This window comes from Indicator indicator, chromosome 20 (genome assembly GCF_027791375.1).
Source record: "Indicator indicator isolate 239-I01 chromosome 20, UM_Iind_1.1, whole genome shotgun sequence".
NCBI classification, from domain to species: domain Eukaryota; kingdom Metazoa; phylum Chordata; class Aves; order Piciformes; family Indicatoridae; genus Indicator; species Indicator indicator.
Window position 1 is genome coordinate 10,595,845 of NC_072029.1, and position 144,179 is coordinate 10,740,023.

Genomic DNA, 144,179 nt, shown 5'->3' on the forward strand with positions numbered 1-144,179 from the left:
AGCTTTCCAGACTCGGATGGTACCACTTTGTGTGCTGGCTTGGATTTTTTTTGCTGGGTGTTCATTGGTTACTGTGGAAGCAGGAGAGACTCTGACTGTTCAGACAGCAAATCACTTTCAACTTTTTCTATTATAAATAGACAAAATATTTATATTATGATGGAGTGTAGTCAGATTTTAGACATTGAACCACTTTTTTCTATATCTACAGTAGTTTGAATTTTTAATAGTTTGATTTTTAAAGGCTGAGTGTATCAGTCCAGAAATCTCACTGGTTTGGAGTTTTGAGCTTTTTAAGACTCTTTTGTTTATGAAGGCTGCCAAACACTCCAGACTTGCAGTTGTTTTAGAGCATGATTAAAGACAGCATACCAAGGAGAGGAAAATAAAGGAAGAGCGGACTGTTAGGGTGGAAATCTCTCATAATGGAAACAGCAGTGTCCATTAGCTTTGTCAGCATTAACTACAGGTTATCAGACCTTCATTTGTTAATATGCAATCATAAAAACTCACTCTCTTTAAAATACACTCAAATGAAGCAGGATTTTTTTCTCAAGCTTGTGAATTGAGGGCTTTGTTCCTGTAGGCAATTATCTTGGATTTTGGTGCTGAAAATTGCTGTGTTTAAAATAAAAAAAGGTAACTAGCCTGTAGCTCAGTGTACATCACCTTTTTGTATTTAAACTTTTCTGTTTATTTTAAACCTTTCATGAAGTTTACCAAGAACTGCCTCTTAAACTGTAAAAAAAAAAAAAAGAAAAAAAAAAAGAAAAACAAACAACTTCTTTTGTTTTGCTTTGTTTTCTGGTTTGGTTGTCATAGGTCAGCCAGACAGGACGATTACTGGGTTTTGTAAATTAAAATACTCAGTCTGTGTGGGGAATGTTCAGCACTGCTGTTTCAACTTGCAGTCTTTGAATGGTTCCTATTTTTGTGTTCCTCTAGATCATATCTTTTAAAAGATGGTTTAGTGTAGGAACTTGGTGAAATAATATTTATTTCTGGTGAACGACTAAATTATTTACATAACTTAAATGCTGACTCACTACTGTGTGTAACTCTAAATTTGACATGAGGACAAGTCTACCTGTGGAACATGATTTAACTTCAGTACACTTAAGATGCATTAAAACAATTGGTTTGGGGAAGACGCCATATAGTTTTAACTTACCTGCATGCTGTAAATGTATTGTGTTTAAATAAAGAGAAGAAAAATCTTTGAACTTTGTGCTTTTATTCAGTCTCTACACAAAAGAAAAAAAAAAAGCATCGGTTAAGGCCTGTGGAAATGTTCATGAATTGATTACAGCTCCACTCATACCAGAATTTTAACCCTTTCAGTCTGGAAGTACTTCAACTTTCTCTTCTACAGGCTGAACAGACACAATTATTTCAGCCTGGCTTCATAGGCAAAGTGCTTCAGCCTTCTGCTCATCTTTGTGGCCTCCTTTGGAGCCACTCCAGCAGGTCCACATCTGAACACAGGTTCAGGGCCCCAGAGCTGGACACAATACTTCAGGTGAAGTCTCACCAGAACAAAGCAGACATTACGAAGGCCCTGCTCCCTCCCTAGCCTCGGGTCTCTTTTCTGCCTTTAGTCTGAAATCCCAGTTCGACAGCCATGCCCAAACTCTAGAAGGCAGAGCTGGAACAGAGCCCTCAGTGCCGGGCTCTGCCCAGCGCCTCTCGACCGGCAGCACCGCCAGAAGATGCCACTAGGGGGTGCCAGAGGCCCTGCAGCCGGCGCGGGCCGGGGAGAGGCTCCCCGGCGGGGGCGCTCCGTGCGCTCTACTAGCCCCAGCCGCCGCTAGCTGCTGCTCGGGTCCTTAGTGTTTGACAACCGTGGCTCCTCTGCGCTGCTGCTTCCCCCTTCCATTGCAGTGTCCCTCCGCCCCCTGAAGAGCCGAGTCTACTCGCATTCACCGGCAGCAGACAGGCAGCAGTCGGGCCAGAGCGCAGTCTTCTCTTCTTGGTTCCCAAGGTCCTTGGTGCATTCCCCTAATCTGTGGGGAGGAACCCCGTGGAGTTTCTTCAGGTGCAGTACCACTGCGGACTGCCCTGATACGTAACCTCCTAGATAAAGTCACTTAATTAAACCCTGTAGCGTTCACACTTACGCTAACTACCCAGCTAGCCCTACAGCCACGAGTGCTGTTTGTCATAAAGCGCAGGGAGCAGATCCTGCCTGTGTCTTTCAATGCGATGTGTAAAGTGGTGACTCTAAACCCCTGCTGTCCCACAGAGCTGCATGGAACTGAATCTTGCCGTTAAAATGTTTCTGAATAAGTGCTAGCATATTCTCCTAGGCATTTTCCACTATATTTTAACCACTTTTATGTTGTTGTTCAGGAAGATACTTGGAAACATCACAAAAATTTGGTATCTTTCTTTGTACTGCAAAGTAACAATTTAAGATGCAGAAAGTCAGACTTGTGCAGTGGATGAATCGTTGTCAAACCCACTCATACGTAAAGCTTTGAGACATTTTTGTATTTTTCTCTCATTTCCAGCAGACTTGGCTCCATTGATACACAGACAGATGAGCAGCACGAGAGAGGCAGGAAGAGTCATTCCTGATGAGAAATGGATGTTTCCTCCCTCCCCCCTGCTCGTTATTGTAGAGGACTGTTAGTTTCCCTTGGCAGCCTGTACAATGGACTTGCTCTCTAATAAATGCAGATAGCATTAAATTAATGTTTCATTCCCATGGTGACAAACAGTGGCATCCAGTTCCAGCACAGGATAATTCAATGACAATGTGGCAGCAAACAAGCACTTTGCCTGTTGTGGGCTAATCAGAGATGCAGAATGTTTGAACTGATCTCAAAGCATTCATGTAGCTTGGAGTGAGTTTATTAACACTGCTGAAAATGAGCTGGGAAACAGCAAATGAGAGAATGTGTGTGGAGGGGGGGAAAAAGAGAAAATAAAAGGAGCCAATGTGCATAAAAAGAAGCATAAAAGCATAAGTCAATTTTAATAAAAATTTTCCTTCTGCTCTTCATCCAGCTCTAACTGTGAGCTGTCAGGAGACAAAAACTATATCCACACTGAAGTGCAGGAGCATAGCTATGCATGGAGATGAAGAGGAGGATCTCTGGTTCTTATGCTTGGTCGACAAAGCTGACAGAAATCAGGCTGCCAGACTGTTGAATGGCGGAAATTGACTTTGTTGTGATCTTTGGTCAGAGTTTGGAAATTTAGGATAAGGCAAGGCTGTAGAGAACCACACCCAGAGGTGTTTGAAGGCTGTTGCATGAAAGAGCTCCAAAAGACAAGAGAAGAGAAACTCCTAGGGCTGTGGAAGCCTGAAGGGTGACCAGAACCCTTCAGCCCCCTCCCATGTTGCTGGGAAGGGAGCTGCTGGCCTTCAGGCAAGACCTACCTCTGAGCCTTCTCTCACTGCTTCTCCTCTGCTGCTTTTCTCCCCTCCCACTGCATGCATAGCTGTGGGCCTTCATTAGGCCCAGCAGTGAATGCATCTTTCCTTTGAATTTATATTGCATACGGTAGGTACTCTAGAGGGAAGAAGATACTGAACTCTTGAGACAACTTGCAAAGAAGGAGAGATGTTGCAAGGACAAGGGAATTCAGCCTTCATGATTGTGATTTACTCCAGGGATTTGTTCTGCACATCAGCAGTTCTGCAGGAAGGGAAGGACCTGTGGCAGCCTCTCAGAACAGAAGGTTCCCCTTTCACTTGTGCTTAGCTGTGTGTGCTGCCTATGTTCTCAGTGAGAGCACTGCTTCAGTTAGTGCTTGGGATAAAGTCTTATGGGTGCCAGTTGTGTTTTTTTTCCTTTCACCAGATTAGTTATTTAAAAGCATCACATTTGTGTCCGCTAGAATTATTCTAAAGATTCTTACCACACTTGTTTTTCTTTTATTAATGAAAGCTCTTGAAGCCCCTTCTGGCATGTTTTATCGATCATAATCTCATGGCTGGAAGCTCATCTTGGTAGCTAAAGCAACAGAACATTTTTGTTGTTGTTGTTTCAAATATCAACATAACTCCACAAAAAGTGGAGTATGGGAGAGCAGGTCATTTACATTACTGAGCAGGTAATAATTCTTTTTTCTGTAACTAATTCTGAGTTTTCTAATTTTGATACAGTCACTAATGGATAGGAACAAAATCTTTTGACAGCTATATCTGCTGTGGAAGCTCGTGGAAGAGAAGGACATGGATGGACATTGTGTCTCAGGAGTCCTTTCTGCTGTCATCCATTGCTCCCATTCTCCACTGGGTTCCAGACATGTGGGCAGGCTGAGGGCATGACCCCCAGAGGAGCACCATTATGGAGCAAGTATTCACAGCCCTCCCTCTGCTACCCAGCCAAGGCAGGGGTGTCAAACACTGCCCATGGCAGCATGGCTTCCTCCAGCTCTAGGGGGCAAAACCACTCCCTAAAAGTGCCTAAGGATTAAAGTGAAATGATATAGACTGAAATTATAACTTTCTGTAAGTGCACACTGATGCTTGAAGATCCCTGTGAAGCTGGCCCCACCAAGTTGATCTTATCAGAGATTTTCTCAGGTATGTCTACTCAGACATCTCCCTCTGAACCAGGGGACATACAGGTAAGCTGGCCTGCCTTGTGGGGTGGCTTTCCTCGCTGCTTCCAGCTCCAGTGTCTGGCACTGAGAGCACTGGGAGCAGTGTTTCTTTACCCTGCCTAATCGCAGGATCCTGCTAGCACTTGAAAATGGTGATGCTGGGACAGTCAAATGAAGCAGTGGGTGGATGCTGTTGCCTCCTTTGCTTTCCCTTAGGGCTTTCCAGCAAGACAAGTGGAGAACTGCCCTCAGCCTCTATCCAGAGCAGAGTCAGATCCAGCTGCAGCTGCCTGCCTTTTTGTGGTCTGCAAGAAACTACACACAGGTATAAATACTATTGCTACAACACTTCTGGAGATTCAGCCCTTGATAGCATCTTTTCAGCAGCTGAAAGGAACAGCCCTTTGGAAGTGCTGGAGAACACAACCATGAGAATATCACAGAGGGAGAAGTGCAGGCTCCTTCCCTGGGACCCCCCCTGACTCCAGAGGCAGGGGCTGGAAATCATTCCCATCAGCTCCCTGTTTGGTGATCAGTGAAAAAATGTCTTGATGTGTGGTCTTGATGTGTTCTCCCAACAGGGGTTTGTGTTCCCTGAGTCCCACTTCTGGTATGGGAGGTCTCCCTAGGGTGTGCAGACTCACTCAGGGCTGAGTTCTTGGCAGCACCTCACAAAGGGCCTATATTGTTGTTGTTGTTATTATTATTATTAAACTCATAGCTGGAGGGCATGTCACCTGGGGGCCCTGCTACTCTAAGTATCACCTCTTTGATCCCCAGTCCTCCTCTTCGCAGCCCCACCAGCAATGCAGCAGAAGACTTTGCCTGCAGATGACCTTTTGCCCAAGGAAACCCACGGATCAACCTCTTCATCCTGCTCAAAAACCAGAGTGGGTTGTTGGGCTTTTTTTTGTGCGATGCCTCTCCTGGGTCGAGTTAAATCTCCCCCCACCCCAGAGGATGGCTGTGGCTGGGGCAGATGCCACTTACACTCATCCACAGTGCTGGCATTTTTCCCCTGTGCAGATGATGCAGCTGCTCATGCGTGTTAATCCCAGCACCAGGTCACTGAGCGGGAACAAGGCAAGGATTGTTCCTCCAGAGCCTGGGTGAAAGGGGGAACACAAGGCGTGGGGAGGGGAGAGGAAAGCCACACTGCCCCAGCACAGACAGCAGCAGAGGCTGAGCTGCGTCTCTGTTTCACTCCACGTAATACCAAGGGCTGGTTGCTGGAAGAGATGCTAAGACCTTGTTGCTGCTGAGTAAAAGGGTGAGTTGGTGTGGGTTGGCACTGACTTGGTGAAACACGTTTGCCCTGTGCTGCACCCGCAGAGTGCAGAGCAGCCCGGGAAAGGAGATAACCATCGGGAAAATCTGTAGCTGTGGTGCTGCCGGGGACCTGACGTGGCAGAATGCTGCCGCTGCTATCGGTTTCTGCTGGTTGCAGCACATCTTCCTGCCAGGGCAGGTCCCTCACTGCCTTAATGCTCAGAAATCTGGGCAGCTGGTAGGTCCAACCTTGGGGGGAAGGACCAGTCTGCCACGTGGTTAAGGACGGGCTCCATGAGGCTTTGCTTCAACTTCAGCCAACCAAGTGCATTGCTGTCAGGAGTTTGCAGTGTTGTGTGGTGAGAGCAGAAGTGGAAGGGTAAAGCAGGTCTGTAAGAGCAGACAGCAGTGGTGTGTCTGGAGAGAACGTCAAAGATAAAATTGGCTCCTCTCGTTGGGGTGAAGTCAAGAAGACTTCTTCAGAGAAGCAGGTATTGTGTTGGGCTGGAAAGGAATAAAGGTGTAGAGCTTTTTTTTTCTCAGTCCAATTTCTTCCCCTGCCTCTACAATTCCTGAATGCTATCCCAGGCAAAGCCTTTGGGCTTCTAACAGAGCAGAGCAGGATCAGTGACAGAAAATTCAGCATCCACTGGGAAGTTTGGGACTAATCGAGAATTCAGATGTTTTAGAAAAGATTAAGGAGACAGCCTTTTATTTTACTTCCTCTGGTATCTTCACAGCAGTGCAGATTACTCACCACTGCACACATCTAAGAGGAGCCCCAAACAACTTCATACCCCAATACTTAGATGTACTCACAGCAACCCACCCTGCTCCTCTTATCTCCTGCTTTTCCAAACTCACAGACATCAAAGTCCCTACATGTCTGCCACCACCCGGGCCACCACAGCCAGGGAGAGGGAAGGTGCTGACCCCTCTTACACCCAGATTAGGAAGTCTTGGTGGCAAGAAATGTGCTGCAGGGAACATTCCAGTATTTGTTATTCAATAATTCTAGGAATGAGGACAGGAAAGGGCTTTTGTACCTCCACTGATGAGTGGTGACCTCGAGGCCAGAGACTCATGCTGACTAGACCCAATAATATCTATGGATTCCATACAAAAAAAGGAAGAGCTTCCACAGGTGGAGCTGAGAGGGCAACAAGTGCCTGCACCTGCTTTTGAGCAGAGGAAGGGGCTGGGCCAGAATTTCCCACATCTTGGCTGACTATTTTAACCACTAAACCAATGGGTGAAAGTAGCAGCAACCAAAACCAAACCTAAATGAACCAAAACAGAAAGTCATGATTCATGTATGGGTCTGCTGAGAGGATTCCCTACTCCCACTTCCTATGCACCTTCAAAGAGCTGAATAACCTCCTCTTTCTTTTTATTTAATGAAGGAATTGTTTGTAGAGAAGAGTTTAAGCCCTTGTGGGGAGCAGGGCTGTGCTCTATGCTCTCTAGCAGCTATTCCAGCAGCTCCCTGGGGCATGCTGCACTCCTTGCACTGTTTTTTTGTCTTCTGGATAGATACCTACCTCTTCAGTGTCCCCTGTGTCACTGGGATGTTGTGAGTGCTAGCCAAAAAGTGTCGTATCTCAGGGTGCTGTTGCAGCCCAAACCATCCCTGTGACTGTAGTCCATGTCCTGTAGCTAGTTGTGTATAATGGCTACAGCAGGACTGTCCTCTAGGCTTGGAGCCTGAAAATGCCAGACAGGAAAAGAGCAGGGCAATGTGTTTAGCTGAGGAATTAGGCTGACTGCTTTAAGTACTACTGCTGGGATCATTTGCTTTTGTCTCAGCATTCATTTAAGACACACACATTAACAAATGCTCCTTGAAGTCAGAGAGAAGCTGACTGTTGTCTACTGCCCCAGAGGCCTCAGGCTACTCACAACGCTGCACACTGTGCCCAGTGTGTACTCAGGTACATATACAACAAATACCTGTGTTGGTACACACACCTCTGTGTGGATGGATGCATGTATATGTATGTTTGCATTTCTGATTGCTCAAGACAGTTATGTTCTACTGGTACTTTGATACAGAGGGAGCCTGGTGGATGCTCTCCAGCTGAAATGACCTAATTCAGGTTACGCCTTGAGTGTGGGCTTGGGCAGGGCCCTTCTTCGCTGCCCACGCAGCCTGAACTGCTTGGGGAGGCTGCAGCTGGAGATCCTCCTGCTCCAGGGAGCAGAGCAGCCATGGGTGAGCATCCCTGCAGCTGGCAGGAAGGGAGCAGCCACCCTGCCCCAGCAAGGCATTAGCTGCTGAAACCATCTCAGTGCAGACTGGGCCTGGGGCCAAGTGCCAGCAAAGCTCGTGGTTTGTTTAATACAGCCACTTCCACAGCAGAGCCTGGCCTGGTAACAGGCTTGTGCTGCAGGCTCCCTGCTGTGAACTTGTTGCCCACTCCATGGATGCCATGAACGTTCACCTAGGGGCACAGGGCACTCTGGAAGTGCAGTGTGCCCTCCTAATGCTGCACTGCTCCTACCACCAGTGCTGACAGCAGCAAGGCACAGGCTGCTTGTGCCAGGGCAGCTGGCAGTTCAGGCACCTCGTTATCAGGCAGCATTGGTGGCTGCTGCCACTTCTGCACTAGAGTGGATTGTGGTAGGAAGCTTCTTGCTGCCACCTCTCTTGGCACAAGCATCTGTAGAGCATCAGTAAAGTGGAAGATCTTGTCCTCTGCTCAGATTTGCTTGGAAAAAGATAAGTCACTAAATATTGACTCACTCAGCAATGAGACTAATAAGCTCTATACAGCTGCAGGTCTCTCCTACCCTCTGAAATATTCCTGTGGGGCAGCAATGTGGAATATGTTCCCCTCTGAAATGTGATTTTCATTTGATGTGTGTGCAATACTGTCACTGAGTTTACCCTGGACTCTCACACGCTGGAAATTCCATACAGTTTGTTTCTACAATGGCACTTCTTATTGCTAAATATCTTCAAAATTAGCAAAAAAAAAAAAAAAAAAAACAAAAAAGAAAAAAACAGCAGACAAAGAAATACTGGGAAAGCCTTGCCTGAGACAGGGAAAACAGCTCCCAGGGGAAAACTTTGTTTATTGTTCTTAGTTTATGAAACACTTCACAGAGGTCAGACTTCTTTTCTGTGTAAAGATCACACATGGGGTGCAGGATGATTTGCTGAAAGTCTCCTAGGATGTTAGTAGCAGGATATCTGTTGCTAATTAAGCATTATATAATTAATGTTAATAACAAAAGACGTTTGGAGGCGATAAAGTGGTAGGGCTGTGTTCAGAATAAAGCACCTTGCTCTCAGGCTGAAACAGACTGGCCCAACACCTTGCCTCTGCCTGTACAGTTTGGCTGTGCTAGCTGAGCTGTGTCCTGACCCTCCCTATCTCCCCTTGCAAAGGAGAGCAAGCCTTTGCCCACAGGAAAGGGAAAAATAAAAGTAAAAAAAGCAGCTGCAAACCCTCAGGAAAGGGCATAGTGCTTTGAAGAGAGGCAGCCTGCTCACTCGTTCCCCAGTGACTCACATCCTTGGTGTCTGTGCACAGAGCCTCGGCACGAACCTGAATCAGGATGCTGATGATGGATGCCACGGGCAGCCATGGGCGTGTTTAGGCGAGGCAGTCAGGAGGCTCTGCTCTCAGGAGCCAGGCTGGCACACATCACCCTGCCACAAAACAGGCACCTACCAGACCTGACGAGGGTGCTTAGGGGGCACTGCATTTGCTTTGTGGGCGCCTTCTGAGAGCTCCTGGCTGTGGGCAGCAGTGCCCAGTGTGTCTCCTGAGGAAAAGCTGAACTGCCCAACGGTTTGGTAACTCCAGAGGTTGTGCAGGAGGAGATGTTCAGAGGGAGGAGCTGGTGGCACCAGGGTGCTGTGAGGTGTGGTGACTCAGTGGAGCGTGCTGCCGGCCCCGCGGCAGGCGTGGGCACACCGCGGCCGCCACGCTTCTTCCTGGAAGGAGCTTCTGCCGCCCTTCCTCTCTAAAATTATGAAATTAGCTTGTTTGGAGGAGTGTTATTCATAGCTATATTTCACTAGATAAACTTCCAAGTTGGGTTGGTGCCAGGAAAGGTGCGAGCTGTTAACGAGTCAGAGAATCCAAATCCACTTGGCATAAGCAGGTATGAATTTCACTCTCACACTGTGACACGGGGATGTACCTCCAGCTGGCCCTCAGCCTTTTGCTGGCATTGCTTGCTCAAGATTCATTGCAGTTTTACACTTCTTGAGTCACTGACTTGGAGTGATAAAATCTTTGATGCATTGCTACCAACCCCATGTGTGCAAGCAGGAGGCAGAGTAGAAGCACTGGTCAGGACAACAGTAATTAGCTGCAACTTCTGAAGCGAAGTGCACAATTAGTGCTGTGTCACATACCAAATACCAGTCGTGCAATGAGAGGGGTGTGATGGCAATTAGGAATTCCAGAGTTCTAGGGCAATTGCTCTGCCAAATCCCCTTCAGTTTGTACAAGCAGCGTCAGACAAAGGGACTGTTTGCATCACACAGGAACTCTCTTGCAGCTTGATCTCCAAAGAGGTGGCAGCTCCTCTGTCCTGGAGCACTTCTCTGGGTGATAAAGTAACCCTGAACCCAACTGCCTCCCTGCAAAAAACAGTCAATGAATATTGGAAGACCTCCTGCTCATCTTTCTTTTCTTGAAGTCACCTCCTATGCAGACTCCAAGAGCCTCTTCCCTTCCCTCATGAGTTTCTCCCTTCCATGGAGAGTAGATGTGCACCAGGTGGCCCAGGATTCCAACCCACCAACCCATTGAGGAGCAGGGGCACAGTGACAGCAGCACCTGAGCAGCACTTCCCTCCACCACAGTCATCACCACCAGGTGACATGAGTGTTGCACACATCAGACCGACAGTGAGCGTCTCTTCCTTATGGCACCTGGAAAAAGACTTCCTCATCCATCTGACAAACATGAAGCATGTACAGCCACCCAGGTCCTATGCTCTGTCATCCTGGTGGGGCTTGAAGCCTAAGAGCTTCACAAAATTATGAGGTTTCAGGCACTGGAATGCTGGTATAAGGTCTCCCCAGAGTCTTCTTGACTGACAGTTGTTTCTCCAGCTCTTCTCTTACCCATCCTCCCTGCCCCAACCTCCAGCAGGTTTCCAGGATATCACTGTAGATAAAAGAGAAAGGAGGGAGAGTCATGGAGACAAGCTGGAAAGGATGGTCAGTCCTCCCTCAGAAAGCAGCTGTTCCCCCATTGTGCTGGGTGAATGACAAAGCTCTGTCAGGATGTCAGGCTGACCCACAACATTGCAGCTGTGTCCAACTGACCAATAAATCATGACTTGTTTGGGATGCTCTCCTGAATAGCTGGGCAATCGCTGCTTGTGGGCTAAAGGCTCCCTGATGCATGAGGTACAATTTGGAGTAGATGTGAGAGTTTTTTAATGGTGCAAATGGGATGAGCACCCAAGCGAGCACAAGCAGGGGTCAAGAGCATCCTGTAGCCTTCTCCCTCTGTAGTGAAAAGAATTGTCACCACCAATTAATGAAGTCTTTGTTTGCTTGGTTTGTTTTCTTCCCTAGAAACATCTATCTAGGTCAAATTTATGAACAGTTTTGGGATGGCTGAATTGCTTCTGAGGGAGAATTTGCAATTTCCATCTAAGAAACTGCTGAGATCCACCTGTAAATTACTATGGGCAGCTCTGAGGATCCTATGGGCAGGTAGAAACCATACAGAAGAGACAGAAGAGAGACAAAACATTTCCCAAGCAAAGGCATAATTAGGGATTAGAGACTGATCCTACTGCATAGTATAATTAGGAGATTATAGCATGGCATTGCCCTGGATTAGACTTGACAGAAAAGATCTCTACCCTGCTATACAAAAGCTTCCTTCTGAAATGGAAACCTGTAAACAAATGGTCTTCACTCTCTTAAAACGATGTCCTATGGCAGCCTTGTGTGTGCTCAGGCTTGCATGTTGAGGAGTGAATGGAAACTTGTGTGGTTTCCTAGGTTAGAGGTAGAGAAACCACTGACGGGAGGTGGCCATCAGCTCCATCTGCTGCTTCCCCTTCCCTGCAGGGAAACAGGTCCCAGCGGAGCTTCATCTGCTGTTCCCAGCCCTGCCCAGACAAACCTTTCTCTAAGTCATCAGCAACACAAGGCAGTGGATTTGAGGACCCCCCTGCTCTGGCTTCTGGGCAGGTTCCTGCTGGGATCTCCTTAAGGGTTTGGGAAGAGGCTTGAAGGGAAGCTACCACTCCCCTCAGCCTTGGGCATCACACAGGAGGACAGAATCACTGCCTTATGGTGTAATTTGGGCCAAGGAAGGCACCCTGTGGGCTAGTGGGCAGGGAGAGTGGGAGAAACCCACTCAGTAGCACTGACTTCTGTATCAGCTCAGCCAGCCCCTAAATCAGATGAACACAAAATTGTGAAAATCTGCTGCACAGATTACGTTCCCTTGCCTCCTACCTTACAGAATTTCTAAATTAATAACTTCTCCTCCAAAATATTGAATTGTACCTCTAAACAAACCACCAGCAGGATAAGCTTGGTGTGCTCTTGGTACCATGAGTTGATTCATTCTTGATAAAAATCCAGTGAAAAGAGTCCATCCCTCAAATTAAGCAGCAGTGATCTACAGACTGAGCTGTAGATTCCTGAGCAGAAGAGGATAGTAAGGAAGTGTAATGCCTCCACCCACAGCTCCCACTGCTTTGCCATGGGTTTCTTTGTCACACTCTGGTTGCAGCAGCAAGGTTGTCCAGTTCCCATGGCATCTTCTTTTCTCCCCATGCCACTTTTTTTTTAATCTAGCATTTATTCTTCAGCACAGAAGCCACCTTTTTACTGTCATGTCTATTACCTGTTCACAGAAGTATGGATTGTAAATACAAACAACTCTGAGTACTTCTCTCATTATATACGCTGGAGCACAGAGGTGAATAATAAAACAATCATCTGCATCTTATGGTCAATTAACAAGAATAAAGTCATGGATGAATCACAAGTGACAAAAGCCCTGTGGCCTCTGCAGATCCATTGCCTGGTTTTCTTGCTGATGATCCAAAATCAATGTATAATAAATTTTCAACAGCCTTCACACGTTAGTGCCAGATAATAAGAGAAGACATTGACCAAACCAAAGGCTTCTTTTAGTTTGGGGAACATTGATTTTAATAAGGTCATTTGTCTCTCTCTTGCTGTGCAGTCACAGAATGAAAAATTGCAGAATTTACAGAAAATAGAGAGCCATCAGCATGTCATCTTGTCAGACTGTGATTTATCTGGAGAAGAATGACTGTCAGATTTCCTCAGCCTAGGAAGATAATTTGAACACTGTGGTCTAGTAAATTTGCTAAACCTCCCAGCATTCACACCAAGCCAAATATTCCAGATACTAAAATGTTTAAACCTGTGACTTCAACTAAAAATTATTCCAGACACTAAAATGTTTAAACATGTGAATTTAACTAAAAATTATTCCAGTGCCTAGATTTTCAGATCCATCTTCTTTTAAGGTATTATTTGGAATTGTTTTGCAGCTTTATCTATAATATGAACTATTTATGCTGCACCATGAGTTTGTGTAGTAAATGTAATTGCCTTCTCTCTACACTGTATTTTCCCTGGCCTCCCCTTGAGTACCTTACTTTGCCTTTTGCTATCTGACTAGCCAGCTAAAAAGTTATTTGAAGTTGTAAGTAAAGAAATAAGAGAAGATTTAGAACTATAAAAAGTAACCTGTATACTTCTATAAAAGCACCTCTCTGGAGGATATTAAATGACTGCAATGTACAGTCAGGAATAAAAGATAACACAGCAAATTGGAGCTGTCATGTCAGCTCCCATTAAGAGATTAATTAATTTTCTTTTGACAGTGAGCTTCAATATAGCAACAGGTGGTATGAAACCATAAAGGATTCTTTTCAGAATGCATATTGATAGTCATCTGCCTGGGATCCTACAAAGTACAGGAGGCTTTTTTTCCCCCCCCACACACACATTTGGCCCAGCAGGACCATTGTGTGGTGGGTACATCAGAGGTCACAGGAAGGCTCAGGAGCTCCTGAAACCAGAGTGCATTCCTCTTTCCAGAGGAGGTTTTTAGTTTGTTATAAGGGATTGAAGATCCTACTGTTCCTAAAATACCTGCTTGCTTAGGGGGATTTAAAGTGTGAGCCTTCTCACTTGTGTTTAGGATTAATTAACCCTTGGGAGAAAAAGTCTTCTTGTGCATCTCCTTGTATATCTGTATGTAAAAGGAAGCCTACCAACGGTGTGACAGCCTAGTCTGGGCTAATAATCCTGTCACCATGGCACAGGGGTTGCTTTGGGCTTCACCCAGAGCCCCAGGGGGCAACTCATTCCCCCAACAGCTCCGAAGATTCCACTTGCACTGCACTGAGCCCCAGCACACAGCTCAGCCACCCAATTTAAGGGGTATGACTTGACTCCCAGGAACTGGGATGAGTTTCTTTGGATGTCCACTCCGGTTTTCCAGCAGATGGCAACAACCCATAATGGGTAAGCAAGAGGAGAAGGGGTCTGCACACTGGTGGGGCAGGAGCCTCCTCAGCAGCCCTGCCAAACACCGGTGGTGGGGTTAGAGGGGAAAAGCAGCAAAGAGAGAGCAAGGCAATGAATAATAGACTGCTGAAATCTGGCCAGCCAGAAAGTGCATGCACAGGAGAGGGCAAGAGTGCATAATTCAGCTGTAATTGCTCGGAGGGGGGAGGTTAAATAGAGAGACAGGTTGCACATTCCCTTTGTTTCTCTTTTCAGTTGTCCAGTTGTGGAAATGTTCATCCATCTGGGCCTTAGGGCTCAAAGGTGACCCAGCTACTATCCTGCCATCTGTCAGGTGATGGGGCTGGTCACACAAGGGATGCCAAGGCATGGCAGGAGCATGACCTGAAAATGAGTGTTACCTCTAATAGTGCAGGCAAGAAATGGTGAGTGTAGAGGATGCACCCTTAAAAAGACAGGGACAAAACCATGGTACTACCTTGTTGATGGCTATTTCACAGCTCCTGAGGGCTTTGTGGTTCCCCAATAATTACCCTGTTCACTTTGTAACCATCACACTTATATGAGATTGGCTTTTGTCACAGCAAACAGAAACCTGTTTAACTTTCTCATGTTTCCTCAGAATAAACAAGGGAACAGAAGAGAACACAGGTTGGCTGAGCTGGAGTGTGTAAAGGATGTTACTTTAGGAACTGAGCATGTCTGTATCCAGGAACTGAGCATGTCTGTATCTAGGAACTGAACATGTTTGATCTAGAAGTGATAATTTTACCTGACAAACTTATACCCTGCATTTGTCAGGATTAAACATCTCGGAATTCTTACTGGTGTTACAGCAAGCAACATAAATACAGACACATGCTGTCAGCTCAGAGATCTGCCTGTGCCAACACCCCATCGGTGAAAGTCACCAAAATCAAGCTCTACTGGAGGAATAGCAAATGAGACGACATGCCCTGGTTTCCTGCTCCCCAAGGGGAGGTACAAAGGGCTGGTCTATGCTGTAAAACCTGAGCGTTTGTAACCACCACTGTTTCACAGCCACCTGTGTAAAGCTCCTTTTGTTGTCTCTTCTTGCTGTGCTCTTGGCCTCAGTGAAAGACTTTGGCAACAAGTTCCCTGTTCCAGTTTGTGTGAAAATCTTCCTCGGTTTCTACTTTGTAACATTTCAGTATCACTGAATGTTCCCTTCTTTATTCTTTCCTCCTTTTTTTTTTTTTTTTTTTTTAATGAAAGAGCACACTTGGAAACTTTTGATCTGCTTTCTCCTTCTCATGATGTTGTATTTTTTTATTATAGAGTTTCTTTGTACTGGTCTCCTCCAAAGATGATTTTTTTTCAGTCTCTTTAAAAAAAAAAAAAAAGGCATAAATAAAAAAGACATAATAAAGTGGGAAGACCATGTAATGCCCACTCATAAAGCATACACAAAAATACTGAGCTACTCTTATAAGAAATGGCAATTCTTCCATTTTTATGTCTCCCTTGCCTTCTTCCAAGAAGCAAATTAAAAGGGGTGAGAAAGGTAATTGTCTTGAGTGGGTATGTAAATGAGATCTTAATCATAACATCATTGCAAGAGCAATAGCTAAAGACCTGTATCTTAAAAATGAGTGACTGTTTATTGTTTACCCACCACTGCATCAGTGGATCTGTGTTAACTTCTGCTGGCACAACAGCTTCTCAATCTCCACAGCGACAACCTGTTTGATGCTTATTTTTGAACTGTTGTGTGTTCAGCACCTGATGAGACACTCAGTTTCTGGCATGCATGGAGTATGTGGTCCAGATCACCAGCTCTGTGTCTATTTCACTGTCCTCTTGTGACCAAGCTCATGCAGGGAGGTGAGCACTGGCATATCATTCAGCGCCAGATGACCTGGCACAGAAAGCTGCAGTCTGAGACCTGCTCAGAAGTAACTGGCTGGTGCTTTATTTTCTGACCAAGAGATAAGATGCCTACAGATACTGTGTTTGTTTTAATGATGACTTCTGGTTATTAATGCACTAAGCAATGTCCATTACATTGCAAGAGCAGGGATGGATGATGTATTTGCAGTGAATAGTAAAATCATAACAGGTACAGTCTCATTCGTTCAAAAACTTCTTAGATTTGCTCTGAATTCATTTGAACGATGCTGCCTGGGGAGAGCAAAGCAACAGCAATGTCACCGTATTCCCATCACGGAGCTGGGGGAGGGGGCTGCCCCTCTTTAAACATTCATTGCCGATGTGAAAGACGCAGGTTCAGCGTTTGCTTGAGGGTATTTCAGCCCCCTCCACCACCTCTTTCTCAGTCCTTCATCGCTAACTGCCACACCATTAAATATTCTGGGGTGCTCGCAATCCTGTTGCTGCTGTTCCACTTAGCATTAATAATTAAACCTTCACTGGCAGAGGGAATGAGCTTCACCTATCTTCCATCCTCGAGGAGAGCTCCAGGCTGAGAAGCATTCATGTCCTTTGTTGAAATGACTGCTCATACATTTCCCACACACTAAAACTGTGCTAGCCAGAGGGACCAAAGGTAGCCCACTTTAGTCTGAGTGTCTCATGGTGAGGATGCTAATCTGGAAGAGATGGTAAACATTATTTTAAACCTGGCGTCTGCTTTGTCTGAAATAAACTACAAGGTCTCCATTTTGCTATAAACCTCTCACATTTAAATTTGTTTTGACCCAAGTCGGGGCCTGTTTTTAATTTTGCTCCTCCCTAGGTTTTTTTGTCTCGGCAGGATGCCTGGGAACTCTCTCTCCCCTTTCATTAATTGCAAACATAACGATAACAAAACTCTGAGGCAGTAAACACCTCTCACTTGGCTTTGGAGTTTATTCATCCCTAAGGTATAGCTATTATTTCATAATTTGGAGCACCTTCTAGGTATTCTTTTATCAGTAGCGTAATAGATATTTAGAGCTCTGTGATTACTTCCTTGTGAACTCGCCTTGGTGTTAACAGCTTTTATCCCAGCTCAGCTGTTTGCAGCAGCTCTGGGGCTCCTCCCTGCCAGGACATAGTTTCATCCTGACCGAAACCAGCATCCTACACAGCATCACCCTGTTGTTAGGGCAGACAGGTGCTGCACCATATTTCTTCCCACTCTGCAGGAAGAGATCGTGGCCTCACTTACATAAAACAGTGGATGGAGCACACATGTTATGTACTGCACAATGCTTCTAGACTTCCTAATTAGGGACAGAGCTAATTAGAACTGGCTAAAATGTCCATATATCAGACATGGTTTTATTGCACAGCCTTCAAAAGAGGAATAAGCCCCTTCTCCTCCCAAAAATACTTATGCTTGCCACCAACATTTTCACCAAGTGTTTAGCATTTATTGAGTTGGAAATGGACTTTTCAAATGAAGCCTGTGATGAATTACTGGTTTTGATGAAAATGAGAGAGTTTGGGGATTGGCTTAAAGATACAGGCAAAAAAACCCCACATGCCATGTAAACATGAGAAAAAATTTTTTCATTGTGAGGGTGACAGAACACTGGAACAGGCTGCCTAGGGGGGTTGTGGAGTCTCCTTCTCTGGAGACATTAAAAAAAAATCTGCCTGGATGTGTTCCTGTGTGATCTACTCTAGGTGGTCCTGCTCTGCCAGGGAGTTGGACTGGATGATTTTTCGAGGTCCTTTGCAACCTGTGATTCTGTGATACAAATAAAGAAGACTGAGCTGATCCCTTTTTATTATTTTCTCACATTATTTGTTCTCTAGTGAAAACCTAGACTCATTTCTGTCTGGAAGCAGCTGAGACAACAGAACTGGTGGCAGCATTGACTCTGTCACCTACGTTACTGCTACACCAGTCTTAGAGCAAGGAAATGCTATGTAAGGTTTCTTTTCCTTCTTCAATGGAAAACAACTGGGCAAACAGAAAAAGCAAGGAAAAGCAGCACAGAAAGCTGGAGGAAAACAAATATAAGACAAAATGTGGGTTTGGATTCCTGAAGATAGCTCTGTTTGATAAAGAGACAGGACTGGAAAGGGTTTGGTTCCTGAACTGCAGTGACTCCTTGGGAATGGCTATGATACGCTCTGAGCCAGCACATAGTTTCCTTCATACCAGCCCACTCAGGGATTTGAAATAACTTTTTGTCAGAAGCAAAACACTGAACTGAAGGAATGAAAAGCATCATCTCATGGAAATGTCATAACCTTCTACCTGACTCCTTCTACAGCAGCTATTGGCACAGAAGTTTTGTTTTCTCTTCTATGAAGCAGAATTAAATAGAGAAGAGTTGGTGCAGGGGCTACAATGGAACAGAGGAAGTAGAGAAGTAGCAATAATAGGTGGCATCTGTACTAGTAAATTAATAATGGTCACAGACACTGGAACTTGATCATCTGTACTGTGAAATTGATAGAACAATCCTTCCCATTGTTTTGGTCAGGGGCTAGCTTGCTATCTCCCACACATGTCCTGTGATGAGACATTTCCCCATAGGTGGTTTAGATGTGAACAATGGATTCTGAAGAACAAGAGCTCTATGGCTGTGGGCCCTGTTGGCTTCACTGTCTGAGAGATGCTTGCATATACGCATGTCTGTTTTTCCGAGGGAAGGGAGGATTAAATTCATTTCAGGCTGATGAAAATTAAAATTCTAAGTCATTTAGTTTTTTCTTTTTCTCATGAATTTGTCTGATTCCTTGTGACCATGAGGGCTTCTGGCATCCAGCAGTTCCAGTAGTGGTGATTGCCAGAGTTTAACTACATCAAGAGGCTCTAGAGGGCAATTGACCTGATCACATAGGGATGCCTGCTTTAAGAGGAAATGAATTATTCTCCAGACGACTATAACAAATACAACTCCATGGATTGTCCAGGGAGCTTAGACATTGACCTTTGATGGAGATACATACTAACAGACACTCAAAACACTTGGGCAGGATGAACCTCTCCCCTGACTTTAAGCTATGCCTGTTAAGCTAAGACGAATCCCATCCAGTCTATCACTTCCTGCAGTTCCTTAGAAAGAGCATTCAGTACAAACTGGGCAACCTCATGTAACTTCACTTTAACTCTCCACTGTGGATTTTGTTGGACGTTGAGAAGTGTTTGTGGTTGCATGGGATTAGCAACACTTAGTATGAGTTTGAACTTCCAGTTTCAGAGTGCCCGGAAGCCAGCGCGTTGCTCGCTTGAGCTGCTGCTCGCTGAGCTGTGCAGCTGGAGCGATTCTGAACATGTGTGATTTGGAGAACCAGGGACTCCTTCATGAATCTACCCCAAGCCTGAATTTTTTGCAGTATAATAAAATGAACTTCAATATGAATACAGCATTAAACACAAAAAAGTTTGATTTAGTGTTTTTTTTTTCTTGTCCAGCTAAGTAGTAGGTTTATATTTATTTAGTTCTTAGTAGTAGTTAATGAATGTAATGATTTCCACATCAGACAAAAAATAAGCTACTTATTAAAGACACTGGCGCAGGACTCTCCTCATCTCCAAGGTATAAATGGACATTTACTTTGTACCTTTCATTATAAGTTTCTCCTAGGAAAAATATATTATTATTTAAAAGATTAATTGTGCCTTTTGTATGTTTTGTCTGTTAGCTCCAACCATAGCTAGACACATCTAGCTGTGCACAGCTGGCTAATATTTAGCTTAGGCAGAGGTCTTCAGTCAAGGTAGCACAAAGAAATGTCCTTCACCAATTGTCTGCTTTAGCAATTCTGTCAGAAAATTATTCCACACCGTCTTCTGCTTCTAATTCTGTGCTGTGACTCAGAAGTACATTATTATGCTCAACATAGAAGTGATACAGTTTGGAATACTATGATTAAGAAGAGAAAAGCAATAAACAGCTTAATTCACAGGTAAGTAGAGAGCCTGGTCTTGGCGAGAGCAGAATTAAAGGATCAGTTTGAACAAAACAGATCTGACTTTGTTCTTTGGTAATGCTGGCAATCAGATAGCTGTAAGAAAGTGTTCTCTACTTGCAAACTGAGACTGCTACAAACAATAGGCACATTTGAATTTTTGTCACAGCTTCCACAGGATGATCTCAGAGAGAGATTCAAATACTGAACACCACAGTGACCATGCAGCAAATAAGCAGAGCAAAGCAAAAAACAAAAGCATATGTTGACCACAGCCTGTTCTGGCTAATAGGGTTTGCAAAAATAATCTGCTGGTGGGATGGAAAAATCTTACAAATTCCTCCTGGATTTTTCACAGTAAAGCGAATTACCTTCTCTGAGCTGTGGATAAAAGTTCTTCCTTAAGGCAGAGAACATTCCTTTGTAGAATCATGGTGAAAGAAATTCTTCACTGAACTTCTGAGAAATCTGGGTTCCTTATTCTCTATTCTTTCTTTACTTTCTTTGTTCCCTTTTCAGCTGGTTTTTCATGCAATGTGCAGTTACATAAATAAAAATGGCTCATCTGTTAGGATGAGTCAGGAGATGGGGAGTAAAGTGACAAGTTCATGCAAAAAGCCCACAGTATCTGCACTTTGTTAAGAGGAGTGCCTTTGTGGTAGTCAGGAAGAACAGAAAGGAGAAATTGATTGTATGTGTACGTGTAGGTGGTAGAGGTATTTTTAGATAGAGGTGAGAGGCTAGAAGCTGTCATAAAAACTTCAAGTGGGAGCAGAGCAGACAGGAGCTGCCCCAGGTAATGTGCTTTACATCAGGCAAGATGAACCACTTGAAAAATACACTTCTAAGTAGTTGTTGAAGTAAAATAAAAATGTTTTCTATTTATATCAGAACTGTTTGCTCACTTACCTGCGTTTCTTTGTCCAATTTCAGAATGGTTTCTTTTGTGTATATCACTACTGAGCTTGTAAGACCAAACACAGGGGAAAAGTCTCTGAAAAAGAGGAGTGAAAACCCAAGGAAACAGCAAAATGTGCAAGGTCGATATTTGCACTATCTGCTTGTTAGATGTGAGAGAGCTTTTTGTATTTGCCTTCTTAGTCACTTCCGAAAGAAAGAATCAACAGAGTTCATAATCAGATTAGTCTGTTTGGCAAGGGGGGTGGCAAACAATGAATAAACAACCCAGATTTAATAGCAATCATCTTTTAAGCAGCACATTTTTCTGTTGGTTACCTAACGTTAGTCCTGGCATGATGAGTAACAGGATGGCAAGGTCCAAGCTCAGATATGCATCTCAAATGAATTAAAACATGACATGCATCCAGAATAACTGCGACTGAGGCATAAAATAATGGACAGCTGGACTGGTAGAGATTTGAAATAGAAGAGTCAGAAGAGGGGGGAAAAAAGGCAAAAATATGAAATGGGAATTTGGTCTTCAAATGTAACAGGCTGGGATTTTTAAACACACAAGCCTGGACTTTCAGAACTTGGAAGCTAGGGAGAAAAGGTTGTGCCCAACATAAAACAACAAAATGCATTTTTCCAAGACTGGATTTTCAGGACCAGGAAACTTGTTTTCTATGGCTTTGTGTTTTATGACAGATTGCAAGTCTTAGGTCAACTTTTTCTCCACAGTTGCAGCATTTATAACATCACTTCCTTATGTGGCTCCTTCTGCGTCTCTATACAGCTGCCTGCTTTCACGAAACTCGTGGGAGCTTAGTTACCTTGAGACAACTCCCTTTTGGCAAACAGAGTGAAATTTGGACAAAGGTTTTGAAAATTTGGCTTAACAGGACAGACAGACACAGTTGAAACACTGACTTTTCATAAGGAATCAGTTTCCAAAGGCAGAGATTGATGCCTTTGTGTGTGAGTTACAATGTAAAACACTCAGAATGCGATAGGTGATTTAAGAGTCCTGTGGTTTCTACCACAGCTCCTATTATTCTAAAAGAAGCAATTGTAGTTGGCAATTCTGTCAGAGATTCATGAGGTCACTACGTGTACTGGATCTTTCCACATAACATACACACAGAGTCCCATCTGAGGTGTCAGTGTGACAGCCACCCTACATTTCCAGGAAAACCAAGGCGCAGTGAGTAAAGGCTGTGGACTCCAGCTTGCTCTGCTTCAGTGCAGAGATAGAGAAATCCTCACAGGCAGAATATATAACAGATGCTAAAAGTGGAACTTGGGCTGGACACTTTATTTGTAATGTGGAATCTTTCATGACTGCACTTGGGCAGGGACTCAAAATTACATATCTTCTGGCACCTTTGGTTCTATTATGCACGCTGATATTGTGTGGGACCATTGGTTCAACACTGACTCAGAGGAAAGAGTGCCTCAGACTGAATCACTAATGCCATATCCTGCAGCACTCTAGTGAAGCCTCGGCAGTAAGGAAGGATAATTACAGAGTGGTTACTATGACTGACTTTTGAGATGCTTTTATGTATACCTCAGGCATGTTAGTAGGTAAAATGCAGTCAATTTACTCAGAAATACCCAAGTGTTCTAAGTATATTATTTTCTACCACAAAACAGGGCATACAGATAGAATCCTGTTAGACAAAAACATCCAGCTGAACACTATATTTTGATTTACTCTTTATCTTTTTCATACACATATAATTTCCAAAGGAATAAGTATTAATACAAAGCTACTGTCCCTTATATTTGTTTTGCCTTTTAATAACAAATAATGGACAACTATATGCAATAGAAATACAAATCTGTTTTTTCCAGACTCTGAATAACTGCTGAATGAGTAGGTGTGACAGTGGTGTTAGCCTTACAACGTCAACAGAATTTCACTAATGATGGGCTTAAGTTGTGCCAGGGGAGGTTTAGATTAGATATTGGGAAAAAAAATCTTTACTGAAAGAGTGGTGAGGTGTTGGAACAGGCTGCCCAGGGATGTGGTGGAGTCGCCATCCCTAGAGGTGTTCAAGAAGTGTATAGATGTGGTGCTTCAGGATAAAGTCTAGTAGTTGTTGTAGTTGGATTATGGTTGGATTCAATGATTTTAAAGGTCTTTTCTAACCTCAGTGATTCTAAGATTCTATGTCTTGTGGACTGACAGCCCAAAGTCAAATGATCCTTGGTGTGAAGGAGACATTTTCACAAGTATTAAAGCTGAGATATGCAGAAGCCAAGCTTTAAGATATTTGTAGTGTTTACTTCTTGTCTTGCATGTTGTCAGATACCACCTGTCAGGAGGCTCCAGGGAAATAGTGATACTGGAGATACCATTAAAGACGAAAATGTGTCCACATGTTCAGTTATACCTATTGATGCTATTTTTATCTTTTCCTCAAACAGAATTTCTGTTTCTCTCCTTGCACTCCTCAGGTCTCTTCCTTTAAGCAAACCTGTTCTTCCCACCTTCTGAGGATTTTACTGTCTCCTTCCTTCTTCCCTGTGTTAAAGTAATCAAAGAAAAAGCTAGGGCCAGCATTGGTCTTGATTAGATTAATAGAGGCCAGACAATTTACACATCTCAGTGCCATTGTTTCAAGCTGGTTGCAGATTCATTCAGATACCACTGTATCAGTTACAGCCAGTTCATGCTTTCAAGGTTATCTTTGCAACCATGAGGACTAGATACCACTTTTTAAGAGAGAAAGATAAGATTACTTACAATCTAAAAATGCTGTGAAGGCCGTGCAAATGTTCCTAAACTGGATGTTTGACAACTTTTACTAACAGAGTAAGATATCAGCAAGCTTACCCAGAATAACCGAATAGGCTATTTTTTCCCCTTTTTTGTCTCTGTTGTTTCTTCAGTTATCAACTAGAAATATTCAGAAGGACTGCAGGGGTGCAGCCAGGAAGGGGTGCAGGTTTTATTTTCCATCTGTTCTTTTTATTAAGGACAGAAAGGCCTAGATATTTCACATTACCATGTGAATTAGAAAATGATTTTATTGCTCTGGCAGTCGCTCTGGATTACTTTAGCAGACTGTAATAAAGACGGACGGCAGAGCGGATGAACTAACGCCGATTTCACATTATGAGGGCACCCCCTGTGAGGGCAGGACCCGCACCAGCCGTCAGGCTGCAGCCCCTCTGCTTTACTTTTGGAGGGGGTGCTGCTGGGCCAGCCGTTGGTGCCAGGCAGGCCCTGCCCGCTCCATCCTGGCGCCGGAGCTCCTCAGCGTGCAGCACCCGAGGTGCGGAGCTCGCTGATGTGTGCGGCGAACCCGAGCCCGAGCCCACATCGCTTCCAAAGCGCAATGTCCCCGGGCAGTCAGGCTCAAGCCCGACTGTATCGCCCAGCAAGACCCCAGCCCGCGCCGCAGCGCTGCTCGGGGCCGGAGCAGAGCCGGGCCGAGCTGAGCCAAGCTGGGCGCGCTGTGCCCGCCCCCGCCGCCACACCTCCCCCCCCCCACCTCCGCCTGGCACCGCCCCCGGCACGTGACGGGGGAACGGTGACGCTGCCGTGCCCCGGAGCTGACACTCGGCGCTGGGGCCGCGGCGGGCGGGGAGGGGGACCGAGGAGAGAGCTAAGAGACTGCCGCCGCCACCGGAACGGGGCCCGGGACCGGCAGCGCCCCCGTGGCAGGTGAGGGGCCGCGCCTCTTTTTCCGGTTGTGGGGGGAAGGAGGAGGAGGAGGAGGAGGGCGGGGAGGAGCGCGGCGCCTCCGGGACAATCGGGCAGGGCAGGGTGGCCCTGCGGCGGGCAGAGGGCACGTCCGCGCCCGAGCCGGGGCCGGCTCACGGTAGTGGCGGCCCCAGCTCCCCCGGCGCCACCCTCCCTCTCCCATCCCGGGGCGCCAGCGGGACGCGCCTCCCATGCTGGGCGGCCGGCGGGGGGTCTGGGCGGTGCCGCCCCGCCGTGCTCCCCGGTGGCGGCGGCTTCGTTCCGCAGGCGCCGCCGGGAGTGCCCGATTGGAGGCGGTGCCGGGAGGCAGCTCTGCACCTGAGCGCTGCCGGTGGGCCCGCGGTGCGGGGGCGGTGCGGAGGCCGGGCAGGGCCGCCCGACCTGCCTTGTGCAGATGCCGCTCACCTGCTGAGGCTGCGGCCGGCGGGAAACAAAGAGAAGCGGCGGGCAGCAGCGCCGGGGTGGTCGTTCCCGGGCTTCCCCACTGAGCCCAAGGCGGTTGGACGCCCCTGCGCTAACTTGAGTCGGCTGCAACTTGGGTGGGTTGGTCGGGGCGAGTCGGTGCGGGTTTGCCGCGCTGTTCATGGCCGGTCGGTGGAGTCAACAACTTAACAAAAGCCCGTGACGAGGAGCGAGTGGGCTGGGGACGTGCTGGGAGCGCGGCAAGGTGTAGGGTGCTGCAGCGTGGCTCGAAAAGTTGTCCTGACAGCTGCTTAGAACGTATCGCTTATTCAGAGCTCTGAGTCACAGGCAGCTATTAAGTGGTTACTTATTATGCCTTTAATTCTTAAGGATGTGTGAGCTCTGGGAAGCTAGTTGACTTGGAAATAGTGCTCGATTTCTAACCGGTATTAGTAATCTCTGGAAACCTTCAAGGAGTATTTTCATAAAGCTTGTAAATTGTGTTTTACCTCTATCTTTTGCTTGCTTTTGCATCTTTGCATCTATTTTTGTACAACTTTTGCATGCTCTAGATGCACACTCTGCAGATGGTTTTTACAGGCACCAGTGAGGACTGGCTGCTTGCATGACAATGTTAACTGAGCAACTGGTTGTTCTGGAGAAAGGCTGGTGCCCCTTGGAAGAGAGGTGTGAATTGGGTTCAATTCCAACAACATTGCTGTGGAACCAGTCTCTCAAGCACTGGTTATACAGTGCAGATTGGACCCCTGAGAAAACTGCCTGGGTAGAAGCAGAATCATAGAATCTAGTGGGCTGTAGCCAGGGTATCTCATCTGTCCTGAAACGGTAAGAATTTATCCTAATTTAGCATCAGTAATTGAGTTTATTTCTGTATCAGCACTGTGGAAGGGTTCATTTCAGCAGTGCGTGAAGTTTGATACTGAAAATGGAAAAAGATTACACAAGGCAACCACTGCTGCTTTGTAGGACACTGTGAACAAGGTCACATGAAGAATTTTAAGGCGATCAGTTAATATCCTCAGTGGCATTTTTAATACTTATAATTTGTTTCTCTTGTAAAGTAAGTAAGGGTTCCTTAGCCATGGTGAGTAAGGGATTTTTCCCCACCCCCCGAGAGGAAAAGAAATAGCAAAGAGTCTTTTTAGTGTATCTTAAATGTCAGTTACCTGGTTCTAAAGGAGCAGAACAAAATGCTCTAGAAGCACCTACTGTGCACCTCCTGGGTTTTATTTATTTGCTTTCTGGTCTTGAGTTCTGGGATAATGCCGAAGTTGAGGTGATCTTATCTAATATGATCTTGCTATATACATATTTTATGTGGTCATACTTAATATCCTGTGTCTACGTTAGGACCATGCTTTTTGCTTTCAAGACCATGCACATGTGTTTCAAGACCAACGTAATGGGCATTGTTCTGTGGTTGAGATGGGAGTGCTGTCAGGAGGGGACTGTGTTGCTGTAGGGTTGAAGTTGTCCCAGGAACTTGGGCATGCTTTTGACCCAGGGCTGAAGTTCTCTCATCAGGGTCTGAGTAGTGGACACACATAAAGCCTGGCTAACGGGAAGCGTTCACATGGAACCCCCTGATGTTAGGTTTGCACACATGTGGTGTGGGCCTGGCCCTGGGGAGAAGCAGAGGGCGGAGCTGACCTCTGCAAACACTCTGGTTTGCCACCACCCTTGCTCAGGCTTCTTGGATGAGTAAGAGATGGGAACGGTTCCCATCGGAAATTGGAGCACAAGTTGAGCCATAGGTGGATACTGGGTGAAAGAGCTGAGCATGGCAGGGTGCTGGGCTGATGCACCCACAGGTGTCCTGTCTCCTAGGACCACATGAATGATCTGCAGAACAGTGGAACGTCTTTGTTTCCACTGGGGGATGTGGCTTAACTTAGTATCAATCAGTATTTTCTTCACCAGCAGAAAGGTATGGCCTGAGTCTCTTTTCTGAGCAAGTTTTCTTAGGTATTTGTTGTCAGTGAGGCCATCAGGTAGTGAGACTTTAAGTGTTAAAACTTACAGGTGTCCTCTATGGAAGGAAAGAATTTTTCATCCTCTAATTAGGGTTCTCCATCCTTCTTACCCAAAGCAGGTGCCATCCAGAAAAAAAATAGCACAGTGAGTTTACGGTGTCAGAGCTGCCATAATGCTTCCTAGCAAAATGGAGTCAATACTGCAAGTGTCAGTACTGTGCATTCACATCTGAATTCTAAGCCCCTTACAGCTGAGGTTTGGTCAAGGCTTCCATGGCTCTTTAACCTGAGTTCCATGAGACAAGACACATGGACCTTTCAAAGGACATTACAGCTGGCTCTGTCCCAGGCTGTGCATAGAGTCCAGGCAATCTGCCTTCTGTGTCACAACTGCATTAAAAAATACTCAAAATTATACTTCGTGCATCTGGATCTGTGAAATCAAGGCCATGGAAGATGTTTGTAGGACTACAGGGTTAATGCTTGTATTTGTTAAATTTACTGCGAGATTTCCTATCTATGCTGTAGGTATCTCTTACTTCTCTGTTGAGGCAGAGAATCAGAGCCTTGCTTGATCCTGATGATGTGATCTGTTTATAAAACTGTTTTAGTGTCCTGGCCAAAAGCAGAACACAGCCTGTCTCTTTTTGATCCTATGTTCAACATTACCAAATATTTGCTATTGACTTGATAATTTTGCAGCTTGGATGAAAGAACAAAAATTGTGCTGCTTATTTTTTTTTTCTTTTCTTTTCTTGGAAAGAGATGAGGCTGCAAAACTGACTTCCAAAGTGGATAGAGCTATTTTTGTAGCTACTGTATTTTATTTAACTTGTAATTCTTAAAATTCTGGGTTTAAAAAACCCAGCAACTTGGTGAACCTGTCTGTCTTGAAAAAAATGACAAGCATACATTCTGAATGAATTGGCAAAAGAGAAATGTGAAGTTCATGCATTTAAACACTTGGTAGCTCTGTGGGAAACTGTAGGCTTGGGTTAATCTTTCTGGTTTCTGGTATTGGAGAAGGAAAAACAGGGTGAGGACTCACTCAACACTCTTTCAGCTTCCAAGGAAGCAGACCTTACAGGTAGATTGTAGCTCAGAAACACTTGCATGGTTCTGGTATGTGACCTTGAAGCCCTGAAAGGGGTTGGTAGCAGCTTTGAGAAGCGTTGGGAGGAGTCAGGTTTAGTAACAAGGAAAAAAGCCATTTGTATGGCCGAGCTTCTGAATCCAGGAAGAGCGTGGGAATGGCTGCAATTTGTTCATTTTAACCTTCTGCTACAGTTGCTAAACAACTGCAGAGCTCCACTTAAAAACACCTATTTATGTAGAACAGCAGGTAAGCAAGTTGTTTTGTGCTGAGACTGTAAATAGACTAGAATGTTGTGAATGTCAGTGTACTATTTTATGGTAGAGAAAGTAAACACCAGAATCCTGACATTCTTTTTTTGCTGCTTTGTGCTCCTACTGTCAGTTCTGTTGTATATGTTGCCATCATTCCTTCTGCCAAGTCCTGGATAAAATTGTAACTCTGACCTTGCAGTTCCATTTGGAGCCTTGCAAAAATGATAGTAGCTTTCAGGTTGCCTGTAGGAAGTGCTTCCTGGAAGTAAAAAGAAGATGGACTGTGGGAGAAAGATACAGTTTAAAGATGGGCACTTCTCTCTTGGTGTCATACTTAGGCTGTCGAGCTGCTTTTTCTTCTGAGTGGTGTGGGAGATATGGTGGGGCTTTTGGTGGTGTTATTTTGTGGTTGGTTTATTTTTTTTTTTTTTTTTTTTTTTTTTTAAGGCTCAGACCAAATAGCAGAAATAGTGAAAGAAAAATTGAAGAACTGTTAGGGGTTGCTGCTTCAGCTCCCCCAGAAGTCCTTTTTAAACTGTTGTTTTTGTCCTCAGCCCCGTTTGGGGCGGCTGAGTTCACTCTGCTTGTGTGCGCCGTGTGGAATTGCATTAGTTCCACTCTGTGGCAGGGTGAGCACTACAGATCCCATCACAAAATCTTAACTTGCAGAGTTGCAAGTTTCTACATAATTTCTCTCATTCATGAAACATGCCCTTTTTTAAAAGATCAATTTGTTAATCCTTACAAGATTAAAATGTGGCAGCATTTTATTTGAATTCTCCTACATTCTGTTTGAATCCTAGAGATCTTCCCCTTTACACACTTTGCTTTTCAAGATGAAGAAATCTTATCTTTCATGTTAATTTACTATGTTGTGTTCACTGTTAAGTTGGTGAGACTTATGCTTAGCCATTGTGACATTGATGCTACATTATTGAATAAAGACAATTTGTAGTTTGTGGGTGTGGATAGAGTGTCAGGATTATAGGATCCTGAAAGTCCATTTTTGATTTTGGTTGGGACAATCCCAAGCACAAATATAGGCTGGTCAAGAAGTGGCTAGAGAAGTCTCAAGGAAAAAGGACTTGGGGGTGCCAACTGATGAAAAACTCAACATGAGCTTGCAATGGTCACTGGCAGCCCAGAAGGCAGCTGTGTGCTGGGCTGCATCAAAAGCAGTGAGAGCAGCAGGACAGGGAGGGGATTCTGCCCCTTTGATCTGCTGAGACCTTACCTGGAGTACTGTGTCTGGTTCTGGTGGCCCTGGCATAAGAGGACATAGAACTGCTGGAGTGGGTCCAGAGGAGGGCCACAAAGATCATCAGAGGGCTGGAGAACCTCCCCTATGGGGACAGGCTGAGAAAGTTGGGGTTGTTCAGCCTAGAGAAAAGAAGGCTCTGGCGAGGCTTTAGAGCAGCCTTCCAGTACCTGATGGGGGCTACAAGAAAACTGGAGAGGGACTTTATACAAGGGCTTGTAGTGATAGGGTGAGAGGGAACAGTATTAAGTTTGTGGAGGGCAGATTTAGACTAGAGATTAGCAAGAAATTTTTTACAGTGAGGGTGGTGAGATAGTAGAATAGGTTGCCCAGGGAGGTTGTGGATGCCCCCTCCTTGGAGGTGTTCAAGGCCAGGTTGGATGAGGCCTTGAGCAACCTGGGCTAGTGGCAGGAATCCTTGCCCATGGCCGGGAGGTTGAAACTGGATGATCTTTAAGGTCCCTTCCAACCTAAACCTTTCTATGAATCTATGAACTAGACGCAGAGGCAATGTGAGCTGCAGCCTCAGCCAGCCTGGGTCTCAAAGCTCCCTGGTCGTTTCCCTCTCCAGTTGGGTGGAGGTTTGCAGGTGCTGTAGGACATGCAGCATGAGCAGACCATGGATTGCCAGCCCATGCTGAACTTGATGGCAGGGGTATAGCTGTGGAAAAATGCTTAAGGGATCTTGTAAGGAATTATGAACATCGCTGAAGGGACTTTTGAACTGAAAGAGGAATCAAAACAAGCAAATAACAACCTTTGTAATATTTTGATTAAAATCAGTGTAGTAGCACAGTTCCAAGAGATTGACTCAAACTAGTTCCCTCCCACAAACCCCCTCGGTGATCAATCAACATTATTTAGTAATGGAAACAACAGGCTTAATGAGTCACTTGATAGCAGGAGGCTTGTGTGAATAGGAGAGTTAAATTGGTGACTAAGTTTTATTACTGAGAATGGTATTTGAAAAATCTTAAATTCTTCAAATACCTAGATGTTAGGATTTTGGTATTTGCTCTCTCTACACAAAGCAACTTGCTTACCTGCTGTTCTATGTGAATAGATGTTTTTAGGTGGTGCTCTGCAGTTGTTAGTAACAATTAATTAGATTGAGTTTGACATAAATTGAATAGGAAGTTATTTTTGAAATTGTTTTTCTCTGAAGCAATTACTTTATTATTATTTTTTTTTCCTTCTTCTTACAGTGCTGATTATTATCAAGAAAATAACACTTCAGAAACAGAATGTGGCTTACCTTTTGCCTGAACAGGTGAAATCTTTTCAATTAGAAATGGCTGATAAAGGTGGGAAGATTCTTCCAGGCCAGTTGTACATTGAAGTGGAGTATGACTACGAGTATGAGGCCAAGGACAAGAAAATTGTGATTAAACAAGGGGAAAAATACATCTTAGTGAAAAAGACTAACGATGATTGGTGGCAAGTCAAAAGAGATGAAAATTCCAAACCCTTCTACGTGCCAGCACAGTATGTGAAGGAAATACCACGCAAAGCGCTGATGCCACCTGTCAAGCAGGCGAGCATGCTGCCAAATAATGCTTTGAAGCTGACACATGGATTACAGAGATCAACAGAAAATGTGAATAAGTCACCAGAACTTTCTAGTTTTGGAAAATCTTCTCCAGTTCAAGTGTCTTGCTTAGTTCGAGATGCCAATCAAAACCTGGGACCGAGCAGTAGCCCTGGTCAAACTCTTGGTTTGAGTCTGGACCTTACCCAAAACAATGGAAAACTTAACAGTGAGTTGCAATCTCCCAAGGTTTCTAATCAGTATAGAACCATCTCCATGGGTCATTTCCCATGTCCAGAGTTCTTGGAAATAGAGAAGACCAGTTTTTTGCATGAACAATCGTGTGATTCAGCAGGAGAAGGCTCAGAAAAAATTCACCAAGATTCAGAGTCTGGAGATGAACTGAGTAGTAGCTCCACAGAACAAGTGCAGGTAAGCTAAAAAAAAAATGTTCCCTGAAGATTTGTGGGGCTTTTATTTCATTTCCTTATTGCCATAATTGCTTGCTGCTGTTTTGAGATTTATTCCTAATAAATTCAGATTGTTTAAGTAGAAATGCCTTATCTCAGCATGAACTGGTTATTGAAGTCTAAACAATTGATGTGTATAGCTCTATTCCTTGATAAACCAGCTTGCTTTGGGGATTAAATTCCATTTGTGTTGTCCTGTGATTGAATGTTGAAGAAATGCTTTTGTTCTGTGTGAAGGTTTTGTGTTGACACTGGATTTGGGTTGTATTTTCTTCCAGAGGAAGGGAACCTACTGCAGTAACTCCTCACTTGGCTTGTTGAAATAATGGTGCCAGTTACTGTCAGTTTTTCCTAAATATGTGTGTACATAGTGTAAGAGCTCTAAATTGATTTATTAGTGGGTTCAATAGTTTAAAAGCAGCACACTTAAGATTTATATGGAGTTTAATTCCTGGCTTGATTATTTTATTTGTAGACTCTTTTGTCATAATAAGTCTGCCTTGACAATTCTTCTTCTCACAACTTTCCTCTGCATTAAAATTCAAAACATGTGAGTTTAATTAGTATGGAAGAATCTCAGGAATGATGTACTCCCACTTCAGGCTAAAACTGAGCATTGATGGCCTTTTTACTTAGTAAAGTGATTTCTTAATTTTTATTTATTTATTTTTTTCCCCAACAGGCCTCCCCCACCCCCACCAAAAGATTAGCACTGACTTAGATAATCAGGTCACTTCTGGTACAGAGTAACCAAGTTAATTAGTCTATTTTAATCCAGGTTTCTTGAACTATGTGTGTGTTTGTGCAGAGACAAAATTATGTATGTGTGTATATAGATATGGTATTCCCTTCCTTTACCTTTTTGTAAGGAGATGTTAAATTATTTTAAAATTCTAAGCTTAAAAGCTCCCTTGTCTTGAACCTTCTGACTCTGTAATGTGAATATATTGTTGCTTGGGTACAAAGTGATCATTACAGTAAATCCCACTTGCTAGCATGTATCCAGGGTACCAAAGGAGCTCACTCCAGCTCACTTATTCAAATAAGAGTTTAGAAATAAGAAGTAAAAATTTTTCAGAGAGCTGTGAATCAGTACTTTGCTAATAAGACACAATTAAGACCAAGTTGCTTAGTTAATGAGTGAGTGTGAGTCTGGAACTGTGTGAGCTTATGTGTATATATATATACTTACTAAGATCCTCAGATTCAGTAGGTGTTTGATATTCTGCTTGACTCTTGGACTTTTGAACTTCAGAGTCCCTCTGGGACTTATGGAACTTCATGCCTCTAATATTTGTATCTTTTATGATGCTTTTATTTTAACTTTCCCCCCCTGCAAATAATACTGAATAACTATTAGTGAATGGAATTTATTTTTCAGTAATTTCTAGCTTAGGCAGTGTGAAGATCGATTAATTTTCTTGCACTTTCTTTACAGCAGTGAACTTGTACACTGTAGTTGAGATGAGCCACTCAGAAAATGGAAGGGTGAAATAATGATTAGGTATTTATTTCAGAAGCATGTGTAGTGGCCAGTCTACTGCCATAGTAATCAATTGCCAAGCAAATTATACAAATACTAGGAAATGCTTAGAAAGGATATCCTGCTTTAAATAGTTCACTATGCTAAAGTTATATCATAAGTGAAGACAGTTCCTCCTACTGCAAGCTAGGAGGTTCTCTTGCCCCTCTACTCTCCCCTGGTGAGACCACACCTGGAATACTGTGTCCAGTTTTGGGCCCCTCAATTCAGGAGGGACAGGGATCTACTGGAAAGAGTCCAGTGGAGAGCTATGAGGGCCATTGTGTCACTTAAACATCTCCTCTGTGAAAAAAGGCTGAGAGACCTGGGCATGTTTTATCTGCAGAGGAGAAGGCTGAGAGGGGATTTGATCAATGTCTATAAATATCTGAGGGGTGAGTGTCAAGGTGAAGGTGCCAGGCTCTTTTTGATGATGTCCAGTGATATTTCAAGGAACAACAGGTACAATCTAGAACACAGGAGGTTCCACCTCAGCATGAGGAGATACTTATTTACAGTGAGGATGACAAAGCCCTGGAGCAGGCTGTCCAGAGAGGTTGTGGAGTCTCCTCTTTGGAGACTTTCAGAACCCGCTTGGATGAGTTCCTGTGTGACCTGCCTTAGGTGATCCTGCTTTGGCAGGGGGGTTGGACTTGATCTCTAGAGGTCCTTTCCAAGCCCTGACATTTTGGGATGGCTATAGTTAGATGTGTTTCCTTCTCTAAAGTAGATGAAATTAATGTTATGTGGGTGCCTTTTGTCAAACAAGAAATATACAGCCCGCTGCTCAGCTTCCACTGGACTTTGTGGCTGCTGATGCTGTAGCACTCGGTCTTTTCACCTTTCCCCCCAAATATAAATAGGCTGTAGCATTGAGTCAAGTATAAGTTTGGATCTGAGTGGGTCAGCTGTGTGCATATTGGTAGTCTTCACTGGGCTGGGGAAGATCTGAAGATGGGAATTTTCACAGTGCTTAAAAAATATGACAAACCCTAAAAATGCTACACTTGGGCTACTTTGGGCTGTGGAAAAAGCAGGGCAGTGTCTGAGTGGTGTTACTGAAGAGCCTGCTGTTGTCAGGGTCCTGGGTGACAAGAAGGCAAATGTTCACTGTGCCCTGCAGTTGTCTTGTTTTAAAACTGTGAAGTAACTTAATTTGCTTGTGCGCAGCCACAAGCTCTTTAGGCACAATGAAAATGTTTGACATTTAGTAGCCATGGGGATTAAAGCAGCAGCAGCAGCACTGATGTCACTGTTAGCTCAGGCTGGGTGCTCAGAGTGCCAGCCTTCTCACTGGAACAGCCTCACGGGTTTTTTCAGAATTCTTTCAATAATGAGCATTGTTTAGCAGAAATCAGCTGTGCAGAAATTAATGGCTCAGAAAGCTGTTTTTTATTGCTCTTTAGTCTGTAGTGAGAACATCAAGTTCCCAGCTTTTATGCACAAACAGGATTTCACTTCACAAGGCCGACTGTGGCTCTCCCTCCCCTGCCTGCTGTGGAGTCCAGTTTTATGCAGTCTGCATTATAATAAACTCTAACCTTCAGGTGCTTTCTCTTGAGTTTGGAAGATTAGAAACTAGACTGACCTCAATAATACCTTTGTGTAGGTGATTTTTTTTGGGGGGAGGGTCGAGGTGATAGCCCACCTTTCAATGTTGTTTTGAAAGTACAAATGTATGGGATGCAGAGGAATGCTTTTGTTAAGAGATTCTTGAAAGAGATGGTTATGTATTCTCTGTAGGTTGTTCTCCTCTTTCCCAGTAACGAAGTGCAGGTTCTGCAGCTGTACAGTGTCAAGCTTGCTGCTGTGGAAATACTGGAAGAGCTAGAGTCTCCAAAGTGCTGCACAAAGGAAGGATTTCTTTAGTATTATATGAAATGAAGGGGATAGAGAAGTGACAGTGTGAGCAGGAGAATTTGCTAATGAAGATGCAAGCAAATGAGTGGTCGAGAGAAAAGATCAGAATTGGGTAATGAATATTCTTGATGTGCTACACAAAGAAATTCCAACTATTGAGTGCAGCTCTGCTGCATGAGACATTGTAAGAATTAGATGTTAGTTCATGGATTTGAACTGTAGGAAGGCTGCAGCTAATTAGAGGAACTAGGGCTTGAATGGAAACAAGCTTCAATTTAATCAGATTTAAATCTCGTGTGGAGACTATAACTGCAGGCAGAATTGGAATTGAAAGAAATGGTTCAGGACTGCACAGCTGGGCATAAGAGTCTCTGACAGGGTGGTGGTGCTTAAAACTGGTAGAGTCATTGAAATTCAATAACAATTTAGGAAAATGGTGTCTGTGTCCTCATCCCACAGGAAGGGCAGAAAGTAACACCCAGGGATAAGAGGAAAAGTTGAAGAGGAGAATTCTATAGCAGAAATAGTTGAAAGAAGCAGATGGGAGGTCCCAGCAGCATGCAGGAGAGCCCTGAGTGAAAAAATTATGATGTGTTCAGGCATGTCTAAAGAGGAAAGAAAAGTTGATGCAAAAAAGGAAGACATTTAGCAGTGGAGCTCTGGGCAGTGTTTGCAGGTAAAATCTACTAGCAAGTTTTGAGAGAGAAGGCGTGCAGACAGGCTAAGAGTTGGGTAGCTTCAGAGATCATGTCAATGGTGAGATGTTATCTTTGAGGGTGATACTTTGAAATAAAATCATGGCAGACAGAAATTAAAATCTTACTTTTAGCAATGCTAATGCATAACCTGCGTGAAAGAATGTCTCTGATGAGTGTTGCCTCCTCTTCTGTCATAGGAGACATAGAATATATGTAGGAGTAAAACCCATGCACTGCCTTCGTGCTGCTTTTTATGCTTATTAAAAGTTACTTCTAGTAGCAGGTTGGTTTTAATCATTATAAATACAGGCAGTGACCTATTTGCAAAGATTGTTCTGTCTTTCATCCTCTTTTACTAATTGACTATTGCATAAACTGAAGCACTAAAGGGGATTATCACTAGGAGGACTGTGTTGCTTTAATTCTGTGTAGTCAAGATCTTGCAAAGAGATCTTCCTGTCTTACCTTTGCAGTTTCTGTGGGGTTGCTGTAAATTTTTTTAATTCAGAAAACATTTTTTTTTTTTTCCCCCTTTTTGGTGTTTTCTGTAGACGATGTCAGAGCACATCTTCTGGAGAACTTAGCATTCTTGGTTTTGTCACTTAGTTGAAAGACTGGTGGCAGTTCATTAGTGTTAGGCTGCCTTATTGGTCTAGCATTAAATCTTTAACTCTGGTCTATCATGTGGTCTAACATTAAATCTTTAAATCTGGGGCCCAGAATTTATTTTCTTCTATTATAAGAAACTTTATGCTACTTTTTACTTCATTCATTTGCCCAAGGAATTAATAACTTGACAGTATGAAGGAAGCACACAATATATATGTTTCTTCTCTAACCAAACTGAGTATGTTTACACATTCATGGCACATATAATGTAGTATTTCAACTTACATTTTTGAGCACCATCTATTTAATGCCTCAACTCCTTAAAACCAACGTTTAGAATGATGTTAAATGTTGAAATATGCCCACTATCAATGAGGTGAAGAAGAACTTTCAATAAGGAACCAAAAGCTTTGTGATGTAAGGAATTTTGTAAATGAATGTGGAGGGTTGGTTTTTTTTTTTTTTCTTCTTTTTTTTTTTCTTTTCCATAATTCCAGTAATTGCTGATAGAACTTTGTAAATCGCTTGAAATGTTTTCTAAGTTACGTCAGTAACTGAATGTTTTCTGTGCAGGACCTTGAAGGAATAGTTTTCAGGCTTCTTTTTTTTTTCCCTACTCAGTGACAAAAGGCCAGTATCTGTCTGTCTGTCTAGCTATCTATCTGGAGCAGGTTTCCCAGGGAGGTGGTAGAAACCTCATCCCTGGAGGTTGTTAAGGCCAGGCTGGATGTGGCTCTGAGCAACCTGATCTAGTGTGAGATGTCCCTGCCCATGGCAGAGGGGTTGGAAATAGATGGTCCTTGAGGTCCCTTCCAACCAATTCTATGATTCTATCAAGTTTTGCTTTAGTGTTGCTGCTTGTGATAGCTCTAAGTGTTGCTAACATGTCAGTCAGCTAGCAGATCGTTGTCCCTCTCTGTCCTACTGAGAAATTCTGCATTTAGGTGCCCTAAAATAAGGATACACTATGGCCCACTAACACTGCCTACAGCCTGTATGCTTCTCTGAGCTTTCCTGCTGCAGATCAAACTGACCTTAAAAAAACCTCACAAAACAAACACAAGTTGTTATCTGTGTGAGGCAACTGTTGGAAAATCATAACCTGGGAGACGAGTTGGTTGTAGCTGACTGGCTTGTGCTAATAAGTGGTGTCTGAATGCTCAGACCCACTTGGTACGTGCAGTTTTGTGTTGTGCTTTCAGAATTGGAAAAAAAAAAACATCTAGAGCACTGTTAGAATTCCTCAGGTGCCAACAGTCTTCTGATTTTTCACCCCTGTTTACCTTAATTTCATGCATAAAGTGATAAAGTGGAACTTCTAAGACATCAACTCACATTAGCAAACCTCTGCCTTTCATCCTGGTAGAACTACTAACTGGCTCAAATGAAGCTGAAGCGGCAGTGCTTAAGGAGTAAGAGTCATAATATAGAATTAATTTATTTTTAATTTTTAAAAAAATATTTTTTACCACCTAGAAAAATTTCATTTCTAATGTGCAATGTAAGGTTTGGTGCCTGTGGTCCAACCTGCCTTTTCTTTTGAAGTAGTCCAAAATACCACCACTCTCAGCAGGGGTGATGGATGGCAGAATCTTTGGGGATGGTGGAACAAATGCTGAAAGAGAAAAGCAGGCTAGGAGAAGGACTGGGTGTTTTGTCTGACTGCTGCCTGCACTGAAAGCAGCTGGAGATACTGGGGACTTCCTTGTTCTCCACTGGCACTGCTTCTGTCGCTTTTAAGTCCGGGAACCTCCAGACACAGAACAAACTTAAATTGCTTTGTACTAAACAAAACCCCATTTGAGAATATTAGATCCTATCTTGTTTTTGCACATAACTGAATATAAACAATTGCATTTGATGTGTCTTTACCTAGTTATTGTCTAGGCGGTTGTTTAATGTTGCAGTGCCTGCCTATGGAGTACATGTGCTGTTATTTTGTAGAATTCAAAGTATCATTTGTTTCACAGCGCTGTGACAAAACGATGGGGAACATATGACTGGGTACAATAAAATGCAGAACACTTCTTTTTCTTTTTCCTTTTTTTTTTTTTTTTTTTTTTTCCCAGGCAGCTCTCTCTGGAATGGTAGACATTTGTGCTTTATAAAAAGGAAAGTAAAATCTATGCATATCTAGTCCCCAGACAGCTGATACTTCTCTGACGTGCCTTACCAGATAGGTTTGGTTTAAAAAGCATGGAGAGAAACGGGTTTTGCTCTTATGTGGGGTTTGTCCCCATGCTAAAGAACAGTGCTTTTGGACAAAACAGGCTTTCAGGATAGGATCAATTGAAGATTTTTCAAAATACTTTTGTGATGGTGAGTAATTGGGTGACATAGTTTTAGCGAATTCTTGGCAATTTTGAATTTAGTCTATTTTAATGTGGTGTCTGAGCTAGTTCTTGGGAAAGACAGTAACTTTTTAGTAGAATGTTTTATGGAAGTGCTAGGTTAAGGCAGAGGAGCCATTAAACAAGAAGAGAGAATGTCAGGGGTAGGAAACAGAGCAAAAAAAAAAAATGCAGAACTTAATTCTGTGGTATTTCTGTATTTTTAAATAGCGTGCAGTTACAGGTCTGCCTCTTCCTGATGAGAAGCTAGTAGTGCTGAAAATAGCATAAAGAGGTGAAAAGTATGAGCAGAACTATGGAATAGCTCCTATGTGGAGGCTTTCCACAAACCTTACATGGTAGTTGGTGCACATTTAGTATTCCATATGGAGGAATCCTGAGTTTCAAGTTGGTATTGCAATTATTGATGCTGAAATAGCTGAGAGATTGTTGAGAAGTAAAGGACATATTTTGTGGGGTTTTATTTTCCTTTTCTTTCAACAGTTCTTATCTGCTTGCCCTCTCATTTCTTTTGTAAACTCCTTAGAGCTTGTGTACAACAATGCTCCAAAAACTGGCATAGATGTTTGGAGTCTATGTTTTAATTTATTCTAATTCTCTGTCTGATAAAACATTTTTGTAAATGAAAGCCAAAAGTGGAGGAACTGTCTGAATGAACCAAGCTTATTGTTTGTTGGGTTTTGATGTTACATTATCTAACTTAAACTCTGTAGTAAAATTCATGATTAGAACTCCTGGCTTCTGTCTTGAACCTGAAATTGCATATTGTGTTTTGAATTTTATTTCCATGGTTTGAAGTGCTCCTTGTTTTTAACAGCTTGCCTGGGGCTTCAAGGTGATCTTTGGATCATCTAGTTAAATCAAGTAGCTTCCTTGTGTTCTCTTTAAATGTAGTGTTGAAGCACAGAGTTTGATGTATGTTTTCCAGTGGTTGTTGCTGTCTTTCTCTTGCTTTTGTGGATTATCACCCAACTGAGTCATTTGCTGCTCCAGTCACCACCTGGTTCTACAAATATTTATTGCCAGTACAGCACTGCAATGGAGTGGTGTTGGCTTAAGCTGTATTGTGATCAAGTGTACCAATAGCCCATACTTAGTCCTTTATTTGTGATCAGGTGTACCAACAGCCCATACTTAGTCCTTTATTTGTGATCAGGTGTACCAACAGCCCATACTTAGTCCTTTATTTGTGATCAGGTGTACCAACAGCCCATAGTTAGTCCTTTATTGCAACTCAATAAGTCATAAATAGTTCAGTGTGAAATCTGGACTGGAGGACATGCTTGCCTTTTTCATGTCATTGATGTGATGGGACTTCAGCAACTGCTGTGTAAGGAAACACAACGTACTGTGTCTGATAAAACTCCAAAATACTCTTAAACTTTCCGGGTCTCAACTAATTCTTCAACTTGCCTAATCATGTTGTATAGAGATTTCTTTTCTAGACAGCTTGATGGATTTTGTTTAGAAGTGCTTCATGCTACAACAGGAACCTTATACCACGTTGCACATAACTACTGTTTGTTCTTTAAGTCTTTTAGAAGAGGCTTTATCCTGTGGTAAAGTGTTGAAGCACTAAATAGAGGTTGTTGAGTGGCTTTGATTTGACTGCTTTTCCTGTTGAATAAAGTTCCTTTCTCCCCTGTTGCTGCCAATGATCTGTCAACATATCAATTCCTGGTTATCTACAGCCATCTTTAAGAGCTAATAGGTGGCTGTCATGCATAACTGCATTGTGCTTTAGAAATATTTATGGGTGTAGGTATAGACATCTATATAATTATATAAATCAAATATATAAAGATATAAAAAAATTCAGGGACTGCTATTTTGTTTCTTGATAGCACCTTGATTTGCATCTTATATTCTGCAGCTACCCACCTTAAACTCCTTCACAAAAGGTTTTTGAGATGTACTCATCAATATTACCTTTTTAAATCTTTCAAGTAACTCCGTGTGTCCTGGCTGTGTCTCTGCCCTCTCTCCCATGTGCTGCACTCTAAATTCTAATGGGCACCTTCGTGCTGCCCTAAGGCCTTGTACTTCTCATGCCATAATGTGTGTTACTCCCTAGTGCTCACGACCTCAGGCTATGCCAGAGGATTTCCTTGCTTCCTCCCAGGTGTGCAATTCACAGCCGGGCTCTGTGGCGGCTTTGCTTTAGGTGGGGAGCTGGGGATGAGCTCTTAGAATCATTGAATCAAGAAGGTTGGAAGATACCTCAAGGATCATCGAGTCCAACCTGTCACCCTAAACCTCATGACTATCTAAACCATGGCACCAAGTGCCACGTCCAATCCCCTCTTGAACGCCTCCAGGGATGGTGACTCCACCACCTCCCTGGGCAGCACATTCCAATGGCCAACCACTCTCTCTGTGAAGAACTTTCTCCTCACCTCCAGCCTAAACCTCCCCTGGCACAACTTGAGACTGTGTCCTCTTGTTCTGCTGCTGGTTGCCTGGAAGAAGAGACCAACCCCCTCCTGGCTACAACCTCCCTTCAGGTAGTTGTAGACAGCAATGAGGTCTCCCCTGAGCCTCCTCTTCTCCAGGCTAAACAGTCCCAGCTCCCTCAGCCTCTCCTCATAGGGCTTGTGCTCAAAGCCTCTCACCAGCCTCGCTGCCCCTCTCTGGACATGCTCCAGCAATTCAACATCTTTCTTGGAGAAGAGGCAGCGTGGCCTTGCCCAGCTGTCATGCGGCATTGTCCTTCCGACCCTTTGCTCATCTCTCATTCACTTGCTGAGCTCAGCCACTCGTGTCTGTGCCCGGGGCACATCCTAATCGATTGTGTTCTTCATGTGACTGCCTGAGGAAAGAGGATGTTTAGGGTGAGGGAAGTAAAACAGCAGAAACTGATTTTGTTGTTGTTGTTGTTGTTCCATGATCTTCTAACTAGGAGAGACCTGTCTCAGTTCCTTCTCTTCCCAAGTTTGACAGCATTTGTTCCTATAGGCTCCAAGGTGTAAATTTTCCTTTGAGTTGTACTTTCCAGGTAGCTGTGTATGTAAAAGTGGTATTACATCCTTCTTTGCTGTTTCTTATGACCTAAGTTGCTATTGTGACCCTCAGCAGAGCTCAAAATATAATTCCTTTTAGTTAGATTTTTTTTTTTTTGTGGAAAACCATGAAAAGCTGAATCTCAAGTTCTTTGCTAAAATCTAGCTCTGTCCTCTTTGATTTCCTTGCTTTATAAAGTTCTAAAGCCTCTGCAGATTTTGTCCAAACTCAGTGTGAGGATGCCCCATGCAGCATTTGTGAGGGCTGTGATCATGACTGCTTTCTAGCTGCTGTGTGGCTTTGACATGCTGTTTATTAAAAAAACATGAACAATTAGTAGGTAAGAAGACATTACACTGATAGTTTATTTCCTTGCAGTTGATTTTCTGAGGGAAGTTTTTCACTGTAGCTTCAAGGGCTGTGTTTAAATCCTGTGTCCATAGGTGGTCTTTGAAATTTTGTGTTTATCTTGCTCTCACTTCATCTGCTCCCAGTGGCTCCTTACTGCCTGTCCAGAAAATGCTGCTTTGCTTCGATGTGTATGAAGTTAAACTGTGATTTGAGCACTGAGGACGAGGCTGTGTTGTTGTCTTTGGTATGTCTGGATCTGGGTTTGAGTGCAGCCTCAGACTTGTTGTAAAGTAAATAAAATTCCACAGATACTAGATCTCTTTGTATCTTCTTAACTATCATCTTAAACCCCAACTTTCGTAATATCTAATTTTTTAATGACATGATAGTTGCAGACTTATTTTAACATTTATTTTAACATTGAAACACAAAATTAAGTGCCTGAAGTATACTTATTTACTCTGGATACTGAATTGCAGAAATAGCTGTTCTTAAAAGTAAAATAAATTCTTGCTAGTGTAAGGAAAATAAAGGGGAAGAAAGAGTGCAGAAATGCATGCCTGGGTGTTTCATGCTTTCTGCCCTGAAACTGGGTGCCAACAAACTGTCTGCAAGTAGAGAGAAACAGGCTAAGAAATACAGTCCAAGAACAAGTATGTCTATTTTCAGTTGTTGTAAGGGGCAGGAGGGGAAGATGCAACCTGGTAGAGATTCCCATGAGAATTTTGTGGCTTTGCTTAGTTCTGCTGTGCACAGTACGTGTAGCCTATTGCTGAGTAGTTCTGAGATTCTGAGATGGTCTTTAAGAGTGTAATTTTGTACTTGCCTTGAACATTTTAAAACACCTTCAGAAGTCACATAAAAACCCCAAAACTCAGTTCTTTGAAGTTAGGCACAGTGGGTTAGATGTATTTCTAAAAATATTCATCCTACCATTCAGGACATTTTGGCAAAAAGGGAATCATGAAGTTAAAATGTGAGTGGCTGCAGCCTATTCTAGCTCAGTTAAAAGTTGAGAATTAATATCTTAGAAGCACCATGGCATAATTACTTACAGGTTTTGGGGTTTTTTGTGTGTGGTCTTAAACAGCTACTAAAGGAAATATTCCTACTCTGCTCAAATTCTGAAATAACTCTGATGTGGATGTGCCAACTACTAACCCTTTGTTCAGCCTATTGTGTCCTTTAAAGCAGAATTTTAAACTGTAGTCTTGACTTGAAGATGTTGTGCATGTGTTTTGTCTGATGACTTTGCTTTCTAATTTATCCTTCATCACCAGAAAAAGATGTTATGCACCATGTAGGTGTTCTTTGCCATAAGTCATTAGAGTATGAGCTTGAGGGGGTTCAAGCAGCCCTGCAAAACTGCAAAGTTTTGGCTGTGCCAAAGCACATGTTATGAAATTGGAAAGACTTGTGAGTTTTTGTCTTAGTTGTTTATATCTCTCTCCCCTCTCATATGAATGATAGATTCTAATATATGTGAGATTCTTATGGTTTGTTGTCCTGGGCTAACACAGGCCACTCACAAGCCCCAATCTCTCCCTATGCAGATGGGAGGGAAAGTAACACAAAAAATCCACCTCTGTGTTTTACTGGAAATGATCCAATGCACGATTACCTTAGCCTGTTTGCAGGAAAGTGCAGCAAAATGCAGAAGCAGCAGCAGAATTTAGTAATAAAAGTAGTCTGTCCCCCTGTAAGCATGCAGAAACCCACCCAGTGGAAAAGCCCAACAGCCCCAAAACTGGAAACTGGAAGCAGCAACTGGCACAGGAAGCCTCTGAACTACGAGCCCCATGATACTTTTCTCTAGCCAGCACTTTCATTTTGAAGCTGGTGTGACTGCAGCATTGTTCTGAACATCAGCAGCAGATGTAACCCAACCCATGACATTTGCTCAGAAACCTTAACATGCAAACTGAGCAGCCAAGTAGGTAGAGTGGAGATGACAAATACATAAACAAACAGCTTCTGGTCCTCTTATGAGCCCAACTTATAATGGGAATTTAGTTTTAAAATGCTTTTCCAGTGGATCTTCTGTGAACTTCATTTCTGTAAGTGCCAAAATCAGAGAGCTTTTAAGCACAAAGCTCATCTAAAAGATTGAAATATGAGGAATATATTTATTTTAATGCCAAACATTTTTTTTCCCTCTGCTACTTTTAAGGTTTGTTTGCTTTAGGCAGGTTGGTGAAATCTCCCATCCTAAGGTACTGGGAAACAATAAGGATGCTAAAGAAATCCAGTATCCTAAATATCAGACTCCTTTGCGAGTTAAACTGCAATCTGTACTCCAAGTTGTTGTGCAGTGACTTTGTCTTGCACCTTGTGCAAAATTTTGCTGTTATTGCACCCACTAATTATATTCAGTGTTAGACAATAAACATGTGAGAGAATAATGGATCTGAATGCAGATTTAGGAAAGGACAATCCAGTACAGAGACTGACGTTTTTTGAAGACAAGAAAGCCTGATCTATTCATTGCTGGTTGAGACCTGCCAGGTGAAAATGAATTTTGATGTTAAAACAACGAAATTTTAGATAATCTATTTTGATAATGAGCTAAATGCATGAGTGGGAACGTAGCATCTTATTTTAATGTAAGCATTTAGAAGATTGTTAGTTGAAATTGTGTTTACATATGTGAAAAAAATTTATTAATAATGTGTGAAATTTGCTTTTGTATCATCTGTAAACTTCTGTGATGCTTGAGGGAAGGTTTGTGTTGAGACAGTTTGTTTCCACAGGCTTCTATCAAAAACATCAAATAGCTTCTTGTTCCTAATCCTTTTCTAGTTGGGAGATCTTTTCATATTAATTTACTCTGCTAAGCATCTCAATAAAGGCATGCTTTATGACAAGAGTGCCTGGTTTTTAAATGGACATTTGGAGCTTCTTGCTGCCAGTAGATCCATTTTGCTATGGTTTGCTAGTGTGCCCCAAAGCTCTGTACAGCCTTGGTGAAGGGTGGTATAGAACTTCAGCTTCTGCTCAACATAGATATTCTGTGTGCTAAAATGTGAAGTATGCAGATGTGCTCTTAGCAGAGGTTAGCATTTTATCATCTTCCTGTAACTCATCCTGCCTTTCTCTGGGAGGAATGATGGCTGCAAGGCTTGTCCTACCTTGAGGCTTTGTTGCAGGTTTTGTTAAGGTTGCTGTACTGTCACCATGCAGATTGTTTGCACATCCTCTGATCCCCCATTTCAATGGCAATCTAAAAAGCACAGCTATTAATACTTCCAGTAGGTGTAGTTTAGAAGATGCAGCTAATCATCCTCTGTGCTCCAGATTGCTCTTGTGAAAACAAAAGCGTTCAGAGTGATGTTAGCCTAAAGCCTATGCAGGTATTTAAAGTTTCCCAATAAGCTTTATATTTTTAGTGCAGCTGTTGTACTAGATGTGACTGAACAGCAAGGTCTTAACAGTCAACAAGCAGAATAAGCTCTGTTTGTTGACAGCAGTGCTACAGAAAGCTGTCTGGGCAGCTGGCTGATCAGCTTGCAGCACTGCTGCTTTACAGACCGTTGTGAGACCTGGACCCTGCAGTTGTGCATAATTCACCTTTTTAGAGAGGCTTGGTGGAAATGTCTCTGGCAAATGGCATAGGGATGAATGGCAAAGTATTCTTGTGAAAGCTTGCATGTAGTAATTTCAAATACATTGAAACCCTTGTCTTCTCTCTGCTTTATTCATGGGAAATTGCTATTCTTTAATGCTTTAAATTATCGCTTGCTTGCGATGCTCTGCTTTAGCTACACCATCAAACAACAGCCATCTGAAGGTGCATCACTTACTGATAACATGCCTTTTGCCCAAGTAGATAGTTTTCCTGCAGATTCCCAGAAAGTTCAGCTTCCATTCAACCTGTGTTTTTTGCAGCTCAACAGCTGCTTTCTGTCAGCTTTGAAAAAACAACTTTGTGCTGAGCTTTCCTTTCATCTAGTTTAGCGTAGAGATTTTTTAACGCATGTGTCCTTAAGAGTTTGTGGTGTTTGGGTTGGGTATATATATATATTTTTTTTTCCTTTTAAATAGCTTGGCAGATAGTGCTGCAATACTTTATAATACTTGTAGCCTGAATGAGAATGTTCTGCAAAGGCTGGTGGCTCCAGCTGATCAGCTGAATGCTGAGCACAGAATGACAATTCAGCAGGACGGGGGAGGGCTGTGCGCGGTAGCGAGCGGCAGGGCACCGCTTACTGCGTGGTGCTTAATCAGCATGAAACTATTAGCAAATTCTTGCCATCTCAGCTATAATGCACTACTAATAGGTTTGCTTTATTGCATAGGACAGTCAAAAAAGCCTGGAATCTTTTAGTAATTTTACGTAGCATAACATTCCTCTTAATGAAGTTTGACAGCATTTTCTAAACTCCCTCATGCTGTATAACAAGAGTGCCGTAAATGCATTCCTGTCTGCTAACTGCTGGTAATTTGTCTTTTCCTAGTGGTAGCTGTCTTACAGGAGTGTTTTTGACATACTTTTAAATTCTAATATATTATAGAAAATGGATTACTGGCAACAAAAGCATCTGTATCGTTAGTCCATTTTAATGTCCTCTCTTGTTTGTCAAAGTTTTATATTTATCAGAAGACTTTGTAAATATTCAGTAAAAAAACCCAAACAACCAACTTTGTGAGGTGTGATGTAGCATACAATCCACACTGTTGTTATTATTATTTTTTAAAAATTATTTTTATTATTTTATTTTTTATTTTTATTATTATTTTTATCTTAATAACCACACTGACATTTAGTCTGAACTGGAAAAAACGCAACTCACTGCTCTGAACAGGTAAATATTGAAGATTAAATTGCACTGCAGCTTCTCAGAGCCCCGAGTGAAGCAAATAGCCAAAGCCCAGTTCACTTGGTTTGCAAGACCTCTAGTTTGTATTACAAAATGCAGCTCGTTTCGTCACCTGAAAATTTGCAACCTCTGAGGGAAGAAATGTGACTTGAAGTTTCCTGTCAGTGCTGCAGCTGTGGAAGTGAGCAAGGTGGAAGTGGCCACAGGCCACAGTAAAACTGCTCCTCACTGAATGTGGCATTTGCCATCTAACCCCCAATACTTTTTTTTTTTCCTTTTTTTTTCAAATTGCACCTGTGAATTGCCTTACCAGCTTCATTTCTGAGGCCTTTAAAGCCATAATTCATATTCAAGGAATAATGATGGAAGCACAAGTGTTTCCACTTGACTAGGACATTTCAATGTGTTGCTTCAGGTACTTGAATTCTGTGCTGGAAAGCTTGCTAGGATGGAGCTGGCTTCACTGAAGCCTTTGTGGTTATCACCCAGCACAGAAGTGGGTTTGTCCATCGTTGAACTTACATTAATTCTTCAGAGCAGGTATTAATATCACAAAGTATAGCATTGTGTGTACTTCCTGTCTGGTTTGGTTGGCTTCTTATTAATTGTTTTGGGTTAACCACCTGAGTGAACAGGGTGGGAGCCACTACAGGGTTGGCATGACTGAGTGAATGGGGGCATGTCCTTATGCTCCTGAAATCTGAGAAGCTTAATTTTTCCAACACTCATCTCTCAGATCTGTGGGAATATTTGAAATCAGAAGTGTAACTAGATCCAGTGGAAGTTTCTTGTTTTATCCATGTCAGTTTTGCTACAGGTTGAAGAAAATTGCCCTCAGCCTTTTTTGGTAGTGGGGAAAAAAACAACCTTGCCTTTCTTTACTGCTATGTTTCTGAATGTTTTATAACTCTTTCTGGGTTGTAACTTCTTTTAACTTATTTTAAGTATTGATATACCCTGGAGGTTTGCAGATGAGAGGAAAATATAGCATCTTTTCTTGCTTAATTGATTAAAATATTCCCACCATACCTGACCCAGGCTTTTCTATTAAAAATTAATAATAATTTCTTTTTAACTTTGCAAGAAGTGACTATAAGCACTTTGAAAAAATGTGCATATCTTTCTTAAAGAAAAATAAAAATTGACAGACATAGCAGCCCAGCATAGCTAAGAATATGTATTAGTCCTTTGCCTCACTACACTTTTTTTTTTTTTTTCCTTTGCATCCTTTGATGACAGCTGTGGCAAAAGTAGGTGCTGGTCTCTTCTCACAGGTAATTAGTGATACAGCAAGAGGGAACAGCCTCAAGCTGCACCAGGGGAGGTTTAGGCTACACATTAGGAAAAACTTTTCACTGAAAGAGTGGTTAAGCATTGGAACAGGCTGGCCAGGGAGGTGGTTGGGTTGCCATCCCTGGAGGTCTTTAAAGGTTGTTTAGATGTGGCACTTAGCGATATGTCAGTGTTGAACTTGGTAGAGTAGGGTTAATGAGTCTTTTCCAACCTGAATGATTCTGTGATCAGAAAGAAAAGTAATAGTCTATCAGATGGAGAGTGATAAGCATTTTTTAATGCTTGTTAACACAGACTGGTTGAAAGACCTTCAGCATTGCCTAGCTGGTAAGTGGGCAAATCACCCTGGTCAGTGCAACAGCCAGCTCCCCAGATGTGTTTATTTTGCAGTTTGCAGTTAATTTTGTTTACTTGTTGCTTGAGGTAACAGGTCTGTAATGACAGCACAAGGGGCAGTGGTTTGAAATTAGAGAAGAGGAAATTTAGATTGGGTGTTAGGAACGAATTCTTTAGCATGAGGGTGGTGGAACACTGGAACAGGTTGCCCAGGGAGGCAGTTGAGGCCCCATCCCTAGAGATATTCAAGGTGATGCTTGACAAGGCTCTGAGCAACCTGATCTAGTGGAGGATGTCCCTGCTGACTGCAGGGGGTTTGGACTAGGTGACCTTTGGAGGTCTCTTCCAACCCAAACCATTCTATGATCTCACTGTCAGGCAGCACCTCTCTGGTAGGTGCATCAGCCATCAGTATGACAGTCTTCCCTGTGGTTGCAAGGGCTTGGGTGCCAGTGAGGAAAAGATGTTATTTTATATTGTTTATATGAAAGTATTGCTTGTGTTAGATTGTGTGTTAAAACAGTTTACTTGAAAATACTAAGACGTTGATGTCTTCAAAGATCATTTGTTTTACCTCCAAAGAGAGGACTTAAGCTAGTAAGCAAAACTATTTCTCTCTCTTAACTCATATAAGGTGCAGCTAAGCCTCTTAAGAGAGAGTTGTCTCCTGAGTCAACCAGACACTTCAAAGGCATCTCTGACCTTGCACTGACCTGCAAACGCCTACAGGGTCTGAATATAGGGGTGGTGGTGTTTGTTTTTTGTGGTGTTTTTTTTTTTTTTTTGGTTGGTTGGTTGGTTTTGAGATTTTTTTGTTTGCTTCTGTGTTTTTTAAAGTCTCCAGGAGGTTAACTTACTGTCATTCTAGTTTCTTCCATCATCTTCAGGGTCACATCAACATCATTGGAAAAGAGTGAGGAGGGCAGATGGGGTTGCTCCTCCTGCTAGTTGGTGGTCAGTAGACCAGCTCAGCTATATCTTAAATCTGTATCAGTAGTCTTTTTCTTTCTGAAATAAACAAAATTGTGATTTCTCTGATTTTTCTAAACATTGAATTGTTGCCTGAGTGCTTTGAACTGTGTGCTCTAGTTTGGTGACATGAACTGAATTGGCTAAAACATGTACTAACCTTTGGGTATAAGCAGAAGTGCCAGCGAGGCTTCTGCCTTTCTGCACAAGGGAAACTCTTTGCTTGCGTGCATGGGGAGTTAGGGTAACTAACTCATTTAAAATGGCAAATTACTGTTCTCATGGCTTCCCCTTCTGCTAAGATGAGCAAACCAGTTTTTCCAAAAAGAAAGAGCAAAAAAACAAGTACAGTGGTTTACTTGTTGTTTTGTTTGGTGGCTTTTTTTTGTTGTTGTTGTTTGTAGTTTTATTAATAGTAGCTATTTAGATGTCTTAAAAGGGTAGCTGTTGAAAACTTTGCCTGAAATTAGACATATGGGAACAGTCAGGACTTTGCATGTACAGACTTAAGAACAATTACATTCTCTAGCCTGGGTCTGTCTTATGTTAAAATATGAATAAATTATTTGATGAACAGATTTTTATCATTGTTATTCTAGACTTGGGGTGTATAATGTGGTGTGGGTTTTTTTTTTTTTTGTTTGTTTGTTTTTTTTTTTTTTTGTTGTTGCTTGTAGAGGTATAGAGCTAGCTGGGACATTATGTAAAATGTGGTTCTTCAGATCCTGGATTTTGGAGTTGTAGAGCCAGGCAGGATCCCTAGAACGTAGTTTTCATAGGTTGCTCTCAGTTTATAAATTGGGCAGTATTGAAATTTGGTTTTGATTTAATGTTTATGGAAGTTAATGTAAACAGCTACGTTAACTGTTTTCTGAAGGGGCTGGGTTGCCTTCAGAAATGGGATGTTCTAATCAAGGAAATGGGGTGGTGTCTTGGGAGTAGTAGTTGCAAGTACTGAAGTGGGGGAAAGCTCTGAGAAGCAGATGTGGAGGGTAGCAGCTGCCTGGGTGTTGAGGAAAGAGCAGAACCTACCGGTTGCATGACAATAATATATCAGTGAGGGAAGTCAACAGAAATGATTCCTGTATCTGATCTCATGCTATATGCCATGGTTGCTTCCCGGGCCAGTTAGCTGTGTTCTCCATTGGAGTTTGCTGCCTTCATTTAATCCCATAACACATTCCCAGGGAGCATACTGATGCGTTAGCATTGCTAATACTGCTTGAACACTGCTGTGTATTGTTCCTAAAAAAACTTCTAAGCACTGCAGCTCATAGGCTGAAGAAGATACTTTGAAATCGTTCTAGCACCTAAGAAAGAAATACTAGCACAACAAACATGCTGAATTTGCTGCCACAAGCAACGTTTCGTGAAGCAAAGTTTTCACACAAGTGAAATTTGCTTTTACAGCAAGGGGCAACAGCTGTAAATTGTGTGGGAGTTTTGCATTTTCTTGTCAAGTGTCTGGAATTAAATACCCTTTCTGATGGAACACAGATTTGATGACTGCTGTGCTTTAGAATTCTTTTGTAAATTGTTCTTTTCTCTTTTTTTTAATAAAACCCTTAATATTTGGAAAGCAAGCATTAATGCACACAGTGTTTAAAATTTGTAATGCCTCTGGCATTTTCCTTTTCTTTTAAATAGTAGAATATTACAGTTTTTGTTCAAATGAGTCATGGGGGTTTTGGTAACTTGCATGGTGATTTTGTTTGACCAAGTTGTACTCCAGCTCTTTCAGGCTTGCTGAGCAATACAACTTCAGTAACTTTTGAGTAACTTGGGAATTTTATCAGAGATGATGTTTACTTTCCCATCTGTGCTTTCCATGGATGGTTGGCTTTACACTGCTTTGTGTAAGCACTGGACCCTCAAAAGTACACTTAAATGCTATAGGATCTGTACTTTTCAAAATGTAAAGTGCAGGGGAAAAAATTGCTATTCAGTTTGAAGTGATTTAAACTAATGGAAACTTTCTTGACCCTTGAGCTATTCTGAGTTCAAGTAACACCATTCTACCCCCAATTATGTTTCCTAGTGGCCATCTTTGGAGATGTACTGTGGCACTGAAATTGTGACTGCACAGAAGTTTTCCAGAAGGCCTTAATAATCTGTCCTAAAAAATACTTTGGCCTATGTGAGGCAAATGAAATGTATGGCTATACATTAAATCAGGTAAACCAGTAAATGGTTTAAATAAGGGCTCTCCAGTACTCCAGAAACATTGAGATTGTTCTGCTGAAATGCTTGTAAAACAACTAAAGAACTTGTGCTCTTGTGATTCTTGCCCTTCTCAAAAACAGTTTCTCTTGGCATATTACAGGACAGTTTTCCACTGGACAAAGCATATGGAGTTTTTCTGGTGTTTTCTTGGTGTATTATCTTAGTTTTTATAGAGAGTAATCATCGAGACACATCACAAATGATTCCAAATGACTTTTCTTCACAGGTCTGCATTCCAGTGTGTACCGTGGGTTTCCCAGAAGTCAAGAATTGACAGCAGTTAAATTAAAATGCAGACTAAACTTGGTGTTTCTACTAGTATTGTTGAAAGCATCCTTATTACAGAATCAACTTGATACCACTTCCATGAAGGTGATAACATGACCTAGAGGAAGGCTGGGACTCTTCAGAAGGGCTTGTAGTGATAGGATGAGGGGCAATGGTTTGAAACTGGAGCTGGGTAGGTTTAGGTTGGACATGAGGAAGAAGTTCTTTACAATGAGAGTGGTGAAACACTGGAAAAGGCTGCCCAGGAATGTGGTTGAGGCCCCATCCCTAGTCATAGTCAAGATCAGACACTGGGGAGCCTGATCTAGTTGGAGGCATCCCTGCTGACTGCAGGGGGGTTAGACAAGATGACCTTTGAGTGTCCCTTCCAACCCAATGCATTCTGTGAATCTGTGAATTTCTGAAATTGGCTTCAGATACAGCATTAAGTCTGTGGAAAGTTCCCAGTGTGTTACATGGTAAAATGAACAGGGTGAAAAAGCAGTGAAGGAAATTCACTGGCTGTCTCTTGACCATTGTGCAATGCAGTCACTCTTTCCCAGTTGGGGTAAGCTTGCTGTGTAAGCAGGCATGAAGTGAAGTGTTTCATACGGTGTTTAAATTTTCTACTATAGGAAAAGCAGCTTTGTCTATATCCTTGGACAAAAGCTTTTTTATGGAAGGGAGAAGCTAGATTGTGCAAGTGGCAATGTGCAAGCACGGTAAACACTGTCATCTTTGTGCATGTTTGACAAAGGATGCCATTGTAAGCTCTTATTTCCGTTTTTTAAAATACTTGACATCACTGTTGCAATCCTTCCATCAATTTTGTACTTTCTTTCCTTGCTGGAAACTTCCTAAGCTCATATGTAAGCCTTTTGCTCGCTGACATGAGCACCGCAGAAACGTGAATGGGGAGTCTGTAGAGTATACAGGGGAAAGGTTCTTCCATCAGTTTTATTTGAACAGAGTCTTAGGATGGATGATCTGGGGCTGTTACCTGGTACTCAAGAGGCACAGCAACTATTCCCTTCTGTAGCAGGCTCCGTGTCCCAGAGTCCTCCTGCTGCAGCCGCTTGCTGCTGCTGTTCCTAAGCTGTTCCCTTGTGAATGTGATAGAAGCTACCTCTTGGCTTTGTGCTGCGGGGTTTTTGCCGTGAGATTTATAGAGTCATTGTTTTGTTGAGTATGAAAATAATTTAAGTCACATAAATCAGTGTTGGTTGATGAGAAGCTCAAGATGAGCAGGCAGTGCGCTCATGCAGCCCAGAAGACAACCTCATCTTGGGCTGCATCAAGAGGATTGTGGCCAGCCCGTCAAGAGAGGGGATTCTGCACCTTTACTCTGCTCTTCTGAGACCCCACCTCAAATACTGTGTCTGGTTCTGGTGTCCCCAGCATAAGAAGTCCACAGAGCTATTGGAGAGAGTCCAGAGGAGGGCTATAAAGATGATCCAAGGGCTGGAGCACCCCTGCTATGAGGATAGGCTGAGGGAGCTGGGGTTGTTCATCCTGGAGAAGACTCTGGGGGTGACATAATAGCTGCTTTCCAATACCTGAAGGGAGCCTACAGGAAAGCTGGAGAGGGACTTTTCACAAAGGTGTCTAGTGACAGGACTAGGGGGAATGGTTGAATGGTTTGGAGCTGAGGGAGAGTAGGTTTAGACTGGATCTTGAAGAAGTTCTCCAGTACGAAGGTGGTGAGACTGTGGAACGGGTTGCCCAGAGTGGTTGTGGATGCCATCTCCCTGGAGGTGTTTAGGTCAGATTGGATAAGGTGTCCCTGCCCATGGGCAGGGGGGTGTTAGAGTAGATGATCTTTAAGGTCCCTTCCAACATAAGCTATCATATGATTCTTTTGTGCTACCAGAAAGGGGAATGTATTTGGTTTTAGAGGCTTTTTGCTATGCTATATTATATATATATGCACACATTTATATATAAGGCATTCCACTATCACCAGACAGACATTTGTTTTCAGCAAATTTAGGAATGAGTTTCTTTCTAGTATCTGTTATGGGACAGCTAAAGCAGAAGGGGACTTAAATGGCTGAAATAGCACAAGTACGTTCTGGCAGGACACAGTGTCCTTCTGTGTACTAAGAATCTTTGTTTCATAATCTAGTTTCATAAACTAAAATATTAATATTAATAGATGTATTTACATTAGTGACTTGTATGTAAATATATCCAGAAATAGAAGAAATAATAGCTCAGCCTCTGATTCAGTGTAAGTAAAATACAAAACTGACCAAACCATAGAATTAGTGAAAGTAAATCAGATGCTTAATTTTACTGTAATCAATCTGATAGAAAGCTATTGACTAACCATAAAAACCCCCAAATTTACTTTGAGTGCATCTGCTTAGTTACTAAATGGGATGTTTTAAACATTTAGCTGTTGAATGGCCTTTACTAGTCAAGCATATTTGAATAATTTTCATTATGCATTGCTTTGCAGTGTCATTTTACTACTTCATAATGACAAATAATTGAACATGAGAACTTGTAAACTGCTAAAAAATGCTTTCAGTACTACAGCTTGTCTGAAATTTATAGTCAACTATTAACAGGCTTATAATATTCACTGTCATCTTTTCATATGTTCCTTGGACTTACAGAGTGAATTACCCTGTTAGAAAGGTTGGTGGCTTCCCATTTCAATTTGGCTGGTTAAATTAGTTAACTATCTTATCTTCTAAATTATTAAAGGAATTGCTGAAAAATTTCTCTTCTGGGTTTTTGTGTATTACAGTGAATTTACAGTCTGTCTGAATATGATAGAAAGTATGATCTGGAATATGTGAAAACATTAAGCCAAGAGCAGAAAAAGGCAGGAGGAGATGAGCTAATTATTCCAGCTGAAGCTGTCACTTCATGAAAAAGAAACTGTAGAGTTTCTTGCGATTTCTTCTGTATAATTCCTGTTGACTGAGTCTGGTGTCGAAGTCAAGCCTTTCTGAAAGGACAGTGGCAATTCCTTGGCAAGAAGCTTGGTTGTTGAGGGAGCTGGGATGCTTCTTTCCCTGTCTCAGGATGCTGTGGGATTTGCCTGTTCTCCTTCCTCCAGCTTGCTGCTGCAAAGAGCCAGTATTCCCTTGTTTTCCTTTGGTGTAATGCTGTTCTTTTGCATGAGTGTGGATAATCTGTTGCTTGTAACTTCATAAAGAAGATTAAGATGAGGATTTTTTTTTTTTTTTTACCAACTTCATTTTTAGCAGCTGGTTTCAGCAGTTTGAATGCTGCTGTTGAAAAGGAAGCTTTCAAGTTCCTAACACTAAGAAAACCTGCAGACAGGCACAACTACTAAAGTAATTTGTTTGTAGAAGAGGGGAAAATCACTTGTGGCAAATCATGTTTTATTGGCTAGCATTGCTGTTGTTCTTTGAGCAGTTATGTTCTAGAAGTTGCTGTCTTGGATTTGAGACCTATAAAAGGAAAGGGGTAATTGCTGCTTTCAAGGAAACTTTGTTGTCTGTCTTTTAATTGCTGTACTGTGTTCTCACTGCAAGAAAATAAACGAAACACATTTTGAAGTGGTGGATAGGGAAGAGATCTGTAGTTCTTCTTTCTCCCAGTGCCCTGTTGGAGTGCACTGAACCTCTTTTGTAATTTTGCTTTAATTCTGAAAGCCTAAACAAATAGTGCATTCTGAAAAAAAAAAAAAAAAAGCCCCATTTCTATAAGGTAGCATTAAAATGTAAAGTATCCTCTGAGAAGCTGATACACACTTTGGTAGTGAGAAGTACCTGGTGAAGTATAGTAAGTTTGCTTTTCCTTGCAGTCAGTTCAAGTGCTCAGAGGCCTGATAGCGTATCTGCAGCCTTTGTTGCAAATGTTGACTGTTCATTCATGAATGATTAACACATTGTTTTATTTAAAAGCACGTCTCTGCTTCCTGCTGTGTTAATATAAAAACTTCTGCTCTGCAAAAGCTGTGTGTGCAGGCCCTGTTTGAGGAAGGCTGCCTGTTGAACCTGGAAACGAAACTGCCTGCACAAAACTCTTACTTATCTATTTGCAGGGATTTAGAGCAGGCAAACTTTTCTGTGAGACAGGACTTAAATGTGGCAGATTTCTAAAGCATTGCAATGCAGGACATTACTGAGCTCAGGGGGAGCTCCTTATATTCATAAAGTTATCATAGTGCTTCCTGGGCTGTACCATTTTCATTCAAGTTCTTAGCATCATAGAAACAGTTCATTTTTTATTTTTCCTTCCCCCTCACTTTTCTAGCAAGAGTTCATTGTTCTCAGCAGGAAAAGGCAACATGAAAAGCCTGAAATCTATATCAAATAGCAAATTAATGTTGAAATGTGTTTTGAGTATAAGGCATTTTGTGTTGCATGCATGGGCACGTCGAAGGACGTGTTCTTGTGATTCTGATAGCGAGAAGACAAGGAGTCTTAGTTGATATAATTCTGTGTTTATTGAGCATTCAGAGCTTGTTAGGGCAAAAATGAAGCTCAGGAGTGAAGCTCTAGCTGGAGGTCCTCATGTACATACAGAACTGTTTAGTGTTTAAGCATGCATTTAAGTTTCCTTTAATCCTATCTTTGATTTGGGGAAAGCAGACATGGAAGCGGTCAGATGCTATTTTGGTCTAGGTAATTCTAGATCTGTTTGCATTGATACATTGGTAATGAGTAATGGGAAAGGAAAACAAATTAATTGCTTGTGGATTTGAAACTATTAGAGGTTTTTGCAGAACACCATTTAACTTAAATACTCATCTGAAATGAAAGGGGTGGTGGTGCAGGGCCCAGGAGCTCTGTAGGGACATCTTAGTGGGACCTGCCTCTCTGCAGCACTCCCCACGTTCGGAGTGGGGAGAGGATTGTCCTTCCTGCCAACACCCATGGAGAAAGTACACTAAAGTTAATTTAGACAAAACCTGAGCTTTCTAAAAGCTTTTTTTTTTCCCCCCTCATCAATAACTGAGAAATTCTTTACAAAATTAGCCTTGATAAGGTCAAGTGCTGTTGAACTGAACATTATTGTAGGCACACCAATATACCCCACTGTGTGACTCAAGGTATGAGGAAGTATTACTGTGTGCTACGTGGTTATTTAAAATAGTTCCTGATAAGAAAATTGTATCCCTTAAAGATGTGATTATGAGCTAAGCTGTGTGTTGTAATTAGGCTGATGGCTTTGCATTTTTTATGCTTTGTTGAAAGCAGCAACTTTCAGGTGCCTTGAAGAAACCTTGCAGTTTGCCCCCCCAAAAAAATCTGTTGGACAAGAAAGAAACAGACTGAAAGCAGCTGAAGGCTTAGTTGGCAGGAGAGGTAGCTGTTTTGTTTGTTGTTCAGGACCAAAAGTTCTGGCTTTCTCTTGAAAACCAGAAATTGGTATATAGAGTTTGGCAGTACTGAGCATTCAGAAGAAAACCCCTCATTATGCTTTCTTATTATGTTACTCTCTTAAACTTAACTAGTGTGCTGCCTGAGTTATGTGGCAGTATGTTGACTGTGAGCTTGAAGTAATGCCTTAGTACATACCTGGCCTGCAGCTTCACCTGGAGCTGTTGAAACTGTGGAAAACTGTAGTATGAAACTTCTGAGCCATTTTCACAGATTCACAGATTGCATTGAGTTGGAAGGGACACTCAAAGGTCGTCTTGTCCAACCCCCCTGCAGTCAGCAGGGACATCTCCAACTAGATCAGGCTTCCAGGGGCCACATCAGTGATCTTGAGTGTCTCCGGGGATGGGACTCCAACCACATCTCTGGGCATCCTGTTCCAGTATTTTGCCACTCTCATTGTAGAGAACTTCTTCCTCATGTCAAGCATTTTGTGTCATAGGTTTTCTGTTTGGGAAACACTTTTGTTAATACACAAAGCTGCTCTTTTAATAACGGCACTTTATCTTAATGAAAACAAACAAAAAAAAAAGCAACTGGTGAAATGCAGGCCAGACAGCAAAGCCTTCGTGTTGCTTGGAGTGGAGCAGCAATTTTAGGAGGATGAGTGTGTTGTGTAAGCTACTGGCCTCCTGCCACCACAGCCAGGATGCTTGATAGTGCTTTTGCTACTTCCTTGAAATAGAGGAAGAACCTGAAGGTTTGTGCCTTCCCCCCATGCAGGTGAATGCTCCTGATTCAAATGCCAAGCCTGGTGGTTTAGTGGCAGGATGATTTATGTGAGAAATGAAGCTCTATGGGCCCACTGGGAAATGAATCCAGAAACTGCACTCTTGAATGAGCAGACCTCAAGGTTACTCTCTCAACATCCCTGGGAATTGAGGTTCATCCCTGAAGACCATGGGGTGATGCTTCATTCATAGTAGTGTTTGTTACGCTGTTAGTGCTCTCAAGAGCAGCTGTTCTGCACTCATCAGAAATGAAAGTGACTGGGGGACAGGATGGGACTTGGACACTGGAAAAATAGTCTTATACTGTTCATCAAATTTTGTACCAGATTGCTGTGGGGCTTTGCCAGGTTTTTTTGTTTGGTTGGGGTGGGTGTTTTTGGTTTGTTTTGGTTTTTTTTTTTTTTTTTTTCCCTTTGAATTAGAGAAAGATACTAATTGGTTTAGGCAGTCCGATTTTGCCAGTGCTGGAATTTCTCCCTCCCCCTTTTGTGGTTTGTCTTAAACATGCTGTACTTGCTCTATCTAGTGAGCTCTCTTTTCTCTCTTAAAGGCACACAAAACAGGTCTGTGCCTGTTTTAATCTCATTAAGTTCCTCTCTAGCTATTTCCCCTTTTGGTTGTGGATGTAGCCATATTTGGCTCTAGCTGTGGTGCAATCGGTTTATATCAGATTGTGTGGCATGATACGTTGTCGTGCCTGAGCAAACCCTGATAATTTATGATTAGATGTGGCCTAGATTAGCATCTTATGATTTTAGTGTTTAAAAGTACATTATAAAAGGCCTTTTATGTAATGCAGTATGTTATGTTGTGGATTTTTTTTTTCTGTGAAAGGTGCAAGAAAGGCACAAGGACTTGCCTTCAGCAAAGGCTTCTGAATTAAAATCAAGCAGGGGGAAGGGACAGTATAAATAATATAGGTCCTTCCTTTAGAGTGCCTAAATGTGCTCTAAAATGCAAAGATGGCAGTGCACTACCAGGGAACATTGTGGCTTAATAGCAAACTGCTTTCACAATCTCATAATCACAGCTCTTGTGAAAACAGATGCTCTTAACATTCTGCATGGTATCTTTTGTTTGTGTTATACATCAGAAGTTGAACCTCTGAAAGTGTGCTTTTTCTCCTTGACTCTTTAATGGCTTCTTTGAAAATATTCCATGGGTTCAGAAAGTACTGTGGCCTTTTAACCATGCTTTCTGCTTGGCCTTCATGTTAGCAAACTTTGTTAATGAGAAATCATCATTAGTGGTTTGTTTTCCTGTGGATATTTGTTGTGCTACTCGTATACATGTATACAAATAAAATTGGGTGGATAAGAATATCCTCTGATTTCTGCAAGAAGTGAGTGGTAATCAGAACACTTGGTGGTATGGCCTGAAATATTTTTAACTAAGCATCTGTTTGGAAGGGCATACCAGGTGAACCATCCAGGTGTATCCCAGAGTTTCTTAGTCACAACATCCAACTCAGGTGTTTGTTTAGATCTTGCTGAGAAGATCCTGCTTTACATTCTGCTGGTTGGACTCAGTGATTTTAGAGGTCTTTTCCAACTGAAAGAATTTTTTTATTCTGTTAGGAGTGGGAGAAAAAGATTAGGGAACTTCTTTGCCTGTCAAGTGGCATCTCAGAAATGCTATATTTTATCTTGAACAAGATCGCATTACTTACAGTTCCTGAGCAATACTTGAACTGTAAAGCTGAAGTTTTTCAACAAGGCAAGCATATAATTATTCTGATGATGATTCCAGTGTATTTCAAATCCACTGTAAGGCATAATTATCAGCTGTCATCTGGGGAAATGATGAAAAAATTGTTTTTCTATTAAATAAATACAGCTTGTGACATCTACCTTATAGTTATCAATGTAAGGTTTTCATGCCCCAGCATATTGTGGCTGTCCTTTGTGCTTTTGTCCTTAACAACAAAAAAGGGAGTTTGTTGGTTTGTTTTACTACTGTAATATATTCTGAATTGCAAGGGAGCATTCTAACATTCATCTGCTCTTTAACAATACATTTCTTCTCTCAATAGCCAACTACTCCACCAAGCCAAGGGAGGCCTGATTCACCAGTTTATGCTAATTTACAAGAACTGAAAATATCTCAGTCTGCACTTCCACCAGTACCTACAAGTGCTCCGGTCCAAATAAATGGGGAATGGGAAACCCATAAAGATACTACAGGACGCTGTTATTACTACAACAGAGGATCACAGGAGCGAACCTGGAAACCTCCACGGTGGGCCCGAGATGCAAGCATTAATAAAGGGGATTCCCAGAGCCATGCAGATCATGAGGTAGTTCCTTCTGAGATCACCAGCATGTAATGCACATGAATATGCTGTTTTGCTATGGAATTTGGTATTGCTGAGTTTGGAGGTGTCAAGGAGTGTCTTCATTTGCCTTTTTGGTGTCCTGCTATGAAGCAGTGAACAATTTAACTCTTCAGTCACTTTTGTGTACAGGAGTGGTATGTGAGCTGCGTATGGGTAGGTTGGGTATCAGGAAAAATTCCTTTGCTGAGCGTGTTGCCAGGCATTGGAACAGGCTGCCCAGGGCATTGGTTGAGTTTCCATGGCTGGAGGTATTTAAAAGGCATGTAGATGTGGTGGACTTGGCAGTGTTTGTTTAGTGGTTGGAGCTGGTGATCTTAAAGATCTTTTCCAACCTAAAGGGTTTTATGATTCTGTGAAATTTTCTTGCCACAGGCTAGTGGCTGTAACAGGTAGACTACCAAAATGTTTGTGGCTGTCACTTTGGTATCCCTGAGGATGGTGTGTTAATTTCTTATTGGCTAGAGAAGACTTTTTTTCATCTGTATCAAGTATTGCTTTTTTGAGTAGTAACTCTCCTTGTAGTAATTGTAACTGGGTTTCTGTTTTCATCATTCTTGCTTCTTTTTGTGGACCTACTTCCAATAATTCTTCCTCACTCCCCATTTGCAAATGACCTCTCTGGCTCTTACTCATATATCTGTACCTCAACTTCACTGCAAGGTTGCATGTTCAGAATGCTTGATTTTTTTTTTTTTTTTTTAATTTGCTCATAATTCACCCCTGTTCTTTTGTAATGCTTGAGGTATTACAGATTCGCCTTCAGATAGTTCCATCTATCAAGGTTTCGGTCTTTGTAAGACCAATGCATGTTTTGATTAATTTTTAACTAGATATAAGTTTATACTTCCAGTAGCATGAGTTCCTTAAGTAATTTGTGTCCTTTCTGACTGGGTTATCAAATTTTGTGTCTAGGGAGATATATTTTGCGAGCTCATACTGGTTCACTTTCCAGCAGTTATGTGCTAATTTTGAAGCTCTTTTTACTTTTACTTTTTCCCTCTTCCTTTCCTTTCCCCTTTTCTGTTCTGTGTTTGCACGTGTATTTCATGCCCCATTCTTTGTGTTCACCTTTTTCTTTATGACCTCTGAGTAAATATGTCTCAATTAGTAAAACCAGATTTAATACATTATAAAGAATTGAGCTGGCTTTTACCCAGTAGTTTGAGTTGTCCACATTCCCTTCAGTTTCGGTAATGAAAGAGCATATGCAGGAAGGTAAAATTCTAGTATCTACTGAAAGGGAACTTGTATCATAGTAGGTAGCCAGATGGCAAGGTGATGTGAAAATAAGAACTGTATGTAGTGTGTTAGAGCACAAAATAGCTTATAATTGCTCTTAGAACTTTATGGTTAGGAAATTGAATTTTAATGGATTATTTAGAAGGGGCAAAATTGTACTTAATTGGCCAGAGATGTTGGTAACAGATAACAGCACTGAAGAAAACAGTTGCAGGTTATGGCAATTATTTGGATGGGGTGGGGGGAAGCAGTGAAGTCCTGTTGATGAAGCCTTTAGAAAAGTGGGTAAGATTCTGGAATTACAGGTAAAATTTATCAGAGGTAGTGACTTGTTCAAGTATTTGAGGAAGGAGTGCTTAACAATATGATAAATTTTGTTAGGTAGTGCTTTAATTAAGATGGACCCTAAGAGGAATGTGATGTGACCATATCAGAAAAGGGGGACAAGGAATGGCTTGGTTTGGCAAAACTCTGTAACAGCTCAGGAATTTTGTTTAGGTGTGCAAATATTGGTTAAGATGAGTGTTATTATGTGGACGCCTCACAGATTAACAGTCAGTTTGCAGAACAGCAGTGGTTCTCTTAGGGGAATTCTCACTTTTAAGTCTCCTATTTATTTTATGTGTGTTCAATGTTTCCCCAGTATCAAGAGTTGCTTGAAAAGAGGCAAATACAAATGCATTCTGTTATTGGGTCATAATTCCTGTTAATCATCATCATCATCATAATAATAGTAATAAAACTGTCCAAAGTCTACTACTTTGAGCATTAAGTGATAATGCACTTAATGTTGAACCACTAAAACATAATGCAAACCTGCAATATAATTTAAAGGAAACATAATGTAAAATTAAATGAATACGATATAGCTGTCCTAAAAAAGAGTGGTTCAGATAGGGCCAACAGCACTCTTATCACTACTCAGTCTTAATTCTCCAAGTGTAAAAATGAGACTGAAGGCTTTTTTTTTTTTCCTTTCTTTTTCCCCCCAGTGGTTAGAAATTTGCCCTTCAGAATTTCGTGTTACCCCAGGGCAAGAGAGGCAGCTTTGTTTACATGCTCACATTCTGGAGGCTGTAGAGGACCAGTACCTATTATTATTGTCACTTTATTAGCCACCTGGAAATTTCCTATGGGTTTTGCTGTTCTTGATAAACAGGCTCAGGTCAGTACAGGGAGTCTGTGTCACACAAGTGGTCAGGTACTTGGAAAGCTAACACCAAACCCCTGTCCAGTAACCATTTGGAAATGTCACTAAATGTGGGGAAAAAAAACCTTTGGCTTTTAAAATTGGTGAGTTTCTGATACATGGATATTTTTTTGGGTAAGATTAAGTTTTTTAGAAGAAACACTTTTCTAGATAAAAAGGGAAATTCTGCCTTTGTCCTGCTTTATAATTTTCCTCAAAGCCCTTATTTGTGTTACTGAACCTTCATCAATATGTAACTATTGTAATTTCTGAATAGTAGGATGTTCCCTCTAAAGTGTTATGCCTTCTACTAACCAAGGATCCAGGGCAGTGTGAAATGGAATCTGGACTGAATTCCTCAGGAAACTGTGGCATTGTTGCATGGAATGGATGCTTTGAGTAATACTACAGTGCATTAGCAAGGAGATGAACAAGGTGCAGGAGTGGTGTCTATGGCAAAATATTTCTTTTACTTACCATATCAAACTTACTCCTTACATTACAATTCACTTCTGCCTTGAAAAAAATAGCTGTGCCTGTGCTCGTTGTCACATGCAGCAGAGTTGGAAGAAGAGTGGAAATTCCTAATATTTTGGGATGCATTGCATGAGTCCTATGAAGTGCTGGGTCCTGCAAAGGTGCAGCTGGAGTTTCAAGTTGTCCTTAAAGATTATTGTGTGTTCAGATACTATTTGGGAAGGGAAAAAAAGGATTTAGGTATGAGAGTTGGGATGTTACCAGAAAGAAAAGGTAGCAAGTCTTCCAAGTTTTTTGAGGCAATGCAGATTACTAAAGCTGACTTTTCTTCATCATTCAGTAAGGTGATTTTTGTGGGAATAAAATTTAGACCAGCAAAAAGTGATTGAGTTAAAATTTGACTGACTGAAATCTGGTGTAGTAGAACTTTAAAAAATTGTATTGGTGTGAATCAGCTGTTCTGAAAATTCTTGGAATTGCCTAGACATGATCAAATATTTCTAAACTGTAAAAATGCATCTCTTATTCTCTGATGTAAAATAGAAAAATGTCAACTCCCTGCCTTTATTACTATTCTCTTTCTAGTCAAATAATCTTTGATCTTTCAGATTTTAAAGCTCTTTCATTCTCAAAACTGCCTTGTATGTTTCTGACTACTTATAGCATCTTTCATCAGAAGAAAACGACCACAGTTCTTGTTACAGCCAGTCAGATAGTCAGTATGGTTCTCCTCCAAAGGGTTGGTCAGAAGAGTTGGATGAACATGGTCAGACCTTATATACCAATGACTATACTAATGAAAAGGTACTTTTTCCTTCTTCTCATCCTGTGTTCCAAATCTTCTCTGCTGATTCACTGCTAGAAATGCAGATTTCATTTCTAGAAGTGAAGAACCTACCTCAGCAGTATTTCCTTTTGGTTTTTAAATATGCATGAAACTTTGGCAAACAAAGTGGTGGGGGCTTTGTTTTTGTTTTTATTTTTGTTTTGTTTTGTTTCTTTTTTTTGTTTGTTTGTTTGGGGTTTTTTCCTCCTTAAGTATGTTCTTCAATATCTAGAAAAAGTTTTTGTATTTCCAGTTTGGTATCAGATTATATTAAATGAACATATCATGTATCATTTTCTTAATTACAGCTCTCCCCCATCCTCTTTAGTTATACTTCAGCAATGAACTTCCTACCAATACAATGTTTTTTTTCTTACTGCCTTTTTAAAAGCTGTTTTCATCTACATAGCCCTTCCAGTGAGGATGGTTTCAAACTGAAAACGCTGCTTTATCAGTTTCATCCTTTTACTAGAGATTTTCAGTACTGCTTTCAGATGGAGACAAACCTTTTAATTAAACTACAGCCATATTGGCAGATTGATATTCTGTTCTAATTATCTAATTGCTACTGTGATTCTGGGTATTGCATAAAAATTTCTCCCACATAAAGTAAACGACAATATTCTGTTCTCTTTGTGAAGCAGTCCCATTTTTCTAATTGGTCACTAAATTTGAACCTTTTTTTTATACTTCAAAAAGTGTTCATTGAAACAGTAGCTTGTTAATAATATTATAACACCACCTGTTCTCCAGTTGATGTATGCAAGTTAGTTTTTTTTTTTTTAAAAAGAATTTAGAAAATAATTCCGTTTTATGTCAATTTTGGAATTTTGTGCTGCTTATCCTTTTCTTGATAAAGCTCTGTTAGAGTACTTTGTTTGGCAAATAGGCATTTTTTGTTGTTGTTTAAATTGGACTAGTATTGATAGAAAACAGTGCTTCCTATCACAAACAGTTTGTTGGAAGGCAGTCTTGTGAAACCTGCTTGACCCAAGAGGCTTGCTGTGAGTGTTTCTTTGCATATTTTGGTGCAATCTTCTTGCAGATGACAATTCTTTCTTTGCTGGATAACTAGTCACAGCTGTCACAGTTGTACCTTTTTGATTTGTGGGAGTTGCCTCCAGAGGTTACAGAAAGCATATTCTTAATGATTTATTTAGGAGCTGCATCTCACATTCCTGTTGATGTTTTATAAGCAGAGTTGTTCAGCAAGTGCAATTAATCTCTTACACTTACCAGCAGTTGCTAGTTGAGCTTCTTGGTAACTCTAATTTTATGTATAAAAAGCTTTACACAGACCTGATGCAAAGATTGTTCCTTCTTAAACCGACACCGTAACGTTGATGACTGAGTTACAGCATCTCCAAAAATACCTTTTTTTCACAATCTCTTGTGTGATATTGCAGGACTATGTTCTGAAGAGTTACAGAAGGAAAAAATATTAATGAGCCTAAGCTGAAAACGGCGTCGCTGTCATTGCTAACTAACCTCGGTTGGAGGTTGTGTGCTAGACACTTCCATAGTGGAGGGCACTTTATTAAAAATTGACTTTAAATCCCAAGTATCAGAGCTTACTGTGTTATGACTGTCACTCTGATTTTGTTTCCTGTCATCACGTTTCTTTCTGCAGTGGCTAAAACACTCAGATGAACAAGGCAGACCATACTACTACAGTGCTGATGGTTCCCGGTCAGAATGGGAGCTACCCAAGGTGAGTGAGTGACCCAAAAAAAGAAACTTTGACAGCTTGGGGCTTTCTACTGCTTTATAAATGCTCAATGGCATTTATTCACCACAAGAGGACTTGGTTATTTTTTGCATTTTTGTGGAATTTCTGATTGCAAAGAGAAAAAAAGAAATATACTCAAGGACATGAAAAATGGATGTTTGTGACTATTCGGGTGTCAAAGAAGATCTTGTATCTTTGCTGAGCTGAGCAAGTCTGCAAAATCTGTGATTTTGCTATGGTAAGGAAAAGCTGTATAGGGATTTTTTTTTTTTTTTAACTTACGAAATGGCTCTGAAAAATTGTAGTCTATTTTTAGTACCCTCCAAAATGCTTATACAGACATGTGCTGAAAACCCAGAAAACTCAGCTGAAACTCTTGGATCTGTGAGGATGACACAGTTTCACCAGAAGTGTATTCTGGTATTTATTAACTTAGTAATTAAAATAGGAATCTGTAGGAAAGTGGCAGAGCTCTAGAGACATTTGGTATTCTGAGGATGCACCTAATAATAGTATTTAATTCTTGTTTTCACTTTGGAAAGCTACAGGACAATTGTTATAATGTATCGAAACCTCTCATGAGTGGTGAGCGAAAACCATAGACTTCAGCAGTGTAACTCTTGCTTGGATGATAATGGAGCTGCTAGGAAAAAAAATGCTCTTGGTCAGTTTTTTCACAGAATCACAGAATGTTAAGAGTTGGAAGGGACCTCCAGAGAGCAAGTCCAACTCCCCTGCAAAGCAGGACCACTTAGGGCAGGTCACACAGGAATGTGTCCAGGAGGGTTTTGAAGATCTCCAGAGAAGCAGTCCCCACAGCCTCTCTGGGCAGCCTGCTCCAGTGCAACCATCATCTTCACAGCAAAGAAGTTTTTTATCTTGTTGAGATGGAATTTCCTGTGATTTAGTTTATGTCCATTTCCCCTTGTCCTGTCACTGGGTATTATTGAAAAGAGGCTGGCTTCATCATCCTGACAGCCAGCCTTCAGATATTTGTAGACAGTGATAAAGTCCCCTCTCAGCCTTCTCTCTTCCAGACTGAACAGCCCCAGGTCCCTCAGTCTTTCCTTTTAAGAGAGATGCTCCAGTCCCTTAACCATCCTGGTAGATCTCCATTGAACTCTTTTCAGTAATTCCCTGTCCCACTTGAACTGGGGAGCCCAGAACTGTACACAATATTCCAGATGTGGTCTGACTAGAGCTGAGCAGAGTGTATTTACTTCAAATATTGCTTTCCCAAATCTGTCGTGAAATGAAGTGATGGAATACTGTAGTCATGTAGTGCCCTTAAGCCAGACAAAAAGAAAAGATTCCTTTTTGTTAGATAGTTTTTAATATTCTGGAGTTCTTTAGAATATAAATCATCTGGAGTTTCTGGGGATAGCACAGTAGCTGAGCTAGTACTGCAACACTGACAATCTTCACTGTTATAGCATGACCTGCAAATGTGAACATGCTCAGGAATAACACTTCTAGTATTATTGTACGTGTGTGAAAAACTGTAAGGTTATCTCTTGTGGAGGGAGGACAGTTACAAAACGAATTACTTGAGACAATCTTATAGAAAGCCCTCCAGTCACGTATATTTAAATAACAACTAGGAATAGCTGAATGCCTCTGGCTAAAAGTGAAGTCTCAGATGGAGTAGCTTTGACAACTGCTGAAAAGTCTATTAAGGCTCATGATGAGTGTGACCCAGCTTTTTGCAGTGGAAGAGGAGAACATAGTGAATTATTCTTTAGAATGGGTAACAATCCTTAACCCTCATTTGTGGTAAATCTTGCAAAAGATCTGGAGTTTGCTCCTATGCCTGTGTGTTCTGCTCCACTCTAATAAAAATTAGATTTTAATGGTGGTGTAGATTTTCAGAATGCATTTCTAGGCTGATATCAGGCATAACATGATATGATACTTGTCCAGCCTCTGACTGAACTCTCTGCTCCAAGAGCAGGCTTTGAAAGAAGTTCCATATAGTATAAGCCTCTGGAGTGGATTCACAGTATTGGTGTTCATATTTCTAAACTGTCTCTTGTCAGAAGTTCCTGCAGCTTTAGCTCCCCTCACTGTATCCATGGAGGAAGCATGAGGTAGAGGAGCTTCGTTTTCAGCAGTCTCTTAATGTACTGTGTGTGCACTGGCAACACTGAGTATTTGCTCAGGGACCTCAATTTTTCTTCAAAGATCGTCAGAGTAATCCAGAGGGTTAGAAAGTGAAGCAGGGGATGTCCAAGGCCACAGAGTGAACAAAGTAGGTTATCCAGAGGTGTTTCTCAGTCACCTGTACATTTGAATAGAGCTGCTTGTCTCAGTGGTCTTCTGCATGGGTTCTGTTCCTTCTGTGCAACTGATGCCTCCAACTGCTGCCACCCAGATGTCCTGTGGCAGGGAAGGAGGAATCTTCTTCCCCTACCGAAAGAAAGAGAATGAAGTCCTTTAGAATGCAAAAATTATTCTTTTTATCTATGTAGATTTAAGGAAAATGTGTTATTGATTTAGTTGATAAGAAAAGCAAGATCTGTAACATAGGTATGATACCTATTGCAGCAGCAAAAAAAGCTAATTCAAAGCCAAGGACGGTAGCAGCACTGAAGAGTGGCTTTGCTCTGAGGCAACAGTTAATGTTTTCTATTTTTTGTCATTTTTTACATTGCAAAAAAGCTTTGGTTTCAGACAGTCTATGGGCACAACTGCAAAAAATATGGTAGACCCTATAGTGTGCTAAAGGGAACTAGCATATTTAGAATGTTTTTAAGAGCTGCTTTTTCCATCTCTGATTCTAAGGAGGGAGAGTAAAATGCTTACCTTTGGGTCTTTACTAGCTTTAACTGTTGCTTCCTGCTCTTTTCTCCCTTCACTCACCCAGTTTTTTTCATCTGGCTGAGAACATTATTAACCCTAACCAGGAATATTTTTTTTTTCTGTTTCTTAAAGCTGACATTCTGTGTCATCTCCATAAGAATGGGGACAACTGCTGCAAATAACTCAGAGGTGTTGACATGTATTTCAGTCACAATTAGGCTAGGACAGAGCCTTGAGCCATGTTGTGGGTTAAAATTAAATACAAGTCACTCGGCCAGCTGAGAGAATCAGAAAATTGTAGAACAAGGCAAAGAAGGCTTTTAAGTAGCAGGTGAAGGCATTGAGCAAAGTCAGCAATGAAAATAACTCTGTGTGATCTAAATTTGCATCACTGGTGTCCTTATGCTACACCACGAGTTGTTATGATGGAAGTTGGTGTAACTTGGTGCATGCAGTCAGAGTATGAGCACTTTGCTTGTGTGAGAGATGCTTAGTGAGAGATGCTCCCAATGAAATGGGCAACAAACTGGGGGGATGTGCCAGAGGGGTTAATGTAATGAGGAAAAATTTGAGTATGTACAGGATTTCCAAGAGCAGTAGTGTACATATTTGGAGTTGTGTGCTACGTTACCAGAAGCTTCACAATTAATAACAAGGTACCCCAAGATGATGCTATTAAGGCCCATGGTACAGCAAGGGTTGTCCTACCAGTTTTATTGGGTCAGTTTTATTGCAGTGTGCAACCCTTGCCTGATCTCTGTCTTCAAGATTATGTCAAAGCTTAGGCACAGAAAGTCTGCTTAGAGTTACATAAAAAGAACATTTAGTGTGTGGGAAGGAGAGCCTGTACTAATAGTGTGAAGTAATAAGATAGAGTTGGTTATTGTTGCTGATAATCAGTGGGAAATATTTTAAGTGCCTGTAGGAGAGGCAACAGCTCTGCAGGTAGTGGTCCTGTAGAGACAGTCAATAAGTGAACCAGACCTTGAAACTGTTCTGCAGGGCTTTTTAAACTGAAAAGATTGAGTGGAGGTGAAGCAGAGAGCAGCAGAGGTGGTGACATCTGAGCCGGTTAGGCTGCTAGCTCTGTCTGCTTCTCTGAGGTAGAGCCACTGGGCTCTGCCTGCTCTGGAGGATGGCTGGTTCAGTTGGAAAATGCAGTCTGAAACAGTATCTGATCTCACTGTGATTTTCTTAGGACATCACAGATCAATCCATTTATTTTAAAAGTGGAGGCTTGTCTTGAACCCAGAAGGGCTTCCCTCTCACCCCCTCCTGGTGTGTTACACTACTTGTAATGAATCAGACAAAACCCATGGAAACACCTGAGTGAAAAGTGTTTACTTGATGAGGCAAAAATGTCAGATGTTCTCTTCAAAGACTTGTCAGTTTATTAACACTGTTTGTTACACCAGTGCAAGTTATTTAAGCTGCTAAGATGCATATGGCTTTGTGTTCCTGAGGTGTTAGCAGGGCTTTGTTAATGAGCTCCATATACTTTGCTTTAACTGTTGTTTGTGCTGTTAAGATAGGAGTGGTTTGTCCAAGTCTTGTTTGCTTGAATCAGATTCTGCTTACAGTCTGATTTTTCTCTTCTCTTCTCTAGTATAATGCCTCACCACAGCAGCAGAGAGATATAATAAAGAGTAGAAGTCTGGACAGGAGGCTACAAGAACCAATAATTTTAACAAAATGGAGGCACAGCACAATTGTGTTGGACACTAATGATAAGGTAGGAGCAAATTAAACAGCATGCTGGAGTACCAGCTGTTTGTGATGTGTGCAGTGTTTAGTCACATGAGTATGCTTGAATTTCTGAACTCTCAATTTTCCTCATATTCTGTGGTAGCACTGTGTAATGTCCAACAAAACCAAGGTCTGTTTGATGACTTGATCGATGTTACTTTGTGTAGCAGCTCTTTCGTTACAATCCTTGAAGTACTTTAACTAGCATTAGCTCAGAATTTGGTGTGTACAGCCTTTTTAATTATAGCTGAGGATCTCCCAATTCAGTTTAAGTTACGGAGTGTAATTAGGGTTTGAATTCAAGAGTTGTGGATGTGGGTGAGGTTCTTTTGTAAGGTATAGTGAGATTCATGCCTGTAAGAAACACCAAGGAAGAATACACTTGAAAGACTGCAGAATTGAAGTAAAAGTTGTACTTGCCAAAGCAAAAACTACACCTTGAAGGTATAAATAATAGTATTATGGAGTGGACTTACCCATTTAATGGCTGTTCCCTTCATCTCCGTTGTAGTATCTCAAGGAAAGAGCTGTGTGGTTCCAGCAGGATTGTAACACTGTTACTGAAGGTCAAAGGACCGTGCTGAAAGTGCTGAAATGCTTGGCTTTCATCCTGTCCAGAGCTGAGCTGGGTGTTTAGTCTGTGGGTGAGGAATGATAAAAGTTGTTTTGTGCCTCTTCCCAGGGCACGTTCTTGCTAGTCTGTTTTGGGCTGGGCACTAATGGTTGCTGTTTAGGCCACCAAGGGGACAGAGCCTCTCCCTTGCTGCCCCCCACTGCCTGTCTCCCTCCACTTTTGTCTCAGCCATTTCTGCTGGTGCTGGGACATTCTGCCCATGAGTGTGGATTGCTGAGAGGAGGTGGTCAGGGAGGAACTGGAATATGTGTTGTAGGGTGGTGGTTTGCTGGTTTCTGTACCTTCACAGTAGTCTGTCCCAAGGATTTGTGGAAACTTAAGTACTTTGTGATGCTAAAATCTTTCTCAGGATGAGATACCAGGAAAGAGCATTGTAAACTCTCTGCCTTTCTAAAGATAGAGGGGAAGATGAAATGAATATAGATTTGTGAGCATGGAGAAAAGCCTCTTAAGGGGGCTGTGTACTTGCAGATGTCAAAGACAAACTTAAATGGACAAAACACAGTAGTTGTAATGAAAATGGATCTGCTGCCCAGAATGTTATTTGCTTGACCTGTTTCTGATACATTTTAATGGCATTCCTTGTTGAAGTATAGGAGAGTGAGTTTGTCATGAGTTGACTGAGTTTCTCAGGATAGAATTTATTGGATTTGATCTTAAGCTTTTGAGCTGTCAGTTTAGAATATATCATACATAGTGCTGAGGAGGCAGCAGGCTGTACTTGGCTGGAGACTTTGCACCTCTACATGTTAGTTTAGCTCCAGTGATTCTGAGGTTCCTCTATTGCTCCTTTCCCCTCCTTGCTCTCCTTTCCCATCCTTCTGTACTGAAGTGTGTGGTGGCACTGCATGTGAGGCAGCCTAGATGGATTCCTGATAAATTAAAGCTGAGTGGACACTTCCAGCCTCATGTGCAGTCTATTCCTCACAAGTATGAACAGTTCTGTTGGAGACAGCTTAACGTTTTGGCCTCATTTTTAAAGGGAAACATTTTTTGGCATGATATTTAGTTCTGCTTTGGAAGGACCTTTCTGTAGTGCTGCACTGAATGCAGAAGCTCTTGTAAAGCACTGAGTAACTGAAGCTGTTTACTTTTCTTCGAGACCCAGCGTTCAAATACCAAGACCTTAAACCTAGTGAAGCAAACATGAAAGTGTGCAAATGCCCTGTGTAATAACCCCAAGGAATTGTATATCTAAGCCACCTTTGTGAAGTCTAAGTAGCTTAAAGCTCCTTCAGCAGCTTCAAAATATGCAGGCAGCATGCAATTTTTGGTGATAGAGAGACTATATAGCTCATGTAAAGAGCAATGCTAATATTTTGAGAGAATTAAAAATGTGTAGTGGAGCAATAAATTGGTGTTTTGTGAAAAGGCAACATTTGTTTGATGCATTGATGCACTCATTTTCTCACAACTGGCAGGCACACTTAGATATTTTGCTTTCAATTAGTATATGGGAAGGAAGTAGTTCATAGCTACAGATACTGGATTGCTTGTTCCAGAGCTGCTTAGTGTGTGAAAGCTATCTCAGACTCAGAAGGAAATAGAATGATAGACACATCAACCCCTGGGTAGTCTTTTATCTGACTTCTAGGGAAGATATTTTATTGTTTTCCCCCCCCTGGAAAAACAACACAATTCAATTACATGAAAATAGGCCAGTCAAAAGAGTGCTTGAAATATGGCTAAGTGAAAGTATGGATTGCCATGGCTGATGAGAAGTTGAGGATATCATATTTAAACTATATTCTTACTCTGAAAGGTTGGACTAGGTGATCCTTGAAGTCCCTTCCAGCCTGGTATTCTACATGTGCTTGTTAACTCTTGATTAGCAATATCTGGCACATATCTGTGTGTAGCTATCAGCTGAAAAATTTGGGAAGCAGAGAAAAAAAATACTTTCCTGAGATGGACAACATTGAATTCCTTCATCTGAATGTGTGTGGGTTTTTTGTTGTTGTTTTTTTTTTTTTTTCCCTACAGACATCTGAAATTATGGAACACTGTTGCTGGGGTTGTTAGTGTTCTCTGTCTGAAATCAGGACAGAGAACAAAGCAATCATTAGTTCAGAGGAAACACACATGCCTTTTTTGGTTCCAGATGGGCAATTTTTCTAGTTTTCAGAGATTTAATACTGTCTTTTGGGCTGTGGTTAACATCCAGTTTAAAACAAAAACCTGAGTCTCCAAAAATTTTTCAGTGTTTGAGCATAAGGAAATTAATGATCATGACTCATAAAAATTAGTAGAGCTGGTATATGCTTTTCTACATCTATAACTACTGTACTAATTCTGTATTTACTAACAACACAGAGACATAATCTGTTCTTCAAAATCTTGGTATTTATTATTTGGTGCACTCTAAGGATAATAACTTTTGCTTCATAATTTAATAGCAAATCATACAAAAATATCTGCCCCTTAATAAGGGTGAAAGCTTTGCTTTAAGCTGATGCAGTGTGTATTAACATTTTTTTTTCTGAGTGGATATGTGCTAATTAACCCAGTTTGAGTTTAGTAAGCAGGGTTATTTATAACTGAGTGCTTAAAAAAAAAAAAGTACTTTTTTATTTTTTTTGGTATTGTATGAGTGTGTGTGTGTGTATGTATATAGAGAGAGTATCTTAAAAGAAAAGTTAAAAGAAAGGTTAAAAGAACAAAAACAATTGTAAGAAAGACAATAACTTACATTATCTATTTGAATTTTATAGGAATCATCAACTGCTTCCAAGGCTGGTTTTCCTGAAAATGAGTCCTCTCCTTCTTCACCAAAGCATCAAGCCACAGTCAGTATGCAAAGTGTTTAAATAGATCAGTAAATGTTGTAGAAACCAAGCTATTCATGGTTAGAGAATTGAGGGTAAGCCTGCTTATTACTGAAAGAAAATAATGGGATAAAACTGTTTGAAGGCTTTACATTTTAAAAGGAATGCATTACATCCAGCTGTGCTTTCAGAAAAAAAATGTAAATGAGTTTGGTTTCAGTACAGCTTGGTGATAGGAGATAAGGTTAAAAATTTGCTGTGGAATAAAGTCATAGAATCATATGGGACCTCCAAAGGTCATCTAGTCCAACCCCCTGCTGCAGTGAGCAGGGACATCCTCTGCTAGAGCAGGTTGCCCAGGGCCCTGTCAAGCCTGGATCCCATAGATTTATATATCTTAAGGTTTCTCAAGTGGTCCTGAACTTGATCTTTCTTTATGGTGGGAGAGACTTTACCCTACTGGTCCATTGACTGGGAAGATGGACCGAGCAACATGTCCCTGCTCACTGCAGCAGGAGTTGGTCTAGATGACCTTTGGAAGTCTCTTCCAACCCAAATCATTTTATGATTCCACTTTCCACCCTAAACCAGACCTTGTTTATTAAGCAAGCATAGTTGATAGCTATACATGCAAGCAATTATTGCTGCATGTATTTGAATGTCTTTAAATATGGCTCAGACCTTGAATAATTAAAATTGTATTTTTGTAGAAGAACTGACTGCTGCTTGAGATGATAAAAAACAGTCTGTAGTTTCTTTAGCTGCCCTCTGGGTTTTAAGTATTACAAAGAAAGCTGGTCAGGTTTTTTGGTATTTTGATCCTTGTTTTCAAGTTCCTTTTCCCTGATTACATAAATTTTCCCTTTAGTACCCCCTAGTGTTGCTGTTAAGTAGGGCTTATTTTTCTGCAGAATTCTTCTTTGGAGCTTACAGGAAGATTGGAAAGGGGCTTTTCATAAGGGTGTCTAGCAAGAGGACAAGTGGGGATGGTTTGAAGCTGAGGGAGTAGGTTTAGAGTGGAGCTTAGGAAGAAGCTCTTCAGCACAAGGGTGGTGAGACTCTGGAGGTTTCCCAGGGAAGTTGTGGCTGTCTCTTCTCTGGGGGTGTTCAAGGCCAGATTGGATGAAGCCTTGAGTAACTGAGTCTAATTGAGAGGTGTCCCTGCCCATGGCAGGGGTGTTGGAGTAGATGGTCTCTGACCATCTCTCTCCAACCTAAGCCATTCTATGATTCCCACTGATGTTCCACTATGGCTAATTTATTAAAACCCAAATGTGTTTGAGAATCAGTTGCTTAGTCAGCTGTCAAAGATGCTGCCAGGCCATTCTACTTATTAAAGCCAGAGGACTGTCAGAATGGTGCGGTGCATAGGATTGTTAGTGGTGGTCTGCATAGATCCCAAATAAGTCATCTAAAGAAGGAGCTTTGTTTTGGGGAGGGGAGGGATGTGGCTAATAATTTCTTCTATTGATTTCCCAGTTTTGGAATATAATGTCTGTCACTGGCTTGGGAAAGCATTTCAGCCAGTGGGGATACTAAAATAAGTAAGATGGGCAGCTACCACTGGACTGAGGGAACATCTCAACCACCAGCTAAACACTATTATCCTTGGATATGTCTGTCTTTTTCTATTTTATGTGCTGTGCTTGAAATGTGTAGGTAAAATGGTTAAGGTTCATGAAAAACAGGTCTGTGTCTTTGGTGAGAGGATTGCTGCAGTTTGCCAGCACAAATTCTTCGTGATACTGAATCCTGCAGTTATGATCCATTGAAATTTGAGATTTAGAGGAAAATGCTGAAGAGAATATATCATCTGCCTTCATTGGATCTAGAATTGAGGGCACTTTTGTGATGATCAAACTAATTTGGATCCTTTCCCTTGTTGATTGTTTCAACTAATAGCTTAGTTCTTAAATTAGGAACTCTTAAAAGCTGCTACTGAAAAGGAATTGATTTAAAAAAAAAAAAAACAACAATTTCCCATTCCTTTAGCGCCATTCACTGGTAGGACACAGCTGGAGTGACAGGAGAAAATGAAAGAACTGCACCTTCTCTTGAGGGTCACAAATGGTGTAAATCAATGGTTTTCCTTTTTATCCTAGAATAGTATTCCAGGCATTCCTTTTGTATTTTATTAGTTTTGCATAGAAACTAGAAATATTCAAAATAGTTGAAATTGGCCAATGCCCTTCTTGATCAGCAGTGTTCTTTTTCCCCCATTCACTGATCTCCAAATTTTTACAGAGGCATAGCAATATAAATGATTTTTTATCAACAAGACATAACTAAGTTGTTTAAAATTCTAATATTTTGCTTGGAGGAAGGTGGGGGGGGGGGAAAGGACATCAAAGAAATGTTTCACTCATCAGTTTTTGAAATGAATATGTAAATGTTTTTATGCATTTCTACCATGTTTTATTTAAAGCATGCAGCTCTGTTAAAATAACCTGGAAGTATTTTTGTCAGACAGTTTAGGCTGTTTGTCAGCCATCTCCTTTTTTTTTTTTTTTTTTAATGCTTTTTGAGTAAAGGACAAAGAAAAAATGTGCTGCTAAAAAAACCATTATAAATTTACATTTAAAATTGCCACTGTTTTAATGTCACAAATGATTTAGTTACCTGTTCAAAGAACCTAGGCCTTGAAGGAGGACAGCTTTTTACCCTCTGAATGGTAAATGCCTAGGTTCCCAGAGGAATTTTGATTTTGCTGATCTCTCCATATTTAGATATGCTTAAGACAGTTTCTTGAAGTTATAGCATGGGCAAGACTGCTCCCTGCCAGGCATTGGTTATTTGGGGGATGGAATTCAGTGCTGTGATGGCTGTGGAAGCAGATTTTCTTTTCAGTTTACCATGTCTCACTCTATCCTACAGGGTCAAGAGAAGTATGGGTTACTGAACGTGACAAAAATTACAGAAAATGGGAAGAAAGTTCGGTAAGTCTTGAGCTTCTGGAATTACATGGGCATAAGGGCTTGTGTAAGGGATCTGACTTCTCTCTTAGGGCAACATAGTGGAGTTTGCAGTTTCTTATTTTTCATCTAAATTTGCCTTGGAGGTTTTCTTATAGGATTTGTAGCATTGTAGCATCTTGTAGCATTTCCTTATCTCAAAGTATGTGTTCCTCCCAGTGAGCTAAAGGTGACGGACTTCAGAGAGTCAGAGGCTTGTGCAAGCCAGGGCTCCACAGAGGGCAGTGATGTCATGAAGGTGCACTGATGAGAAACACCTTTTCAAAATTGGGATTGAGCTATTTATTTAACAGAAAATCCATGTGTGTTTTAGCCTGCCTTATTCCTTGGCTAGAATTGGTATAAGAGGGGCTTTCAGGCTTCATCTTCTCCAATTTCCAAGGAGTGCACATGTCACATACTCTCTAATTCTTCTTTCATTCTGCTTGTGAAGGGTTTGAAGCAGAATGTATCACCCAAGTTGGTCTCCCTGTAGGTGATGAATGACCTAGTTTCTAGCTTGCTTTCCGTGCCTCCCAGGCAGGCATTTACATTATAAATCATAACATATAATCGAGTAATGCTCTCTAACTTACATTTTTGGTGTTTTGCAAAGAGTTGGTGTTAAACAGTGCATAAGTGTGGCACATCCTCAGATGTCATTTAGGTTTACTTTTAAAAAAGTAAAGGTAAAAAAAAAAAGGGGTTAATTTTGATCATTTAGTCTTTCAGTTGTATCTAGTTCAGTGTTTCCCAGAGTTTTGATACATGGAGCATGCTTTTCCTGAGGATTAAACAGTCAGCACCCCATTGATGTTACAGAGCCACTCTGACCTAGTCCAATGCAGCTGGGCAGCACATCTGTCCACCCCTGGTTTAGTTCCACAGAGCTGCTCCTAAGAGCTTGGTAGGAAAGGGTGGACAGTGGCTCCTGTAAACTGCTGCTGATGTGGGATGCTCTCACCATTTACACTGCGTTTTTTGGAAGCATTAATCTGGATTACAGCACTGCTGTAAAGAAAGGTGCAACATAGTCAGCTTGTCACTTTGAGAGCTGTTGGATAATCATTCCTGTTTGGGCAATAGGTATAGCTTACCAGGGCTCACCAAGACTTTTCTTTCTTTAACCTCAGGAGGGCAGGTACTCAGGCATAAAAGCAAATACTCAGCTGGAACAGCTCATTTATTCTTTCCCTGCACTTTTTAATGTGTAGTGAATATTTCGTTGCCAGTGTAAATGAGCTTGTTAAATAAATGTGGGACACTTGCATCCCAGTTAGATGTGATCAATCAGTTTCCAAATTATGCAGTGCTTTGGCATAATCTAAGCACACAGCAGGCTGAGCATTCCAGATTAGCCCCTTTGAAATTATAATTGTATGGTGGTTCTTCTGGTGAACTGCTTCCACTACTAATTAGCTTTTGTTTGATTTAGGCTTTGATGGTCAGGCTTGGGACTGTTAACATATGTTCCCTTTTACAAATATGATAGCAATTAAGACTTAACTGATGGCACTAATGACTGTATATATGGTTAAATATATTAACATATAGGTCAGCTGGGCAATAGTGATTGGCAGCTTAAATATCCTCCTTCAAAATCAATTTATCTTGTGTTTGTTTACAAATATTTACAGAAAGAATTGGATGTCATCATGGGCAGTGTTACAAGGTTCATCACTGTTGTTCACTAAAACCCAAGGAAGTGGAACTGGCTGGGTAAGCTCGGGAGCAAATCCCACCCTCGTTTAAGTGTTAATCACGTAAAGCACAATAAATTAAAGATCTCTTATTTTTAGGGCTTAAATATCAATATGCATGCATAATTTAGAAAAAAAATAAGAGTAAGTTAGCAAGAGAATAGTTTAATAGGACAATTTAATGTAGAATGAGAAGAAAGCCAGTTGTACCTTCTTATATTTTTGTTCCTGGCCAAATATTTTTGTGTTCCTTACTAATGTGTTTGTCTAAACAGTTTGTTTTACCTTTCTTGGATATTTTTTTCTTTTTTTCATAAACTTCAGGTAATTTTGAATGTGACTTGCTTGTTGAACTGGACTATTGGAATAATGTAGCATTGTTTGTCTTATCATTTAGTCTTTGCCTTGCTGGATTTCGTATTTTTGTTTTATGTCTGCATAGTGCATGACAAATATTTGTATTTTGGTGTCTGATGAAGACCTAGAGAGAAACATCCCAGTAAAGATGATGAGTACTCAATTTTTATATCACTCCTGGTTTAATAGCTTTATAATTAAACTGGCTATATTTATCCAGCTGCATTCCTACATTAATAGGTACAGAAAGGATTCTTTATCTTGGTTTGCATTACCTATTTATGGAGATCTTGCACTAAATTGTGTCCATCCCCTATAATAACTGAAGAGAGGTCAGATTCAGTTTTTGTTATTCCAGTGTGCTATGTGAATTCCATCCAAACTGCATCCTCGAGATACATGCTGTGCTTTGCTCATCTGCTGCTGCACTTCTTTTTGAGTAGTGAATTGTATGGACAATTCTCTTCTAAAGCATCAAGTTCATTGCAGAGCTGTAAACATGTTCCCCACCTCTCCATTTCTGTTGCTGTAGAGGGGGTGGTTGGAACAAAAAAAAAGAGTGAGGATGGATGGATAACATTTGGGATAATAGAGAGTAGAAAAAAATAATCAAGCAGAAGGAAAAGAGAAGGAAAGAAAAAAGAATAAAAGTTAAAGGCATGGGCTAAGGTAAAAAACAGTGTCCAGTAGGAAGTGGACTTGGTGAATTCTGCAGTTTACTTTTATAGCAAAGGTTCCAAACGTGCTTTAGTTTTACAGATAGAAATATCCATGTTTGGAAAGTAAAACTTGTCTTTAACTACTAAAACTCTCAGCCCTAATGTAGCTCGACCTCCCATTATTTTAACTGTGTGCTGACATCATTAAAACACAGAGTGTTAAATTAAGATCCAGTTTATGAATGCAGGGCACTGTTATGAGTGAATGTGTGCCCAAGTGAATACCCATACAAGGTAATCATGCAACTTTCTTTATGGATCTCTTATGATCTCTGAGGTCCCTTCCAACCTAAGCCATTCTATGATTCTGTTGCTTAAGGATGCTAAAGTAAGTTGTGCTATACCTTCCAAATAGAGTCATTTGGTGGGGACATAAATTCTTCTGGTAATTTAAGTGGAGCAAAAGTATCAGAGTTAAAATATTTCTGTGCAATGTAGTATAGGTACTGTCAAGTATTGGAGCAGGGTCAGCAAAATAAATATCAACAGTATGACAGAATAAAGTGAAGCTGGAAATATTAAGTGGGGCTCTAAGGACTCTGTGTTGTATACCTGCATACTCGGAGTTGGCTTTGTAAACATGTAATTAAATATTCAGCACACACACTTCTTATTCTCTGTAGGAAATTTGGTTGTTAAAAATCCTACCTCACCTCTCAGACTTTGATCCATGCCAGTATTTAAAAAGGTGTGAAGTCAAGTCTAACCGTTTGACGTAAGAATTTCTTCTTCATCATATGAAAATATTTGGTTCAGCATTCGTCTAGTGATTGATATAACCATATTTATGTTTTTTTTTTGTGCATTGTTTTGTGACTTCATCACTTCTCTTCCTTTTTCTCATCAAGTCATTTTGCCAAGGGAGCTCAATTCCTGAGCTCTTGCTCTCGCTGCTTTCTTCTTGGAAAAATGCTCTCAGCCGTCGACCTGCTGTCACCTATGTAAACTCTGCCCAAGTTTCAGCTGTCACTGTATGTGTTCTTGTTGCATGCCTCTTGTCACTCTCAGGCTATTTGCCACTAACCTTGAAAGTACACTTGAACTTCTCCAAGGTTTAAGTTTTGTCACTTGGTGTAACACCGTGTGTATGTATCCTGTTTGCTGTTTTCTGAAAGTCACCCAAGGTGCAAATTAACACAAGTGCCCTGCAGTGATCCTGTAATTGTTCTCATGGAACAAAGTAGCAAGACTACCTGGTTTCATCAGTGCCAGAACTACACTTGCCAGTTTGCTCATTTGAACCACTAGTGTCTTGACTAATAAACAGCATGATTCAGTCAGTTTCTTAACAGATATTTATATCTAATTCTTCCTAACACAACTAATTTAGGATGTTTGTAAAGTGCCTGTGATGCCTTTTAAATACAATGATGTACATGTTGTTGGTTAATTCTAGCTATGTTTGGAGTACCCAACAAGGTAAATGTTATGTAGAAAGAGCTGAAAGGAAAAGAACTCAAGAATGTTCTGGCTATGTGCCACCTACAGAAAGCTGGTGTAAATTTGTAGGGCTTTTTATATAAAAATAATGTAAGCATTTGTAGTTAGTCATGTTTGGAAGTGTAGATGCCAAGCACAGCACTGTTGCTTATCAGAAACTAATATGTTAGTAGCTGATGTGGTAGTTTGTGGCTCAAGGATGAGGAGGAGTTTAGATAATGATTACTAGTGTTAGAAGAAACAAACATGCTTGGCTGGTTATATAATTTGGCTTTAATTTTTCTATCTCAGCACTCATCAAACGAAAGCTTTCATGGAAAAAATCATATGCTGACAACGTTAAAAGGAATGTTTTGATAATTTGAGTTCTTCAGGATTTTAAAATATTGGTGATAAAATTTTGGTGTCTTGGCTTGTATTTGCTGGAGTGGAGAGAGCACTATGATTTGAGTTTAGCTAGGATTCCTGAGACTTCTAGACCTTGTTGATGGTACCTTTTTATTTTTCCTAGAAGGGGAGAAACTGTAGGCTTATTCAATTAGCCTTGTGCTAAAAATTGCACAACTGCCTTTTTTTGTCAAATTCATTGCTACATATGTGGAAGCCTGGAAGAGATAATCTGTACACTTTTGTATCCTTCCTGTGAGGAAGTCTGGATTTTTCACCACTACAAGCTTTCACAGCAATTTATATTTTCAGCTATTGAAAGGAGGTGTGAAGGATTTATAGTGGCTACTGCCAAGTTTTATCAATGGGGCTTCATAAAACACAGCACAAGTTAACTGCTTAGGATTCATCTGTCAACCTTCTGCAAGAGGCATGTGTCCTCAGTGTTAAGTACAGTGGCAGTAAACCAGAAATGGGTAAACTTCTCAAACATCCAGGAAATAAATGCTCTTCAAGATTCATCTGGAGATACTCTTGTTTGCTGTGTTGTACAGTCACTGTAATTATAGCCAAGGATGTCTATGTACCTTAATACAGTTTAATCAGTATTGCACAGCTGATGATGTAGGAGCTCAGAGGAATATCAGGAAAACCCTTTGGAATGCAAATCCTCCTGTCAAAGTCTGTTTTCAAAGAACTTCTATCATTTTTCTATGACAAATAATATGTATATATTTTATTATTTATTAAAGCTATAAGTTCTGAAGCTTCACTACCAGCCACAAAGGACTATCTGTCTCCTTAGCTATATTGCTGCAGCCCATTCATGAGTGAGGAAGGCTTAGAGTTAGTGTTCTACCTAACTCTAATCAGAAAAAGAATTATGAGAATGGCAGGTGTCATTTGTACATCCAGAGTCTCCCAGTTCTATTTCCAAAGAATGCTGGAATATATCACAACACAGACTGCATGACTTGTCCTGTGGAGGCTTCCAGGACTTGGAGAAAACTCCTGAAAAGGCTTTCTATTACTTGTCAGCACACATCTCAAGGCAGTCCTTAAGCTACACAGCATCTACTCTGTCTAAAGCAAAACCATCCTTAGCTTTAAAAAAAAGAAGTTATCTCTGCCATCTAACTAGCATAAACATATCCTAAGACTAGCTGTCAGAAGTGACTCTTCATATTTAGGAGAGCTGGCAGCACCATGTACAGACCTCTCCCTCCTTCTGTCTCTCACTGCTGCCCTTTCCAAGTTTCCCTAACAGCTCAAAAGTGAAATCCAATAGCAATAAGGTGTCTGCTCAGTAAGAGCCCAACTTTACCTGCCCAGGACTGAGTTGGCAGCACAATCTGTTCTGAGAAAGCAGACTTTTTGTCTAGGTGGCAGCAGATACTAAAGGAAAAGGTTTTCTCCTTACTGCTCTCAACAAAACCTGCTTGCTTCAGGAGGGTTTGGTTGCTCTTAGTTAACATTTGGATGCAGAGCATCTGAGCTGCCCGGTACAGGACTTGCTCCTGGAAGCTTTCAAGGAGGGAAGTGCCTGCTGGCATCTTGTTTTCATGTGCCCAGCAGCAGAAAAGAATCTTGACAGGAAAGCTCACAGGAGAACCTGCATGCTAAAATTTAAAATTTCCTGGAGTAAAAAAATTGTTTGTGATGAGTATATAATATATTGGTATATCAGAGGAGCTTTGAGCAGAAGGCTGGATTATTTGCATGGGTTTCCCTATCCTTGGATTCCAAAGAGCAGTTTGGGCCCTGCTTGTATGAAGGATTGGGAGACTTCTTCCTTCCCCTCTGAGAAATTTATCTTCTAGTTTTTTGGATTGTTTTGTGCTTCACTGTGAAATGCTGAATTAAATCAGGCCAAAGAAGATAAGTAGGGTGCAAAGATGTTTGAGGTAGCACTGCAGTCTGTCAGCCAGGGAGTTCATCAAGTTACTACTGTATTGGAGGGCTTTCCTTTTGGTCAAAACAGCAGTGGCTGTTTTGTTGTTGTTGTTGGATGACCTGTAGCACAGGTCATCCCCTGTGCTTTGCAGCATTATCTGGGCAGTGTTTTTAATGAATCCCTCAATCCTGCAGAGGACTTGGGCACTAGTCTCTTGCTCTCTCTGGTGTGAAACTACAATTGATTTTATTTTATTTTTATTGTTGCTTTTTCAATTTTTGGGGTTTTTTTTCCAGTATGCAGCAAGATCCATCTAGTGTGTGTGGCTGGGGAGATTTAGTAGCTGCAGCACAGCCACCCACAATTGCAAGAGCCATGATGGCCCAGAGGTTGTTCCTGTGGAGTCCACTGCAGAGCTAGCCTCTCTCTAAAGCTCTGCTATAATTAACAAGAAATGCTCTTGGATGAGGTATCTGAGAATTAAGTTAGGAAGTGGAAGGTGGTTGGTTTTTTTCCCCCTTTTTTCCAAGTGCTACTTGGCATTGGATAAATTAGAACTCTTTCCCTCTTCTGATATTTCACAAGTAAAATAACGATGATGCTGCTTTCCGTTCAACACTTAATTGCCCTTAGGACTCAGGGCAAAGCAGATTTTCCAGTGGTAAACAGCCTTTCTAAAACACAATTAGCATTAATTAACATCCATGCTGGGGATTTAATCAAAAGCAGTGGATTAGTTCTGTTTGCTGCACTGTTTTTTCTCCCCTTGGATATGGCTGTTCTTGTACAAGGCTAGAAACTTATGTTCACAGCATAGAGCTTGTCCTGGGGCTTCTGTACCCCAGAGCTGTCACACAAGCAGCCTTCACACATCAAAGGCTTTTAGAAGAAATGAAAAAGAACTTCACTGATGGAGCAGATGCCAGAAGCTTCCCATAGTATTACAGCACTGAGTTTCTGTGCTACAACCAAGTGGCTTCCCCTGTTCTGTGTTTTTACAGAGCTTTTTGTCTCTGTGGATCACTGAATTTATTTCCTTGAGGAATGATATTTCAAAGCTGTATCATGTGGGTTTGAACCCTAGTAAAACCACTTCATTAAAAAAAAAAAGTGGCACTTAATATAAATGTAAAAGTAGTAGGTAAAAATAGCTCCCTGTTGTTTTCCTCTAAACTCTTTGAAGGGTTACTTATGGGTTAAATGCTTGCTTTTTTTTTCAATTACTTCAGTTATTTGCAGTGTGTATAGTAGCTAGACAGTGAAATTCAGTTCTGTTGGCTTGCTAGGATGTGCTTCAATATTGGAATAGAAGCACTATGGGGAAAAATAAGAACAACAACATAAAATAATGTGAAAAGCATTGTTGGAAATATTTACATGTATAACCACACAAAATGTGTCTGTTACAGAAGTGCTCTTTGAGTGAGGGATATGATTCTTACCTAGCAAAGCTATTTCTGGTTTGATTTTGATTATCTGACAGAATGTGGTTTGTTTTTTTTTTTTTTTTTTTTGTCTGTTTGGAGTTTTTTTTGTTTTGTTTTCCTCAGTTACTTACTAGCCACTTTTGATTAAAACTTTGAACCAGCTTGACTAAATCAAGCTACAATCAAATGCTCTGTGGACTTGTACCATTTGTGCTAAGAAAAAGCTCTGCTGGAATCTGGTTGACATGTAAAATGATGGAGTTGTAAGGGATTTAAGCTGAGCAGCTTTTAATAAGCATGACTACAGGGTGGGTTTGTGTGGGTTTTGTTTGGTTTTTGTTTTCCTGCTGTCATTCCTGTAGATTCGTGGCAAAGTATTTTCCTTGGGTTAAGTTCCATAGACTCCAAATGTTACAGGCTTGCAAAAATGCATCCCTTTTAGGAGTTTCTTTGGTCTGAAGTTTCTCATCATTGTTCCTTTTTTTTTTTTTTTTCCCAGAAGTTTGGTGTCAATCAGTCTAAGCCAGAATTTACAGTGGATCTCAGAGGGGCATTGATTGACTGGGCCTCAAAGGACAAATCCAGCAAAAAGAATGTTATTGAGGTGAATTGCTTTATTTCAGTGCAGAATTATGTGTGATTTGATGACTTAGGAAATTTTCTCTAAACTTAAAATAAACCAACCATTGTTTTCTTCCTGCTTAAAGATAGATGTATCTTAATACCTCTGGGGAGACCTAATAGCAGCCTTCCAGTACCTGAAGGGGGCCTGCAGGGATTGGATGAGGGGCAATGGTTTGAAATTAGAGAAGAGCAGATTTAGATTGGAGGTTTATGAACAAGTTCTGCACCATGGTGGTGGTGGAATACTGCAACAGGTTGTCCAGGGAGGCCCCATCCAGGAGCTATTCGAGGTCAGGCTAGACAAGGCTCTGAGCAGTCTGAATTAGTGGAGGATGTCCCTGCTGACTGCAGGGGGATTGGACTAGATGACCTTTGGAGGCTCTTCCAACCCAAACCATTCTATGATTTTATGTACAAGAAATGCCCATTTTTAAGATCTGTATGGGATGTGCTTCTAACTTTTAAGCAGATATATTTGTTTTCACTGGTAAGTGCTCTTGAGTGGCTATATATTATCTAAAAGTTATGCCAGGGAGATGTTTAGTTTGATTTGGGTGATTTAATTTTTGAATTTCTAGTGTGTTTGTCAATTCTGATGCTATTTGTTTGTATTTCTTTAAAGCTAAAAACCCGCCAAGGAATCGAGCTCTTAATTCAATCTGATAATGACAGCTTTATTAATGAATGGTATAAAGTTCTGAATTACACCATCAACAATCAGGTATGTATTTGAATTGTGAAGGCTCTTTTCTCAGGGCAATGTTAGCCAAATAACTGTTGCAATGACTCCCACCATTTCACATACACCTTCATTTGCTGTTTTTACTTGCACGTGGGCAGGAGGTTGAGGATGTGGCAGCTCCTGATGGTGACAAGTGAAATAAAATTCATGGTGGCAAACGAAGAAGGATGCTCCACTGAATTAAGAACCAGGAGATGTGGGCTGATGTCCAGCTCAGAGATGAGCTTCCTTCCCTGACCCAATACTTGTTTGGTCTCAGTGACCTGAGAGGTTGTGATAGAGTGGGAGTAAAGGGGGGAGGACAGCCAAGGGAGCTTCATAACATACCTCAATCAGCATTTGATACTGCCAGTCACATAAGTTTGCACTAAAGTGCACATTAAAAGCCCTGGCAAAATACTGCATTATCTCTTCTTATCAGACAGTATAATGCCAACTATGTAATCAGCAGAAATGATTAAGCATTTGCTCTTGATATTGCCAAACAAGATTTACTGTTTTGGAGTTCAGAAGAAGTTGGAGGTCATGGAGAAAATATTTCTCTCATATCAAGTTGACTGGGTGTGTATTCTTAATTTTCAAAGGTATAGGCCTGGCTGCTGCCCAAAAGCTGCATTTATGTTGCTTTCCATTTATGTAGCCTTCATTTCTTTTGGCTCTGATAGCACTTGCCTCCCATACCTGTTTTCCACACAAACACAAGAGGCCAAGATGAATAGTTTAGTTAACTTCTGAGTGCTTATGCTTTAGACTCTGTATCTTCTGCTCTCTCCTGCCATGAAAATGTCATGAGCCTTACTAACCAGGTTCAGTGATTCCCTTCTCCTGTCTGCCTCGTGCAACACAGCTGAGGCCCCTTCTTCCCTGGCTAAATAAAAATGCAGATGGAAAGGCTGAGAAATGCTGGGATGTGAGAGAGATGTTACATGTTAGGTTGAGGTAGTGAGTGGTGGAATAGGGTCATACATGTAGCTCAGGTATGAGGCTGCAGGTTGGCCGTTCACCAGATGCTGATATGTGCCTCCACACTGCAAATGTGATCTGTGTTTAATGAGAGTATGCCAAGAATGCAATAACACAGGACAAGAATTCTAGGTGCTGGTGTATTTATTTTTTTTTCAGAGTGAATTCAGTCTGTGTTTTGACTGTGGGGGAATTTTTGCAACTGGCAGTTCAGTTTTCCCTTAAGAAAATTTTAATCACAGAGATCAGAAATGGGGCAAATGCTCTAGAAATGCTTTTTAGACTCTATCAACCAGGTGTTTCTGTAGCAGACCATGAAATAACTGAAGTTTGTCTACTGGGTTTAAAAATTCCCTGACACATTTCTGTTGTTTAGCAGTGGGTGTAATTTAAGTGTTATCAAAGGCTGGTTGTGCTTTCTTCAGTGTCTAGCAAAACTTTCTTTATTGGGTCTTATGATCAAATAGTGTTTCTCAAAGTTAACTCACTCTGCCAGTGAGAATGGTATCATCTCTGATGATATTTTTAGCATCTAGAGTTCAGGAAAGAACCAAGTGGATATCACTGCAGGGAAAAAAATGTGTATTGTAGAACTGCCTACAGGAAATGTATTTGTTAATGCTGTATTCTATGACTTGGCAAACTGACCACTGTGTATCTTCTTAAATCCAATAGGTAGTAGAGTCTGATGAAGTGTTAGAAGATGATATACCAGATTCCCCTGGGGTGGAAAAGCAAGACAAAGAAAAAGAGAAAGAGAATAAAGACTCTAAGAAACTTCGTTGTGAGTTGAAAAATTTCCATTAATTGGTTTTTGCAATGCCAGGTTTTTTTATACTTTCATCTTTTGTGTTGTGTGTAAACAAAGAAATCAAAAAGACAGCTAGAAATTAAACTACTCAGGTCTCAAAACAGGCTTTCATATAGTTCATTCTGCACCTTGGAGCCCGTTAGTAGATCTTCTTCCATGTATTATTAATCATACTTAAACAAAAAGGAAAAAAAATAGCAAATGTCTTCCGTTCCTGCTGTATGACACATGGAGAAAATAGGCAGTGGTGAAATGGATTATTTTCAAGGTATTGTCAACTGCACAGAAGTAATTGGATGTTGGGGTTTTTTTGCTGAGTTTATAATAGGTTTAGAATAAGAATTCTGTTGTCCTTTTGCATGTTCAAAAGTGATTTGTTTTACTCGGGTTGTGTCCGTGGTTCAGTGTCTGTGAATGTTTGCACTATTAAACTGTGGTTTGACCAGGTTGCCAATGATGATGTATTGGCTCATTGTAGAGAAACGAAACATTTTTAATTGCACTTTCAGCATTTTAAAGCTAAATTTCTTTTAGCTATAGAAATGCAGAAAAATATATTAATTAGGTAGACTGATTTTTTTTTTTTTCTTTTTTTCCTTCCTCCCCATCTTTTACTTCTGGGCCTTATATGTAATATACAAGAAAGCATTTAATTCTTTCAAAATATTTAACTTAATGAAAGGCAGGGCTGGTTTTGAGACATGCATTTATGTTTTGAAATCCATATGGAAGCTACCAGTTAGGTAATTTCACAGGCAGCAAACACCTTGTTATCACAAGATTTCTTGTGACAAATGGGGGTTTGAAAAATGGATACCATTTACAAGGGTTTTTGAAAACTTAAAGAAAATAAAAGTGTGGATACATTGCAAATTTGAATTTTTGGATTTTTTTTTTAATGTGATTTTGAGCCTTTTTTTTTTTTTTTTTGCATTTTGGTGTTGGTTCTGTGGCAGATAAATGCAATGCTGGTTCTGTGGATATTCAGACTAAATCATGTATGCCTCTTTCCAGCAGTGAAAGCACCCAGCAATATAGATTCCACAGATCAGAAGAAGACCAAAACGAAGCTCAAGAAGTTTCTTACCCGGCGTCCTACGTTGCAAGCTGTCCGTGAAAAAGGCTACATTAAGGGTAAATGAACCTTTTTTAAAAAGGCTGAATCTAGTAGCTTGATGTGTAAAGTGGGATTAAACTGGTCTAGTTTTAGAGGCAAGCACATGTACATAGCTCGTTTAAGAAAAGTGTTGGATGTATAGTGGAATTGGTGAATGATTCTTTTTTTTTTTTCATTCTTCTGAGTGCTGCTACTAGCCACTAAACTTCTTGGAGGATGTCCTCTCCTTGCAATATTGCAGTGAAAATTGAGGGCCCAGGAGCCTGTTTGAATTTGGAGTGTTAGCTGGAGAGTCCATTTAGTCTGCTCTTCTGAGCTGGAAGCCTGATAGCTGTTGAACATTCATGCATACAAAGGAAAGAGACGCCCTTTGGGTACAAAGCTTAGATGTGCTCATCTGTTTCACAAAGGTGTTTCAGTCTGAGTGGAACTAGAGAATCGTGTGCTATCTCATAAGAAATTTAATATTTAGGGAAACCAGGATGAGGCTAAAGGAATCCTAGCGTAAATATATTTTTCCCTAGCCTTTTTTGAATGTGTTTTTTGTTTCACAAACAATGCTTGAACTTATGAAAGAATTGATTTGCATTTGTCAACACTTGTAGAAACTTTGGGTGAACAGTATTTGCACTGGATTAAGTTAATGTGTTTGTGTAAATTACTGACTTGGTACTCACTGTAAAATTTTATTTATTTATTTGTATGCTTTAGCAGGACTTGTAGGTGGTGCTCTACTAGGGTCAAAATAGCATATGGGTAGGCAAATACCAGAACAAATCCTACTGTGATTTGCCTAACTGCATACTTGAGCAGGTTTGCTTCTGTTGCATGTGGCTTTTGATATATTTGTGTATCTACAAATATAGTTTAACTGTGAATTATGGAGATTTTGTCTGGGAGGAGGAGGCATTCTTCCCAGACTTTGACTTTCTGCAGCTTAGTATTCATGTCATGAATCAGTGACCTAACTTCTGACACTAGCAACAGTGATTGCTAAGCCAAGTTTAATTTGTACACATGCGTGCTGGTGGTTGGATGGTTTTTAATTAATAAAGACATTAAGGAATGAAGAGTTTGTTTTTATTTAAAAGCATGGTGTAAATTGCAAAAGTTGGATCTGTGCTGTGCAGTTTTACATTTACTGTGTGAATGACAAATACAGAAGCCTTTATTTTTAAAAGCTGGGTGTACTTTTTGTGGCTGCTACAGAACAAGCTTAAGTTAAATGATGGGCTTGGCAAACTCAGTATGAGCAGGAAAAAAAATAAGGAAAAATTCTAGGAAAAAACCTGCACTTGAAACAGCATGCACTAAGCAGAGAAGTGACTGTGAAGTTTTGTTACATGGAAAAACGAAATGACAAAAGTTACTTTAAGATGAACAGAAAAAAAAAAAAATTAATCCCTGTCCGTGTGGATATTGTTGAAGTCAGAGGCAATTGTAGCAAATAATTTTGTTACCTGTTAGTGTTTTTTTTTCTGCTACCTAATCTGCATCCCTTGCCCTGCTACTGCTGCATGCTTATCCTGGCTTTCTACTGTGTGGGTTTTTTCAATCCCTTGCTACTGCTTCTGCTTCTATAGCTGGCTGTGTGTATATAGCAGCAGCAGGACCGAGGTCTTCTGGGTTACACACACAGGTAATGATGCCATTCTGTGCCAGGTTCATACTGTATAATTGGTTTGGTGTGCTGTTTGGATTTCCCAAAGCAGCAGTCAGTGCAAATGTTGTTAATGAATCTACCTGAAAAAATGGGCCAGGTGCTATGCATGGTACAAATGCAGGAGCAGCTTCTCTCTTGCATAAGCTCTGTAAGATCCACTAGACACTGCAAAGATGGCCACTTGCACACCTTAGGTAACAGATTCAAAGCAAACCCAAAAACTTGCTTCCCTTTAAGAGTGTGAGCCTTCCTTCTCTACCTTGAGACCCTGTTTCAGTCTCAGACACCTGCAGAGGGGATGCTGTTTCTTACTTGATGTCTTTGTTGAAAACCCTAGAAATCGGTCTGAGAAAGACTTTGGTGATAACATTATCTGAACCAGAGGAGTTAACATGGTGCTGAAATAAATACACTGAGACATGGCAACAATCTTTTCATTTTCACTCCAGGTTGTGATAGAAAACACTCCCCCTGGATTGTGTAATTTTGAAAACAAGACCCATCATTATCTCTGTCCATAAATGCCTGTGTTTAAATTCCAGCATTGCAGCCAGGTTGCCTATGCATAGCCATACTTGCACCCATTCAGAGCTCTGTGATGAAAAGGTCTGTCATTTACAAATCCATGTCAGAACCTAAAAATGTTAGAAGTTAATAACCCTGCATTAAAGCAGATGAATATATAATGCTAGGTTAAACAGTAAGTGCAGTGAAAGATGACATTTTGCAGCTTTCCTGAAGCAATGCCAAGAGCTTTCACTTTGGTTGTGGTTTATTATTTCGGTCCAGATTTTTAACAGATTACAGTCAATGTATTTTGGTCTCTGAACAGGACATTTGAATCCATTCAGTTTCTCATTACAGTAATGACTGTATGACTTGCACAAGTATCTCCTGATAGACTAAAATTACTTCAGTAGCAAAAGTTCCTTACTCAGAGACTCACGTTTGTGTAACTGCTGTGTTACACAAGTTACTCACATTGGTGTCACTTTTCCTTTCTGGGAGCTTTTTCTTGCTTGGAGCTGCTGAGCACTCTCTTCAAAACTTTCCTGTTTTCACTCTAATACTGCAGCAGTTGTATCCAGTGATCTTTGCCCTTTGTAGAGGTTTGTTTTAACCTGAACTAGTTCTGTCACTTGAGTCCTGTTCCACTGTAAATCAGTCTCTTTACTTGGTTCCAGATCAAGTGTTTGGTTCCAATCTCACCAGCTTGTGTCAAAGAGAAAACAGCACGGTGCCAAAGTTCGTGAAGCTGTGCATTGAGCATGTTGAGGAACATGGTATGGTTGAAGTTTTTTTGTTTCTGAATCTCTCTTGCTCACCACATTATCTAATTTTGATCTCTTTAATCCTTAAAATGCTGTAGATTTCTTTGGGGAAAATAATCTGCAACTTGTATCTGTATATAGCAGTGAGGGGAGGAGGAGGTGGGATCCAAAATGGTGGGAGAGAAGGAAATTTTGTATCTGATCTGCTTCAGAGCGTATTTGATGCTGAGGAGAAGGCAAGACAGCCTCCTGTCAGCAAGGCTCTAAAGAAGGAGGAAATACAAGGAGTGATAGAAGAGCTCAGCCCATCAAAGTTGTTTTCAGATGAAAGGAGACACTCAAAACATCACTGTTCATTTTTTGAGGGCTTAAGCATGATAACTATCAATTCTATTAAAACTTCCTTGAAACAAACTTCTAGGAGAAAGTTGTGTTTCTGCTCTGTGTATGTGTTGACTGCCAGAGGACAAGTCTCTTGGTTTGACTTCCTTCAGCCAGTTGCACCAACTGTTATATGAAATTGTATGTAGGTTTGGAGATTATCAGTGTTCACCTATTGACTCAATTTCTGTTTGATTTCATTGAAAACAATTCTCACCTACCTAATAACGGAGAAAATGACATCTTTGAAAGCTGTGTTTGACACTCTGGGTTGTCTGATGTAAAGGATATCTTCACATGTTTACTGCAAATATTTTGGATGTGCCTCCTGACTTGGCTGTAGTCTGTGCTGGTTTTCTTGCTTGTCTCTTGCTGTTGTCATTGCCCTGTCTCTTGGAAAAGGTGACTGAGAGGGGATTATGCAATCTCCATAATCATCATTCAGGTCTATGCCAGTCTGTTAATCTGAGAACATTCTCTTGAAAACCAGGGTAAGTCTTACAGGGAAGCACTACCTGCCAGTTTTGAGTCATCTTCCATGGGAACTTAATTTAGGAATTTGGTGCAACCTGCAGTCCTCTTTCTGAATGCTGCAATCTTGCGGCCTGGGTGGAGAAAAATAACTGCTTCCATTGCCTTGCTCCAGTTCAACAGACTGCTAGAGTGCTTGTGTCAGCAAGCTTTGTTCCATTTGTGATCTGCAGTTTGTGAGAAAGGGATTATTTTGCTTTTTTGTTTTTGTTCCTTTCTTTTTTTTTTTTCCTTTTTCTTTCTTTTTTTTTATTTTAAAGACAGGACTGCAGTGAAGATAGTGGTGAAGTTTTCCTTTTTTAAATACCTGAGGGGAAGCTGACAGAAATGAACAGCTTCTTTTCCCCACTTCTCCAACTCTTCTTCCTGCTGCCAATACACTTCAGATCAGTTCTTTCTGTAAAGGAATGACTAGTGGATTATGGGGAGAAGGGATATGTCAGATGGTGCTGGTAACTGTGCTGTGTTGCATCAGACAACTCCTTGAGGAGCTTCAGGGACTTGCAGGTATTCTGGCACTCACCCTCTCAGTGGCACTGACTCACATGCTGCATTCAAATGGCATTTCAATTAAATTCTTCTAATCACTTCTGAGTAACTGCACTAGCAACCTCAGAGACACAGTTTCCTTCTTTTGTGGTTGAGTGTGCAACACTGTAAAGGCAATGGCTACCCCTTTTATTTTTGTAGGCAGTTGGGTAGGGATGAGAGTGCATGCACATCATTCCTGGTCACTTGAGAACTTTGAGCTGCTCTCTGTGCATGACTTGATTGGATTTTTCTTAACTATACATGAAAAACAAATAGAAAATGCACAAAATAATTGGTCCTTGCATGTTGGACTCCCATGTACACCCACAAAGAGCATCTTAAATGAGACACCTGGTCTCACTGGGGACACTTGGAACTGTTGCCTCATTACTACTATTTTGCTGTTCTAGAGATTGTTATGAGCTTGATGCTGCCAAACCTGTCAGCAAACTAAACCTCCTCTGATACACCCTACCCATCAAAAAAAAAATAGTTTAACTTATTTATTTTGTTGTTGAAGTGAGTGTTCTTTGTTATAAGGTGGGTTGCTTTTAATTTTGCTGAGTAGACCTATAAAGCAGCAGCCTAATGATGGCAGAATTCATACATGTGTAAGGTATTAACATGGATTTATCCCTTTGTTTCAGGCTTAGACGTTGATGGCTTATACCGAGTTAGTGGCAATCTTGCAGTGATTCAGAAGCTAAGATTTGCAGTCAATCATGGTAAGCTTCCTTCAGCTATATTACAATTGCATATATTTTCAGGCTGAAATTCAGAAAGCTCAGGGGGAAAAAAATCAAAACCAAACAAAACAACAGCTATATGTGTAACTGCAGAAGTGATTGTTGTTTTCAAAGTAAAATGACTTCTAAATTACAGAATGTTGTGTAATATACCTCATTTGAAAAAAACCTAGCATCCTGGAGGTTTGGGCTTGTGTGGAGCATGGAGACATTGCTAGAACACAGCTCTGAAGAAAGGTGTAGGATAGAATGTGTGTGTCAGCATATTGAGCTTCCACTCCTACTGAAACTGTGAGTTAATGCTTTAGAGAGAGATTCAGAGATTCATAGAATGGTTTAGGTTGGAAGGGACCTTAAAGATCATTTTGTTCCAACCCTCCCTGCCATGGGCAGAGACACCTTCTACTAGACTCTACTAGACTAGGTTGCTCAAGGGCTCAGATTTGCTACTGATGTTTAATATGAGGATGCTTAGCTCCTCTTCACCATACTGTCTATAAAACCCTTTCCTGGGGCTGTACCTTAAGTGTTTTGTTTGGTGAGAATCAATGGGGACTGTGGCCCAACTACAATCTGAACTCACATTTCCTGATGGAAAAGTCTTAACAGCAAATTTTGTGCTATAGCAGCAGCTGCCGTTCCCCACTGGAAAATGCCCTTGGTGTAGGGGAGCTGCATTAGTGCAGCAGGCAGAGTTTGGTCATAGCTGATGGGTGGGAGTCAAGAAGAAGGGGGCAGTCTCTTTCAGTGGTGTTTTGTAATAGGATCAGGGGCAACAGATACAAGCTGCAGCACGGAAAGTTCTACCTCAACATGAGGAAAAGCTGCTTTCCTGTGAGGGTGCCCTGGAACAGGCTGCCCAGAGAGAGGTTATGGAGTCTCCTTCTCTGGAGACTTTTGAAATCCATTTGGATACATTCCTGTGCGACCTGCCCTAGGTGATCCTGCTTTGGCAGGGTAATTGGACTGGATGATCTCCAGAGGTTCCTTCCAACCCTTAACGTTCCATGATTATATGATCTCTGTCAGTAGAGTTTCTGTATCCTTTTTTATCTTCTACACTGTTGTCTCTGAATCCCAGCAGAGAATGGTCTGAGCTGGAGTAAGTGTCTCCACTGCTTTAAAAGCAATGAGTACAGAAGAATAGTTGTGTTTTTTTTTTTTTTTTCTAAGAAAAGTTAAATAACTAACATTAATTATTCATTTTTCTCTCTCAGATGAGAAGCTAGACTTGAATGACAGTAAATGGGAAGACATACATGTCATCACGGGAGCTCTAAAGATGTTTTTCAGAGAGTTGCCAGAGCCGCTCTTCACTTACAATCACTTCAATGACTTCGTCAATGCAATTAGTAAGTCTGCTTCTCGTCTAAGCTTTGCTCAGTATGTACAACTCAATTATTTTGGACAGTAGGAAGAATGTTGTGGTTGTGGCAGCCTGGAAGGCTTGCCTAAAGCAGGCTGTCAGTAAGGCACAGCCCAGGAGGTGGCAGTACATTACCTCCTATCAGCCCTGCAAAGCCTTTGCCTTTATCCCAGCTGTTAAATTTGACACCGACCTTTAAAACAAAAATAATAGTGACTTCTTCTTTCCACACCTCATCCTTTTTTTTTTTTTTCTTTCCCCAGAACAAGAACCAAGGCAGCGTGTCCATGCTGTTAAAGATTTAATCAAACAGTTGCCAAAACCAAATCAGGACACTATGCAGATACTCTTCAGACACCTCAAGAGGTAAGTAGCAGATAGAAGGAAAGGCTTTGTGTGCTGTTCCTCTCTGAGAGCTAAATAATCCAGCTAAAAGTACTAAGTGCCTGTTCCCACTGCATTTTTCTTGTCTGTTTTGGGCTTGCTGGAAACAATCTATCAGTCTGTATTTATACAAGCTTGCAGAGCACCAAACAGACTTGAGACAGGGTGTGTCACAGTTGTGTTGTTTAGTGCCAAGTCCTTATGTTCAAGGGATTGTGAGAGGCTCAGGAATAGCATTTCAAAACAAAGCTTTTCCATAGAGAGCATCACAGCAGCTATATGTCCTAACAAGACGACGACTCGTTGAGTAAATACTGTGAATCACAGAATGGTAGGAGCTGGCAGGGACCTCGAAAGATCATCCAGTCCAACCCCCCTGCCAGAGCAGGATCACCTAGGGCAGGCCACACAGGAACACATCCAGGTGCATTTTGAATATCTCCAGAGAAGGAGACTCCATAACCACCCTGGGCAGCCTGTTCCAGTGTTCTGTCACTCTCACAGGGAAACCCTTTTTCCTCATGTTTCCATGGAACTTCCTATGCCTCAACTTCCACCCATTGCCCCTTGTCTTGTCCTTTGGCCTGATTCCATCCTCTGGGCATTTATCCTTTACATCTTTATAAACATAAATGAGGTCACCCCTAAGCTAAAGAGCCCCAGCTCCCCTCAGTCTCTCCTCATTTGCTTTGGACTGTGCCTTTTCCCTGTCATCCTTTTACTCTACCACTGATCAGTTTCTTCTTGTGTGTTTTTGTTTTTCAGAGTTGTAGAAAATGGAGAAAAGAACCGAATGACCTATCAAAGTGTAGCAATAGTTTTTGGTCCCACTTTATTAAAACCAGAGAAAGAGACTGGTAACATAGCAGTCCACACAGTATACCAGAATCAGATTGTAGAGTTGATTCTACTGGAATTGAATTCCATCTTTGGACGCTGACATTTGTCTTGGAGTAGAAAGTAGAAGCGATGGGTTGGCAGCAGTACTCTATCAGAAGGAAAAGCTCTCACTGTACAATGATGTATGATGTTTGTGGACCAAGCAGCAACTTGTGGTTTTTTGCACTTTTTGGGGAGGGGGAGAAACAGGAGAAATGTTTGACCACTATAATGCAAGTTAAAGACAATACTTGGGGTGTCTTCAGAAAGTTCAATGTAAAAAGTTAATTCAAAAGTTTATAAGCTTGCCTTTTTTTTTTTTTTTTTGAAGTAGCAGTGGAAAAATGTAATATAGGTTCATACACTGGATTTCTCTGAGAGTAAAGCTAGTAATTTCAAACTGGATAATCTGGAATTTAATCTTGAAGTTCTTTCACTTGATAGGGAAAAGTCCTACCACATGGTATGGAAAAATTCAGTGAAGTTACATCTTAAGCTTGTGTATTGTCACCTACTGGGATCTGTATGACACTTTTCCAAGGGGTTTCTGCATGCAGTGACTGTCTTAAACTTGTGCTAACAGTTTGGTTTAGTTACTCAAACCTGACATGGTATCTGCTGTCTGTTTTCCTTTCCCTCCCACTCTTTTTTATTTCCTTTACCTTTCCTTACCTTTTTGTCCCAGCAACCTTTCTGGAGCTTATGTTCTTTACAGAACAGCACACTATTTCAGACACTGAACTTGTAAGAATATCTAGCAATAGATATTTGTCTTGTGGCATAACAGAAGTTGTATTTAATGAACACCTTCATTATTTTTTTTTTCCAGGCTATTTCCTGAGCTAAGTTTGTTATACTGATTTAAAGCTCCAATCCTAGGTAAATACCAACTGTAACACTGTGTTGAGTTCTTGGTATTAATGCTGTGGTAGTGGAAGTTTCTTGCTGTAAATACCAACTGTCCTTTTTGATTCTTGTACATAGTTCAGTTCCTGTATAGTTTTAAGAAACACTTCTAGTCACACATTTCTAATAATGGGTAGTTTAGCTACAGTAACAACATTTCCAGTGGATGTCTGGGTGTCAGCAGGGAAACAGGTTCAGGGGAGGGAGGGGAAACCTAACTGTGTGCACTTTTAGATGTTAATTACATTTGCAGGCAAGTAACTGTAATGCAAAAGGTACTGGAGAAATACTGAGTGTGCTTGCTAAGATGTTATAATGCACTACAAGAGGAGCCTTCTAGGGTATTTAATGTGTACAGGATCCATTAGGAAAAATGTATAATGAATTCTAACATCTACAACTAGTGAAACTCATGGGTTTTTTCATAGCTAGAGGTTTGATGGAATCCACCTTGCTAAATTTTAAGGTTTTCTTTTTACATTAATGTAGAATAATTTGTAAAATGGTTTTTGAAAGATTTTTGTTACAGGGATCATGGTCTGCTGAAGAAATTTTTTTCTTTTTTTTCTCTTTAAATGTATTTTTCTAGACTAACTGCTGTATCTGACATCTTTGTTATGTCTAACCTGAATAAAGAAAACTGTTGGTTCTTTTAGAGTTTGCTATTCCCACTTCAGACAACACACCCCTTTCAAACAATAAGGCTGAAGCATCTTACTGCACAGCATGAATACTCAGTGTGGCAATAGAGCTGTCGTGCTGGATTAAAAGATAAATGCCTATTTCATAACCTGGTATTTTCCAGGAACTTCCTGGTCTCCTCAGCTTAAATACTAACATAAGGTTCAGAGAGGGCAGAAGTAAGTAACTTATGGCTATAAATTTGTAGTCTTTAAAACATATCCCAACTTCCTTGGCATCTGCTGTGCAGAAAGCAGATATATTGGGGAAATAACTGTCTCTCACCTTTGATCTGTTGTACACCTTCCACAGCACAGCTCTGGCTTAGAGCAGAGGGGATGTGTGGTGAAGTGCTGAAGTGTCATCAGATGAACGGTAAGAGAATTTCAGGAGCATAGGGCGTGCATGAAAAGTCTTTGGAGATAAAAGAGAAGATGAGTTACCTTGTGGCTTTCTCACTGTCTTCTTGTGGTAATGGTGAAGTCTTGTGGTTTGTTGCAAAGAGACCTGGGTGAGGATTGTGAAAGCTCCGTCTCTGCCTTGTGTCAGCCTCCTGGTAGGGCTGTGGAAGCTGAGCAGTGCTGAGTGGCAGGGGTGCCCTGAGCTACTAGAAAACATCAACAACATTCAAACCTGTTGCTGTAGATTATTCAAATCCCAGCTTCAGCTCTAAAATAAAAAAGAAGTCCCACGGCTGAATGAGAGTGAAATGAGAAGGCTTATCCACAGGTCACCTTTTCTGTATGAGTGTTGTAGGTTTTTTTTCAAAGCAAGAAAGCCTTTTTAAAACAATTTGATAATGAGGATGCCACACTTTTCCTTGTATCCCCCCAAAATAAAGCATTTTGTTATTACAGTCAAGAGTATGGCTTTGGTTGTGCACTTTATTTGTGACATTTTAATGTTCTCACTTGCAGTTTGGGGGGGAAAATATTATTTTAAATTGAAATTTGATTTCCTCAGGAAATTGCAAGCTTTTGTCATGACCACAGTGAAACAATGTCAGCATGTTTGGTTTCTTCACTGCTTGAAATACTTATTCTTTTTTTTAAAGAAATCAAACCCAGATTTTTTTTGCACAAACACAGTAGGGGAAAGTGATTTGTAATAGATCAAGCAATTAATTTATATATTTCTCAGTTTGGGCTTTAAATCAGAATCACAGAAAAATCACAAAATCATAGAAACATTGAGGTTGGAAAACAGCCTCAGGATCACCAAGTCCAACTGCTAACCCTACTCTACAAGGTTCAGCCCCTAAACCATCTCTCCCAGCACCACAGCCAGATGACATTTAAACACATCCAGGCTTGGTGAGTCAACCACCTCCCTGGGCAGCACATTCCAATTCCTGACCACTCTTTCTGTGAAAAAGGTTTTCCTACTGTCCAGTCTAAACCTACCCAGTCACAGCTTGAGGCCATTCCCTCTTGTGCTATCACTAATTACCTGTGAGAAAAGACCAGTACCAACCTCTCTACAACATCCTGTCAGGTAGTTGTAGAGAGCAATGAGGCCTCTCCTCAGCCTTCTCTTAAACCAGAAACAAACCTGGAAAAAACTGATTTAAAAACTATCAACTTTTGCAGTTTTACCAGTCAGATTTCAGAGATCCAATATCAGTGTCAGTTGAAATTTTGTTCCAGCACCTGAGCTGTGTTCAGCTCCACAGCTACACCATACCAAGCAGCTCTCAGCTGTGCTTGATCTGTAACAGTTACAAGTTTCTTCATTTTAAAGCTGGAGAGAGAGGTGGGCATAAAATCAGAGATTCATCTAAATCCATTTTCCTGCATGAGTGGATGGGTCACACTTACTGCCCAGGCACAGACTCTCCTCCCCATCTTCACAGAAAGCCTTGCTAAATTCCCTTTGTGCAGAATCCATTGTGTCCTGGCAAGTGAAGTCCCCGAGTCTGCACGAGAGAAAGGCATTTGTTAGGCAACACAGCATCAGTTTATTCTTACGTGGAGCCCTGACATTTCCCCCTTAAAGGCAACAGCTTTATTTAACCCCAAAGTAATGCTATTTTTTTTCAGAACCTGGTGAATTCATAAGCCATAACATAAACCAAGCACAGTGGAGCATTCTGCTGGGCAGAGGGGGACGTACAGCATAGCTAATGAGACCTTCTGCAACTGCTGGGGAGAGGAGAGCACCTCCCAAGAATCTTAATTAGCCTCCACAATTGCAAAGTTTTGTGGGCAAGCAGCTGGTAGGACTGGATCAGACCTTTACAAAAGTAGCCCTGTGTGACTGTGGGACTTAAATGAACATTCCCCCCATCCCCCCCACCCCCCCCCCCGCATTCTTGTAAACAGAGCACTTGTAAAACAACATCACACTGTGTAACAAACCAACATGAAAGACTTTCACAGGCAACTTGGCCTCTTGATCCTTTTTATTGCCCTGAGAATTAAGTGGCAGCTCTAATATTAGAGTTTCCTACAACTTCCCCAAAATGCATTCAAGTTTGGGAAGGTGCTTGGCTACTACTTTCTTTCAAAAAGTACAGAATGGAACAAGCAGGGAGAGTACCCAGATTTACTGCTCAGAACCTCATCTTGCAGCTTACTGCACTAAAACGTAGCTGGCTATGGAAGGAGAGAGCAAATCCTTGGTGTGGGGAATAAGAACATGTGAGACACTGGAAGCAAACAGGTGTGATGAACAAGCAAGAGAGCAAAGAAACAGTCCCTCAGAAAACCTGCAGTAATCCAGGCCAGAAACTTGGGAGAAAGCCAGGCTGCCAAGAGTGCTCCACCCAATACCCAAAGCTTGTGGCACCCGATCCTGAAGAGCACAGGCAGCCCTGCCTGTTACAATGACATCATACCTGAAGAAAGAACTGTATGAAGCTGAAAAGGGGGAACATGCAGGGGAAAAAAAAAAATTAACCCCCCAAGCTAAACTATCTTCATAACCAATTTAAATTTGCATGTGTGGTACGAATCTGCCAAGAGTAGTTTGTGTGAAAGAAACAGCTATCCTCTAAAGAGTAAATGCCATCATTAAAAGCTGTCAGCTTTTACATCAGGCATTGGAAGATAGAAGCTTAACACTGCTCAGGCTGTCTAGATCATCACGAGCTGCAGCTGGAATCAAACTGCTGGTGGTGTGTTTGGTACCTGGCCACCAATGTGCCAGTACTCTCTGCCTTTATTCACCAAGAAGGTGATGCTGAGCTGGTGGTGGCTTGTTGGCTTTCTGCATGTAAGCATCCTGCCTAGCTACTCGTTCCTGTAAAAAGAAGTATCTGACACAGAAACAGAACTGAAACCCACCTTTTTCCCAAGCAAACCTCTCTTATCACAGAATCAACCAGGTTGGAAGAGACCTCCAAGGCCATCAAGTCCAAGCAATCCACCCAGCCCCAACTAATCAACTAGACCATGGCACCGAGTGCCTCATCCAGTCTTTTCTTACACAATTCCAGTGACACTGACCCCACCACATCCCTGGGCAGCCCATTCCAATGGGCAATCTCTCTTTCTGTGAAGAACTTCTTTCTAGGATCAAGCCTAAACTTTCCACTGCACAGCTTGAGATTGTCTCAGGCTGGGCTGGGCAGTGCTTTGTCTGCAGGGACTTGTGCAGCACAGTGCTGCTACCAAGCTTACCTGCCTGCTGCAGGGATCTCCTCTGGGTGATGGACTTGGCAAGGCCTCTGCAAGCACACGAGTGACCTGCTCAGCTTCACAGCTCCTGTGAAGAAAAATGGAGATAGGGCTGTGCAAGGGCCTCTCCTCTGGCACTCCCTTTAAGCATTATGTGCAGCAAAGGATGTCACTACATTTGCTGGTACAAAATAGCTGTTTCATACCTGACATGCTGTTCTCACTGCTATACTAGTACTGCTCCAAGTTTTGTCTCTAGAGTTTTAAGCATAAGACTTATTTTCTTGTTAATCTCTCCTTTTCCTGCATCCAGCCACCTGCTATTCCTGCTGCACTGAAAGTCAGCCTGACTTGAATCATTTGCTTCCTTATTTGTACAAGAGCCTGGAGCCCTGGGGATGGAATGTTTGTGCTCTGCCCAGAGCTCTGCTTAGTCTGAGCAGGCTGAGGCTTGGGCTACTCACCCATAGGCACTTCATTAAAAAGGAAGCATCAGTGTTAATGCTAAATGGTAATATAAAGTGGGGAAAAAAGGCAGAAAAAGAGCACAGACTAAAAGAACAAAAAAATTACCTGTTCCAGGTACTAGAGCAGGCTGAGCACTGCTCCCCTTTCTCAGTGTGCCTGTTCTTCTCCTGCATTACAGAAGTGTAAGCAATTAGGTATCACATTTGGCAAGAGAATGAGGGGAAACAATGTAATTCCACACAACCATTGAATCACCATTCCTGTCACCTGTGTAGGCTGAGCTGTGAGCCAGCTGTCAGGAGGACTGCACAATCTTCTGGTCTGCATTAAACCACTGTGGCTATAGGCCAGGGTCATACCTGTCCCCTTCTTGTGCCTGAGCTTCCCAGCTTGCCCCATTCAGATGACACCTATTTATTTATAACTTTCACTCCTACCTCTCCCAGTGACAGTCCAGCAGCTCTGTGCAGCAAGCCAAGTGCTCAGGGTGTCCATGGGTACAGCTCCTTGCCCTATTTATACACAATTTAATGAGAAGGGGAAGAAGACAGTTTAATAAACATTGAACAGTGGGTGACATCATTAGCTCTTAAAAATCATACCCAACTTCCCAGGAGGTTGTCCTAATGTATTCTGAGCTTTCTTTGTATCCCTGAACTAAAAAGGAATGTGAGGGCAGGACGCAGCATTGAGTGCTGCTGCTGCTGGCAAAGCAAACTCATCTTGCCAACATCAGTCTGATGGCATGGGGGCAATGCCCATGCTGTACAAGCTGGGGCCCAGTGCCTTGCCTTCTTTCCTGATGCATTACTAGTGTGCTAGGTCATGAGGTAAGGCATGCTGCAGGTCAGACATCACCATTATAATGATCCTTTCTGGTTTTAAAGAATCTCTGAGTGTAGCTGGCATGAAGCCTTACATGTAGCCATTGGCTTCCTTGTTCCTATTTGGCCATTCACGCCCCATGTCAAACCAAAGTGCTTCTCCTGGCCACATTTTCATGCCCATTTTTCTCCTAAAATATTGCTGCTCAAATGAGCAAACCTGTCCCCCCACCCACAATAGCACTTGCAGCCCCACTGTGCTGGAGTTGTTACTGGGGACTGGGGTGACTGTTGTGGTACTGCCTCTGCCCCCACCATGACCACAAGCTCAATAAAATCCTGTTAAAGTTGTTCCTTCTTTACTGCAGCCTGCAACAGAAGAGTTGGGTGCTTGCAGCCTTTTTAAAATGCTTTGCACCAGATAGAAAGAAATCCTCAGAGGCCTGAGCTGGTGCCAGGTGGTGAAGTGCTGGGTTACTGCCACTCTGCAACCATGCAGCAGAGCCAGCCACAAATCACAAACGGGCCCCAGCACAGTCCTGCCATGGGACATGGCACCCAGCACCACAGCCTCTTCTCCAGCCCTGCAAAGGGAGCCTCTCCAGGAAAAATCAGGCCAAAGGAGGTGGTGGGCAACCTGCCAGAGTGCCCACTGCTCCTGCCATCCCTGCTCAGACTCATCCACCATGCAGCACGCCCCACGCTCCCCAGCCATGGGCAGGGGCACCGATGGAAACTGCAGACACAGAAGCCTGGCCTGGGAAATACAGAACTGCTGAGAGGTTCAGCAGCAAACTGGGCTGCTTTTAAAGACCTCCACTGATAGAGAGTAGAGACTTTCAGATGCTCTTAGCTAGCACATCATTCTCATCCTACCCAGAAGGCTTTTCTTTTTGTACATCTAAGAAGGCCTTGCTGCAATTTCCTCTCCTCCTTTTCCTTACTCTGTCCTTATCTGTTGCTTTTATCCCACTCTGCAGTGTATATGGAGAGCTATTTCCCCCTGCATTTCTACACAAGCAATAGCAGCCCACAAAACTGTACAAGGTTCCTGTGTCTCATTTCTCCCTTCTGTAGACTAAGCAAATTCTATCCCCTTAATCTTTTCTTGGATGTCACACAGCTGTCTGGTTGGAGCACAGGGCAGGGAAGTGTGAGTTCACGGTCCCTTCAGGGAGATGCCCACAGCACTCACCTACAAAACAAAGTAAGTTGCAGAATATTTGTCACTTCCCCTTCACTCTTTGATGTCCAGCCTGCAGGCAGGAGCCAGCTTTTGCATCATGACCTCGTCCAACCCCAGTGATATGTCCTGCAAACTCCCCACTTTTGGCTGACACAAAAGCTGTGGTGTGGATGTCCCTGAATCTATCCCTCCCTCCTTGATTTCCAGCCACTTTTGGGACTAGAGACCTTACAGTCCCTGGAGCTGTGCAGCAATTAAGGCACATTTTGCTTCCTGAAGCAAGTAGCCAGCACTTTGGCACCTATGTCCTGTTTTGGATATAGCACAGAATGGCTTCTGGGAAGTGCTGTATAGCTACTGTGCTGGAGCACTTGCTGCAGGTCTGTGCCTGCCCTCATAGGGCTTTGAGGGAGAACTGTGTGCAAATCAGTCTGCTTGACATCTGCAGGGACACGTCCTTGGAAGGAGCAAAAGCTCAGATTGAGAGCTGATAGATCAAAAGGCTCCAACGTTTACACATCTACTCAGAAGTGCTGGCGAGGAAAAGTGGCATTAATTAAGGAACCAGGGAGGAAAGTGAAAACCATCATGGGCAGCTGCAGTGGGACTGCACAGCTGAGGTGTTTAAACTTCTTCTTTTCCAGAATGGGTGATATCAACACCCAGGTAACTGCAGCTCTTGCTGTCTCTGGGAACAGACACATTGCTGAAGCACCAGGGACCAGAGCAATGGTCCCCAGCAGCAAGGGCCAGGCTGTGGATGAGGGCAGTGCAACCTGAAGGAGCACCAAGAAGCTGCCTCCTCACCTGTCACCAGGGCACTGCAGAGGGACCATGCTGACCCCTAAAATGCAGACTTTGGAGAAGGAGGAGAAAGAATCATTTGCAGCAGCTGTGGAAAGCAGCAGCCCCAGGACAACCTGCTGCTGTCTCCCCGGAGCACACTGCAAAGCCTCACAAACATCCTGGCTACGGCCAGCGGCAGAAACTGGGGCAGAGCCCCTGTTTGCCACCAGTACTGCATCCCTCTGTGCCTCCATGGTGCCCATGGCAGCTGCCACCTTGTCCTGCCCTAACCTGCTTGTGAGGCAGGTCATCTGGGCAAGAGCTGTCCCACCAGCTGCACACCAGGGAGACAAGGAAAAGCTGGAATTACATTTCTGCTCACAGCATGAAAGCCAACACTTGAAGACAGTGCTGTTAGCTATGTTGTGGCAGCTGGAAGATGCCTTTTGAGACAAACATCAAATGCCTTTAGCTAGATTATAATTTTCAAGACAAATCTTGTTGTGACACTGAATTATTTAACTTGGGGAGATTCTCAGCATCTTACAGTTATGTGCAAAAAAAACCCAAAACCCACAAACAAATCAAGACTCTGAACATTAAGAACCAGGACTTAAAAATAAGATACTAGCAGATTTGGCCTGGCCTAGCAGATTTTCTGACAAATTAAGGCACAGATGTCTGTATTTCACCTGAGCTGATGATCAGCACTGTAACTGCATCACTGGGGAGATTGTGGCAAATCCTGAATTTCATCTCATTTACAGACACCCAGGAAAAGCCTGTACCTGACTGAAAAGCTGAGATTTAAATCCTGAGAAGGAAATACTCTAAATCCATGCACTGGTAGTTTGGGGGGGTAGCAATGATTTCCTCCCAGTGCATTGCTGTGTGGAATACGAGCTTGAATTCTCTTCCTGACAGATAGCTCCAGGTCTGCAAAGCAGAGCCTTCTATTCCCTTTTTATTCACATGAAGCAACCTGCAATCAAGACAAAACTCTGGTTGAAGTTAGAAGAGCTGGAAACTATAACCCAGGGCAGAGCAGATGACAGAGTCACAGCAACTGAGTTTCTGCTTCTGGACCTCCTTCAACTTGCCCTACAAACAAACCCTAGCAAAGCTTTTGCCCTTTTCCAAGGCCCTGTTCCCCACCAAGCTGGCCAACAGCACCTTGCACTATAACAGAGTCACTTTTTATAGTTCAAGCTCTGGAAAGCAAGGGAAGACATAATTAGGAAGACTCCAGTCCTTGTTTTGCAACCCTAACCCTGCTCCTGTTCAACCCAGCAGAAACAGCACTGTCACCTTCCCCCAGGATAATGAACCCAGGTCTGTCAGGTTCTTTCCTAAGGAGGTGAAATATCTAACAAATTCTGGCCCCTGTTACCCACTAAGAAGAAATCACTTCAGAATTGCCTTGACCTGATTGCATCAGCCGTCCTTGGTCGTGGCCAGTGTCCTCATTAGTTTTCCTCTTCAGAGCATAAGGAAAGCATGAATACTGCCAGGCTGCAAAAATCCCCCTTCTTATCCCTCCTCTTGAGCTGCAAACTGGACACAGCTCTGCGTGGGCAGCCTTCTGTGACAGCCTGCTTGGGGTGGCCACAGCTCACCCCAGCGTGACCCCCACCACTCTGGACACAAGCAGGAGGCAAGGGTGCCACCAAGGGTGGGCTGGATCCTCTGGCTGAAGAGAGTATTGGAGAGAGATGATGCTCACCAGCCCAGGGACAGGCTAGTTTTGCAGGGATGTTTTGTGACCCATGCCTATCCTTGTCTGAAACTCACTCCTTTTTTGTTTGACTGTCTTGCCAGGCTTGGCTACCAGCAGAATTAAGGTCACAGCTCGATCTGTTAGAAATACTCATCCAATTCTCCTTCATTTTCCTGGCTGCAAACAGTCCTGGAAGGAACAGGCACACTCATCTCAGTGAAGCCAGCCAGCCTGGGCATATGGTCTTTATATTGTCACTTGCTTCCTCCCAGAAAGTGCTATGGGAGAGCCCTGATCTCCCTTTTAAAGGGGTCTTGCAGTCTTCTCTTTGGGAGTGCAACAAGGTCTCCCTACACAGCAATCTGTTCACAGCAAAATTATTCTCCACTAAGGCCTCAGACCATGAGGCTCCTGACATTTCTCATTGCCTGGAGAGGGGGAATTTTTCATTGCTTTCCTGAGGACTCCTGCAACTCTAGCATCCAGCTACACCCAGCTGCAGCTGACAGTTTATTTTTGTCTCTTGATGGACATCAGCTGAAGGACTTACACCTCCCAATTTTCCCCAATCTCAGCTGTAAGCAAAGCTATTTAAGAAAATTATTGCAGAAATCACAAAAACATTCAGGCTGGAAAAGACCCTCAATATCACCAAGTCCAACTGATAACACTACTTTACAAAGATCACCCCCTAAACCATATCCCCAATCAAGTTTGCTCATACAGCAAACTACAGAATCTTCCATGGTGGATATACCACCACTTGGAAGCTGCATAATAACAAATTTGCTACATCAAATGCTGTGAGTATAGTGAAAATGTAGTAAAATATTCTCACTGTAAGAGAAAAGCAGCAGGAAAGAAGGGACCTCAAGATAGCAGATCCCTGCTGCAGCTGGTACATGATTGTGTCAGCTGAGCTGCTGGTGGAGGAAACACATCACCTCATCCCTGGGATACACATGAAGGAAAACAGAGCTGAGAAGCCATGCTTTGGCAGGATCTGCACATCCCCAGATAGTTACTGCATTTTTTTCTCCCCACATAGTCTGTTTAAAAGAAGGTATTTGTAATAGAAACTGCTCTTGTAAGCAGCTGGTGAACAAACAGCAGAAAAAGGTTGAAATTTTAGCTTGAATTTGAAATGCTGTTGCATTCAAGAAGTGCTTTCAGATACTTCTGAAACCTAATGTCTAATTGAACTTATCAAAACAGATGAGTACCAACCTACACGACTGAAAAATAAAAGCATCCAAGTTTTCCCAAACCTTCCCAGTGATTTGCCAAAGTATTTTAGTTTCAAGCTCTTAGAGGGAATTAACTTTAAGAATGAAACTGCAAGGCAAAAAATAAATTCCCTTTTCATTTAATTTTCTGGTAGCTTTCCCAGTGGCACTGAAGAAAGGCAGGCAGGCTGGGCTGGATTCCACCCCCTCTACAAAGAGTACAGCAGGGCTGGGGAGTCCAAGCAGGGCTAGGGGACATTGCCCTGAGCAGGGCAAATCCCTGCTCCCCAGTCAGCCAAATGCCTTCCTGTCCAGCAATTGCTTCTCCCTTATATTAAACAATCAGCACTTGGGTCACAGAGTAAAAGTCAGATGATTTTTTTGGCACAGTTTAGGGCAAAAATGAGTATGATGCTGCTTGGGTCCAGACAGGGCCCTTTTTTTCCCCCCCTCTTCCTCTTTTAAACCCAATCCTAAAATTCAAATTAGCCTCCAGCTCAAAGCCTCTACCACCAGGGCATGAATGCTAAATAGCCTGCTCCCAGTCCAATCTGTTCACTGCCTGGCTAATGATTATTCTCCATAGAAACCCAACCAGAGTCAGTTATTATTCTCTCCTCATGCACTTGCATCTCTCTTGTATTTATACAAGATTAAGTAGCCCTGTTAGGTTTTTACCTCTCTGATTGGAGCTTATTTTAACCTCAATTAAGCCATCAGCCCAGCTTTCTGAAGGCAGAGCAATAGCATAGCCATTATCATTCTCTCCACCTTTTGTATGGAAATGATGCTGAGGATTGGTGGCTTCGGGGATTGCTCTGTGGCAGGTAACCAACGCCGAGAGTCGGGGAGGATAAATGGTGCCAGACTCCCAGAGGTGCCGTGGCACTGTGTAATTATTGTTCCAGACAGCTGAAAGCAGCAGGGTTTCTGGTTCCCCTGCTTAGTTTCAGTCTGCCATGATTGCTGGCACAGAAAGATGCTGATTATAAGTAAACATTAATTATGCCCTGCTACCCCACTGCTAGCATCACTGGTCTTGCAAGCAGCAGAAGCCCAGCGCTGCGCTTGGCTCCTGTTACTGAAAAATCATCTACAGGGATCTCAGTGTCTGGATTTCCATCTCTCTTGACCAGAGAACACTGCTCCTAAATACCATCCTCATGCATAGCTGGAGTTATGGTGCTTTTTGTACCACGCCTTACACGCTGTACTTCAATGCTGTGCTAAAACACTGACTCAAGCAGGGAATCTTTGAAGAAGGTGAGCTCAGGTGACACAGCAAGCAATTCTATTATCTGCACTGGGGCAGTGCCTTTCAAAGGAAAAAAACCCACCAAACCAACAACCCTCCCAAGGCAAATAAAACTTATCAACCACCTTATATGTCACAGTAATATTTTTCAGATGATGTGCTGCCTTTTTTATATATTTATTTTTTTTAACGGCAGCCTATTCCTTCCTTTTTTTTTTTTAACCTTTTTTTTTTTTTTTTAGCGTGGCTTTGGGATTTTCTTTTTTTGCTTTGCTAAAGAGGAGGCTTAAAAACGCAGAGCCCACAGCGTGGCAGAGGGTAAACACCGCTCCCCGAGCCGCGTGGAGGGTTACAAAGTGATTTGGGTGGCACTCGAAACGCAGCCTCCGACGCTGATGGAATTTCACTGCGCGGTGATTGCCCCGCACTGCAGTGGAATAGGTTCAATTTGATTATCTGGCTATTCCATTTCGCCTGTATTTACAACCTGCCTGACCTCTGGGGGGGAGGGAAATGGGGGAGGGGAGGACAAGGCAGCCAATCATGCCAGAGACATTTCCAAAGGTCAAAGCAATACAGCTTTTTTACCACTATAATTCACAGGTTCTACAATTCGGAGACCGTGCTCTCACAACAAAAATTGGCAGAAGAACATAGTTAATGTGAAATATTTGTCCATCCCCAGAGCAAACATGGAAAAGAAAGAATGCTTTAAAAAATTCCCCTCCCCCCTTTTTTTTTGCCTTTTGGCACATGAGGATGTGCAGGTGCATAAAAGCAGTGGACAGACAGCACCGTGTTTTTTAAAGTTCCCTTGGCTGGTGCCAGGTGGTTTGTGTTGGACTGACTACCTGGGAGCTGCCCCTCCTTGTAGGCAGCCACTGCTCTTGTGTTAATGCATTTACAGCCCCACAGGGATGCCTTTGAGAGTGCAACTGCTGCCACTGATGCTCCCAGTTGCGTGTTACCCTCTGCACCTCGTCTCCACCATCCCCAGTCAGCAGCGAGACCACCACGTCCTCCTCCATCACACCAGCAAGAGCAGAAGGCACTTTCCAAATTGTAGTTAAGCTTCACATGCAGCCCTCCCACCCTGAAGTACAGACTCATTGTTACAACCACCCACCACCCTTTCCAACTGGTTAGCTAATAAAATAGTGTGATGAGCATTAGTTAAAACATCTTCTGTACTTAAGAGGCCCCAAAAGCCAAGGGAGTCAGAAAAGCAGCTTCAGGCTCATGCAAGTCAATGCAACAACTTTCCCTCTCGAGACTGGGTCCTGGCAATCTGGATCCACATTATGCACCTCTTATCTGCTTGTGTTTAAACACTGTTTAGTCTTAAATCTCCACTGAAGTTTGGCTTGCCAGAGATCCTGGGGCCAGAGGCAGAGTGAGTTATAACGGTGCCATTTGGAGAACCGGGCTGGTTTGTGTTTGTTTTACTGTGAACTCTTTGTATGACATCTCCTGAGAACTCCCCTCTATCATCTTACACATTATTGGATTAACACAAGAGGCAGTGGAGTCTGAAAGGCAGCCATGAGACCTACTTCTCCGGTGCTGCAGGACCTACTTAACATCTTTTATCTTTACAGGGAAAATCTATTTGAAAGGCAGCCCAAGACAGCAGACCTGCTTGAAATGAGGTACTGCATCAGCTCCACAAGTCAGCAGAGATGGGAAATACTGAGTGGTTCTTACAGAGACATGTCTCATTTAGGTGTGGCATCAAGTTTGAAAAGGATCAAGGATCATTTGAGGCTTGTGCTGCCTCTCCTTGCAGCAGCCACAAGCTCCTGGACCTCTTTGTCCCTGACAGAGATCTCTGGTGACACCCTGCTGCTGAGCATTACTGAGCAGATGAGGTTTTTGTCTGGGACAGGGGTGAACACTGGTTTGACTAGTGCTGCTTGGAGTATTTCAGACAGAAAACACTTTGCTCAAGTAGCTCCCTCCTCTCACCCAGCATCACACTGCACCACCACCTTCTACCCAGTCCTAATGCCAAACAATAGCAGCTTGCAGGGAGGGGAAGAGGAGGAAACAAGACCTGTTTGCTCTTGAACATGACCTTTCCACACCTCCCCTTGTGAGCAACAGGCACAAGGGGCAAAGGACCAAATTAAAGTTCTTTTAGCAACCCTAATTTAGAGATCCCTTTATTTCAGTGCTTGGCTGAACAGCCATACTTGAAACTGTGCAGAGAGGGTAAAGATTCCTGCTGCAACTGAGCTGTTGGAGAGTTCATACTCATTGGGCTAAGAGGTAAAATATGAAAAAACTAAGGCTTCTGTGAGAAACCTCTTCATGTCACCAAAAATATCAGAGGTGTGCTCATTGTTCATCAAAATAATTAATTAGTTGTTTACAACAGCAACTCATTGCTGAGATTTACACACTTGCTCAAACAAGAGACCTGTTTAAAAAAGAGCAAGATGATGTCTTCATAAAACAATCTTCTGTAATTGGCATAACCTCATCTTGGCTGGGCTCTATCATAGATTGCCTATAATATTAAATTACTGGGAGAGGGAGGTAAACTCAGCAGGCCAAAGCTGGGGATGGGAGATGATGCTGAGAAGGGTGAGAGAGAGCCCCTGCAGGAGTGAGTCTGGAGATCAGGCTCAGTGAAAACCTTTATAAAATGGAAGCAAGGGATAAAAATTACAAGGAAAAATAAAAAGGAAACAAAAAATACCCACACCAGGAAACAAACATATCTCCAAGGCAGGATGAGAGAACAACTCAGGAAACTATTCTGCAGATGAGACAGCTCAGTAAAAACACCCCAACCCCTCCACCCCACAGCACCCACACTGCTCATGGAGGACTGCATTCAGGGTGCCATCAGCTGCAGCTAACCAGCATGAAGGAAGGATGCTGAGCGGCATCTGCAGCTGACAGAGACCATGTCTGCTGCAGAAACTGGCCTGCAACAAAGGGTCAAAACACACAAAACTTTGCCAGAGTTGTCACCTGAAACATCAGGCACATGCATGTTGAGTGGAGCAACTGGCTGAGGTGGAACTGCAGCCTGCTGGTGCAGGAGCTGGCTGGGCCAGGGGAAGAAATGCCCACCAGCAACACCATGAAATGCCACACAACTAACACAAAGTTACTTAGAGAAAACCTATAATGAAAAAAAATTTTCTTCTGCATCTTGCTCACAAGCCTCCTTTCCTAAACTGCTTCTATTCATTCCAACAGTGAGCAGAAAGGGGAGAAAGTGAGATAGGGAAAAGGAGGAAGAGGAAAGAGGACAAACCTCTAAACCCAGCAGATTCCTCTAGGATGTTCACAACCCTCCAAACAACTACAGCTACACAGCTCAGACATTCCTGATCTTTTACAACAAACTGGGCATTGAAACAAGATTTTCCCATGTTTGCTTTCTTCATGATACAAAAATTATAAAGGAACAAAAAATTACAGGCTGCACCAAAACACACAGACCCAGAGGGACATTCCTGAGTGTCTGCCCTGTGTCTAACCCCAGGCTGGCACATTTAACTCAAGCTGCTCTGGAAAAGCTGGCACACTAATGGCCTTTCACAGAGCTTTCCTGCATGGCTGTATCTCCAGCAGCTGGCCACTGAGGAGCCATGGAAGTGTTAAAGGAGCCTTGTGGTCCAAATGGGCAGTCAGTGGCACCACCCCTCAGAGGCATCAGCATTCTTGGCTTTAGGGTCTCTGGAGCTTTGCCCTGCTGAAAACAAGAGTCACAATCACAAAGGGCTGAGATTAGAAGGGACCACTGGTGGTCTTCTGGTCTGCCCATTGCTCAAGCAGGGTCACCTAGAGGAGGCTGCCCAGTACCATGGGCAATCACTCCCTCAAATGGGAAAGGCCATGACCCTAAGCAATACACCTCCTGGGAGCCAGGACATGCAAACCACCTCAGGTTATCCTTTTCTATGGGGACCACACACCCATCACAAGGAAAACAGTGGGCTTTGTGTTACAGATAGATGAAGACCAGGTGCTGCAAGGAAGGGCATTGCAGCACCCAAAACATTCCAAACACTTCGGCTTTAGGTTCTTGCAAAGAAGCAGCAGCAGAATGGAATAAACCCCAACTTGCTAGGGCTTTCTCAGTGGCTGGCAACCAGTGAGTCTCCAGCCTCCTCCCTTCCCATTACATTTATTGACTACTGGAATCATGGCTGTACCCACTGCCAAAACAAAATGAACATTTGTGCCCTAATTGTTAATAGATGTTGGAACACCTCAGAAAACACATAAAGCCCTGACTTGGTCTTTGACTGAGAGATTAGTAATATAAAGTCACCCCTGCACAGTGCTGCTCATTGTCATCTACCCAGCCAAAGAAAGTCATTAACAAAGTTAAGACTCTGTTCAAAGTCCAAATAAGGGAAGAGGAAAATGGAAGTTTATCTTCATCTATCCTTAGCTCACCTTACTGTGTCTAGACATGGCAGGTTGTCAGAGAAGTGTCAAAGCACTTTGGGAGTGCACACGCAGCAGATCCCAACAAAGCACTACTGATGTTTGCAGACTGGAGATCACTGGGAACCCTGACAAACCACAGCTGGGTTTTAAACCTGTGCTTTCCATCATCATCAAGGTACAACAACTTGAAAACAAAATCAACACAAGTCTTAAGAAGCAAAGTGTGTGAGACTCCCTCACTGCCTCTTAGAGGCATTATGGAAGGGTCTGAAGAACAGCTTGCTAGAGAGACCTCCATGGAGCACCCTGACACCTCTCAGCTGATTTATAAAAGGCAGTCAGTTAAGTGTCAGCATGAAGGCAACATGAGCCAGATGAAATTCTGCACTGTTATGATCTAACACTGAAAACCCCCAACACATACCCAAAAAGCATTCTCCAGGAAGGACAGGAGAGGAGGAAGATGAGTTGTGGATACAACAATTCTGATAGGAAGCAAAAACATCCAAAGAAAAGTGCTACTAACACTGAACTACTCACCCTATTGCTTAGCTAAGGAGCTTTTAATTTTCTTCCATGTGCTGGTGCTCTTTGAAACCATGTTGGTACAACAGAATTTGCTTGAGACCAGGGGTTTTTAAGAACGGCTTTAATGCCTTTCCTTAGAGATTAGTACCTAAAACGCAGCAACAGAAGGTCAGGGTGAGCAAGAGGTGGTTACAAAGAGGGGAAAAAGGCAAAAGCCAAACAGCCCTGGAAAGGGTCAATAAGCATGAGTGGAGCAGGAAGCAGACTGGAGCAGTTACACCATCATCTTGCTCTTTTGCCAGCAGTGTGTTTTGAAAACACAGTGTTTGTCTGTTCCCTGCAGCATAACCCACAAGCAGTCGCAGGCTTGCTGTGCCAGAAGCCTTCAACTTAACATACTGTATATTTATATCATTAAAGAAATAAGAGGCCACTTCATTCATGGCATTAAAGCCTATGCATTTCAAGATCTAAATAGGCTTTGAGTGACAAGGCTTAGTAAGGTTATTCCATAATTACCTACTATGAAATTCCTCTAAAGCTTCTGACTGACTGCTGCTACAGACACACACTGGCACAGCCATAGCACAGCAAATTCACCCTCCTGCAAGTCTCCATACTTGCACACATCCTACTCTCCCCACCCCTGTGCCTACCTGAGATCAGAGACACTGCCCTGTCCTGCTTCACAGCAGAGCAGGTGCTGGAGCTGGAAGTGACATGTTTAGAGTGGTCATTTAGGACTGGCGCAGGCTTTGTGAGTTTCCAGTTGTCTTGATATTAACCAGGTGTTAAACAGTAGGCAGTTTGGTAAGTTTCTTTTAAATGGAGACTGTCTTGAAAGGAACAAAAACCTCACAGAGGAGGTTTTGTGAAATGTCAGAAGGAAACATCTGTTACTCGAAAACCTAATATGAGGAAAGGACTCTAGTTAGAAAGTTCTCTTTTGCACATTTTTCCTGTGCTGGGAAGTGCTCCTCTGGGACTCTCACTCTCTCCTGCCTGCAGCTTTGTTGGTTGAAGGCTTGCTTGCAAGAATCCAGAAATGCTGGAGGTTCAGGCAGGACCTGAGCCAGCAGAGAGCAGCTGGGGTGAGGCAGCTCACCATCACAGACTTTCCAGGCATATGAGGCCACACAACACCTTAGCACCCTTTTACTTCTTTCATTTGCTGCACTTCCAGCAAAAAAAAAATTAGTTTTTAAGCACTATTAGTATTCATGAAATTGTGTTGCTTAATACAAACAAAAAGATGGTTTCAGGGCCTGTCTGAAATTTTCTGAGGAGATCAAGGAGAATTCCAAACACAGAGAATAACAGGTAGGAATGAATGATGAGTGCTTATAATATAGAGAGATTCATCATGTTCCTCCTCTCAGCTCCACTGTTGGCCACCAGCCATAGGCAACTGGGAAACTCAGAAAGGGATCATCCTAAGGGATAAATTTGAGATGGCTCCTGAAAATTCATTGTTTCAGTTGCAGCCCTGCCTGCTCTGCTGGGGCTCAGCAAGGGAAAAATTGTACTTTTCAGAGCATTGTGCAACTGCTGTTTCAGCCTCTCCTGAAACCCTCTTCCCTTGCTGCCCCAACCTCCTTGAAACTCTCGATCAGAGCAGCTCAAGTAGTGTTGCAGTGGGTCCTAGGAGAGAGCAAAGAGCTTTTTTGTCTACACCTGGGGCTTGGGGTACAACCTAAATCTGATATGTACCTTGCTATTACTCATATGCAAACTCAGGAGATGTGAAGTAGATCAGCCAGCCAAGGCAAACCCAGCTTCTAGTTTCTGCAGTCATTTCTTTACTTCTTGGCTTAGCCCGAGAGCAGCAGGGACTGGTATCCTCCTACGTCAGGGGAGAGAGGTTAGCAAGTAGAACCACAGAATGTTTCCTCTCTGTCCCATGAACAGGTGATGGCCTAAGCAGAAAACAAACTCAGCCCTGGGGGGACTTCTCTTAGCTTTGTTTGGAGTAGGGCAAATTCTGAGAGTCAAAGACACTGGAGTACTATCAGCTTTGAACAGCTCAGCACGGCTGGGCTGGGTAGAATAAATAGCTTTTGTTTCACTCCTCTGCTGGTTTTGGCTCCTGCATGTACTGATTTATTGGATTAAGCCACACAGATTAAGGGGATAATCTAATCAACAAACAGGCACCAAACTCTGCAAGGCTGGAGCAGATGGTAGTGCAGTGCATGCTGCCAACTCAGCCTCCACACCAGGGAGCACTGGTCCTCCCAGTGCACACCACCATGGGTATAGAGATGGGTTTGCCCTAGTCACCACGGGGGCATGACATTCATGAGCAAGCACCACTGCACAAGAAGTCACATTCATGTTCCATTTGCCTGGACTCACCTTCTTCTAAGGTTTATATGGTCCCATTTAACCTGTGTCTGTACCCGGACTGAGATCCCCTGGTATAAGTTTAGACCTCGACCAAACACTTGCAATGTCTGCCCTGGCAAAAGCCTCAGGCAAACCCAGCCCGAGGCTGATGACACAAGAAGCTATAAATAGGACATGCAGGCATTTATTAGTCACATGTTGTCTTGGGGCTCTATTTAGCCAACAACAGATGATTGGTGCAGGGCAGAGCTTTCATACGAGGCAAACCCTTACCAGGCATCCCTGCACTGATTTATGGGCCTGGGCACAAAGACCATAACAAGCCTGGGGGCTGCTGGCAGCACTGGCTGACACTCATTTTTACAACTCCCAGCCTTTAAACAAAAAAGATAAACCTTTCTCTTTGAGGGAAGGGGAAGACTGGCACATCTACACACAGGCACTTTCTTCTCTAGGCATGGGCTCAGCCAGGTTTGGTCTCTTCCCTCTGAGAAATCCCCAGAGACACCACACTTGAATTGCAGTTGCTCTTTGCCTGAGCTGTGTGTTGCTGTGTTACATCCCCATGGTATTTGATATAAACCAGGCTCCTAAAAGGCTTAACCTGAAGTTTCTTATAAGAAAGTTACTTGGCATGCACCTGCTGCTCAGCTGCAGGGAAGCTTACCTTGGCTAGGCTGCAAGTTGGGCTGTAAATACCTGCAGCTTTCCACTGCAGGGCCAGCACTACTGAGCCTGCAGGGACAAGCCAGCAAATGTCTCTGCCCCACTCCTGCAAAGCACTCTGCCCTCCCCAGCAGAAGTAAGGTTGCTGTTTTGGCAGATCATGGAACCCTTTGCTTCTTGCTTCACAGCTGAAGCAGTACCAGGGCCACCTCCTTGTTGCAAAATACACAATCACAGCCATCCTGACTGCCTTTTCATGTGGCCATCACAGCCACTCTCCTCCTCTCCACCTGCTCCCTCACAGTCCTGTTTCCCATGTCCTCCCCTGAAGCACTGTGGTTAGTGAGGCTGTTGCATGTCCACCCATAACCTGATCACAAAAGAACTGCTGCTGCATAGCCATCAGCTCACAAGGCAAACAGTGGCCTCGAGCACAGCACATTGACTGCACGAGTTACAGAATAAGTATAACCATTCCATTTTCATTATTCTTCTGAAAATTCAGAGTGGAACAGGAAACCTGACCTCTGTAATTGCCTTCTCCTCCAAAGCAGAACTCACATGAAATAAAAAGGAGCCAGCATCTCACCCAAAGGTGCACTTTTAACCTCCTACAAGCACATGAAGGTGATGCAAAATGCTCATGTTTTATCTGCAAACTTTATGTTGAGCTGGACAGCACAGGCTGACCCAGCTGAGCATGAGTTCTAACAGCAAAAAACATGGTCTGAAAGACTGTTTCAGCATGTGCCCCTATCAGAAACATGGAAAACTCCAGCACTGATGGAAAACCCCTTTGCCTTCAAAAGAAGTCAAACCTCCACTTTCCAGAGCCACAGCCACTGCTGCACAAACTTTAAAGCCCCAACCCATTTCTACCTGTGCTGTGCAAGCCACTATCCCCAGCCTCTGCCTCATTTATCTCCTTTCAATTGTCTTGAGCTTGTAAATGAAACATTTGGAGACTTAACAGCAGGAACCTTTTACCTTACCACAAGCCCTCTTATCCAGTGAAATCACCAGCTCTGTGTGAATGCTTTTAACCTTCATTAATTAGAAGCCCTCTTTTTGAGGATGTATTTTTTGGGCTATACTGACATCTGCAGGTGCACCATAACGAATTTTGGAAATCAGACATGCTATGGTTGTAAAAAAAAAAAAAAAAGAGGGAAAAAAAAAAAAATCAGTCTCCAGGTTTGCAAAGAAAAGGATGCTTGCACTGCTCCGAAGGGAGCAGAGAGCAGTGCCAGGCCCCACGAGAGGGTGCTGTGCAGTTCAGTGACCATGCCCTGCTACCAAACCCCTGGCTGATGCTGTAAGGAAAGACTTAATTACTCCTCACTCATGAAATTGTTCTGAGGCCAGTAAATCACATCAAGCCAACAGAGTATAGCAATTGCAAGCTGCAGCTCCTCAGGACTAGCAGAGAGTTGCATTTAGGTATATTTCCGTTGGCATTCAAACCTGTGTAGGTCAATATTAGCATTAATTTATTGCTAAACTAGAGCCACAGAAATTGACCTTTGGAAAAATGCAGGAGGACTGTAGGTGAGAATGAAGGTCAAACTAACCTGGATCATCATCCCTTGACTTTAGAAACACCCATCCAAATGGTATGCAGCCAGAATACAGCATGCTTTACAAATGTTCCCAGGTCTCCACAGTTCTGCTCTTACACTGAAGAGGTAGTACACTTCTGGTTGCTAGCAGGACTGCAGCAAGATGCACGTGTTCTTAAAAATCAAAAACCATTCAGAGTGTCCTGCCTTTAATGAAGCTACACACACCCCCCAAAAAAAGCCAACGTGAGAGATGCAATTGGAAGCAGTTAAAAGGCAGAGTGAAGCCCAGGTGCCAAGACAGGCAGGCATTTCTGCAGCCTAATGCACACAGGGAAGTTACAGAACTGAAAGAAATTGGCTGAAGCTTAACTACCCATCACAAGCACTACAGCATAAGGGGTTGCCAGGGGTGAGCTGATCTTCCATAATTTCTTCATAAAGTAAACACACATACACACACACAGAGTTATCTTCTCTTTCCTCCCAAAGGTTTTCCTGGCTGCTATAAATATTCTATCACAAACACAAGACTTTCTGGTTTATCTCATCCTCAAAGTATCTCAAGGCATCAGGACTTGAACAGCCACTGTGTTACTTCTGGATACTTTTGGAGTGTTAAAAGGGAACAAATCCATGAAAACAACACACAATCCTTTTAGTTTAAAGGCAGAAACTTCCAGCATCCTAGCTATGATTTGTTTGTCTCCCACCAGTTTAGAGCTCAGGCTCCTTGCCCACTGTCTAACGGCTCACCTGAGCACAGGGAGCCCAAAACAGGGGGCTGCAGGGCAAGGAACTGCACCTTCACCCCTGCAAGCCACTCTCATGCAGTCCATGCTCAGGGCCTGTGCCTCTGAGCACATGAAACACCTTGCAATTCATGCCAGAGGTGGCAGGCAAAGACCCTGGAAAGTGCTGTTCCATTCTAAAATGAGATTGGCATTGTTTAGCAGGCAGTTATCAAAGGGATTGTGCCATGCAAATGAACCCCACCAGCTGGCACACAACCCCAGCAGAAAGCCTGGGATTAAAACATCTTTCTCTCCTCAGAGTCTCTTCACTTTGTCTTTCCAGATAGCCCCAGTGAAATAAAAGCAGCTACTGGAGAAGCAAAAGAGAAGGGAGTTGGAGCATGAGTATGCTGACATTAGACCTTCCCCCCTCACCAGTGAAGATATTACTTCTGAGTGTTGTCTCAGTGACCATGTGGGTGCAGAGCTGCCTCTGACTGCATTTGTCAGACCTGATCAGTCTGCTGGGTGCATGGAGAAGCAGGTGAGGTGCCAGCCCTGCTGTGAGCACAGCAGGGAAGGGACTCTGGCATCTTCCTCTTGTGCTGAGGGCTAAGTGCCCCAGTCACAGTCTGCAAGAGGAGGCAAGTCAGCTCCTACAGCTGTCCTCTGCACAGGGCCTGGGAGGAATGCTCCAGTGTTGGACTGGTGCCTTGGAATAGCTCTCAAAAAATTGCAGCAGAGCTTGAATAAAGCCCCCAGTGTGCATTAGTGCAGAGTGCTAACCACCTGGGGATCAGGAGAGTGTGTGAGGAATGAACTCCTACCAACTCTGGGCATTCTGTACACACCTCTTGGGGCTAGATTCACAAAAAGGGTCTTTAAGACCATATCTGTCAGCTAGAAGCTGAACGGAGCTTCTCTTCTCCCTCACAACAAACTGCCCCACCAGGGAAAAGTTGGTTCTTCTGACTTGGCTGCACTGAGGAGAGAGGCTTTCAAACATCCTGTAGAGAGGATGGAGGCTAACCCCCCCCTTGAATATCAACAGATCTTCATTGCCCCCCCTTGGTTTATATCTGGGCAGACAGATCTTGCCCTACCTGTGAGGGGTGGAGCAGCTCAGCACCCCACAGGACATGTTCCAGAAGCTCTTGGAAGCATAGCACCTCCCAGGAATTCATCACTTGGACATAGCTTTGCCATGGGGATGTTCATATCCTTATACTCACCAATGCAAAAAAGCATGTTCTCAAAACAAGCAAAGAGGCCATGAACCCATAATTTCCATCATAGCTTTATACATCTAGAGAGAAAACAAATCTCCCTCTTTCTTCATCTCCACAAGAGAAGCCCTGAGCCCTGCCATAAGTTGTGTGCAGCACAGCCAACAGCCGTGAACAAGAGGCAGCCACAAAACAGATGAAAAGGAGAGGGTGACTCCAGTTCTACTGCCCACCCAGCAATGGTAAAGACATCAGAAAGTGGTCCATGGGAGAAGGACAGAAGGGCCAACTTCTGTGTTGAGAGGGTTGTAGTACAAATCACTCAACAGGCAGAAGTAGAGTTATAAAAGCCACGGTGAGTCTTCCTCCTCTCCTGTTATGAAGACTGAACATTTAACCAAACAGGGAAAACTGAATGTGTGCAAGACTTGCTGAAGCCCCTGTGCTGAGGATTTGGCTCACTTGCTGACATGACACAGCTTTAGTTCAGCAAGGAGGAACATGAGAGCAGGTTAAATCCTCATCCATACCCTACTTGCTGAAAGTGATGGGGAAGGAGAAAGGAAAACCTGAGCCAAGAGACAGAACGTTTTGGGGTTTCTTTTATGATGGGCTATACCTGAAGTCTGAGCTGACTGAGAGCTTTTAAAATGCAAGGAATTCAAATTCAGACTTCACATTTGGATCCATTCCAAGTAAACCAAAAAGACTAAGTCTTCTGCTGTCTGAAGAGTAGACACCTTCATCTGCTGAACTGTCTGTTACCAAGCATGAGCTCAGCACAATAAAAAAAATAATAATAATAAAAAAGTGTCAGTGGAGTGCATTTATCTGATTTTTACCAGTGATTAAATAATCTAGACCCAAAAATGCCACCTCTGAGGGAATAAGACACTGGCCTAGCTCTGAAACTGGGAATTTTCCAAAGTATTAAAGAACTATGTAACACATTTTCAAAACAAGCTCCAGATAAACAGGCACACAAGGGGTGAAAAATGCAACTACAAGGGCTGTGATGACAGTTCTGTTTGCACAACACATTAATTTCAAGGTACTTGAGCATCTGTTGTATATTTAGTTCCTTTCTGCTAAAGACAATAAAGCAGGTGAGCATCACTTACATCTAGGAGACCATATGTTTGTGAGATGTTGGGAGGTGCACTCAGCAGAGAGAGAGATGCACTCCCTTCAGGGGAGAGCAAAGCATACTGAATTTCCTTGCACAAACTGCACTGATATATTGGATGATATGATGGTTGGAGTCTGGTGCACATGATGCACCAGGAGAAGGCTGGGCTTGCTCAACATGATGAGGGATGGCTGTCAGGTCTCCTGCTGCTGTCTACAACTATCTAGTGGGAGGGAATAAGCAAGAGAAAGGCAGATTCTTTTCACTGGTGCACAGCAAGAGGCAATGGGCACAAGCTGGGTCATGGGCAATTTCAGTTGGCTAGCAAGCAAGTAGGGTTTGAGTAAGATCTCCTCCTGAGGACCCTTCCAGTTACAGAATTCTGTGATTCTAAAATTGGGTCCTCCCCCATGGAGGAACAAGCAATCTTCTTCACGCTTCAGGTTTTGATGGGAAATGCAAAGAAAGAAAAAAAAGAAAGCACATGAAAGCGAAGATGCATTTTTATTTGCCTACATGGCTTCCAGGACAATTCAGCTAGAAATGCCTAAGGAAAGAAGCTCACCAATTCCTACCTTCTAGCAATGTTCACCCAGCTCAAAAAAACTAACCAGATAACTGTGTCTACTCTCCACTCACCCCTGCACTCCTGAAACAGCCTGGAGAGAGGTCACACGTTCAGAAATTAAGTTTAGCTGTGTGCACAAATTGGCCAAATTATGTGGTATTAATGGAGGTGTAAAAGCAGAGCTTCAGAGGAGTTTGACTACAGCTGAAGTCACAAGAGCAAAATATTGCTAGCTGTGAATATCCTCAGACCACTTGCTGAAAGGGTTTTGAAGTGTGCAGAAAACAAAGAGGACGATGCTTTTCTTTTCCAAGTCTGGAATTCAGGTGCTACATTACAAATCACAGTTGTGCTACAAAGACAGAAAGATTATCTCTGAAAGACATTTTAGAGGGGTCTGTGCTTCTATGTGGATCCTGAAACATGGAAGCACAAGTGTTATGGTGTAGCCTTGCATAACAATTACGTGTACATGTAACAAAGAGGAAATCCTGCAGGATAAAAAGTCAGCGGGTTGACTGTTTGAATGAGTTTTGTTTAAAACTAAACCACTGGTATTCCACATAGTATTTCATAAGGGGTTTTAGAATGTATTAATTGTTTGCTGGAATGCACAGCATTCTCTCCTGATGTTATGTTAATGGGGGCATCTGACACTTTTGGTCAACACCTAAGATCTGTGTCATGTTTGCTGAAAGGGCAGAACTGAGCCTGTGTTTTAGGAAAGGGTTAAACAGAGATTCCCAGTAAAAGGGAGATGGATGGTTACAGCATGGCTGGCACTGAAATGGGATTACATGGGAATGCAAATGGGGAAGACAATCAATATACCTAAGCACTGCTTCTGTTTCCCTGTTAGCAAATCAGGGCAATGTTACCCAAGCTATGAAAGCCTCTAGCTGGGCAGGAGATCTCCAGTCCACCAGATAAAGACCCCTGCTAAGCTGCAGCAGCTGGGAAGGACAGAAATGCATCCTTGTGTATCCAGCTGGCACACCTCATTCCAGCCATGAGAGGTGTTAGTATAAACAGATTTTCCCCACAAACCCCTCTGTTTCTCCACAAGAATAGCAAGGGGAGCACTCTGAGTCTCTCCTGACCATTAATGGTAGGACCATTAATGCACTGACAGCAAGGACAGAGGAGCAACCTCTGGGAGCTAAGCAAACCTGGCAGCATTTTGGAGTTGGCAACTTAGGGATGCATCTTTAGCATCCCTGAGCCCTTGAGGGCAAAGGATGGGCAGGCCTAGGAGCTGTTTATGCTGGGCCAAGAAGCTGCCCTGGGGCTCCTTGCTTTTACCCATACCAGTGCTCCCAGCAAGAAGCGTGGGGAGCAGCCTCAGGGGGATGCATGGCTGCTAGGCTGCTCTCCTCAGGCAGGTCCTGGGGACTGCTGAACTAACATTGCCCTGGGACATTTGGTGGGGAGCAGCTGAGATGTGCAAACCCCAGCAAAAAAGCCCACACCAGCCTCTGCTGTGCTCTCCCTCACCTGCCACCTCCTCCGCAGGGCCTCCAGCAGCCCAGAGCTCCCCCGAGCTCTCTGCTTGCTGCTTATTTATTTATCTTGTAAAGATGAACCTGGACCATTTCATCTTTCAGCTTTTCCTGTGCCTGCAAAGGAGGAGGTAACAGAAGACCTGGCAGGAGATGCAGCCTGGGGGTCCCCTCAGTACTTTTGGAAAGCTTCCCCAGCAGGAAGGTTTGGCCCTGGGAGGGGACCACACTGGCATTGATAAACATATATCAGCACTGCCATCATTAACCCATATGCTTCTTGAAATAAAAACCATGAGCCTAAACCTAAATAAAGCCAGGCAAGGTGTATATATACAACCAGCAGGAAACACTGGAGACTTGAAGTAGCATCTTTCCTATGCTGGGAGTTTCCTTCTACATAAACACAACAAACAAATAACAAATGCTTCAGCTGGCAGCTATAAATAGCATCTCGTGTGCATACTCAGATGATTTACATGCTTGCCCTGGAGTGATTGGACTGGAATGAGTCGCAGCGTGTTACTCTTCCTCCATGGCCCGAGTTCTCTCATTACCTAAGCTTCATTGTTTTACACTTTTCATTCCAGAGCTTCATGCATGGCTCGTTTGCTGCTCAGTTCCTTCCCCTGTCCAGCTTCCCTCCTTGCCAGCGTTTCCAGCAACTGAGATGACACCTGATGGTGATCTGATCGAAGGCTGGTTTCCTTCCTCTGAACTCACCCCATCCCACACAGCCCATCAGCTTCCCAGATGTTCCCAACTTGTTTTCTTTTCGTAGAATATTTGGAAACATTTCAAATCCACCAGCGACTGGATGAAAATAACTCAGGCCTTAGGCAACTGTGCTAATTTTAATCATGTGTCCTGCTGAGGACACATGTACTGAACACACTTGCACACCCATGCATTGCATGTGTTTTCTCATGTAAATACCATCTTTCTTCTGTAGGTTACTCTTGGTATGAAACAGTATCTTTGGAGACTGAAAATACCACATAGCACTGATTAAAAGTTTGTATTATTTGGATTGTCCTAGCAAAAGGACTACTGGATATTCCCCTTGGGAAAATAACATACCTGAGAATTCTCCTTACGTTCATGAGCATACACAAATGAGCCCCAATGGTAAGATTTGATAATTGAGAATCACAGAATTAACCAGGTTGGAAAAGACACCTTTGAGATAATCAAGCCCAACTTATCACCCAACACCATCTAATCAACTAAACCATGGCACCAAGTGCCTCACCCAGTCTTATTTTAAACACTTCCAGGGACAGTGACTCCACCACCTCCCTGGGCAGCCCATTCCAATGGCCAATCACTCTCTCTGTCAAGATAGAGCAGAGCTGCCCTGCTATCACCAGCTCACAGCTATAGAATTGCTTTGCCTTCTTTAAATCCTTCCCACCACCTCAGCTAAACAGAGGCCAGAAAAAGTAAATACACTATTGTCCCAGACACAGGGGTTCACAGACTTTTTAATCTCATGTGCCAACTCTCAGCCTTTTGAACTACAGCTCTGCAGATAAATGTCATCTCCTCTGCAACCCACATGTTGTTGGAGGTGGTTCAAAGACATATGGGGAGTGAGAACCTGTTACAAGGAGAAGACAGCACTGTTTCTGCTGAATACAGGAAACAAGCCAAATGAGAGCTTGTGATGTAGAGATGAAATCAAGACTGTGCTTGCTTAGCCCACTGCTCTGACAGCCTTGGCAACTCCCACAGACAACTGCAGAGTCAAAAAACCATCGACCGAGAACTGTTGGCCTAGGAGAAGTCATCTGCTGCTTTGATATCTCTTATAAGGAGACATGGAGGCAGACCTCCTGATTTATCCCAGCCCTGTGGAGATTCACATTTCTCAAGCAGCAGTGACAATTGCAAAGAGGATGTGCTTGTGCTGAAACTCCACACAGCTGTGTGGTGCTGCAGAAGGGCTGGAGGCACTCCCACTCATGATGACTGTTTGCCTGCAGCTGGATTATGCACACGGTTGCTTCCAATGTCCACAAAAGGCTGAAGAATGCAGAGAAAACAGCTCAGTCAATTGTTTATTTGTGTTAAAAAATGAAAAGTCTCCTGTCTAAGAGCATCAACTCATGGCCACGCATGTGTCTTTGGTGACACTAGATTAAGTGGCACTTCCACTAAAGGAGATCAAAGCTGGTACCTCCTGCCAGGCTGGGCCATGACACCACCTTGTGCTTCTACCACACCACGAGTGACAGGACAGCCTCTCCCCGAGCAGACTTCGGGAGAATTAGGGTCTCAATCTCTTTGTGCATCTGTCAGTAGAGGGCAATGTAGCTACAAATAACTGACCTGCTCCAGGTCCCCACCCAGCAGAAGGCAGGGACCTTACCTAGTATTTTGTATTGCCATGTATGACCTAACAGGGTGTCCTGCTGTTCTGTGCCGTGTCTAACATACCAGCAACTCTATGTCATTCAGCTGATAGGAGAATTAAAGCCTAGGGTATTTGTTTATGAAGGCAGGTTCCCTTGTGATCACTGCTATTTGTGGCAGGGCAAAAGGAGGGGACACAGCAGTGGAATGGACTCCCAGTGGGCGTTTGTTTACTGTACTTTGGATGCTCTGGTTTATCAGCCCAGGGAAGAAGTTATAGCTTCCCAGACTGCCTGTCTGGTTACAGATTCCAGTCTGTTCCTCCAAGCTGGATATAGAGAGCAGCTGGCTGAAGCTAAATGAATAACACTGCCTCACGAAACAATAGTGCTGGGCTCACCGTGTTGCACAGACATCTATTTTGAGTTTGGATATTTAAAGACTAAGGAGGCATGACAGGCACATTTAAGGGGCAGCAATTACCAGCGGCCTGCAGGCTGTGCCTTGGATGTGAACAGATTAGCACCTTGCTCTCTGCGTGTGTCAAATGCTCTGGTAAGGAGCTCACTTCTACAGAGAAAGCATCTCTGAAGAGCTGACAAGTCCTTCCATTTGTCTTTTCAGCATTTGCAAGCTGGATAACCGAGAAGAGAAAACGTCTGTACTGCCATCGATCATATCCAGAACAAAAAGATTAAATGCGGTGCTGATATTTTACTCCATCCCGTAACATTTATCAGGAGGAAAAGGCAGAACAGGCCTTCATGGTTTATAATTTTCTAATTTCAGGGCTAATTCTTTTCTCTGGAAGAATGCAAGCACTGCTAAGGATATCTTTAACACAGAAGGTGCCTCAATACTTAGCAGCAGTTACTACTTTTCAAAAGTTAATGGACAAGGGAGGTTATTCTGCTTCTCAACACAATCAGAGCTAGGGTATAAACAGATAAATAGGCTGCTTCTGGAGATACTTCATCTCTGTTTCATCCTCTGACTACAGCTATGCATACAGCCTGCATATATCTGTATTCCAGGAACCTGGATTCTTATTTTAGGTAGAAGCTGCTAGCCTCTGTCTATTTCAGATGAAACTGAACATGTGCACAAGAGTGATTTGTAGAAATTTGTGGTCTGAGCCTGCAAGTATGTGCTGAAAATCATGGCTCTCAAGAACATCATCACCACTGAACCACTCATGTAGGGCAGTGCTAAGATGAGGCCTCCAGGCGTAGGTTTTTCTTACAACTCAGTGCCATAAAACTGGATACAAGCAGCCATAGGAACTTGCCAGAGAATTTATAAGCTCATGGTAGCTTCAGGTACTTGTAAGCTCCAAACTTTGATTATTCTCTTCGGCAGGAAGGAAAAAGACTCATTTAAATGGTGCTTAAGGGAAAAAGCCAATCTTTCTTAACAAGCTCACTGGCCAGTGACCCTGGGGTCAGAGAAAGCTCCTGATTGTAGTACACAGTGACACTCTAACCCAGTTTTAGGGGCTGAGACAAAAACGAACACAGAGTAAGAAAGCTCTTGGTCTGGCCTTCAGCTAATTAGCTACATGAATTGGCCCACTGATAGCTCGTGCACTGATGCATTAGTAGTTTCAGGACAAGTAATTCAACCTGTCTAGTAAAAGATAATTGAGATAAAAACAAAAGCTAGGAAACCCAACACAACTATTCTCTGAAGCATTTGCAGTCTTTTTCTGCAGTTTTGAAGCCAGCACAACTCTCACATCTGATCATCTATTTCTGCATGAAACAACCAACTAGGACAGCAAAACCAAGCAAAAGACAGAAAATCGCAGTGCAAAAGGTAGCATGTCACACTTCTGAATTTTGGTTGAAGATGGCACATGATACAAAAGCTTTGGTCTTACTGTTCACATCAATTAAGCCGAGCATGTGATTAAATGCTTTGCAACATTAACAGTACTTAGCTGAGGCTTGTTAAACTATCCCTAAACAGTGGCAGCTCTGCCCTCCAGCATATCAATAATTCCCCTCATTTCAGTATTATGCAGCCTGCAGATGTAGGAAATATTTAGAGGGCCAATGTGGGCCCACGTGCATTCAAACCCTCTGCACAAGTCACGCCTGAGGTCTTATCTTCTCAGTACTCCATGGCAGCAGCTGTATACAGCCCTCCTGGGAGCCAGCTCTGGGGACAGACACTCAGCACCTGGCAGTGCAGGGTCCACCAGTTCAAATTGTCCTGTTGCTTGCAGCCAGACTTTCTAGGTGCCTGTCATGTTTCAGATAGTCACAAGTGCAGGACCACAGTGACTGAATGTCTAGGGCATGCATCCTGATCCAGCTGGAGGATTTATTGTTGCAATAATTTGATATTAGGACAGTAAGCAGGAGAAAAAATGTCATTATGATTGTTATCAGCCCTTTTGCCATCAGACTGCACTGCTAAGTTTTTAACAACCGAGGGCATAGGAAGCAACTGAGAACCTCTAACTGAGCTGACATTTTCCCCTGATTTGAGCAATTCCCTTATTCTACTTTCCATCCTGATTTAAAGTGCTTTTGCTGGAACCAGTTCTATCCTCCACTGACAGTTACAGCTAGTCCAAATCCCACGGGCTAAACGCTCTGTTCCTATCTCTGGCAATGTTTTGCTGCTCTGGAGACTTCGCCTGGGCCATGTCTCCGATTTGAATTTGATCTAATAAAAGTCACAGCGTCTAGACGGCGAAACAAACTGCGCGGGGAGCACACAGAGCCTGCCCTCCGCTCCCCGCCGCCGCGACGCAGCCTGGTGCCACCCGACTCCGCACCGCGGTCTCCGGCCCGGCTGGCTCTTTGTGTCCGATGGAAGATACCAAACCCTCCTCCATACCAGGGAGAGCCCTCCAGAAAGAGCAAACCACTTCTCCTTACCTCATGCAAATGTTATTCAGCACAAAAGGTTACTCCGTTTCCCAGGGACGTGGATACAAAGCCAAGAAGATAGACTCAGGCTGCCTACTAATAAACGTTCGCTTAGTTAAACAACTTAAAGCTCCTCTCTGTACGCTGAGTTTGGGCAGTGCCGGCCACACAGAGCTCCCAGCTTCGCCCTGCAACCTGCACAGCACTCCCTGACTCCACGCTAAATAGGCTCCCACCTGCTGCAAGACCCGAGGAATCATTCGGCGTTGCTTACTTATAAATAGCACACACCTAATCCGAGTGCTAAATTAAATTAGTCTTAAAATATTCACACAATCTACACCTGGTTCCCCTGCTAACGGCAGCTAACAGTTGGACTAGTAAATGTTTGTTTGTTTGTTTTTTCTCCAGCAAAGCTCTTCCCTCTGGGCAGCTCTGGCGGAGCGAGCAAGGCTGAGGCTGAGCGATGTACTCTGCCTCTCGCTGCTGCCAAGTCTGCCATCCAGCGAAGCCACCCTTGAGGGCTGCTGCCATTTTTTTCCCTTCAGAGAGTTCTGAAGATTGTGGGGGGTTTTGTTTGTTTGAGTTTGTTACGTGTTTTTTGGGTTTGGGTGTTTTGTTTGTTTGCTTTCATAAAGCACAAGGCACTATCTCCTTTTAGTTTTAAATATTAAAAACAAACAAACCAAACCCAGAAAAAAACCCCCACCATATCTTGCATTTTCAGAGGTGTGGAGAATGCATACTGAGCATCTCTGAAGACAAGTTAATATTTATTCAAGGTATCTAAAAAGTTTTTACCTAAACCCTTTCATAGCAGCACACTGCATACAGTGATTGATGACACAGCCTTATGGTTCAAGCATTGCTGCATAATTGTTTCTGTACAATAATAAGAGAATAGGTACTGTGTTTTTAGCACCTATCTTTGGCCTAAAAAGCAGCTTGCCCTGCTAGACTTCCAAGGGGCTACTGCAGGAGAAAACAGCTCCTGCCTTAGAAGTGCTTCCATAAGCAGAGCCTGCATCTGAGCAAGTTATGCCCAGCCCACTGTGACTGTATTTACAGACATCTGCAGGGCAATCAAAGCTGTTGACAGATGTGAAGAGTCAACAGCCTGGGCCAAAGCCCACCTAACTTTATCTCCCCAAAACAGGAAGAAAACTTTGAAAGTTCTGGATAATTCATTTTTATATATAAAAAAAAAAATCCTTTCATTTCTGCTTTAACATTGACTTATGCTTAACAGAATGTGAGGAAAAGTAATTCAGAAAAAAAAAAAAAAAAACCACACCTTTATTTCTGGCCTGAGAAAACTATTTGGGGGCTTACTCTTTTGTAGCAGTTTTGGCTGCCAAAAACCCCCAAACCTAAACACTCTCCCTCCCCCATAAAACAAAACAAAACAAATCAAAACAAAACAAAACAAACCCCCAAACCAACAAAACCTCCCACCATTATTCATATAGCTCTGTTCAGCATCTCTCAGCCTGCATGTCCCATATGGCAGGTTTAAGGCTTTGAGAAGCAGCAAATAGCAAATATCTGAAGCAATTTTGGGGTGGAGGGAGGAGAGAAAGACTAAGTGAATGTTTATAATTTAGGTTCTGTTTAATCCATGTCACAAAAGTCTTGAAAGCCACTGTGGTGGCAGCATTTAATGTGTTTAATTCAACTATATCTCCTGGCAAGCTGGAACAGGGTTGAGAGGCACTAAAAAACAGCCTTCACAAGCTCTATAAAGGCCTTGTGCAGTTCCTTTCTCCTGGTAGTTACGAGCCTTGTTCTTAATGGTGTGGAAACGGTGCCAAAAAATGTATCCTTGTAAACAGGACTTCTGACTCAATCCCTTTGGAGATGATAAAATAGCAGTAACACTCAGGGCACCCAGATAAATGACAGGCAGAGTTATGAATAACAGGTATAAAACAGTAATAATTTGCAAATTGCCTCGGGTTGGCTGAGTGTTGTGTAAAAAATGGAGACACTGCCTGCTCTGAAGGAGTATGGAGCTTGGGTTTTAACCAGTGACATGCAGCCAGAGTGCTGTGGCTGAAGGGTGAGCCAGTGCTTTCATGCACATTTTTCATCAGCAGACCTAAGCATGACAAACTGCTGCCTGAACAGCGGAGCCACCCAGGAGCAAGGATGAAAGGGAAACCAGGATTTTGAAAAAGGTCTTTCTGTTCCTTGCCTTACCTCACAGACAGTGGGCAAGCCAAGGGCTCGTGTTCCCCATCTTTAAAAGACTGGTGACAGCACACTGCTGTCCTGCAAGGATGGTGAGAACATGGCTGTGGGACTCAGAGACACTGAAAAGAGAGAAGCATTCCAGGCAGATACAGAGTAGACAGGCTGCCCTGGAAAGCCCTGAGTGAGCAATGTGGCTCAGTACTTGCAAATTATAGCTGATACTTTTTTTAGGACTTAGTGTTTTCTGGCACTGATAACACTCTCAAAGGAACAGATCCACAGTTTCTTGCAAACCATGCACTAGAGGAGATGTCATATTTCTGATGCTCTGGTCCATTACATATATTTTTGGAACTCTAAAAACTCCTAAATCCTTTAAATCTAGATTGAACACCCTATCTGTGTTATAACATAAATATGCATAGCTGAAGCCCTGGTTGTGACTGTCAATACTAACCAGAGAACACTAATGTGCTTAAATTTAAGACCACTTAATTTGCAGAAAGCTATTCAGGTGCTGTCAGTCAAGCTGGGAAATTGAAGAATATTTAAGCTGTTAAGTACTTAACATTACAGGTTAATGCAAAATTGTCTGTCCTACTTTTCTTGTGGTTGTATGATGACCTGTATAAATACTGGAGTTCTGTCCCATTCCTTCCACTGCAACCAGACCCACACCCCTCCAAATAAGCCAGAACTAGAGGAGGTACAAATGAGCATTCCCTTGTCAAGCTACCTAGCAGCTCCCTTGTGCTCTCACCAATGAGATGCATGTGAGACCCAGATAAGACAGGAAGAAGTAGAAAGCCCATGGAGCTATTCCTCTTTCCAGACCTATAGTGAGACCTCCTTGAGAAGGGAGGACAATGCCCAGGAAAACATGGATGGAAACAGGCACGTCCTTCCAGGAGCCTGAGTTTTATTATAGCTTCCAGAGTGCTAAGAGTCAAGGTGAAACTGGCAACACCAGATCCCTCTCTGCCCAAAACAGTTTCTGTCTGAGAAAATCCTGACCCTGTCATCATTTTGCACTTGAAAGCAGGAAGGTGAAATCCTCCCTCCTCTAGAGGCTGGGGATTTGTGTGCAGGACAGCAGGTCAACATCACAGAGCAGAACAGAGCATTTACACTGCCAGTGCCAGAGCTTTCATGGTGAGGCTTTGATTTATTTTTTTTTTCTTGAAATCATAGACTCTGCAGTAAGGGTTTACAGGATGTTTTCAGCATAAACCAAAAAAAAAAAAAAAAAACCAACCCCAAAAAAACCCAACTCAAAACAAGACCAACCCAAAACAACACACACAAAACCTCCTCGCCAACTTTCTAAGCCTTCTTCTTAAGGAGAAATTTCAGAAAAGTTGACCAAAAGTAATGTAAAAGATTTAAAATTCATAGAGTCTCACATCCTTGTTGTGCTTTAAGGCAGACAGACATAGTGTGTGTTAAGGCTGCCAACATTGCTTTGTTGAGCACCACATAGACCAGGGTGATTCTGTAGTTCCAGACACAGAGGTGGTACTGGCTCAAACAACAAACCAGAACTAAAGCAAACCTCTTGTTATGAATAATTCACAACCCTGCTACTTTAGGAGACCAAATCTGTCTTACCAGCAGTGCTGTGCTACAAAGCTCCTATGCAGGTGTTTCTTGTGAACCTCATTTAGGGAAAAGGAAGTTGAAGACCTAAGGTGTCCTCTGTCCTCACAGGTCTCCCTTGATGCATTTGAGGCCAGGAACAGTTCACTTTTATCTCCCTTTGATGTCATTTCAAGAGATGAAAAAATCCAGTGCAGAGATTGAAACTCATTGATTGATTAAAGCAGAGACTACCCAATGGCAATCTCCTCCACATACAGTTGCAGAACCCACCTCATCTCCTTTAGCTTCTGACATGCCATCCCCATAGGTGCTGCAGTGGCCTACTCTTCTACATGACACCAAGGAAGAGCACCATGAGTTTCTTCCTTGTTTTAATGAGGTTTAGCAGCTAGAAGGGAAGCACAACAAATGCTGCATCATCATTCAGTTCCCACAGATGAGCAGAGCTCAAACTGTAACTGGGACAGCAGCTGATGAAGGTGACATGCACTGACATATTGTGTAGACTCAATGTGATGGAGGCATCCCTGCCTTCAAGGGTTAGAATTTTTAGGGTTAGCTACACAAATCCAAATATTTACTGAGTCAGCTTCTCAGCAGCTAAGGAAATCATATTACCACCTGCCTGTGTGACTACTGGACTGTGCCATTAAAAGAATATATTCTTACAACATGATACACACTTATAAATGGCATGAAAATCTAAGTCTGGTAACAATGACACGTGAAGTATGTGCCTTTTGGGTTGATTTAGCCCTAAAAGTGCATGTGAACTGAACCACTCTGTTCAGCATTAAAGAAGGACACTCATGACTTATTTCTAAGTGTTTATTCTAGTATGTGTTCACTTCCCTTGGAGTTGGTTTTTTAACTGTATTCCCAGAGTAGTCAGGATGTTGGTAAATATTCATCGGCAAAAACATCCCCACATGACTGGAATTCACTCCCAGCAGGCATTAAATTGGAACAGAGGAACAAAGGATATGCCAGACTTGATCAGACCACTGGTCTGTCAAGCCTGGTACCCTGCCTCTGGCAGTGGCCTGTTCTTTATGCTTCAGACAAAAGAAAAAAGGAAAAAGAAGGGAATAATAACAACACACCTATCTGGAAATGCATCCCAGACACTTAACTCAGACTTACTACATCATCTTAAGTAGCTGGGACTGGAGTTCCAGTGAGTGAAATAGCTTCATACAGTGCTACAGGGAACGACTGCATTCACTTATTTTTTTGCTGCACTTTATCGATCATCTAATTAGGAGAGACCTTACTTTAACGATTTGCAGCTTCTGAGTTTCCCTGACACTGCTTAAAATGAGCTGTGGCTTCTCAGGCATCATTTTGGTGGGGGGGTGTCTCAGAAATCAATCAGGTTTGACTCTGGTAGTTTGACACACAAAAGCTGCCTTGTTGTGCTCAACGGCACAAGTCCAGGAGAGCTGGGCAGTGTCCTGAAGTCAACATCTTAAGTAGCCTTTGCAGAAATTTGATTCCAAGTTATGCTTTTATTGTTGTAGTTTGTCCTGCCTTAAGGCTTCTCTATGCCCTCCTGCTCAGGACCCACATGACTGTCTCAGATCTGACACTCCCTGCCCTCAAAGACTTTGGTCCCAAAGAGAAATTGTGACAAGTGAATGAACTTGGTAAGCCAGTAGAGAATATAGAAGGTAGGCTGGAATATTCACCAAGAGGAAATTAACAGGCTTCTCAGATGCTGGCATGATGACAGATCTGATCTACTCATTGAGTATGTGGTTTTACTGGCAGTGTCAGCAGAAAGGCTGAGGTTTCAGTGACATGGAAACTGAGTGATGCTCTCAGCCCAGGTATATTGCCCTCTGGAGCAGATCTGGGGCATGCTGATGAAGAAGGTGCTGAGCACCCAGCTTGGGTGGCAAATAAAGGCTCTTAAAGCACCGTAGAGGCCTTCAGTGCTATATTCTTTACTGGCAGCACACAAATAATATGAGTATGCCCTATCTTTGCACGCACATGTGCAGGTCCAGTCTCTTCAGGTCTGTGATCAAGCAGAGCACCTCTGGTTCTAGGTGAAGAAAAAGGGTCTTCAGACTCATTTTCTTCAGATTTTGGATACCCCTGCCTCAGGCCACTTTCAAGAACTTCAGCTGAGAAACCTTTGACCCCACTGCACTACATTACACAAGGGATTTGTGTCATTAAGTTCTTGCTTTTGACCCTAATAAACTGTAACCACATGTGTTGTGTGCCAGTGCTGTATGAAACTAGTGTGTGTGAGAACTGATGCTCACAGAAGAGTGGTACAGCAAATGCCATTGGCAATAAATGGCTGGCTGCTGAGAAGGGTTGGTTATAGTAAGAAAAACCAGTGCTTTGACCTTAAAAGCTGTTCTGAGCACATTCAGTCAGCATAGAAAAGTCAGTCAAGAATGGGCATCTGTGTTTTCGGTCTGCTAACTTGTATTTGACATCCTGAGTTTTGGCATCCTGAAAAGATTAAAAAAGAAAAAAAGAAAAAGAGAAGAAAAAAAGGCAACCCAGACTGGGCTACCCTTGCACTGACACAGATAGCTGCAGGGGGATTAGAGGTGGAAGGGAGGCTGAGACGCCAGGCACAGCAGTACTGGTGGAGCCAAAGCTCTGCAAATATCCTGGTGCTCACTTCTCCCTCAGCTGGTAGCCATGTCTTTGAGGATTTGAGCTGCCTGGCTGCTGGGTGAGGCTTTGCAAAGTGCCTGTGTAGAAAACATTTCCATTTGTGCTTCTGCATGCGGCTGCCAGAGGAGAGGAGCATGGCCTGGGAGTCCAGCAACACTCTGCACACCCCAGATCCCTGCGGCATGCTCTGGGCTGAGCAGTTTGGTTGCCAGTTTCAAGTTCTTCCTAGTGCTTTTAGAGCTGGTATTGCTCTTCCCCTGCCTCTAGGAAGCATTCTCCTGCAGAAGGTAATTAAAAAGAGGAGCTCACATCTGACCACCATGGGGTATAAAACTGGATGAGAATAGAAAATCTTGAGCCTCCAATGAGTAACATGGTTGTCTAAGTGTGTACCCATGGTCTGATTTCTTGATAGAGTTTTTTCTCTTTCATTGCTTGAAGAAAGGTATGAAGATTTTTGCCTCATTGAGCCTGTAACAGGACAGCAGATTTAGAGAAAGGCACTTGTGAACTTTTTGTTGCCAGGAGGCTAAATGCCAGGAGAGATAGATGCATGCAATACTTATGCCAAGACTTTCATTAACCCTTACCACTGTTAGGCCTGTGTCAGACAGAAATGTCCTTCATCATGCTGAAGCATCTAATGGTGATATGCTGATGATAATGATATGCTAATGACAAAAGATTTTGCAGGCATTCTCCTTCCTCCAGTAGCCAGAACCAAGAAGCTGAGACTGCTGTGTTGATTGTGGAAATCCTGCTAAAGAGGTACTTCTGTGCTCTGAGACAGAAGCTCCGAGTACTGCTGAATGTCATTCTGAAATATACTGATTTGATGAGGGCTGTGACTGTTGTAACAGCCAGCAGTGTTGTCTTCTGCTAGTGTGATGAAGGCAGGAGCCAGCTGGAAGGCAAGGATCTGCAAGCTACACTGCTCCAGAAAGTCTGGATGGCAGCAGTAGTTGAACCTTCCAGACCACTGAGAGTTTGTGACCATTGCATCTCAGGGTCATTTAGCAATAATGCCTGACAGAGATGTCATTTCTCACAAGCTAACTTGTGACTGCTGATGTTTTGAGGCTGAAAAATAATCCCCTCAGTAAAGAGCAATAGGAAATGCCAGCCTGGTTGGTCATTGCAAGTAAACCAGTTGTTTAAAGTTACGTCTGGTAAGAGGGCAGGATTACATTCCCAACATCTGTAATGCTTATAATGAAGTAAGGAACAGAAAAGCATTGTAAAAGCCCCGTTCTAGTCTCCAGCAAGGACAGAAACACTGAACATTGGGAATTATTTTTTGATTACTCCTCTAGAACAGCATGCACAGCCCTTATGGAGTGTCCAAGCTGCCATGTGGCTTGTTTGGGGGAGTGGTGAGTGTCTGAGCAGACATATGGTGAGGTGAAGAACCAGCCGGTGCAAGCTGACACAGACCCTGCCAGCTCACTTGCTGCTGCTGCTGCTGGGCAATTAGGCACATCAGGAACTCAATGACTTTTTTCCCCCCCCTCTGTCCATGTTTGTAAGTGAAAAGACATAAAAATACGTGCAGGTCTCACGCACACTTTCCCTGCTATTGTCTTCATCTGTGTCCCCTCTCAACAGACACAAAAAAAAAAAAAAAAAAAAAAAAAAACAAGACAAAAATAACACTGTTTGAACTGAATGTATCTCTATGCAGAGGGCTCATGCAATGCCCTCCGCTGTATTCAAGTCTTGCCTTGGGACTGCATATGGCTCCTGGGTGAAACAGCCGCACAAAGAGGGCTGTTGTATCCAACAAGTTCCTTCTGCTCAAGAAAAGTCTCTGCCATAGGAATAAAGCCCCTTTGTGCAAGGAGTGGAGCACTTCCAGTGTATGGCAGTGGAAGGAACACCCCTAGAGACTGGGCAGCATCAGGCATTCCCAGGAACTCATCACAGGACATTCTCCATCGTCCTTTCGCAGCGTGAGGAGCCTTTTCTGACGCTGCCTTCTCACAGTGGAACACATAGCAGCGTTGATCTCAAAAGGATGAGGCTTTCTGCTGCACCCAGCTCTCCCTGCAGCAAGCAAACAAGCCAAGCCAGGCCCGTGGTAGCCACGCTGCTGTGGGAGCGAGCTCGGAGCACGCAGAGCTGAACCCTTGCTGCTGCACGGTTGTCTGTGGAAGAGAAAGGGTGAGGGGCTGGAAACTGCTGCTGTTGTGTAGCCAGGCTGTGCTAGAGGCAGGACCTTTTGGCAAAGCATCCAGGCGTGGCTGGGACACCAGGAGCTTGTAACCCTTTCTCCACAGCCTGGGTTGCAGTTCGTGTGCTGGCTGGGGAGCCAGAGAGCCCCAGACAAATGCCTACAGCCTATGCAGAGACGCCATCACTTAAATGCTCTGACACTAGTCCAGCCCCGGCTCGTGATCTGAGGGAGCCTCTGCTGCTGCCCTGCCCAGATGAAAAGCACTCTGTAAAGGCAGGGGCACTTGTGAGGCTGCTGCTCGAAACCACATCTGAAAACAGACCCTGTTGACAGGACATCAAACCAGACAGCGGCTACCTCTGAAACCACATGCAAGGCCTGACTTCAGGCTGGATCTGCCAAATGTGCATGGCAAAATGGCTGCTGTGACCACATTTCCTGTCGCCCCCGGGGTGCCGTGGTGCCATGAAGCAGAGCATTCATCCCTGGCAGCGCTGGCCAGGAGATGGAGTGGCCTCGGGTGCCTTGGTACAAACGCTCCCATTGCTGCCAGCACTCCGCAGCCCCTCGGCTGCTCCCTGGCAGGAGAGCAGGCTCAGCACAGATTGCTCAAACGCTCAAGTGGTCTGCTGGGAAGTGCAGCAAGACCTGGCTCCATCTGCTGCTGCCTGTGCAGGGCACTTGACTGGCTCGGGAGGTGGGAGGTAGATATGAGTGGTCCCAAATGCATGCAGTCTGCAGAGAAGCAGGAGCTGTTGGTTGGCTAATGGCAGCAGGCTCTGTGGGCACCTTGGCATCCCATTGAGCAGCACAGAAAATGTTTTGCTCTGGGCCTAGTTACAGCAGGACCTGTGGTAGGTAGGACACAAGGGCTCAGGCAGAGGCTGGAGGTAGAAAAACATATTTCTGTATTTGAGGTGTCTTGGTTAGGGGAAGGGATGCTCATGACAGGGAGCTGTTGACCTGCTGTGGTCACTCCTGTAGTGCATGAGACACAGCTCAGCCTCCTCTCCTGGGCTGAGGAAAAGGCTGCTGGCTCCCTGTCACCTCTGATGGCGACTGGCGGTGCTTTGTCTGTGAGTGGTGGCTGCTCTGCACCGCTGGAATGCCTGGGGAATTTCTGCCTTAAAACCCACCCTGGCTTCAGGGCAATCAAGTGCCAGGATGAGAGGGACCAATTAGAGGGACCCATGGAGAGGAGGAGAGGCTGCAACGCTATTCACTCAATGTCACTTCAAAAAGGTTTTCTTTTCTGAATGCTTAATATGCAAATACTTAATGGGGTGTATTAGAGCATAAGAGCCATAACTTGAGACCTTTCAGTCAAGATTAAACAGGTGCTGAGGCTTTCTTTTGAAGGCCCAGCACAGCTGTGAGCATGCCCTCCCCAGTAAATGATTATGGGATGCTGCTGGAGCATTTTCCACATCCCTCCCCCACGATGCCTTGTCAGCTCCTGCAAAGACCCTGGTTTGGGATGTTTTTTTTTTTTTTTTTTTTTTTTTTTTTTTTTTTTTTTGTCTTTCTGCAAGAGACTGTCTTCACTGTTCAAAAGGAGCAGGAGAAAAGAATTGTGATTTATTAGCTCTGGCGTAGAGGGCAAGGTTTTGACCTCAGGTGTGAATCTGAGAAAAATACTATTTTCCTGACAGCTAGCCCTCTCAGAGTGAATTAAAACTGCTATTGTGAGGAAATGGATTAAAGCCATTTTGGCTTTTATGACAATATCAAGGTGGTTACTTTATAGAGCATCTAGATGCAGACTTGCTCCAAGGTGCTTTATAATTATCAGTTTAAAGCAAGAGAGTTTTGCCTGCAGAGATGAATCAATGGGGGTATGCTATGAAACATTAATGACTGCTTGTGTGGATGTAAATTTGGGGGTAAGAGCCTGAACCTCTCTGTGCTGTCCTGCAGCTGCAACTTAAGCTCTTTTGGTATTAGTGAAGACCATAATCCAGCAGTGCAGTTTTGCTGGAGGAGCTTTACATCATCTGCTAATGTAAACAATATTGTAAGAGAGCCCGACAGCCCCACAGGATTTTCATTGAGCCATGATTGATGTGGAAAGGGATGGAACTGCAGTGATTCTGCATCAGTCACAGCTCTCGCTTGGCTCTCAAACTGACCCTGTTAGCACAGTCTGACTTGGATCATTTGTCTCAGAAGTACCAAGGGATTTTAAAACAGCTGTGGATTCAACCATTTCAAATGGGAACATATTTTTGGTTTGTGGTAAGAACAACACAAACCGTATGTGTTTCAGAGCTCGGCCCTCAGCATTCCTGGCTTGTTTTGTCAGCCCAGCTTTGCTCTCCTCGGCAGCATTTCCACATGCAGCTCCACGCTGGCTTTTTCTTTTTTTTTTTTCTCTCTTGGTTTTGTTTTTCCACTTCAGATCTTCCTCCCTTCTTTTTCCCTCCCATCCCCGAAGAAAATCAGAAAGAAAGAGGGAAAACGCATCACCTTTGCTTTTTACAGCTAGGCAAGGTTTAAGCTATGGGAGTGCTTAAGCAAAAGAAGCATTTGTTTGTCAGCCTTTCATGTATCCCCCATCTGATGTGTTTTCTCTTAAATGCTGTTGATCATACAAGTGCCCACTGGTAAAAGCAAGTATCAGACAGCATGGCAGAGCCCTGTAACTGCACAGAGTAACTGTGCTGCCAGCTTTCTCTCTCTGCATCCAGATGGGTATCCTATTTCACTAGCTCAAAACTACTCTAATTTTCTGCTCCTCTCTCCAGCCCCTTCCGTTGCTCCTCCCCTTCTCCTTCAGCAGGTTCTCTCCCCACTGACATCTGTTCCAAGGAATGATGAACTGAGCTTTGGAGCAATTACCACAGTTTGCACTTCCCGAAGCAGCTGCAGCGTGTGTATCAAAAACACCAGCACTAAAAGTCAACAGGGTGTAAAAGGTAACAGTCTCCCACCTCAAAACTAATGATGTTTTGCCATGTGAACAAGAGCTGTGGATCTTAATTTGCTGGCTCCTTTCTCATCTGTACAATTTTCAGCCCTTGTTTAATGAAGCCTGCCTGGTTCCCATGATGTGATATTATATTATCACAATGCCCATGTTAAAGGCCTTAAATTTCACCCCCAAGCACCTGTGGCTCCTCAGCAAGGAGGAGAGCACTGATGTGCCAACTTAGACTCAACTTTTGCAGCAGTAAAAGCCTGATTCTGGGAATGCTCCCCTGCCTTCCATGTGGCTGAATGCAGCAGGGGCTGGGGAGCCCTTGGGGTGCTGGGGGTGACTGCTGTTCGAGGGGCTGTGTGCTCTAGGCTGTGCCTGGGAATTGATATCACAGAGAGCAGGATCCCAGCCATTTCCACAAGCTGCCCATATAATGGATGTGAATGTCAAGATGCTGCTGTCTGAGGTATGAGCACCTTGGAACAAAACAAAAAATTACTGGCAGTGTCAGCTTTCAGGAATGCTTTTGCAGAGGTGGTAGATAGCTGCACACCCAGCACCAACTTTCTTCAGCATCACCCTCTCTGAATAGAGGGTGGCCTCATGCCCTCTCCTCTTCCTCCACAGGCAGTCATGCACAGCCCTGTGCACATTTACTGCAACGTGAGCAGCTTTTCAGCAGGCAGTTCCTCGGAGTTACTCAGAGTAGATTTGTGGCTCCGCTGAGTGCAGACTCTGCCAATGGGCTGCAAACAGACCAGAGCATCTAAAAACCCTATCTGAGGTTTTATCCCCTCTTCACTGCCCAGAGCTCTTGTCAAACATGAGATATGGGCTGAACTGGCAGTGTCCTGTGTACAAACATCACCTCTAAATCTGGATCTCCAGGACCAAAGGGAAGCTGGAGCAGGGTTTAGTGCCAACTAGGAGAAAGCTGTAATCATCCTGGTACCGAGCTGAACCCACCTCTGCTCATGAGCTTTCTGGCTGGAGGTTTAAGTACTGTCCACATCATCAGTATCACCACAGTTGGTCAGAATAACTGGCACTGACTGTGAGCTCTGATTACACCAGAGAGCCATACACTCTCCAGCTGTTAAAATACTTCTCTCTTGGTCTGGGGACACAGGTAGATTAATCTGTATTGCTCACATCTTGGCCTTGCATGCCTGGCAAGCCTCATCCCCCAGGGCTGTAGCACTGCTATATGGCATTAGTTGTATTTTCCCTAGAAAAATGGTATTGACTTTGCAGTGTGTGGGAGAGCACTGCTCCCCATTTGGAAGGATGCTGGCCCAAACCCCGTGAGAACTTTGTAAAAGGCCCGTGAGGAGAGAAATGGAGTTTTCCCAGGAGTTTCTATATTTGGTGCCTAAACTTCACAGTGACTGATGTCTTGGAAATGAAATAGCTTTGGCTGTTATATCAAAAGAGCTGTGAAAATTTTCTCCCAAATAGGCACTCTTGCCCAAAAGTGCTGCCTAATAGTTTTGTTCATAAAGAACTCTCAGAGATCAGATATCACTCATTTCCTGACCCAGGTCAGCTACGAGGAGATCACCAATACCAGAAGTAGTACAAGCAAAAGAAGTATTAGACCCTCGGATCAGACCCTGTCCATGGTCTGTCAGGATACTTCAAGGCCTGAATACTATTTCCAGTCTTCACCCCAGGTCACTAACTCTCCCATCACACAACGAAGTTTCATTTCTAGGAGGACAAGATTGTCCTGGCATTCAGATCTGATTGCCTGATTTGAATTTAGATGATTCCATCAAGGCAATAACAAGATCTGGGATCACAATCTGCTGGAATAATTTGGTAAGCCATACGAGGTCACTATTGCTTCTTACAAGTATGGCTTAGACATAATTTACCTGGCAGTAACTTGACCTGGAAGAGAGAGGTTTATCTTCTTGGCATGCTGTGCCTGGGTAGCTCGACAGTCTCTACATAAATTTGAGATCTTTCATTCTCCAGCTGGTTGTTATTACTTATAATCTCTTAATGCAAAAAGTATTCCTTCCAGAGGCCCCTTTCCTTGCCTTTCTTACCTTATTTTTTTTTTAAAGACAATTTATTGCATGTTGTTTTGTCTTAGGATCTCAGGTCCACCCCCTTGCAGTCACTATCATTTCATCATTTGTTACGTTTTAGGTGCCTCTTCACTTTTCAATGTTACACTTTATTAAAACAGAGAGTTTTCAAAAGACACTGATTAAAAGATCTCTGTTCAAAACCTGTCCTTGTGGATGTGTCCTGCAGCATTGCTAAGCATTCCTTTTGTGGGGAGATTAGAAGCAGAATAGGGGAATTGCAGGATTACAGCAGAAACAGGGGGAAATTGCTGCAGGGATTCCTGAGGGAGGCTTGGTCCTGGCCAGTCTTGGGGTGGTTCCAGTGCAGCTCTCACACACACTCCACTCCATCCTTCCCTGGGTCTTTGAGACCTCCAGAGGGCTGGTGTCTGCCCACACTGTGCAACTGCACTGCCCTTCTCCATGTCTTGGGGCACCCTCCCTATCCCTTGTCCCCTTGCTTGGTGCCAGCAGGGACTAAGTGGTTTCTCATCGCTGCCTCAGCCGCCTGCCAGCTGCTCCCTTCTGACGTCTGCAGTGCTGTCCTTTCTCCCACACCTCCTGCTGCTGTTAGCTGAAGCACTGGGGGATTTCTGCTGCCCTTTGAACCTCTCTGGCTGCTGGAGCATGAAACACCCCTCAGCATTTCCATGTTTTAGAAAGGGTGGTTTCACTTCCCTTTGGGGTTTTGGGGGTGGCTCACTGTAGGCTCCACTTCCTGCTCCTTTGACAGAAAGAGCCAGCACCAAAGAGCTGCCCTGTCCTCATGACCAAGTGCTGATCCTTATGATCAGTGTGAACTGACTGATGCCCCCTGTCTCGGTCACCAGTGCTCCCATGAGTACATGGTGGCTGCTCCTTTCTGCACTAGGGCTTCCCTGGGGGAATCCTGCAGGCATGGCCCATGTCCAGGGTGTTGCAGGCTGAGTCCTGAGGGACTGGAATGCTAGAGAGCACTGGAGGGTCAGCCTGTTCTGTGCACAGATGCAGCCCCTGAGAGCTGGAAGGTGGCAGACTCTTGGTATCCAGCCTCAGTCAGTCCCAGCATCATCACTGGGATTAGAGGATGAACACCAAAACATAGTCACCCTCAAAGGCAAGGAGGAGCTCTGGCACTTTTCCTTTAGCAGGACATAGTGGCCTTCAACAAACTATTTTGCAATGCAAACCTCCTTTACAGTTTGATAGAGCCATTAGAGTTGCTGCTGGGTGTCTATGACATT

At 42.7% G+C, this 144,179-nt stretch overlaps 1 protein-coding gene across 1 annotated transcript; it reads left to right on the forward strand.

The window, feature by feature from the left end:
* The first annotated feature begins 31,065 nt into the window (after window positions 1-31,065).
* Window positions 31,066-96,889, forward strand: ARHGAP12 (Rho GTPase activating protein 12). The gene is made up of 17 exons (XM_054390000.1): window positions 31,066-31,734; window positions 60,198-60,461; window positions 64,069-64,209; window positions 65,862-65,942; window positions 70,366-70,491; window positions 73,851-73,925; window positions 76,779-76,840; window positions 78,493-78,574; window positions 85,282-85,383; window positions 86,026-86,124; window positions 87,784-87,892; window positions 88,934-89,053; window positions 91,884-91,982; window positions 94,061-94,138; window positions 95,377-95,511; window positions 95,789-95,891; window positions 96,675-96,889. The coding sequence occupies exons 1-17, from the start codon at window positions 31,066-31,068 to the stop codon at window positions 96,847-96,849; spliced, it is 2,520 nt and encodes an 839-aa protein (XP_054245975.1). The 3' UTR covers window positions 96,850-96,889.
* Window positions 96,890-144,179: the final 47,290 nt, after the last annotated feature.

Bases quoted from the DNA above. Each gene is read 5' to 3' on its own strand.
- ARHGAP12 (XM_054390000.1), top strand. From the start codon at position 31,066: ATGGCTGATAAAGGTGGGAAGATTCTTCCAGGCCAGTTGTACATTGAA. The intron at 76,841-78,492 runs GTAAGTCTTGAG...AAATATTTACAG, and splicing joins GAAAATGGGAAGAAAGTTCG to AAAGAATTGGATGTCATCAT. The intron at 87,893-88,933 runs GTGAGTTGAAAA...GCCTCTTTCCAG, and splicing joins AGACTCTAAGAAACTTCGTT to CAGTGAAAGCACCCAGCAAT.